Source organism: Pempheris klunzingeri, chromosome 17 (assembly GCF_042242105.1).
Source record: "Pempheris klunzingeri isolate RE-2024b chromosome 17, fPemKlu1.hap1, whole genome shotgun sequence".
Taxonomy (NCBI): Eukaryota; Metazoa; Chordata; class Actinopteri; order Acropomatiformes; family Pempheridae; genus Pempheris; species Pempheris klunzingeri.
This window is the reverse complement of record NC_092028.1, coordinates 19,354,932-19,480,467: the sequence shown is the minus strand read 5'-3', so window position 1 is coordinate 19,480,467 and position 125,536 is coordinate 19,354,932. Positions and strand designations below refer to the sequence as shown.

Below are 125,536 nucleotides of genomic sequence, written 5' to 3'. Positions count from 1 at the left end.
TTGACATGAACACTAATATTCCACTATTATTTACGCAGCTTCCACTACAATCTGATTTTGCACAGCTGCGTGTAAATTAATTAGCCATGTAAACAGCTTAATGGGAATATTTTCTTTTTTTGGAATAAGGGCAAAAAGTGTAATATTTTGTATATATAAACGTAGTCAGTGACGGTTCACATGTTCACCTTTGCAATTCCTCTGCTGTACTCCGGTGTTTGTTCAACAGTGCCTCCCAAGATTCACTTTCAACCTGGAGCCTAAAACAGGACATAACCCGGTAAAAAATGCCATCTGTGTTTTTTAGGTTTGACTGTATGGTTGATGAATCCTTTGTGTGTGCTACAGTGATATATATAAGAACAGCATGCCTGTTGATGGCTTTCTGGGCTTTTTCCATGGCTGTTTTCACTGCTGGACCACTAGAACTGAAAGCAAAGAACAGAGACATAAATGCAGAGCAAAATCTCAATTTGTAGGTAAAATCGAGGACTGAATAAATAAAAATAACACAGTTATAATACCTGGCTGCACTGGTTGGGAGTTGACAACCCTGTGGTTCACTACGTATGCTCTTGGCCAGGCAACCCCACTCTTTCTGCATGTGCTCAACTGCTCCAAAAAAGACACAGAGCAAAGACAAAGAAAGAACATAACTGAATATTTCTATGATGATGAGTAAAAATAAAAAGCACCGTGAAATGCATCAAACTAAGCAGCACATGCACTGACCTTGTTTTTGAAAAGACTCCGGTGAGGTGTTTGGCACCGTCTGCAGCGAAGTTTGAGTTCTTTCAATTGCCAGCTAAAGACAAAGCAGAGGTGATTAGACAGAGATCCATTAGTTAGCCATATCCATATCCATATCTTGCCCCTGCCTCTGTTGCTGCTGCAACATGTGAATTTCCCCCTATGGGGGATCAATAAAGTCTATCTAATCTAGGAATTATATTCATGACTACTTAAAATGAACAGTATGCTCCTATTCAACGTAATGCAGCCAAGACCCTGAGAGTCTACTCATAATAGTTCAAGCATTGTCCTCTTGAGTACTATATTAGGGCATCTTATGTACAATAGGTAGTCCTAAATAAAACCACAGCTGGTGTCAGTGAATCTCATACTTTCATTTCAGTGCAAACTCCAATAAAGTGTCTTTAATAATGTTTCAGTGTTGTCAGTACCAGAGCATACGCCCATTCATCTGCTGAAAATCAACTGTGTCCCTTTTTAATTCATCGTCTTTCCAAATATTTTCAGTTAAGAGAGAGTTAAGATCTTCATCTCACACAGCCACTACAGAGGAGATGAGAAACAACACGCTGCAATTACTTGTTTAACTTTGAAGTCAAGTTTGTCACAATAAATTTACTATTACTACCACACTCACCTTCATTGAAGCCTCCATCAATTTCTCAAGCCTCTCTTGCTGTGATAACGATAGACTGATGCTCCTGCACAAAACTGCAATAAACACATGAATGGGTATTAATGGGTATTTACAACAACACTCTATGACCATTATTTAATAGTTAGAAGGTGTAAGGAAGCCAGACATCTCACCCTGATATGGGTTGGGGAGGGCAGGGAGAGAGCGTCTTGTTATGGTGGCCCTCCTCCAGGACTTCCTCCGTGCAGTGGGGCTGACAGAAGGACTTGAAGGTCCCTCTGTCTGCATCTCCTGTTTGTCCGTCTGTGAACGTCCCTCCTCTGCATCTGGAGTCTGTGTGGCGGCTGATGGGACGTCGGTGCGGGGCGACTTGCGTGGTGGGGGAGAAGTGGTGGGGCTCGTGGAGGAGCATCTTTTCGGTGTCTTGGTACACGGAGAGTGGACACAGACACAAGTTTAAGTGACTCTAGCATGATTAGCTCGTGGGTATAATTTAGGATTAGCCCGGTTGGCTAACATCACGTTAAATGTCAGCTAACGTTACCTCAGTCTGCTTTTCAGCATCGGCGACACTCCCGAAACTGCAAGAACATATTATGAATGTACACACTGTTACATGTGGAGGAGATAAGTCAGATACTGTAGATATTAGTTGACAAAGTAAAGTTACTGGAGTAACGGTGTTTCGCTGACACGTCGATGTCAGTAATGTTAGCTAACTGTTAAGCTAACTAACAACAGTAACTTGAACAAAACTCAGACAGAGAAAATAATATCATACTTCACTGCATTTAATCAACACAACACAGACTTGCTGTGACAAATCGGTTGTCGCAACGATTTAAAGAGAGATACAAACCCGTCTTGTCCAGCTTTCAAATGTTTTTCCGCCATTTTTAATTTCAAATAGGTTTTCTCCACAGCGCGCCTCCAACAAGCCGAGCCCCTCTCCTGCGCTAAGCACCATGGGAAATGTAGTGTGATTGTAACACAAGCGACTGCTGCACACAAGGTACAAAAGCAAAGAGCCTCATGGGAGATGTAGTCTTAATGACATCTTAATGACAAGCTATTCCAATTATGCATGTATGTATGTATGTATAGATAGATAGATAGATAGATAGATAGATAGATAGATAGATAGATAGATAGATAGATAGATAGATAGATAGATAGATAGATAGATAGATAGATAGATAGATAGATAGATAGATAGATAGATAGATATGGTATAAAGTATCATACAATGGAAATACTCAAGCAAGTAGCAAGTAGAAGTAGCTACTTAAAGGACTTAAGGACCCAAAAATCTACTAAAAAGGAGAAGAAACCTGGGGTTTATTCTTGATTTGATTTTGCAAATTAAAGAACATACAATGGAAAACACTGTGAACGGGAATACACCTGAATATATTTAAAGACAATAATTCAGTACTCCAGACGCCCCCGGGAAATCAAATGCAGGCTGTAATGACAGATGTTTTTGTGCAGAGGTGGCCTATAGAGGAGGAATCCAATCCTCTACTTCTGAAATCCCCTGGATCAACTGAAGTCTAACCATTGACCTCCTAGCTGACAGGGGTAACTCTGGCCCTGATCCTCTTTGTACACATTGGTTGGATTCCTGATATCTAGGTCCTCCTTTACGGCAACCACCGGCTATTAGTAGTTGTTTTTTCACAGTATGGAACGTTGACATTTTATTTTCTCTTTTCTTGATCTGCTGTGCTTACTGATGTCCAACATGATGGTTTCAGCATGTTGTCGAGAACTCTATAAACCTTTATAGAGTACTTCCTGACCCCTGGATGGGAGAGGTTTTCATAGATGGACAAAAATGTAGATATACATTTATATACCATTTCACAGTCACAGTCACTTCGGGAAATGAATCAGTGTCCTGACTAAAATTTGTTGATAACCACCATTAAGTACATTTCTATGATAACTAAGAGCACCATGTAAAAAAAAAGAAGAGAAAGAGGTCATTATTTGTAATATACGGAATAAAAACAAGTATAAGAGCAGTTAAGAAGGATAAGGAAAGGTTCAACTGTTTTGGGGATTTCTTCATGTTATTTAAGATGTTTTGAAAAATAGATCCTATAAAATTCACAAGTAATAAAGCACAGATATAAACCTCCCTATAATTTACATTTTTTTACGTGTTTTGAATGTGTTCAAAATGTCATTGACTACTGAGTACCTTCTTATGGTTGGATTCTATATAATACAGGTTTTTGGGGACCCTGTTATACTCATCACTGTATAACTTGGATGGTAATGAAATTCCCATGCACCATGTTCTTGTCTAAATGTGTCAGCCTCTTTATCTGTCCCAACAGTTGCTGATGAGAGGCTGATTTCTCCTAAAACTATTTCAAAGTGACAGCTTTCTGACTATGTATTATAGTTATTTTGCTCTTTTTAAACTTTTTAAACAAATCACCAGTAGTCTGTATGTGGGATTTTCCCACTGAGAGGAAGCTAGAATTGCTTCCATTATGGTTATCAAGGCCCCTGGATAGCTCCATAGTTGTCGAATGCTTGGCACAGTGTCTGATTTACAACACTATAGACTGGAGTGAAAAGGCAATTTGTTTAAGTTCACATAAAAAGATAAATAGCAAAAAGTTATCTTGGTAGATCAAGGGAAACTTTCCTGCATTTTATGTGGACGTTTAAACAGTTGTTGGTAAATGTAGTCAACTGGAGAAATAAATACTTCAGTGTGTGCTTTATTGACTGAGAATACTGAGTCATTTGAGTCACTGGTGTGCAGGAAGAGCTACAGGCTTCCTCAGAACAGCTAATCGGCCTGTTCTGCTGCAATGAATTTGAGCGTTGGCCATTTTCCTAGAATATAGTTTTTGATCTGTCTGTGGCCGATGGGGACCCTGAGAGAGATTTGGGGGTCGAGAATCAGAAGCCTGCATGCAATGCATCACGGTAAATGCAGTGATTGTCAGCACAGTCCATATAGCATGCACTGTTTCACTGGACTACATTTCCTATCAGCACTGATTTGGACATCCACATTAAAAGTGGCAAAGTTTTCCTTCAAGATCAGTTGTTAAATTTTCAGTGTCGTGTGTAACGTGAGATGAATGGTTTCATTAGATGGATGTCTTTGTACAATTACATTATATTCTCATATCCTGGTCATTCTTTACTTACCTATTTCTGGGAACAGGACGACCAGCACGACATGCTCATCCTTTCTGCTCTGATGTACAGACACATCAGTACTTGACAAAACACTTGACAGACACCATCATTTGTATCTGTAAGTCTTTATAAGTCTGTTAGAGATGGGGTTTTTTTCCACTTTTTACAAAATCAAGGAGAGGAATCAAAAAAAAAAAAAAAATCAAAAACACTTCTGCAGTTCTCTTGGAGAATGCCCCTTTTGTGTGCCTGTATGTTTCACTCTGACTGGCACACCGTCTCGCACTCCACTCAATACTGCTGTCTTCATGGCCGTGTGTAGCAGCAGGGAGGAACAGATGAAGAAAGGGAGAGAGGGTTGTAGAAAAAAAAAAAAAAAAAATCAAGTTATGAAGAAAACAGAGAATTGAAACACAGAGCTTAGGAAAATACAGAAACAGATGGTTAAGGAGGGGCAGAGCAGGATGAAGGAAGGGAAACACGGAGTGTACAGTGCTGCACGCCATGACTGTCTCAGCTGTCTCGTGTATGTCACAACAGCTTTCATTTTTTTCCTCCTCCAAAGTGTTCTCTCCCTTTACAGTTTGGTTGTTAAGGGCAGCGGTCACTGTTGGCACTGAGTTCAAGAAGGCAGCCTGAGAGTTCCTTTGCCCAGGAGGAACTGCAGGACACGGTCCACCAGCAGAGCGGCGACAAAGTCCACCACCAGCACCTGGGCAATGATTAATTTGAACTGCAAGGAAGTAAACAGGGAGCATGTTACCTCACAGGCTGCGTCATCATTACAAAGCTATTACAACCAAACAACACATGGCAAAATAATGTCAGCTCACCTCAGTTGGAATATCTACAAGAGCAAACTGTTCGTTGAATTCTGGTGAGGAACCAGTAAGAAGCCCTACAATCGCTAAACCTGACAGAGCGATACTCCATAGTAGTGGTCGATTCTCGCTGAGAGACTCCATGAAGGGGTGACCCTATTAGACATAACAAGAAATGGTGTGAATCTATTGTTCTGAAAGGAAAACAGCAAAAATAAATACCATTAGTATTAGGAATAAGTACCTTGTAGTTAATGGCAAAGGTGGCCATCTGCATGGCCATGGACATTATATACACAGTGCTGTTAATTAGACTGGGTTCAAACTCTTTATATAGATCTACAAACTGATCCGCTCTGCAAGAGGAGAAAGAACAAGAGAGACGTTATCATATTGTGTAAATGAGGATATTTAATTTGTCACTGTTTACTCTCTTGTCGTATCTCTTTCTGTCTTACTGTGATTTACCTGGGCGGACTTCTACTTTGTGCTTCTTTATAAAGGTACACCAGACTACAGAAGTGAACAGCAAACTGCAGCAGCACAGTCAACACCGTATAAAGATTGAAGATGTTTGGTAAGGGCCGCTCCTGAGACAACGTCTTCAGTGGCTGTGTAAATATGCGGGAAAAAGATAATTCATTTGGTTACTATCAAAAACAGTAGACAGGTGTCACAGTAGAAGAAAAACATTCAGTAAAAGATTACCTTGCTAGGAGAACAATCAGACGTGCAGAGCCTGTATTTTCGTACATAAATTCTCACCTTTGATCTAGAGATGAAGAGGAAGCATCCGGCCAACAACAGGCCCTGCAGGGTGGCCTGGAAATCGCTAAACTTGACCCCCTCGAGGTAGAGCACAGACTGGCTGTAGGCCAGCACCAGGGCGTTGAGAGCGAGGATCTTAAACATCTGGAGCGTTGTCACCAAAGTGCAACGGCCTTGCTTTATTACATGGCAGACTTGGGGGAAAAGATAAAACGGCAAGTTTCAGCTGTGGCAAGCAGCAACTATGTCAACAGCAGAGATTATGAACCAGCGATACTCACTGCACTGTATGGAGGAGAGTTTGGAGGTGAAAGGGGCAGCTATGGAGGCATCACCCAGTTTCACTACTTGTACCTGGTCCTCTTCAAGTTCCCGTAAGACTTGACTGATCCTCTCCTGTAACAGAGTAAGCCCTGGCGTTTAGACAAGTGTACTACAACTCTGTTTCAATAAAAGGCACATGTATTTATTTTTTTGAGCTAGAAAATGATGGTTTTGTGAATGTTGCTAACCGGGGAGGAGACTAAAATGGGACTGAAGGCTAGCATGCAGCATTCAGTGGACCTGTGAACGTGAATTAGTTTGAGGACAGAATTTAAGTTGCCAAAAAAGTAGTCACACACCTTTTGTGCTGCTAGCTGCTCTTCTCTTTGGGCCATTACCCTCTGCCTGGCTGCCCTGGAGCTCAGTTTGCCTCCTGAACTGACGGGCGGTAAAGGTCTGGGCTCTGCTGGGGCTGCCTCCTTTTCTCTCCCCCGTTTCTTTTTTTCAGGCATGCGTTCGGGGGCATTGGCCAACAGAGCAACACCTGAGGAAAAACTATTATCACTACACGCTATTGGAGCTCATACACAGGGGCACATGCTTTCACTCTTGGTGGTAGATCAATCTTACCTATGTGGGCGTGTTTGAGAGCGCCGACATCATTTGTGCCATCGCCACACATCAGTGTCACATAACCCAGCCCTTTCAGACTCGTGATGACAAATTCCTGAAACGGCAAACGACCATCTTTATAGCTCATAACCTCCAAAACACCTTTAAAGTTCACCATTGGATGCTTAAACGCTGTTACATCAATCTGTCATTCGTTGCATTTCCCCCGGAGAAATGTCGCTGAGTTTGTTCAAATTACCTGCCAGACAAAATGAGTTGTCTCCACTAATTAAAATACACATCTTTTGCTGTTGTATTGCAGACTACTGGGGCTACCATCCGATCCGTCTCAACTCTGCTTCATCTGTGATGCATCTCACTACATTACTGGTGAACAAAGGAGCTTTTGCTCTTTGACAAAAAACACACATGATGCAGGGTTCGTACAGCTTTGAGGAGTAACATCCAAGCACTTTTCAAGCATTTTCATGTTACCTAAACTCTTGAAGCCTTTATTATGACATCTAAATTGTTATTATAACTACAACTTTGATAAATAAAAAGCAGAATAAAGAGCAGTTTGAGCAGTGCTAAGAGTTTTAGAGTGAGCATCTAATTAAAGAATTACCCACCTTCTGTTTTGGACTGACACGGGCAAACACTCGTATGTGAGGCAAGAGGGTGTGGAGTAGCCGTGGGTCACAGCTCAGTCTGGCCAGCCCCTCTCCAGTCACACACAAGTCAAATTGACAAATGAATGAGGAAACAGAGGGAGGGGGCAGCGGTACATGCACACTGCCATCAATGGACTCCCACTGCCACTCACCTGGAAAACAAAACAACATCAAAGGTATATGATTTTATGTCCTTTATGTCCACTGGCTTACTTGAGTAATACACGTACTTCTGTAAAGGAATGACTTGTCTTACCCTGACTGGGACTTGGCTGCAATATAAGTGTGTGATCTTTCTGGATGAAGTGGAGCTCTCTCGCTACATGGCATGCCGTTAGAGGGTTGTCACCTGTGATCATCACCACCTGAAAACGGAAGGAGAGAAATTATCAATCTTAAAACCATGCTGTTTGAGAGTGCATGCGCTATTGTGTGTTGTCTGCTCACGTACATGGTGAGATGCTTCCTGGATCTCCCTGATGACGGCCTTGCTGTCACTTTTGAGGGGGCAGGACACAACCATGAACCCGGCGAAATGCAAGTCACACTCAAGAGCATCACGACTCATCTCCCGAACCTATGAGACCAAATAAGATCCAGCTCAGTTTCAAGACAAAGACGTACTCAGACAACCTGTGATAGTTTGGAGTAAAATGAAATAAGAACCTGCTGATGACTGAGGTGTCCCATCTCTTTATATCCCAGGGCCAGCACCCTGGCCCCTTCCCGAGACATTTCCTTGTGGACTTCGTCATAACTCGCTGGACATTCTGCAAACTACAATCACAGCCACTTTAGACCACCAGTAGGTATGCTTCATTAGGCTAGAGCATGAGTGTACTAATGGTGGTGGCCATATGTACCATTCCTCTGAGTGTCTCTGGAGCTCCCTTAACAGTTGAAATGTAGCAGAGTTCAGTAGAGCCCAGTTTCTCATAGGAAGCCAGGACTGACATCCTCTTCAGAGCGCTGGCGAAGTGGAAACGCTGGTGGATCTTAAGGCCCTGTGTTTTGATACCTCGTGGGAACACCTTTTCATCTGGTCAAACAGGCAAGCATCAGTGACGCACACACTTAAGGACTGTGCCATTAAAAGGAAAGGTACGCAAATATTAACATCCACATTGAAATGCGCTGCATGTAAAAGAAAGAATTACTGATGCACTGGTCAAATTATAATCACACAACACACGCAACCTAAAAGATCCTATTGCAATTTGACACATGACTATATGCAGGCCAACGTGCACGTTCTCTCACACACCTGCACTGTGCATTTAGTGGACGTTATTTCTCTGTACCTTTAGTGAGTGTCCAGTCAGCAGCCGTCAGCATGGCCTTCTCCAGAGGATCTCCGACCAGCTGTCCATCATCCAGGGTGACCAGTGAGTGACATGTGGCCACCACCCGATGTGTCTCAACTGGGATCTCAGACACAGGCATCACCTCCTTTCCGTCTCTGTCATAAATGCAAACATCAGTCGATAAGCTCCACACAGTGCTAATCTATTTAAGTGTCAACTAACTCAAACCAAGGCACGCTATGCTTTGTGTTTGCTGCTTAAAGGAAAGCCCTATGAATGGTGGGCAGGGTTTACCTGAGGCCTGCTACTCCTCGTACCACCAGACTGTCACTGGTCAGTGTTCCCGTTTTGTCAAAACAGCAAACCTCCACCTTCCCTGCAAATGGTATCCTGAAGGGCTCTGTACAGAATACATCTGAGCAGGGACAGAAAGGGAAGACTTGAGTGACCAGCAGCTGTTACAAGCTTTGTATTAGACACTGCTTTGCTCAGGTCTCTTAAAATGTATTTTACACACACACACAGGACAGGAGCACACACGGACATACAAAGTTTAGCCAGGGCGATCAGAGATGTGTTAACAGCCAGAGAAAGCTCTATGGGGAGTTCTGGTGGAACCACTGAGGTGAGGATTAGCGTGCACTCCAGGAACAGCTTGTAGCGGTTCCTGCTGGCATCCTTGGTCCCTGAGGGTGTAATAAAATATACAAAGATAGTATTTAGATATAATGTTTATACCCTCATCTCCGGTCACTACTTTGACTATGATAGTACATCTGTTAAATGAGAATTACGTTTTAATTAACTGATTCTGTGCACCTCACCTTCTACCCACACATAGACAGCTGCAGCAATGGCAAACACAAGGAGGAAGAGGATGAAGATGAAAGTCTCCAGGTTGTTTGCGGTCACTCTCTTCACACCAAAAAGGATGGTCCGTAACAGTTTACCCTGGAGGCAAGTATGTAAATGGAATCAATACACCTTCACAGCTGACTCAACATGATCTTCACTGGCATGATGTCAAATTATACAATTAAAACGCATGACAACAAAAAATTGAACGCCGTAATAAAGACATACTGAGCAACTTCCTCACCTGAGAGGTGTAGAATCCTGTTCTCAGTACATATGCCACACAGCCGTTGTCTACAGCTGCACATAAAGGAGCAGATTAATGAGCTTGTGCCTTGTTTTGATGATGAAGATGGGTGATAGATGTACTACGCTGATTCAACAGCTAGCATATGTTGTTGGTAACCTAGAAATGAAGTGAGGAGTTAGTACTTACGTTTGAGTCCAGCACTGGCCTTTAAAGGGGGGCTGTGTTGGACCACTTTTGTCCCCCCAGAGATGATGTGGAGTCGAGAGTCTGTCTGAAGGTCCAGGATTCGCTCTGGGTCCAAGTCCTCCACTGGCTCCTGCACACCCATTATTGTCAGCAGTGATTACGACCCCCCGAATAATCTCATGCTTTTCAGAATAATTGAAGCTTACACACAGCTCTGTATAGTGCTATCATGTATACATCACTAACCTTCATCTGGGGCACTGACTCCCCGGTCAGCATGGCTTCATCCACAATGCAACGGCCCCTGAGTAGCAGCACATCACACGGTACCAAGTTGTCCTGGGGCGAACGTCCTGCGAAGCAGAGAACACCCGTTTTAAACACACACTATCAGAGTCAATCTGGTGTTTGAGATGAAGAATCATAAAAGTGTTGACAGGATATTTACCTATTGAGACAATGTCACCTGGGACAAGCTCATCACTTGAAATAGGTCTCCACTTCCTGTTGCGATATACCTAGCACAAAACACAGAAAGTGAAGGTGGGTGGCTTGAACTAAATAACGAATTCTGTGACGCAAGACAAATATTTGTGTATAATTTAAACATTTAATATCTTAAATTCTAAATTTGATCAAGCCTACCTGGATCATGTAGGGCTTGTTTCCCATACGGCGGATCTCAGACATGTTCCTCATTTGCTGCTGGACCAGGGAGGCCTCGAATGCCACAAGCATGAACAACGTGAAGACACTGTAGTACCAATACTCGTCCAGACACCACAGCCCCACACAGAACACCTGATGCACAGCAGAGAACAGATAACCTCACATGGATGCATGCATGTTACAAGGTCAACAACATTATATCTGAAGCCATTCAACAATTATTTGGAATTGTAACGTTGTACTTTTACAAGAAATCAGCCATATTATGCAAAGAAACACTGACATACATGCACACACATACCTGGAAAACAAAAAAAGGAGCTGTGGCTCTCTCTCTGAAGAGCTCCAGGAAATCTGGTACCACCATCTCAGCACGATTGGTGCCGTAGCGCTTTTCTGCCACTCTGAGTTCGGCCTCCTCCTGGTAGCCACGCCAGGACTGAAAGAAGCCCATGGAGTGGTTTATGGGAAATGCTATTGGAAGGAACCGTTTTTTCTCTTTGTGGTCAAACAGGTAGCGGATCTTTTGAAACTCAAAAGACAGAATCCCCTCCCCATTCTCATCCTGTTGGTTAGAACAAGAGAAGGAAAGAAAATGTCAAAATTCAGCATTAACCCAAGATGAGTCCAATCACAAATGGGAATGGAGGACACTTGACAGGAGCGACTGAGCTGACATGGATTTCAAACAACTAGCAAGATCAAATGATGTGTGTCAAAAACACAGAATGTGAGATCTGAGACATGTTTCCAATTAAGACAACCTGGACCATCCTTAGAGGAAAATATATAAACTGACCTGGTCCCTCTGCAGTGCCACAAGCTCAGCAAAACCGTTGTTGGGGGTAGGTATGACCTTTGCCAGCGTAGCCTTGTTTGGGACTGGTTCCTGTGTATACAAATGAACAGGTGACAAATTCACACACAGTCCAGTCATTTTTGGAATATCTGTGAATCTTTGTCCCCCTCAAACACAACATGCCTTGACAGGCAGCTGCTTGATCAATCTGAAGGCATCATTCATTTCATTTTCCCTATTATTCCCACTATTATTTGATATATAACAGCTACACACTGAACAGGGTGACATTTATCCATACCTTAAGTCCAATTATAAATATCAATCCACAAGTGGCCTCTATGTTTGCATGATATATTTTATATTTAATGTAAAAGAAAGTCACACAGGTTTTTATAGCCTGCTTGGCAGAAAGAAAACATAGTAATCTTACAATGTCAACCGAGGTGTTTTGAGTAAAATATCATGCCCACAAGTTCTATAGAAACTTAAAACAAAGATAAAATGTGACAGCAAGGATTGAAAGTGGACTTGATCTCCCCTGTGTTTGAAACCAGTGCACTGGCTCCAGAGGCATCCCTGCCCTGCTATGGTGCCTTTGAGCAACACACTGATTCCGTACCTGCTGGTGTCATGCTGACCTTTGACATCATGAACAATGTATGGAAAAAAAAAAAACAGTGGGTCTCTTGGAGATAATAGCAGACCAGCGCACTAATATTGGTGTTATGACTTATGTTTACCTTGGAACAAGTGAGCCAACAATGCGCGTGCACGGACCAATAACCAGAGAGCGCTGTGAGGACGTGCGCGATCCCGATAGCGGCTAACGCCAGGAGGCCTGCCTCCGGATACTCGGAGGCACCGTACACTCCAAGCCACACGTAAAGCCAGCCTGGGTAGAGAACAGCCAGGAACGGGAGGACCGTGCCGTGTAGCAGCCGGGGCCTTCGCCTGTACAGCGTCACCGAGCTCACCAGCTCGTCGCCGGTGCCGCTGTCATGCTGGTTGTGGTTCACAGAGGGGGCCATTTGCAGCTCACCCGGTTCCCGGATCCCGTATTTAGCCATACTCCCCTCTTTCTGGGCGTCGTTCATTGTACTTTGCTCGCTCCGCTGGCCCCCTCTATCATCCACCACCACCCCGTCGTGCTGTAGCCGGTAAAAATACGATCCTACACACGAAGCGGTGCTCAGTCCAGCCTTCAGAGCCCGTTTACTGAAGCGGTCGTTTTCTGACCGTGGCTTCCGCATACGTAAACACGTAAAGACACGTCATGTTCTCTTACCACAGCAGGATTGAACGAAAAAAAAACAAAAAACATTTATTATTTTCCACAGGGTTAAATTGTGCTGTTTGGGTTAAACTCAATATAAACGTGAATAAAGAGTGTTCTTTGATTAAAATATCGACTGCACTTGTTTAAGCTTCAATTGTGCAATTAAGTAACGTCCCCTTTAATAAATTCATCGTCATTAAATGGGCGTGTCCGGAGTGTATGATTGACACAACACTGAACCAATAGCATTAAAGAACTGTGTCAGGATGTTGTATTTCCATCCAATCAGATTTGAGTGGGTGTGTACAGAGAAGTTACCGCACAGACATGGCTCCACATGCACAATTAAAGGCGCTATAACCTTGGTAGACGAGTTTCTTCGTTTGAGACAAGCGTAAAACAGCAACATGTAAGGAATATCAGCAGTACGTTCTCAAGTCTATATGGATCTTCTTCTAGTTCTTCTATCTTCTGGTGGAAGTAGAAGAAGATACAGACTGTGCTTAAAGACATCTCATTCTTTGTGAATTAGGCTGCACCCAACTACTTTCTTCCGTTTTCTGTATTGCTTGTTCTTGGTATAGCAACTTTTGACTGGTTTACATACGTCTGTTACCTTTCAGGCAGGCTGCTATGGATATCACGGCAAAGTATTGCCATAAAGAAATGGAGGCATATGGGTCATGTGTGGCCTCCAACCCATCAACATGGCAGGAGAAGTGTCATGAGATGAAGCTGAAGGTTGCTCAGTGCACATCATCACAGTAAGGCAAACATACTCGTGAATTCACTGCCATTTGACTCTGGCATCCTTAACACCCAAGTTTGTATCTGACCCCTGAATCTATTTTTATTTTTTTGATAGCCCAGTCATCCAGAAGATCAGACAGGATTGCTCCAAGGAGTTTGTGGAGTTTGAGCGCTGTCTGAGAGAGAACCAGGACAAACCTACCTCCTGCTCACCACATGTGGCTCGCTTTCTGGGCTGTGCAGAGACAGTGGACCTCAGTGGACTCGGTAAGCCCTTGCTGCATTTGGCCATACACAAATCAAGGTCACATATAAACAATTGTGAGTCGAGTGTGTTTTTTTTTTTTTATCATACTGAGCACAGGGTTTGTACAAACTCTTGAAAGTTTGGAAAATGCTTAATTTTATGTTTTAAAGGTCAGGAATATACTTAAATTTGAATATACTCCTTGAAAAATTCTTGATTTTCTACATATCTTAGTATTTCATCCACACAGTTACTCATGTAAACCAAAAACCTTTTAATATTTGCAATGAAGCAATCCTGTCACCATATTTGTCTCTTATGTGACAGTACACATTTATTGCTGTGGGTATAAAGTAACTCTTTAAACTTAGTTTTTGCTGCATTTATTGTAACAATTTAGATGTGGTGATAAAGGGGTCTCGTAGAGTAAAATTTTTATTCAGGTACCCTGAAAATGCTTTAAAAATTGCTTGAATTTTACTCTTAAAAAGCTGTACAAACCCTGCTGATAGTTTGAGCATGCTGGTCATTCAGACTTGCAGGAGTCATATTGGGCATCTTTAGAATGTCTCATACGAAAATAGATGAATAAAGACGGATTCGTTATCATGTGTACAAAATGGGACTTACAGAATAAATGCATCATCTTTGAGGGGCATTCAACACACACATATTCCTTTTCTTTCCCCAGCTACAAATCCGGTACCTCAGCCATCGTAGCATTCAGACATCCTCCATCACCTTCAGATTACTCCTGTCTCTGCAGCAGCACGGATGGGCCGGTTCTACATGTGCCCCAACCGTGTTACTGTGTGTACAGTGACCGTTGGGATATTTGTTTCCCTCTGTGAGACTTAATGTGAAGATTTGTCTACCTTCAACAAAGATGAGTGCAGTGTGAGTCAGACTGGCTGTGTGGAATATTTAATCACTGCATTGTCGAATAAATGATGTGCTCATGAAAATAGCATTTATAATTGCCTGTATGCAAGGAAGTCTGTTTTTTTTCTTTTTACACGTTTTTATTGAACTCATTAAAATTGACATCAGACTGGTATTAGTCATCCAGTGTGGTCATCCTGTGTTTTGTCTGTCCCACCCGCCCTCACTCTCTGTCTGTATGAGTCAGAGTCAAATATTAAACTGGAATGCAATGCTCCCACACAAACTCTCCTGACTACTCAATGACTGAGAAACAGGGAGTCTCAGAAGACGGGAAGGAGAAGGAGGAGGCCGTCCACTTCTAATCAGCGGGACTACTGAGAGAGACAGAGGGAGGATGTTGAGTTACGAGCCCTGTGACCACTGAGCAGAACAAACCCTTTTCTGGTTCAGTTATTAAAGCTTTGAAGGGGGTAATGGAGAAGAAAAGAATACTTTTTTTTTTTCAGGTGTAATATTTTGGGCTTATATTAGATGAGAAAGCAATCAGTGCATTGTCATTTATCATATTTAGGACAATAAGGCAAGTACACTTCAAAGATGAAACCGCAGATTGTATTGAAGATACAGCAACATTACATTCAAAGCACATCACCTGGCAGTCACTGAACAAAAAAAGTAAGATAGGAACTCGCCTAATACCGCACAAATAAGTTACATTCACAAAAATATCACCGTAAAAATACCATGGGTCAGTGATCGAACATAATGTCATGAAAGAACGTCTCAAGCTCTAGCCGATCACTGGTACCTAAATGAAACAAGTATCACCCTAATCCTATTTTATTCTGCGCCATATTGTGAGTGTGATCGTGACGTTTTTCTGTAACACTTGCTATCCAGCGTCAGTTTGGAGGCTATTCCTTTAGACCTACTTTGTGACACATAAATATTCATGCTACAGTTTAAATATTTGCTGATTATCACAGAATAAGGTACAAAATATCTACTTTAACAACATCTAATTTGAGATGTTTCAGAAAGAAATTATTACAGAAAGTGACTACAACAATTAATTGTAACACAGTCATACTCACATTTACATTTGGAGCACATTGTCATGTACCCAGTGTCCTAACATTTGGCCGTTATAGATCTATTGGTTGCCATTTACCGCACTGCTTCTTAGTGATTACATTATAAAAGAGAAGGGAAAGCTAAAGCAATAATCATGTATACAACCCTGTTTCCGCATAAGGCTCTTCAAATGACCCTGTAGTGTTGTCTAAAGGCTAAAAGAAGTGATTTTTTTGGTCCATATTATACCTGTCATGCATTATCAAAAACTAAGAATGTCATTTGAAATGATCATTTCACATGGAGAGTTTCTTCCTCTTTGCAAGCAACGTTCTTGAAGTCATTGGGCAAGTTAAATTGTAATCCTATCCAGCACAATATCCTGAGTTATAGCTCAGGTTACATAAACATACACACTAACCTGAGAGCAAAATGTACTCCAATCCATATACAGTATTGTATACGCTGCAGTCTTTCACACACAATAACTAATTACTAGTCCTGTCAGAAAAAAAGTTATGCAACATATTCATTTAAGTTAGACCCTCAGCTGCTCATAAGACCTGCCAAGACTCCTAAATACATGTAACTTGATTGATGAATTCACTTTCAACAACCAATTATCTGCAATTCATGATATACATATTATGTTTGATAAGTGTCTTTTGTTGTTTTTTTGTTGGAAAGTGCCATGAAAGTTGTGTCATTGAACATTACATAAATACAACAGGAGAAATTGAGGTCTTTTTACACATCTTGGACATTTACAGTGTCTGTATTTCCAGCATGTGATCCTTATCAAGGAAAGATGACGGGAACATTATGCTAATGTGCTGCAAAGTGACATTATCATTATGCCTGACTTGTGGTGATTTTGGCCTGTGACAAAAGCTCAGAAGTGTGTTTGTGTGTAAGCTGTTTCACAGAGAGTGGTCCCACAGGCATGTTGATGGACACACTCCATTAGCTGCATCTCTGAGGTGAAAGGTGGAACAGGAGGGGAAAGGGCGACAGTTTATGAGGGTCAGGAGGTGAAGTAGGAGTTCTGCATGGAGTAGAGACGGTCAATGGGGTTTCCCACTCGCCCTGACAGGAGACCGCTGTCCCCTGTTGCTAAGAGGCAGTCTCCAAGGTGACCGAGGCTTCCATCGCTGTCCAGGTCATGGAAGACTGTCTCTGAATCTGCGGTGAAAAAGAGCAACAGTGTGCACAGCTGAACTGGGGCGGCCTTTAATCAGAACCAGGGAGCACAGAGTGATATGAAAAGAATATGAAGCACTATTTTTCACTCAAAACTTAGACGCTAATGAACCCACCGAACAGACAGTGAGTCAGCCTCGGTAGATTAATCTCAGCCTTTTCCTTACATCATCACATCTTTTAATTACTGGAAACCAGCAGAAACATCAAACATCCTCTTATCAGCTAATGCAATATAATGCAACTCTTCTGGGTCCAAATATTACTTTTACTTCACCATCTCCCACTGTATATTTTCTATGGAAATAATGTGGAAAATATTGGGCAGTGCAATTATTTGGCTGTAGTATGTAGTGTACATTTACCATAAATAATAATAATAATGATAAAGTTTTTAGCACCTTTCATACAGGGAGTGTACCTCAAAGTACCTCAAACATTAAGTGATAAACTATATAACAAATAACAGGCAGATTAAAACAAAGAAAATACTAAAAATGCAAATACTGCACAACAAAACCAAGCAATCAAATGAAAAGAGGGAGATAAAGAAACGAGGTAGCAAACAGCAAAAACAGTCATGCCAAGAACAATATACTATGAAAGATAAAAGTAAAACAAAGGAAGGCATAAGAACAATAAAATATGTAAAAGATAAAAATAAAACAGGAAGATTTACAGCTAAAAGCACTGTTGAATAAACACGTCTTCAATCTCTTATAACCATGGGGAGGGAATTTCATAGTTTTAGCTGCCAATTTTCTTATTGTTGTTATAGTTTGTATTTTAAAAAATGGCAGTAGAGGATCTCAGAAGCCATCAAGGATTATTAAAGAACTAAGGATTAATAACATAAGCTGGTCTCAAACCAATAAGAGCCTTATAAACAAGTGAAAGAACTTCCAAATCAATCCTAAAGGCCACTGGGAGCCAGTGCAGCTTAGCTAAGACAGGGGTGATATGCCTTCTCTTTCTTGTTCTAGTTAAAAGCCGGGCAGCATAGTTTTGAATTAATTATTGTTTATATGTGAATTGTTTTGGGAGAGCAGTGAGAAGAGCATTACATCTGATCTAATCTGCTTGAAATAAAGATGTGAACATGTTTTTGAGAAATAGAAACAGCCGTGCCTTTGCAATATCTCCAAAATGAAAGAAAGCTGCCAAGAGATGAATTTGCCGAACGGCCCCATGACCTTGAATTGTGGATGTGACTGCCCTGAGGGTGAGGGGAGATAATGACAAAATGTTCTTGTGGAGTTGACGGCTTCATTTGGATTTGCAGCTTGGTCTTTCAGTCTTACCATAGGAGTGGAGCTGCTCGTTGTTCAGCTGAGGCGGCGTGAGCCCGTGTCGAAATGGCTCTCCGCCGTAGATGTTGGGGTCCAGAGCAAGTAGCTGCTGACGTGGCAGAGAGGGATACCCCAGAATCCCATCCATGCCATGGGTACTAGAGCCATCTGTGCAGAGATGAGAATCCCTCTAGTCATACCATTCCACAGTCTATTCTTCTAATCTTTATTTGTTCTTTTTGATCCCGCATTGGCACTTACCCTCGCTGTCGTCATTGCTCTGGCGCCCCCCTCTACTTGGTCCTCTCCTGGTCCCTCCAAGCTGCTCTTGTTCCTGCTGCTGCTGCTGCTGTTGCTGCTGCCGGCGAGCTATCTTTTTCATCTGAGGCACGAAAACACACACGCTGTCTGTATGAATTTTCTGTGTGTTGATGTCTGAGACAGAACACGTGCTCAGGAAATGTATAAAGTCTAACCTTGGCTCTCTGGTTTTGAAACCACACCTGCACAACACGCACTGTAAGTCCAGTCTCAGCAGCCAGCGTCTCTCTCACCTACAGGTTAGAGTTGTTCATTGTTTTTAAGATACAAACTTGCCATGCAGACAGACAAAGAACAGTAAAGTTTGTGGGGCATTTTCTTGTCCAACATTTCCAATGATAAAACAAGTTGGTCCTCTCACCTTGCGACAAGGCTTGGCGGACACTTCAAAGGAGGCCTTAAAAGCCCGGCGCTGCTGTGTGGTCAAGATGGTGCGCGGTCGTTTTGAACGCTTGTGTTCCTTGCCTTCGTCACCACCTTTCCCCCCACCGGAGCCTCCTCCACCTTCCTCATCCTCACTTTTCACTGCGCAAGTCAAGCGGACAACAGAACGTTCAAAACAGCCTGTAGGAGAAGGCGCATTCTAAAGCCAAAAGCACGAGATTTCCTTAAGCTGCTCCCTAGCTCAGTGGGGAATGGACGTCTGGAGGAAAAAAAAAAATGTTTCAATGCCGAAGTGTTCCTGTGCACTTGAGGTTCAACTCCTCATACTGTAGAAAATTCCCAGAATGCACCGTAAAAAACCAGTGAGCACCATTTGCAGTCTGTCCTTGATGATCAGAAATCAGCACACTTACATTACACTTTACATACAGCAGTTAATAAAATGAAGGCTAACATTCCTACTGCAACAATTTATTCTTAAAGTCAGTTTGCCATCATGGTGTGCTGTTGTGTCAAGTCCATCCAGCTCACTATATATGCATTTCCTACCAACTGAAGAAGGGAGCAGCTCGAGACTCAGCTCCTTAATGTCATATCATAACTCTGAATTACTTTCTGTGTGTTTCGGGCAAAGCAGCCTTGTAACAAACCCATTTTTTACCAGATTCAGTTGGTGTGGGACTGATAGCGGCCAGCATCTCCCTCTCCTTCTCATAGTCCATCCGACAGAGCAGCTGGCCTTCTTTCAGCACAAACTCATCACCTCTTTGCAGCCGGCGTTCACACTCACAGCAAGTGAAGCAGCCCAGGTGGTACACCTGGCCTTGCACGCGCATTATCAGCTCAGAACGTCCGACCACCTGCAGGCAGGCGCTGCACTTCCTCACAAACAGCCTGGAGGTGCACAGAAACACACACGCACAGGCTTATACGTGATGGATACACACATAAGCTGGAAAACATGGCATTATGGGAGTCTAGGGGTGCAAAAAAGAAAGGTGAAGTAATTAAAGATGAAGTCACAGACAAGGAGCTCCGATACATTTACCCTCAGCTCAAATGATTCCGAAGATTAGCATAGTCTCTTAATTAAAGGTCGTATAAACATTACTCAATTCACAGAGCAACATCTGCTGGGAGGAATTACAGTAGTCTGCATTTTTAGATTGTATTTTCTTTTCTCCCTCATTACAGTAGGTGGCAGTAGTTAGCTTGTGACAAGAGTGCTGCCAGTTGTGAGTCTTTCCCTTTTAAATGCCAAAATGTTGAGATCTGTTTGAAGGGGTAAACTCCAGTCTATCCACATCCCACCCACACTCTTAAAATACTTATTTAACACCATGAATAAAGCTTAATACAGAGTCTTTCGGGTCCATTACTTTTCCCCATGACCACTCTCTTCCTTTTGTCCTCCCATCTCTCCTCCTGTGAGATGTTATAACCCTTCAGTTTCTCTCATGCCTCACCATCTCTTCACATCCCTATTTCCATTCACAGGGCCTAAGTCTCTGCCATTAAATTCCTCTCAAATCCCTGCTCTCGCTCTTGGTTTCCTCCCCCTCCCTCCCCGGCATTTTCTGCCAGCATTCCCAGTTCTCCCTCACGCCCTCCCAGCCTGCCTCCCCAGTTCACTGAAACTAATAAAGACAGGATTAATTAGATTGTTGTTTAAACAGTGCGATGGCCAGACAGACGCTGTAAACTCATAACCAGGGATTGGCGATAGCATGGGGTTAATCTCTCTCTTCTCACTTATGCACACTGAAACACACACACACACACACACAAAAACATAGACACTCACACACACATGCATGCGCACACACACAGACATTTGCACACACCTACCCTGTGTATATCAGTATACCTAGTCTGATTTTGGTTAGTTACCCACGTTCATCATACCATCACAATCATAATGCTGGTGGTGCAACCTGAAATCAGGAAATAGTGCAGTTATGCTTGATGACCAGAGCATCTGAAGTCAGAGCAAAGGTGTAAGAAAGTGAAAGGTAAGTCGATGCAGAAATAGAGCAAAGCACAAACCTGGACAAGAGGGAGGGGAGGATGAGAGGGAAGTGAACAGGGGGAGGAAGGGATGATGGCCGAAGTGATGTCGCTCCCTGACTGAGTGATAGGAAGGTGTTGCTGCCCAAATCTGGAGTGTAAAGAAGGAGCCAGGTCTGCACATTAGAGCTCCTAATCTGTGATTCCGTCCCAAACGCAGCTGCCACGGCTAATCTTTCTCAATCCATCTGCCAAACGCTCCCCAAATTCCCCAAATGACAGTGTCGCTAATTTAACATCATAACGCAAACACAAGTGTCCCTATAAACAGCCTCGCGCAGATCCACTGCGACAGGACTTAGTGTTTAACTAAAGGTTGATCAGTCCATTTTATTACAGTTACTGTGCATTGCATCTTAAAAAGACACTCTAACTATAACAAATATCTGCAAGAAGCTACATGATAATCATAAAAAGAGAGCCATCATCACTCATCATACACTGTGCAAGCCTCACTCTCCATCCAAACACACATTTCAAACCCTTAAAGGCTTCCTTTCACTGTGAACAAAATACAACATAATTGTCACAGGATTGCTTGACATAAGACCGATGATGTTGGTGGTTAAGTCCCTCACTCCCTAATCGGGGTGTACACAGCACGGTAGGAATTTACTCAACATGGCAAATGAAGGCAACTTGGGGCAACTGCCACAGAGGGGGGTCTGTAAGTAGATCAGTCTAATCCCTCTAATAGAAGTATCATTCACACTGGCCCAGACCAGGGTGCTGCTTTCAATAAATCACTATGGACGTGATGGTTGTAGAGCAGCCACATGCATTAGGTAAGTTTAAGTTCCACACCAAACGTATGCAATCATGTCAAACATGACCACACACTATTTTTTTTACATGTTTTTGGTGATATTATTATTATTAGTGGTAATATTATTAATTTCATGTATCTGATTACATTTTTAATTCACATTTTATCATATAAAATCTTCTATTCAGAGGTTTTATTAAAATAGATCGCAGTCTGTTTTGCATTGTATGTCACATGGTCACATTTTTGTTTATTCCCCTTTTTAGATTCGTCATCCTTTTTCAAAACTAGATCACACAGATGTGTTTTTGATGATGTCTTGTGTTTACAACAGAATGTGTATGAAAAAAAAGAAATCCCAGTTTTGATTTTGTTATGGAAACATGATAAGAACATGATTTTGAATATTAGCAATAAAGAAGGCATAGTTTTGCTTGCATCAGGAATACGTAGAACACTGCAGAATACGTTTTTTTTCCTCAAATTTCAATTTCCATTTTTTTACAAAACAAGACAAATTAAATTACAATTTAAACAGCTGAGGTGTAGAGGTAGAAACCAGCTTTGAACAAATCTATCGGAAAAGATATTTTGAAGAGGACTTTGCTTTGGATTTAGAGGGCTTTCCTCTCGTGAAGTGATGAGTGTAATATTTAAATGTACAGAATTACAAAGAAGAGAATTATGAGAGCAGGCAGGCGACTGTGAGCTTGTGATGTTCAAAACTTGTACAGAGAGGAACCTTTGTGTTTGCTGCCATGGATTTCTGAGGGGTTAGGGGGCACAACTAATTACAAGCTCTCTGATTATGAGATCAAATGTAGAGAGGCAGAAAAAGGTGATGCATTGCAAGTATTGGGTGGTTATAATCAGCCCTTTCCGTCTTGTTTTATTGTAGATCCTAGGCATACAAACAGAAAAACACAATCTTCGTCATCTCCCTAAGCTGTGTCATGTGGCATTGTTTTGCCTGGGAGCTCTGACAAGTGTGACACTGTGTGGACGGCAGCACAATCATTTCCATAAACATGTATGTGTCTCAGAGCGATTACAGTTGTTGTGCTTGTTTTCATAATTGATGAATATTTATATAGGTATGGGTTTGCTTATACTAACTCTAGCTTTGGAGCGGATGCACGTAAGCGAGTCCAGAAGAACTTGGACCGACAAGCTCTGAAACTGTGGCTTAACAAAGATCCACAGTCGCCAGTAATTTTTAATTCCCACCCTATACTTTAAGATGCATTTTCTGTCTCACAAACTTGTAATATGCTGAGATAATCATGTATCAGCTTGTGATTCCCACATGTCCATAATGACCAAGTGTGTCATACAAGTGGGTGTTCACACATTCCTCAAAAATTAAGGTACATCCAAGGACTCATGTGATAGATGCAGAAAACAACAAATGATATGCAACGATCTTACTTCTTAAGTTGTATTCTGTTTAGTATCCATTTCTTCTGTGTGTGTGTGTGTGTAAGGGTGTGTGTGTGTGGATGTGTGTGCGCACACTTTCGGCGGATATTGCTCTGTGAAGCAAAATGGCTCAGAGCCAGGGTTCAGTAATCACATCATCTCCTTTTATTAAATCTCCCTGCACTGCTTCTGTGTTATTAAAATCTCCCAGCATTCCCCACGATACTCACTACCCCTGCCACCACTCACTCACGCTCACACACACACACAAATACACACATGTATATAAATATATATATACAGTACAGTCGCACATATGCACACACACACACACACACACACATGGGTATGCATGTATTCACATGCACACATAAACACAAATATGCACAGTTTGTGTAAACACAGATAAGGTGCCTGGGTACAAACATCAATAAAACACTGGCAGATGCTGTCATTTGTGCACCGTATCCATCCATGCATCAATAAAGTAACACCATAAACAGTATTCTCGCTCAATGAATGCCTTCCAAAATTTGTAAAAGCTTTGTAATTGTAGTTATCTAATGGCCACGAATGGTCACAGTGAATTAAATACATCTTTACAGGCATTTCTGCACAAACCCCCAGCCAATCTCACAGTTATACAGTTACATGTCACGACTCTCACTGTAAATCGTTCACACTGGTAATAAGACCAGCTCTACATGAGAGCAGCACAGATGCCTGTAATATTGGAGGCCTAATGTAATGTACCTGTGTAAAGTATCAACAGAAAAACCTGCATGACATGCGTAGTCTGCATGATATGTGTCTCAGGGTGCATGCGATTTACACCTGATGCTACGAAGAATGAATGCTATGTGTGAGGATATAGATGTGTGCTCGTGTGTGTGTGTGTGCGCGTGTGTGTGTGTGTTAGTTTAGATAAAACAGTTAATCCCCAGGCCACCAGAACGCAATATCCTGTCTGCCCGTTTCTCATTTCCTGTCTGTCTCTGGCGGAGTGGGAAGCAGCGGGGAGGGGGTGGCGGGGGACAGCGGGACCCGTTGCCCCAGAAACAGGAGATACAGCCGGTCGATTTGAGAAAAGTCTGCGCCGATCTCCCTATCTCTCCCTCTCTGGTGCGACCCCCTATTCTCTCTCTCTTTTTTCTCTCCCTCTCTGCTTTTATTATCTCAGATTTAATAAAGCCAAGGCGAGCAGCTTGTTCTGCCATGAAACATTTATTAGCTGTCTGTTATAAAATTGTTGTGGGGGAGGAAAGATGATGGGGTCTCATCTCACATTATGCAAAAATAGTGGCAATATCACCCCCTCCTCACACACATACACATGCATCCAGACAAAAATCTTCCCCTCGTTGTGGCTGTATCCCTTCCTAAAACTCAGACACCTAATCTTTACCTTCTTAAACCTATTTCTCCGCCATTGAGATTTCTCCCGAACGTTCTTTCATTTATACCCCTAAAATCTGTTCCTCAACAGCACACCATCAAAACACCAAAACTCCCACATCCGCACTTTCCTTTTCTCTGGCACACCTCCAACCATCATCTGTTGAGCTGCAGGTTTAGCTAATGTAAGGCTCCTGGGGAAGGGAGGAGCACTTCAGAACTGCATGCATGTATTATGTGCAGTCTCTCACTGGGATTTATATGCACAGTACAGTCCTGTCAGTGCAGCTTAAACTTTATATGGGCAGAAAGTTTTAATTATTCAAGGAAAAAAAAAACACAGTGTATTTTCTCTACTGTTGCTAACGATTTCCAGCAATGTCACACTACTGGTGATCACTTTGGTTTTTGACATGTTTGATTGATGTGAGCAAAGCAAAGTTCCATTCACCTTCACCTCCACATCCAGTTTTAGACAGATGGTAGATAGATGGTCAGACACCACTGAGAAAAAGAGTTCATCATCATTAAACATATAGTATATATAGCATTGACTCATTACCAGAGTTAAGGTGCAGGCTGATGTGGATGAGAGCTTGTTGCCCTTCAGATGTGTCATTGCATAATTCTCTCTAATAGTATTTCCCTGCAGCCCAGTGTCAGGCCTGTCATTACAGGACAGAATGCTGGGTAATTAGCACTGTACCCAGTCAGCCCCCCCACTGCCTCCTCCCATTCCCATCCTGAGACACAAAGAGGTGCTGAGGGAGGGGAGGCGATTAAGAGAAAACAAGGGATAAACGGGGAGATAAACTGTTTGGTGTCATCACAGCCATCAATCTCAACGAGAACGAAATGAGGTTTGGAAAAGAGAAATATTATTACAAAGCAGACAGTGATGAACGAGGTAACGGATAGAGAGACAAGGAGAGATTTAGTGAGTGGGGTGGGGGTACGGGAGGGAGAGCAGTGATAGAAGAGGCAGTTTCTCTCCTCAATCTCAGTGTTTTAAAGCAGCAAGACTCAGAAGTTCAATCACATAAATGTACCGTAACTTGAGATTATACTCTGTCTGACTCGCATGTAGCTACCTGGTCAGCAGGGGGAGATTCCATAACTGTGGTGGTGGGTTATCCCTCTCTCTGTCTGCAAAGAGAGGGTCTGTAAACCTAGATGTAGTCTCAGTGCCCTCCACCCCACAGAGTGAGGTATTAAACCCAAGGTTTAGTGAATATCCACCTAGTGACCTGTTTTTTCACAGGGCTGAAGCTGCCTTTATGGGGCTTACAAGGGAGCTCGCATGCAGGCTCTCCACAGCCTAACTACCCTCAATTCTGTCTGGGCTCAGCACTATTGACCAGGAAGCCCTGGCCTTATACCGCTCAGTTTGGCAAGGAATCATATTGTCGAGCCAGTGTGTAAAAGACGATGAAAAAGACATTATTATTGCAGGTCCATCTGCTATTCGGGTGGTTCCATTGTCTTATTATCAATCAAAATCTACATTAATTGCTGCAATTTTTATTCAGAATATACCATATTGCTACCACGGCTCACTCAGATCTTTTGGACCAGATCTTCCTCTTTACTACTTAGACTTTCTGTTTCTGGTGTACAGAATGTTTTCCATCCAAATTTTTTATCATCCTGCCCATCTTGCCGGTAAAAGTGATGCACTGCATCCGTGCAAAAAGACATCCTGATGGGAATTTAGAGTGTCTTGCCACAAAGTCGGTCTTAAGCCTCATGCTGAACATCTGGTCCATAACGGTTAGGAGTTCCAGAGAATTTCTTGAGGTTTCAAAACAAAAATAAATCCACAAGAAAAATCCACACAAGATGCACTTGAGTTTATGTCTCTAAATCCCCTCATTTCCATAACAGATTGAGACCAGGGAATCTCGAAACTGAAGGCATACCTCCTGTTTTATTACATAGATAATGAATGGCAGTAGGGCGATCGCTTATTCATTACAAGATATCTCAGGTACTGAACTTGAATATAATTCACAACACACGACTTACTCTATGGTCTATATAGGTCTATGTGGTGCTTGAATATTTGGATTAGGATTATGTGCTTCACCCTAAAAAAATCTGCCATTTTGTTGAAATGTGGGTTTTTGAGCATCGGCGAGATCAATGTAGAATCATTATGGAGCAAAATAAGCTCCAGAAACATTAAACATGCAAATGTTGAATCAACTTTTGCCTCAAAGGCAGTTTAGTCCAGATGAATTGGGATGGGGGATGGGTCACATTTTAAAATTAGATTTGTTTTCTCATTTGAATAGACAGACATGTATATGCACCCCCCTCCCCACCACAACACAACAGAATAGATTAATTATAAAAATTAAAAATGTCAGAAATATCACAGCTAAACACCTTTTGTATTTATTTCTTCAGAATTTTCTTTAAGGAATACTAGCTGACAGTAGTGTGGCCTTATGGTGATGGAGAGTTCAGCCTGTCTGTGTGTGCTGGGTGAAGTGATCGTGGATAATTTAAAAAATGTTTGGACAGATACCGCATGAGGCCAAGGTGGAAAATAGCCCAGAATGAGTAAGAAAACCCTGAAAAATGTTGCCGTGCATGCGTACGACACATTCTTCAAAGATCAGTCAGTTACTTTAATACCTGACAGTCACAGTGAGAACAGACATCAAGCAGAAGCTTTGTTTCCTTCAACCAGCTGGAACTAAAATGGAGCCAAGCTTTAACCAGAGGGTTAAAAGAAATATAAGCATCTCCCCCAAAACTCTACGCAGTCCCCTAAAATTTATGTGCGTGTTGGAAATTCTTGGACGTGGTTATCTGTTACAATGCACACACCTGCTCCAGGGGAGGAGGAGGCGGAGGCTGTAGTGTAAGGCGCTGATGGACGGACTGCAGGGAAAACAAGGAGACATTGTTGCTGATCCGCTGAAGGTCACAAGCAGCTCTGTGTGCCAAGTCTGGCACCGACTCACACAACAAGGCAACTATCCATATGCAATGTATAGGGGACTAAATCAACAGCATAGTGAATGAGACGCTGACTATTAATTTGGATCCACAATTACAGTCATTACATGAGGAGAGCAAATACGCTTCTTCATTCCATCACTGAAAATGAACCCGGTGCTCCATTTATGATAAGCTATTGCCTCCATGTTTCCCACTCATTTTTCCAGATAAAAGTCACACAATGGGACTTTCATCAGCCAGTTCCTCCCCCCTCTCTCCTCCTCTCTCCTCCTCTCTCCTCCTCTCTCTCTCTCTCTCTCTCTCTTGCTGTCTCACTCTCTCTCTCCTCCAGATGTCAGGTACAGTTGGAGCAGTCTGTGCTGCTGGATGCCGTCTGACACTTTTCAAAACAACGATAACAAGCGTCAGGATCGTCCTTCAGCTGTCTACCCCTGGAGCTCCCACTGCAGGCACACCAACTGACCGCAGCATGCACCAAACAACCGAAACAAAACACACACACACACACACACACACACACACACACAAAGCTGGACATTTCACTTTGTTTTTACATTGCAGTATATTATCTTAGTATGTCCAGATGGTGTATGTTGAAGTATTAAATCTACAAATCTGCAACAGTCAACTACAAACAATTGTCACTAAAAGAATTATTACAGTACTTAGCAGGAGAAAAGGGGATTTCTCTCTATATAAAACTCTTAAGGTGTGACTGTGACTGTGTTAAACCTTAAATGGACCCACTGTCTGTATCGGTATTTTACTGAACCTCACATCTGTTTCACACTGACAGCGAGTCAAATTTTCCACATTTACTTTTACTCTACATAAGTTTTGTGTTGGTACAGTTAGAATGAATTGGAGAATTATAACATTTCCAGTCATGGCAGACACACTTTTCATACTTTGGCCTGAAATATTCAGCATCTAATACAAAATATAGATATGGAGGTTTGAGCAAAGCTTTTTTACACACCCCTCTTGTTCATAATGACAGACTTGTGGGTGTTTTATATATATATATATATATATATATATATATATATATATATATATATATATATATATATACAAGTTGGTGAGGATTGAGGTCAGATTTTCTTCAGAAACTTTATTATTTCCAATTACATGCATCTGTCTTCTTTAGTGATTAATGATGTGTTGATATTTTTTGTTAAATCATTTTTTTTTAATACTTAATGTTTCATGATCCCACCAATCATGCTCACTTGACAAAAGCTAAATGCTTCAGCCTGATGTTGTTATTGTGCACTGTACAAATGAGGTGTGGTCTAAAACGGTTTTCTCTGTTTTTCTCCCAGATTGATGCTCTTTGTTCATCAGTTCATCTCTTACTAAACGTGGCAGAAGGACTCTTCGCTCTCACCGGGCTGAAAACATCACTATTACACTCTGCATTATTCTTCATCATCCTCTGTTCAGTGTTTTATTTATTCTTCTTCACAAAGTTTTACATGACTGACAAAAATAATTTAATTATAATCAGTGGGTTCAGTTTCTTTGTGTATTTCAAACCACATTATCAAGTAACCTGATAAACAGGGATCATGTCAGTATCAAATAATCTTTTGGAAATACTCTATTAACCAGCATGAGTTAATTTAGCTTCCTCTTGGCTGTCAGACATTGGTGTGAGGAGGCCGAGTGGCATATTTTCAAGCTGCTTTCTATCAGAGGAAATTGAGTCTTCACTATATATAGTAGATTTGATTTGAGAAGTAGCCTACATATTTCATGAACTGCTACATTTTTGAGTTATTGCTAGTTTACAGGAAAATGTACATGATTGTGAGACCATGCTTTAGAAGAAACTCATTTCTTTTAAGGACAAGAGTTTCATTTAAATACCACGAGACAGACCCTGAAAAATAAAAGTAGTTGGGAGAAAAATCAAGCATCAATCATGCAAGTGAAACAACAATAACCCTCTGATGAGGACATGCGTTTTTAAATCCAAGGAACATTTTTCTCGACTTGTTGATTATGTTATCTAAGAGTTATTCTGCTTTTATTGCTTTATTATTTTAACATGAAGGTTTTCTACCACACAGTCAATGGAGCAAACAGCAAACTGTGTGTGTGTGTGTGTGTGTGCTCTTACTTTTCATAGTCGTGCTTGCAGTACAGCAGGCGGTCCCTGCAGTAACAGGTCCCGGTGAGCGCGCTCAAACACACGGCACACTTGACGCAGGTCTCGTGCCAGGAGCGCTCGTTCACGCGCAGCAGGAAGCGGTCGGCGATGGGAGACTCGCAGCCCGCACACAGCTCTCCCCCTCCTCTGTACTCCGGACCTGCAGGGAGTGTATCAGTGCGCGGGCACAGAGTCACACACAGGCCGGGATTTAGTTCCAAATACTGAGGTCACGAGTCCAGCTCTGACCCACCCTGCAAAGAAATGTTCACTCCTCCAATTTCCCCTCATCTGTGAAACGCTGGGAAACCTTTCAGCTTTCAGCCTGCTGGTTCACTGATACTTTTTTTTTTTTTCCAATAATACAACACAATGAGTGTGTAGGTTTTACATCATTTGGCACAGAGTGATCCGCCCTGTGCCAGGATATAGTCGACACACAAAGTTTGTGGGAGACCTCACTATTATGTAGGCCTGCTCATGTTCTGATGTCAGGATTTAGTTATTAGGAGATTTATTTATGAGGAGATAAATTAGATAAATCATTTAACCCTGAAAAACCACGTTGTTTCTCATTCCTATTCTAAATAAAAATGTGCTTGACACTACTATTATTATATATTATAGTATATTACCACATAGGGGATTTTACCTTATATAGGTATTTTTAAACATGTGCATAGGAATATATTTGTATTTTCTCGCATTCCCAAAATATCTTTTTTACACAGATGATGAATTCATTTAGCTCATCAACAGTGATTTTATCCTGCCAGTGCACATTTTCTCCTTCTATACGGTTTTATACTGCGTCAATACTCAACAGCGAGATTACAGGGAACACGTGGTCTCTAATAAACACGGCCTTTGGTATCCTGGAAATATATTTATGTATATATTTTTTCCATGGTGATATTTAGTGTTTCTTAATAAGTATTTCGGTATTTCGTTTGGGCCTTCTGCAACAAACAGTCTGCCAACACTCACCAAAAGGCGTTGAGGATGCAGGCTGCTGCAGACAGGACTGTTGGCTTTCCTCTGTTTTCATCCCTTCTCTCCTTCCCTCAGTGTGGTCGCTACAAATAAAATAAAAAAACGTGAAGAAAAGAAGAAGAAGAAGAGAGAAAAAGCACAGTTTCTCTCTGAGACATCAGCCGAAGCTCTGCAGTCAAACCATCTGAGAATAAAGGATTTAATAAAACAAGATGCAGGCCGATGCATGCAGAATATAAAATACATGATAGAAATAAATGAAATATAATTCCAATATTACTCTGATCACACACACACACACACACACACACACACACACACACACACACACACACACACACACACTACTTGGATTAAATTCAAGATATTAAAAGAAGACATAACAATGATTTAAAAACAAAAATCGACACATATATTACTGATAATGTAATAAGAGTAGAAATAAAATAGAAAGTATATGAGCATCAAAGATGAGCTCACTGCGCAGTCAAGCTTTGATTAATAGGAGTTTAGAGTTTAGGGCCCTAAATCTAACCTGCTGATATTTTAAAAGTGCATGTCAGCTTTTAAACATCCCTCAGCAAAATAAATCCAAAATCAAAAACAGAAGGTAAAAAAAAACGAGGATTGATTCTACATTTGTAAAAAAAAAATACCAAAAGGTAATTTCTTATATATGAAGGATGTATAATAGATAAATAAACACAGAATCATTTTGGACATTTTTTTTCAAAAATTATTTTGAGGATGAAGTTTTTCTCTAAAGCTAGTTTGAGGTTGTTTTTCTAAATCGCAGATAACAAGTGTTTTCATTAATGTGACAAAAAGGAGAATTACAGAAGCATTAAAAGACGATGACGGCATTTTTCTCTTAAAAAGAAAAAAACAAAAAACCCACAAATCCAGAAAAAATAAGTTGGCTAAGAAAACACAGACACTATATGTAGATATATATATTTATATTTCTACAGTCTCTTCTATATATTCACACATACACAGGTCAGGCTGTGATATTTGTAAAGAATCATAATTGCTGATAATAATATAATTACTTCTAAGGAAGCTTGGACAGTAAATATAAAATAGGCTACTGAAAAGCGGATAATTGCTGCACTGCTACAGAAAATGAAGTAATAAAATTAGACAAATTAATCATGGAAATACAACTAATCTAATTTGATGTTTTGCCTAATGGCTGGTTGAATAGATTACTGACATTTTTTTTTTTTTGTGATGCATCGATAATCGCACGTTGAGACACTCTGACACTGTTAGATAATAAAAAATATTCAGAGGGATATCATTAACTTTGCAGCAGGTCACCTGGAGCTACAATTACAGGAAACATAATTGTCACAGCCTGTAATATGAGGATCAACAGGATCAATGAATTGTTCTATAAAGTTGATGTCAGAGCTCACCCCAAAGACTGCCATTCAAAGAAACACTGAGAAGCTTTTAATGACCAAAATTAAATCTGTTAATCAGGAGATTCAGTTTAAAAAGCCGTAGACATCACAAATAGCCTAAAAAAAAGATAAAGTTGAGTTGTTAAGCGTCTGTTTTGGTCCAACAACCGGATGTGATTATTCCAGTCACAAATCAGCTGTAGAGAAGTGATGAAATATCATCCAGATAAACATCAGATCATCTCCAAAGCAGCGCAGCCTATTTGATCCTGAACCCCCCAGCTGGACATCGGCTCTCTCCTACATGATCTCATATGCTGTTTCTGTGAAATGGCATCTGACCAAACCAAAGATCATATTTCATCCCAGCGCCGTCACTTTGTCTTTTTTTTTTACCTGAGCCTTTAAGAGAGAAAAAAAAACCCACTCCAAATAACGTGAGAGCAAAGCCAGTGCTGCTGCAGGAATAAGAAGCACAAATCAATTCACCAAACTGCGTTATTTGGAGATCACACGTGTGCCTCAAGTGACAACCTGCTCTGGAGTTGCGGGGTCCTACCTTGAGGTGAAGCACACTCCTCCTGAAATCTCGGTTGGCAACATTAAAACCTGGAGAAACTTTCGGCCAGCGAAGAACAGACGCGTTTGCAGATGGTTTCACCTGTTTCTCACAGCCCGGCGCGCGTGCTGCCTACGGTAAAAATCCAAATACCATGATGACCCAAACTATTGTCTATTGTCTCTGCTGTTTTCTCCGCCAGCCGTGTGTGCGCTCTGACTTGTTTTGTGCGTAAAAAGGCGCAGAGGGAGGAGATGGACAGACAGGGAGGGAGGGAGGGAGGAAGGGAGAAGGTACGGAAGATGATAAGGGGGGGGGGGGGGAGATGAGCGATGATGCAGCCTATTGATAACTCAGATGAGGATGATGTGTTGCATTTGTGTTCGGTGTTACAGGCGGAGACTTTAAAGGGCACAGATCATACGTGAAGGCTTTAGTCCCCCTCCACATGGGAAACGATCCACCGTGATCCTAATGATGTTTTTACATGCTCGCTGATTCTGGTGAAATGTTATCACAAGGACAAAGGCAAATGAAGATGAGAGCAGTTAGATCACAGTTGGAATTCATCTAGAAGCAGCAGGAAATGTTGCCGGACTTTACATGGCGTTGCTCTAACCTGAAACAGGTTCCAGGATTTAAAAAGTCTGATGTGGAAGTAGGAAAAGTGACACCTCAAAACATATGATTAGAAATAAGTGGTTTATTGCCCCTCTACCATTGTGTCTGGCATGTTTTCTCCACACACTAGGAGAAGACCGCCCCCTTGTGTCAAAACAGGAAAGGTGCGTGAAACAGCCTTAAGATAGCTGCATCACACCAGTGAAGGCAGATCTTTCTTCCTGTACTACAAACATTTTCCCCAGGAGGCTAAAACATTTTTTAAAAAAAGCACAATGAATAGATAACAAAATCGTGATAAAGATACAACACTTGATGGCATTTGTATTTTTGAGATTTTCATTATAGTTTGTTTGGGACACAACCTGAAAGAACTTCCTATGTGCTAAAATGCGTCTCTTAACCTGCTCTCTCGAACCCCCTGATTGTTGCATTCAAATACCCTACAAATGTTAAAAACTGATAAATATGTTCACACCCTTTTTGTCTGCTCTCAGTATCAGGCAGCCGGATGGTCAACAGATCAAACCCTTAAAGAGGATTAGTGGTAATAAGGCTGCAGGCCTGAACTTTTAAACTGGGTGTGAGTTTATTTTGTGTGTAAAAGATGGGAACATTTAATTCATGAAAACAGCAGGAGCATCTTGATCGTATTAGCAGTTAATAAAGGTGATATTATTGATTTTACATCCTCCAGTGTGTGTGTGTGTGTGTGTGTGCATGTGTGCATAGTCCAGTGAACTGCCTGGAGATTTCTAGAGATTCCTCCTCAGACAAAGAGCTGCTCGTCCTTCCCTGAGTGGCTGCGTCTGAGCTTCAGGCCAGACAGGATCTTCTGAGCTGGTGAGCTCAGGTTGTGCTCGACAGGGAGTGTCTTCGGTGACTGACACAGAGCCCGACTCTGCAGATTTATGTTCACATCAGCTTGACCCCCAGCCGCCACGTCTTCCTGAGAGGGTTGCTGTGTTGCACAAGGTGGTGCCGCAGTTGCAGCTGAGTCCAGTCCCAGCATGTACTGCACAACCTCGCGGGGGCTCAGTGGGACATCCACTTTACTTTCCACGGCAATGGTGGCCTGATGGGGCCGGCAGGTGTTCTCACAGTGGACGTCTAAGTTTTGGGAAAGTCTCTGTGTCCCTGGCTCTGGAGAGGAGCTCCGGCTGCTGTCTGCACTGCCTGGATGGCCCCTCGCCGGAGTTGCAGGCTGTCTGGATGCAAGACCTGGGTTAGGGTGTCGGGTGCCTGTGTTATGATGTCGGTAATACTTCACAGGTTGTCTGGTGAAGCGATAATGTGGCTGGGTGCCCAAATCTGGTTCCCCCACCAGCTCACCCTGAGGATCGCTCGATGCTCCTCTCATAGCCAGGACTGAGATAGAAGAGGGAGAACAAGCACGTGATTCATAAAAGTAATACAAGCTCAGGCTACTGATTATAACAACCCTGGCTTTCTCTGCATATTACACAGAACCTGAACATGGGTTAGGGTTACAACAGTCAGCAGCACCTTGACTGAAACCTTTTAAACATTCATACGGAGTTCCTCTGGAAAGTCTAAAGTGCACACTGCGACTACACCCTGCACTCATTTACTATTTATACTACCGTTCCCCATTTGAGGTTGATGTATTCATGTGTGTAGTTGTGAATAAAAGCCTTGAAGCTGCTTGCTGTTGTAACCAGTGGTGGAAGAAGTACTCAGCATTAAGTAAAAGTAATAATACTGCAGCCTAAAAATGCTCTGTTACAAATAAAAGGCCTGAATTCACAATGTTACTTAGTAAAAGTACAAAAGTATCATCAGCAAAATGTACTTAAAGTATCATGCAGTAATATTATGCAGAAAGGCTCCATTCACAGTGTTACATTATACTGAGAATATATATATATAACAAATACATGTCAGAGCATTTTAATATTGCATACTTTGTTTACTGCTGGGTAGATTTATAGTGCAGTACTGCATCATATCATATAGGAATAATATATGTTTTTTCATGTAAAAAGTAAAAAGTGTAAAATACAAATGTTGGGAAATATAAGTAGAAAGTAGCATGAAATGGAATTACTCAAGTAAAGTACGAGCACCTCATAACTGTACTTAAGTACAGTACTTGATTAAATGCTCTTTGTGACATTTCATCACTGGCAGAAGCCACAGAGAAGAGCAGCAAGAGCAAAGCAAGCAAAGAAGAAATGAAACATCAGACTACCGGGAAGCAAGAAAAAAAGTACGTCCTCATTTTACAAGTTTGTTTGTCAAAATTGAACCAAGACGAGCGACACTGAGGTCTCTGACACAAGTCAGACTATCAGGTCATCAACATAGGGGTTAAAATCACACAGCAACTGCATATTTTAGTCAACACAATCCCTGACAACAGCTCAGCAATCACACCCAGTTTTACAGACAGATCCAACTAGATGGCATCAGCGAAAAAAATGGAAGCCGTGTTTCTAAAAATAACTGGAGGAAATGTTGAAAATGAGAAAAAGCCAGGCACTTGAGGCGCTCTGAGGTAGATACTGAGTAAGCATGAGTTAGAACAAACCACCTGTCTGAGAAATTAAGTAAACAACCTGGGAGCTGTGTGTAATGCCTGAAAGATCTTCTACAGGATTAATTAAAATGTGTCCATGAGCAGCAAAGTTATAAGCTGACACAGTAACTCATTATATCAACAACTAAAACCACAACATCAATCAACGACACACAACATCAACACAGTCTATCGTTATCTCATTCACCTGGTCTAGTCAGTAACTGCTCTGTCGCTACATCCCGCCTACCTGCTCTCTCAGTGGCTTCAAGGCTGAGCTGGTCCACTGCCTCATTGGATGAAGACTTGTCAGATATATAACCCTCGCTTGACTCTCTCTTGATTGTTCGACTCTGCTGAAATGACACAAATTGAGTGGTGGGTTTCTGCAGGTTTTCACAGAAATACTGCCGCGCTACAGTATGTGAGTCTGACCCTCGTATTATCAGGTACGAATTCAAACCTCGTCCAGGACAATTTTAACTGTGAAATGAAGTAGCCCCCAGTATTACCCTCCTGAAGGACAGCTCTGTTCTGCTAAGCCACCTGGTGCAGCCGCTGTGAATGACCACAGCGAAGCAAACTCTTTTGTTTATGAGCAGTAGTGGTGAAATGTCTAGAAAGTAAAGGCTGACAGAAAGGCCGTGTAAGTCAGAGCCCAGCGAGCAGTAGAAATGCAGCACCTGTTCTGCGCGTTAATCCTGACAGAATAAACATGAGGTTGAGGTGCCAGGTGCTAAGTAAATTACTCAGGAATACTTTTCCTGGCACGCAGGTTCAAACTCACTCTGCCCTCTGTGGATGCCAAACAAGTACCACTGATCCTTTTTGGTAGCAGTCAAATGCTACTATGAAAATACAGCAGCAACCTCTAAGTCTGCGTTTGAGCTGAATAATATACTGACCTCTAATGATTGTGGCCGCTCTCTGAAGGAGGTTTCACGTTCAGTGCTGGGGTGAACTTCCCCGTCCAGGGTACAGGAAGCTCTGGGAGGGGTGTCTGGAAGAGGTGCAGTGGGGACTGGGGGAGGGGGCGTGTTGGGTCTCTGCTGAAGGCCAAAAACCTTGTCATGGTGTGTGATGAAGAACTCAATGAGCGCGGCCTGGTAACTGGTCTCCAGCAGGGCAATCATCGGCATGTCCGTAGACACAAAAGGGCGCAGTAGTGTTGGCCCAAATACAATACCCAGATTGCCTGGGGACATCTTGTTCTCGCAGTTCTCTGAAACTCTGCGAAGACAAAGAGCAGACAAACTCAAGGAAAGATTCAAGAAAATTCAAAAGAAACCTACAGGGCAAGTTTGGTAAAACTGGGTTGGGTAACTATAGAGTTCTGTAACCCAGCTACAGGCTTACTTTTGCAGGTGAGACATCAGGTGCTGCAAGGTGCTATAGCAATACAGAGGGAGCTTCTGTAGTAGTTCTTGTAAGTTGTGAATAATCTCCATGATCTCGTTAGTGTCTGGTGGTGGAACCCTTTCATTCAGGTGCTGGATGGTTTTTCCTACCGCGATGAAGTAGTTGTATAGGTCAAAGGTAAGCAAAGGCTCTGGGAGCTGCAGGAGAACAAGGAATCAAGAGGTTACACAGAGAAAAGCTGTGGCAGATCTTTGCTCTGACACTAACTCCTCTTATAATCAGCCTTATTGTATCAGTACAGTTCATTTGGCAATGGCTCCTGTACCTCCTTAAAGAAGTGCTTAAGAATCGAAGTGATGTCGTGCGGTGAGAGGTCAGAGAGGTCCACCTGCTCCTTTAGCATCTCAAAGGCCTGACAGAGCTTCTGGATGCGAGGCTTGGACCCACTCACGCGATACACCCCCTCAGAGAAAAACAAAAGCAGGAAACAATCGTCAGACCATGGCCAACACATGACACTCTTTTTCTCCGTAGTCAGCACAATAGTAAATAATACCTGGACAGACAGAGCTCGGCTTTCAATCTCAGACGTGCAGAGCACCACCATGAAGGGCACTTCGTCTGGCCTGTCACGTGGCAGCAGAGAAAGGTCCACTCCGAACACAGTCCCCTTTCTTTGATCACACTCCTGCTGACACACCTCCATGCACCTCCTGTGCAAAGCCAGCCCACACTAAAGGTGGGACAGGTACAGGACATTAGCATTAACATTAACATTAACAGTCCGGGCTCAACACCATTCATGCTCTGCTGTTCATCTTTAATCACTGTTTATATTTCCTATTTGGCATCGTACCTCCTCACATTCAACCCCATTGACAACAATGTAGTTGTCACACTGTTTGCATTTGACCATCTTGCTCTTCATCTTCCTGAGTCTGTGTGTCAGTGCAGCTCGTGGAAGCACTTTGACTGGCTGAACCTCGATGTACTCTGGGGATAGAAGCAGCTCATTATATTCATAGGTCGGTTATAGGTCAAGAGAAGTATTGTGTTCATGGAAGCATGAAAAGAAAGTAACACACCTGATTCTGATGCCATATCACGATCGTCCAGGTCATCCGATGACACTGTCAGCGTGGATGCGGTTTTAGGCAGCCTCCTGTTAGTGTGAGCTTCAGTTATGCATATCCCATAGAGCAGAGACACAGCAGAGGGGAAATCAAACGGGTTAATTTTTTGCAAAGCTTTCCTACGCAAGAGAAAGAAAAGGAAACAAATGACGGCTTGTGCTTACCAGGGCTGGACAGAGACTCCAGACTGCCTCCAATACTCTCACTGTCACTGTACCCTGTCTTCCCTGAAGTTCAAAGAGCACATTAGAAAAGTAAAATCAAATGAAAGTGGATAATTTGTCTGTTACTTACTGCCATCGCTGGGCCGCCTGTAAGAGGTATCATCAGTCATAGGTGAAGAGTCCTGCAGGGTGCTGAGAGGGTTGCTGGTTTTTCGTTTGTTTCTGTCAAATAATGATTGTAACAAACATTTTAATGAACATAGATGTAGTAGAAGTACATTCAAATGTCATACTGTGTGGACATGACATTATTTTCCTGACTTTATCCCATTTTAATTGATTTAACTAAAACATCTCAGCAAATAAGTCATTCAGTGCTACTCTGGGTTTACTCCTTGCACCAACTATTTAATGAGTCGACCACTCATACATCTAACGTGTCTACATTTTTTTTTCTACCTTTATGCTTGCACTTAATACTGATTATCATCGTCTGGATTTATTTTATCTTTGAAAAGCTACATACACTTTTGATACCCACAGAAAGTAGCACAAGCAAAGTGACAGCAGAGACAGTCTTTGGACACTTTGTCGTACCCTTTGCCCTGATGAACATACTCCTGGAAGGTAAACACTTGGAGAGGCTGTTCAGGGCGACGCTTGCTGAGGATGTAGAGCAGGTAGGGCTCACCAGGCTCCAGGGACCTGCATGTCAACTCCAGGTTGTGATAGCCGAGGGGAACAGGCTCTGTCTGCTGCCGCTGGAAGTAAAACATGTTGACTGTGGCCTGATGCAGAGAAGACACAAGATGGGGGAGACAAAGCCGTGATTTTGCTGTGTTAATCTATCAACCAATAATTGCATGAGCATAATATGCAATGTCAGAATACTGTTTAGCTTATTGATTTCCTTTTTTCAAATCAACATCATTGTTAGCGGAGGCAATCTCCCGACAAAACTAATTCTAAAATGCTGTTTTTAATGCAGTAAAACAAGAGCAAAGCCTTTGTTTGTCTATTATAGAAGTATGAAACCATAAAGCAGTGTTGAAGTAGTCCGCAAAGCTGCGCTGAACAACCTATTTAGAAGCACGCTGACAGGAAGGCAGATGCTTAGTTGTCTCGATTCCACACCAACCTCCTTCAGCACAGTGTCTCCTTGACAGATCAGCTTGCGAATATGGGAAATAATTCTCTCTTTGGCCTTCACTAGCTCATCCTGGTGGATCCTGGCGTCACTCACACACTGTCTGTACAGAAGTTCTGCCTCCAGCACCTGGAGGAGACAGAGAGAAGACCTGTGAGCTGCTAAACTATCACAAATCTTCATCTCATGAACACATTAGGAGAAAAATGATTATATATTGTATTTATGTGGTGTGCAAAATGTGCTGGAGTTGCATTTCTGTAGTGCATTAATTATCATTCATTATTAATTATTTACCTTAGTCTGGGCTTCATCCTTGGACTTCCGCCTCTTGTCCAGTGTTTTGATTCCAGTGGTGTCGTCCACAGCTTTAGCAGAGATAGCTTTAGCTTTTTCTAGCTCATCACAGCGCTGGAAGTATTGCTGACGAGCCTTTTTAAGAGCTGTCACTGATTCATTCTACAAGCAAGGGAAAAAAAACACAGATGAGTTTGTTTTTATTGTGAGGGTCATCTGCAGTCTAACATGTTTTCAGCAGGTATCAGGCTCAGATCATGTCACACAGGGAAATATTTTGCTTTAGATGCTTGTTCAGGCATCCACTCAGTCTTAAATCTGAGAAGATTAGTATAGTAATATAGTACTAAGCTGAACCACAAACAAGATTCCTTATTCCTTACCATCTTCCTTTGTTCCTTTGCCCACTGCTCTTTAAACTCTCTGCGCCACTTGTCAATCTCATTCCTCTTGGCAGCCAAGGCCTTTGAGACAGAGATACTGGATTAAAACACAAAGTCACTGCCAGAGGTTTTACTGGTTTACTGAAACTTTCATTCTTTTGTGTGTGTGTGTGGACTTCTATACTTGATAACAGCGGTTTTGCAGCAGTTCAGAAGTCTTTCGAGAGGTCACACTGTTCTTGATGTCTTGCTCTAGTGCCATTGTGTAGATGTACTGCAGGGGCATCATTTCCTACAAAGGCGAGAATAACTTTAGAAAGCTTCGCCACACACTACAGCGCATTGTGATCATCACTAAGACTTTTTCTTTGGTACATCCAGTAAACAAAGCTGTACCTGCTGTGCCACGTTGGCTTTTGCTCCTTCAGCTGTCTTCATTACGTTTTTTGCAAATTCTTGCTCTGTCAACAGAAGTCAAAGTATTATATCTTCAGCATACATTACTTACAAGACACTGCACATAAACAAAGCCAGAAGACAAGCAGAACTGGAATGACAGTATTAGTGTGAATCCTCCATATGATGCTTGGAGCTCCACTTGTGACAAACTCGGTGACATAATTTTGCCCACATTACTTTAGAATTATGCATAATAACCTGATACTAACACTTATGAGACACCGGTTCTCAATTTGTCTGCTCTTCTTAAAAACGGACACTAAACTGTTGCTATTAGGGGCCTCTGTTGACACTGTTGCTCTACTATGTATAAAGTGCAATAGTTTCAGACTGAGCTCCGCCCTATTGCCTAACACACCCCTCAAGCTGCTGAGTAGGGCGACTCTCCTGTCGATTTACATTTCGATTGCTGCCAACAGACTTGCGTTAATGGCGTCCTTGCCTGGACACAAGAAACCTGTGCAGGCTGACACAAGAGTTGTCACTGCCTATGTGCTCCAAAGGCACCCCGTGTCCTTTATTGCCCTGCTCTGCCCGGCTAATCTTCCCTTTAATCCTTTTTAGACAACTAGAAATAGGTGTGTTTCTTGTTCCTCATTTCCAACAATAACTATAACCCCAAATGTATTTATATATTTTTAGATTATTGTTATATATTTCTATTATGTTTTTATATTGTTATATTTGTAGGCATCTGTATATCTTTGATTGATTGATGAATTTTTACCATTCATTGTTCTTATACCTTATTGCCTTATCTTGAATCAAGTTTAGAAATCTTCTTTAATCAATAAATAATGGGTTTATCTCTATAAGAAATATACTGTATAGAAGTAGAGGCTCTTTTTTCTAAGACTAGTAACTGCATAGTGGTTAAGAGGATTTTCATGCTCTGGAAAATCTGTTGTAGAGACAGCATACTTGCATTTTGTAAGTTCCCTATCTATATGTGCATTTGAGTGCAGTTTATATCCAAATGCATTAACATGGCCGACACCTTGACTGCCTTGATAGAGGCTGTATAGATACGATATTAAAAGAATTTGCATGTGACATTACCGTTATCTGTATGTGCCCTTACCCAAGCTGATTCTCTTCTCCATCCAAGCCAGGAGGTCTTTGGCGTAGCGGCACCACATCTTAGCATACTGCATCGCTGTCTCCACTCCATCCTCACAGCGACAGAGGGCCAGGTCTGCTTCCTGGGCTGAGAGGGAGTACATCAGCATCACTGCAGGCTCCAGACACTTGGAGCTGTACCCAGGGCTCACACAGTGTCCATTGGACTACACTCCGCAGCTTGTCTCTCTCCTGGACGACTCAAATAGCTTTCAGCCTCAAAGAAACACCAATCTACCCTCTAGAGTAACACTCCCAACCCCACCGGCTCCTAGACTTCAGATCAAACAAAGTAAAGATGATAAAAAATCCAATGTCACTTTAAAAAAAGTGTGAACAAACCCAAAACAGGAAACAATGACTGCATACGGCAAGTCATAGCTGCTCCTCAGAATAAAGGTCCTGTGATTTCCAGTAGGTCTCAGCTCGCTGACGAATCTCTTCCATGTAAACACAATGGATGTCTACTGTTGTTGTTTGGCAAAATTCTCTTTAATCAATCCTAATGGTCCCAGCTGACACAAAGGGGATGTAATCTGAGGGAGGAGGGCTTCTAGAGACCAAAGACAAACAGCTTTAGCTAAATAACTTCCTCTCTCTGCCCGGCCCCTCCCTCTCACACCTGTTCACTTCCAGTCAGATACAAACAGCTGCAGAGCCACCAACACTGCTCAGTGCCAGCGTGCAGTATTAGACATGTCACAATCCCACTGCGGTCAGGCAAGCGGGCCGTTGATATGACAACCACATCTTCCTCTGTGACTTACACCAGCAAAGAGCGGATGACGTATGAGTGACGATCACGTGCTCTGGCCAACGCTCCCCACACCGCTTTCTCTTTTCCTCTTTCTCTCTGTGCTCCACTTCTAGCACAATGTTTGCAAATAAATGTCAAAATCTATCACAACACATCTTAATTTTCTCCTGTAACTGCAGGTTAAAGCACAGAAGCGGTAGCCTACCGGGACTTTCACTTCTTCTAACCGTCAACAATACAGCTCCAAGCACTCTGCAATGCTCGCCCGCAAGAGTGCAGCAACTTCTCTTTCAAGTTCCTCACTCAGACATGCAGATTTTATTTTTGCTCTGTTCGTGTGCACGCCAGATCCAGTTAGAGTGAGTTATAAATCCAAACAGGGCGATGCTTTCTTCTCGGTCTTCAAGCAAAATACACAAAAATTAAAAAGAAAACAGGCAGTTCCAGGAGACGGATGGATTTGTGGCCAGATTGTGTGCCAAAGCTGCCTTCCCTTAGCCTTTCCTCTCTGTGTTTTGTTTTCAGGAAGAGCTCTGAGCACTTTCAGAAATCAGCCTCCAAGCAGCTTCTGTGCTGCCCTATGGTTATGGCCTCCCGCACTTGGATTGGGGATTATCCTAGTCAGGTCCAGATTGCAGAGTGACAGGCTTCAGAGGAGCACAGAGTGAGGTTTACCTCCTGGTGTGTGACACAGCGGGGGGTTAAGGACCTGATGGGCATCCAGTCCCAACCAGTGGGAACACATGCAGCCAGATTACCAAAGAGCATGTTCTGGTCATGTGCTCGGTGCCTAAAGAACTGATTTATGACAGGGACATTAAACAGGATAGAGCATCAGTGACTGCAGATACGTTTGACCAAAAGCGTCTCTCAGAACAGTCTCTCTGTAATTTCTCTTCATGTGTGCTGTGACCTGTAGTTTGAGTCAAACTCCTTGGGGTTGGAGCTGTTTGGACTGTGAGCACAACTAGTATTTTTCTCCGTCTCCCTTGTATTTAACACAAATGTCTGCAAAACACCGACTCCTCCTTTTTCTGTAGACCTCTGTGTCTTACGTTCGTGTCTAAGGTAAGAACTGGAAGCAGCTGTCTCGTGCTTTAATCCTCTCTCTTTATCCTAATCTTGTTACAACAGGGCAATTAAAACTCAGGGCTAATTGCAAGAAAACAAGTAAAGATTAAAGAAGATACTCTATTAAGTGTGACAGACAGACAGCAGCTCATTACTCATGATGTGTCGGGATGTCAGATGTCAGTCACAGAGTATCTTAAAGCGATTAAAGCAGCGAAACAAAACCCTATAAACAATCTAATTCACAGACTAGTAGTGGCGTCCAGTTTAAAGGGGCCTGTTATTGATTCCTTGTGGACGGGACTTCACATTTTATATAAACTGGACATACACTAACCCACACATCAGATCATACACACATCTCCACACCCTCTTTGTTCTCCCTCTGTTTCTCTCTCACACACAAATCATACCTGATTGGTTTCCATCTGCTTCATCTGTCTCAGCACCTTTTTGTGGACAAACTGTATCTTCAGACTGTTGTAGAAAAAACATCATTAATGCCACTTCAACAACAAGCTTCAACAACACAAACAACAACATCCTGTAACTAACAAACATCATTTTTTAGTCTTCAATCAATTTAATCAAGAACTAGGTGATGATTCCTTACGGACACGTCGCGCTGCTCTGTGCTTTCTGCAGCGATGGAGTCTGAGATGGACTCTGAGTCAATGTCTGCCAGCAGATCCTCCCCTGCACTGAACACACAAATAATGTATTGAGATAGAAGCATGTGTAGTCAAATAGCAGTACTTATAAAAACAAACGCTCCATTTACCTGCCGCTATGTTTCCATGTGCACGTCTGCAGTTAGTGTGCAGGCAACACACTAACTGCACATACTGAGTTGTTGGGCTGATTAGGATTAAACAACAAATCCTTAAATTATCATTCCATTGTTTTTAAACCTGAGCTCCATTATTTGTATGTATTTTGGGTTTGAAATGACTGGTTGGTACAACAACCTTTGGAACTGGTCCTGTAGCCTTAACTGACAGCCGAGGACGAGCAGTGAGCGAGCTACAATGACTGTAATGTAATACTTTGGGACAATTGCTCCAGATCAAAGTACATCCACTAAAAGTATTTGTTTTTGGCACTGACAGGCTGAGATTGTCACTCGAAGTGTCTGACAACATTACAGAAAGTATCTCTACAGAGATAGACTTTGAAGTGCCTTTTCATTTCACCAGAAATAGCCATTATATTGCCCCATGCAAAGCCACCAGACTCCATTGACAAAAGTGATAATTTTGCACGAGATTTGCTGGTCTAGATTGTGTGACTTTGGTGTTTAAAATGGTTAATTCAGAGCCAACCCATCCAACAGACTGATGCAGCAATAGATCAGACACTAGCGTGTTCTGCAGGAGGTAAATTACCGTTTTTGTCAAGGGAGTCTGGTGGGTTAAACAAACTTACAGGTCTCTCCCTGAAGCCATGAAGCAAACTCACATAACAATCAGAGCCTGTCAGCAACAAAAACAAGCATTTTTAGTGGATGTACTCTGGTCTGCTGCAGTTTTCTTGGAAGATTACATTAAAGCTGTTGTAGTTCATTCACCGTCTGTTCTCAGCTGCTGGTGGAGGCGAACTTCTGGATCAACTGCAAAGGTTTTCGTGCCTACCAATCATTGGGAAGTTAGAATATGTAAAAATAGAGCCTGAGTTTAAAACAGAACTTCTCTTAAAGTACATTTTTAAGTCCGGCACATACCAATTTACTCTTCTGAGCCTCCACTTGGCAATATTCATATGTTGTGTTTGTTCAATGCCACTTCAAACAAATGCTGTGATGTTTGGGCAGATGTGCCAGTAGTTTCAGTGGTTGTCATAAAATTAGCACAGAAAAGAGACATGACATTGTTGAATAGCATTGATTAAGCTTTTTTTTTTTACCTCATATCATGAGAGTAAGTGGCTGAGATCATGTTGATGGGTTATGGCTTTGAGCTGACAAATATATCTAAATATAGTAGTTTAACACTGTATGTGTTCCTACAATCAATCAAGCTTACAGCATCTTTGAACGACACCTCAATCTAATTCAGTTCAATTCAGTTCAAATGGCTTTATTACATTAAATGTAATGAAGACAATATTGCTAAAGCTTCAAGAAATAATCAAATTATTATGAAATATATATATATATACATGACATATACAGTATAATTTAATATATAATAGTCTGATTTTGATATACTACAGTGTTTTCCATCACAGTAGTCAGGCCAAACTAAACAAGCATATAAGAAAAACACATGGCAGCACTGCTTGTGAAATGTATGGTACTTACGAAGAGACTAAAGATAAATCAAGATTGTCAAAGTCTCTGAAGATCTCACTGTATCGCTTGGTCTCAGATTTACGATGCACCTTCTTCACATCTGAAATGAGAGACGGAAAAGTTAAGATACATGAAATGATAAGACGGTCCTACAATTCATTATATTCATCTTTGTCATGTTGAGATCCTGAAACGTGATCCTCTTCATCGAACACAGACCGCATGTTGACTCTCAACAAAACACAAAGATTGTCTTTCTATGAACAGAAGTGTGTAAACGTTAAGGCCAGTCTTTTAAAAAAAAACGAAGAGGCCGTTAAATTCAGAATATATATAAACAGTTCATAAGATGCCTGAACTATGTTTCTTTTTTCTTTGATAATGCACAAAGAGATACAGAAATATGCAGGTTGGGGTGACGAATGCATCACGCAGCTCTGACCTGCTTTCTAGTGGTTCCTTGCCATGGTGGTAATATGGTTATTGAAGCTTACAGGAATTCATTCTGCACTACTTCTTAGCCGCTCAACAAAAGGCGCCAGCTAAATGCCTCATGTAAACACAATAATATACTTGAGGTAAAACACATAAAGGATACATTAACAAATTTAGTTCCTCTCCTGTAAGCACATCTGACAGTATTTCCTTTACATTTCTGAGAAAAACAGTTATGTGACTGAACCTGAGCCAAAATACAATGAGGAACAATGTGGTGCATTTTGATAACAAAACCTCAGTCCTTTTGTCACTCGCAGTATTTAACTGCTGCTTCACCATGTGGGGCCACACCGAAAGGTTCAAAACTGATGATTTACAACAGATGTGACAAATGAGAAAATGCAGTCTCTCTCTTTTAGACGTCTCCATTTTGGTCAACCACATCCTGCTTGCAATTTGTGTCACATCCCATAATGAACACAGAGTCCTTGTTTTTCACACCAGCAGTGTTTCAGTGTAAGAATGAGAGTTGAGAGTTGAGAGTTGTTTCATCAAACCTAAAGCAAAGTTTTCTAGTCAAATTCCCCTTCAGGGACTAACACATGATTACTTTTGTTTGCTGTATACCTGCAACATTTTCAAGCACTGCAAACGTTTTTACATTTTTTGTGAATGTAGACAGATTGAGAAAAGTCCCTGAATAGTAACCCACAAGCATATTGCAAAAAATGTCTAGTTAGACGTGAAGTTTTACCAACCATCACCCCAGTGGCAATGAAATTTTATGTTAATTTCATGCATAAAAACACAGAAGTCACACATAAGACGGTGTCAAAATGGAGAAAGCATTCAGGAAGTTCACAAATTCTCCTTTGACTAGAAAAATCCCACACAGCACCACTAACAGACACATTATGACAAAGAATATCCAGGCACATTGTGCATACAGTACATGCATACACCCAGGCCATAATGCCACCACGGCGATGTCAGCAAATCACAAAATATTCATCAGTTTAAACACAATCCTAAGTGAAGAAACCTGTGTCTCAATGGCCAATGGCTTTGGGAGCAAATCAACCAACAACAGGCACATAATCACAACAGGCATCACCCTGAACATGAAGTGAGAGGCGACTCTTCCTCAACATTACTTCATATCACATTCTTTGTGCTCACCTGTGGCTTGAGAGGAATCCTTGTTTGACACTTGATCTTCTTCCATTTCTATACCAGCACCAAGGAAGCAGGGCCCTACTGACACCACTCACACATCATCTGCTCGTAAGGCCACACTACAGACAGCAATAAAGACACGAGTGTCACGGAGCTGGAAATCTGTGGTTATTAGGGTGAAATTACTAGCGTGCAGCTCTGAGCTTGCTGCCGATCTTCCTCTGGTAGAGTGGAGGTTGGCCAGTGTTTTCACCACCATGGGAAGAGGAAGTGTGTCTTGCTGTCACTGCAGGCCCCACCTACGCTACCACACCGCACAAAGTGAGAAGGTATATCTGTTTTTAGGTCACTTTGTCTTAGTCAAAACAATTCTTGACCTCAGTGTCCGGTTGTGGATAATGTTCAAGTGCAAACAGTTTACACAGCAAGTATTTTGTAAGATCATAGATAATTCACGACAGATATTTGATATTGGCAGGCATAGGTGTAACAAGTAAGATACTTGATCTGTACTACATCAAAATAAATATTTTCAAGTTCTTTAGGCTCCTTAATGAAGAAAATACATGCTCATATTGGGTTGTTTCATCTGGTTGTACAGTTTGTCCCACATACATCATCTCTGGTTAAGGGGGACTATAAAATAGAGCATCCCCTCAGTAATGTCTAATGGGTCCGTGGACCCCACTTCAGGTGGAGCCGAGTATTCACGGTTTGACTTCTTACCACTGTTCACGGCAGGGTTCGCCAAATAACACATTGCAAAATGTCCTCCAGCCGGTTGTGGTTGACTCTCACTTGATAGCGGGAGCAGAGTGTCAGTAAAATGATGACACCTTCAGGGCTATCGAAATAAAACAAGTCAGAGCAGGTTCAGTGCTACATTCTCGCCATGCTTAGTGTTTGTCAGTGACAGTTATTAATTACAATATATAGTATTTAAAGGTGTAAATGCAATAAATGGATCAACGTGTAGTTCAAAATGTATATTAAGGGTAAATGAGGTCTCAATAAACAATAAAATCTGTTCCAGAGGATGAAGTTGTCCTCAGTGGGCCCTCGTGGCTTTTGTCTGCTCCTGTTATCTTTTTACATTCCACTGTACTCAGTTGAGTTTGCACAGCCAACATCAGAGAAAATCGGTTACAGCAGCATGATGATATGAATCCTATCACAGTAACCACAAGTTCAACTTTTTTTTTTTTTTTTAAAAATAAAACATTTTATTTCTTATTGGCAACATTTTTGTGCAAGATCCACGTGTGAATGGCTCCCATTAATACCCTACAAAAATCAACGTCTTGTGAGTTTTAGCCTTGTGAGTTAAAACCATGACGGAATAAATAATCTGGAAAAAGTAAGATGATCCTCCTTTGAAGGGACCTTTTATTATGTCTTGCTCACCCAAAATGCCCAAATTCAGATTTAACTGAGGATGTTTAAGAGGGGAAGAGACCGATGTTATTTGGATGTGGTTGGGTGGAAACTTTAAATGGCACTTATAACCACGTTCCTGCCAAACCACCAAGTCTGAGGCGTGTACAGTGGCTTCTCTCATCAGCAACCATGTGGTTGACAGCATCAGTCTGGACACAATTCAAAAGCGGCATCAAGGGACACTGAAATAACAAATTGCATTGTTATAAGTTCTACAATAGTACTGAAAATCTAAGATTCTGAGTTAACTGCACCTGTGTTTTGTTCATTTGTTAAAGCTCTGCTACAAGCATGTAAAGGGTTGGCTAATGATTATCCAAAACACAGGAAGTTTAAAAAGAAAAAAAGCAAAAGACATGCAAAAGTTTTCCTCTTGGACTTTTCACACAGAGACCAATGAAGTTGGACTGATTACCGGTTGATTTAAAACATAACTGTCTGGGAAAGATTTAGCTCAGTGACATACAGTGTGGTTATAGCCGAATTCATTTGTAGTTTTGAGAAATGTAGAAGTATTCTACAGTGTCGTGTCAAATTTGGACAAAGTTCACTGTCCCTTGACTGAAGTGTAACAGTCCAACTGCATTCTTTGTTCATTTCTGTATGACAGACAGAAGTTGGGTACTGCAAATGCCATTCAAAATGGCAAGTCTAGTGCCTTTTTAAAGTAAAAACTACAAACAGACAACATCACAGAAAAACACAAGACACACCTGATCCCTTTTATCTCATCTGGATAAATTAAATCTTTCTACAAACTGATGTCACATCCCTGCTGTGATGCAGAATCAAAAAGGTACCAAAGATGAAACGTGATTAAAAGTATTAAGGGTGTTTGCCCTACGTAGCTCTAAATTTTTCCCCCAACGCTCTCATTCACTTCCTCTCATAGCTCGTCCCGTGCTGTGCTGTCCAAAGGCGACTGGAGCACGTCTGAATTCTGAGCCTCAGAGCTGATCTCAGCCTGCTCCCGAGTTTTTCCTGAGCGCGCTCTGTCCCAGTCTGTACGGACCTTATCATTATCCCACACTGTGGAGGTCTCGGTGTCGCTGATGTAGCCTTGGTCGCCCGTGTAGTGCGTTGGATACACTAAAAGAGGCTCGGCTGAAAATGCTTTCAGGTCCCTGGTTTCAAACTGCTCCATATAATCAGACCTGTGGAGGAGAAGGTCAAGTCAAGAAAAAGGAAAACAGGCAAAACTCCTGAGTGTGCATGTGTGTGTACAAATACTTACACAGGGTGTTTATTGTACATGATAGGAAGAAACTCATCCACCGGCAAAATCTTCTTTAGTGGCTCTGCTTTCAAAAGCTTCTCTGCACCTTGTAATGATATCATATATCCTAGTGTCCAATATGAATAGTCTGCTTCCACTAAGTTGTGAATATTAGGCACAGCTTTCTCTGGGTGATCCACTTGCATTCTCTTCCGACCAATATAACTGCAACAAAGAAAGAGAAAGGTGAGGTCAGAGGCTATTGAAAACTTGAACTAGGATAATCGCCTCAGTATCCGACCAAGTGAGATACGGTCACAATCTCTCCTTCTGTTCTTGAGTCGAATAGAAAGAAAACGTAACACATAAAATTCATTCAAATGCACAAGCTGCACAAGAATGGGATGGACGACCCAAACTCAAAAATCAAACCCAAACTAAAGTCAAAGGTTGTGAAGGAAGCACAAGCTCACATAAGATCCCAGTCCAGTTCTTCCTCTTCCAGTTCGCTCAACAAGTTCATCAAACGACGTTTGAAGAAGACCTCAAAGCGCAGATCATCCTCAATCACCAGGGAGATGTGCAGGCGTCGCTCCGCAACCTAAAGCCAAACATAGATCTATCAATACATCACCCATCACTCTGGTTCATCTGTGAAATACTCAAATGCTTGGCCTCTGAGGTTCACCTCTTTCCAGATGTTGTAGTGGGAAAGGAAGCATCCCAGCTCTCCCTTTGTCAGTGGGCGACCATGATAGGGGTCACTGTATCCAGGGAGCATGTGGATGCCAATAGAATGAATTTCACTGAGATTCATTGCTCTGAAATGAGAGAAAAACAAACTGGTGATGAGAAAGAGCAGACAAGTGTGATTACCAAATACTAAAACCAGTCTAAAGTATTCATAAGAAAGAGTGAACTCACTTTCCATCTACAGCTGCAATGACCTTGCACGCAATCTCCTGCTCGTACAGTGCTCTCAGCATACGATCTCGTCGGTCAGTCCGCCTCTGAAGGTTTATCATGAACACCTGAACACCACATGGGCAACAGCAGAGCCAGCCAATGTAATTGCAAATTTCTAACAGCAGGAGGAGGCATTCAGCACAGAAGTGGATAGGGAACCATTTTTGCAGACGCCATCTTCACATCACTCTTACTCACCTCATCGAAGCCCAGTTTGTCAGGTTTTTTTCTAGGAACACGTATGTGTTTGGAAGGCATCACTGGGGGATTTCGCACTACACAGTGAGAGGGAAGATGGATGCAGAAATGGTATGAATGATATATAGAATCTCATGCTGATAGTAGTCAGTAGAACAGAAAGAGGAATACAGACTTCAAGCCAGAGGGAAAAAAAGGATGCAAATGTAAAGCCCTCAGTCTGAATGCAAGCTACTCACCATTCACCTCCAGCAGGCAGTGCAAGAAGCTGTCTGCTTCATCTTGTAAAGTGTTATGGGCTCGCAGCGGCACAGGGAAGTTACCATAAGTCTCTTTATTACATACAAACATTTGGACATCTGTGGAGAGCAGAGGACGATCATGTTTTCTCAGTCTGAGGATGCAACATCTGGCTAAAGACAAATGTGTGACACCTTTGGATTTAGGCATTGAATTGGAAAATACCTGCCATCCGAGCAGAGAAGGCAAACACAATGATGTCATCCAAAGCCCAGCTGTATTCTGGGTGTGGCGGGTGAAAGGCCAGCTGCCTGGACGCCTCTTTCCTGAGGTCTATCAGGAAGGTGGAGTGGACCATGGGAACTGCAAAACAGCCCTTCCGCACCTGCTTCCTTATGGGTATGTAGGCAGGGGTGCGCTTATAGTAACCCTGAACAAGTCGAGATAGTTCAAGAGGATTCATTAGGTCAACCAACACTTGGCATATCCCAGGAGCATGCACACCCGATCGTCAGCACAGTACCTGGGACGTCATTCCGCACCAGAAGTTTGAATAGGCTGCACGGGAGTCGAGCATTGGAGCGACGATGGTCCTGTTCTCTTTCATGAGCTTCCAGAGCACGTCAGGGTTGGTGAGGAGATTATCGCAGTCCACCAACTTACACAAGGAAGAGAAGATAATTTGTCAAATAAATTTGTGAATAAGACAAAGTGTTCGTGTGCTTCACCATAAGCTGACGAGGCTTTAGGTCGTGACGGTTAAATGGGGCACGAAAACTGAGACAGTAACCTACGGATGATTCATCTCTCATCTGTATTCAAGGAGAAGGTTTCAGAGAGTTTCCAAAAATTTGTGGCACAAAATTATTGCAATTCTGGACGCGCTTTGCTTCAAAATTACACCCCACCGAAGCTCGACAGCGTGGGCTGGGCTGGGGAATACAAATAGAAATGAGCACAGGGCTGCATTTTAAAATACGGTTCACGTCGAGTTTAGCTTTGTGTCAACGCGTGGATCCAAACGAACCAGACCAGATAGACTTTGACCACACAAAAATATAACTGTGGCAGTTTTCAGCACCCTTCCTGACGCTTAAATTACAATTGTGGTGGTGCATTGGACTTGACTCTGTACTTATCCTTCTGCTGCTGCTATTGAAGAATAAAGATCTGGGCAGAATCACTGGCTCATTACTTAAAAAAGGAAACAATTCGGTGTTATTTTGCTGTGCCTGTAAGGAGTAGTTAAGCTGACCTACCATAAAGTAGTCCGCCCACATCTCACGAGCGGACTCCAGCGCCACTTGCCGAAGCTTCATGACGTGCTCGTAACGGAGATCAGTCCAGTGCTTTGGACCATCTTCATCCTCATAATGTCTACAAGAGACATTTGGATACGAATCAGACTGATTTTATTGACTCTATGAGCGACGCAAAACTTGACCAGAAACCAACCTGGGCTCTTCTTGTGGCCTCCACTCCACATAATGGTAAAGCTTCTGCATCTTGACGAGCCAGTCCCGCAGAACGGTCGTGGTGTTGTCCTTGTTGTGATCCGTTGCCACCCTGTCAACATACACCAAATGTAAGTGATTCGAATGAACTCAACATCAGAGGGGTTGAACATCATCGACGGCCGAGGCCAACGATTGCAGAACAGCAACAATGGTTGTGTGGAGCAACGGAGCCGGATTGGATTCAAGCTGAGACAAGAGTTGAAAGACGATACCTCGACTCTACAACAATAGCACAGTGTTCATTTTTTGTACGCTTGTTGTCTGCAGCTGTGAGAACTAACGCCTGCGTTAATGATACCAAAGATCACAGAATGAACACCCTACGTTCAGCTGATTCACTTCAAGGAACGTTACACTAAGGACGTCTGATGAGGACACCCAAGTCATATGACAGAAAAAGCATTAGAGAAGTGAAACGTTTGTGTGCAGTAAGTTGGAACAGAAGGAAATGATTCGTCTGGCTGAAGCCATGTGTGAGACACAAGTTAGACAGCTTGTGCATTTGATCTAATTCTGCAGAGGAAAGAAATCAAGCCATGTGTGAAGCAAAGACTCTTTATATCTGCCTGTATCTCTTCATCAAGAGAGTGAAAAATCACACCACGACATAATAGCCGCTGCCCTCCTTTCTGTAGCTATGTTTCTTGGAGGTCAAAGGTCTTTCCTGTAAAAAGGGAACAACTTTGTATTTTTCTCAGAGGGACGACAGCCAAGCTGGATGGCCTTGACAGATTTCACAGGAATCTGTGAGAACACTGCAGCTCCTCGCTAAACCCGCTCTTCCCTCACTTCAGCTGTCCATCCGTCCAAATCCTCAGACTTTGAATTACACGGACTCTTCCGCCTCATGTTCAGCTCTAATAAAAATATGTTAAAAGCATACTTGTGCTTTAAACACACACCTACGAGCAGCGTTTCACTGACACTTAGTCTAATGTTGCTCCTGTGGTGCAGAATTACACGGCTAATCGCAGACACCAAAGATTTAAAAGACGGTTTGGCCAATTCTGCTTCTAAGGTTCTGGCGTGATTACAAGCAGCTGTGAAAAGCCTCAGTGAGAAGTATACAGCGTGTATGTGTTTACAATATCTCCCATTAGCTTAATGTGCCTGCAGGATATGTCACAGCTAAACTATCCTTACCTCAAACATACTCACAGAAGAGATTTATGACCACCAAAAAAAAAAAAAGGATCATTCAGACAATTTCACTCGTATAAACCTGTCAAGAAAATGAAACTTGAACATCAAGCTGGTGAGTGAAGAGCTCACATCTGTGAGGCCTTCAGGCGGTCGTGCAGACTGCTCAGTAGTATAGGTGTCATACAATAAACACAAACCTCTGACTCCCCTCGCCCTCTGCCTGAGCATGGCAGACACAAGTTTAACTGGTCTATAACATCCATTTGCACTATATATAACTACTATATATAATTGCCTGGGTATGTTAAGTTTGTCACAAATGACAGAAAAGGTGCAGCGATACATTTAGTGAGCCACAATAACACAAGGTTGCATGTAAATATTCTAAACTGTGCACAGCTAGATGGGCAAATTGTCCAATAAATCTAAATGAAGCTTTATAAAGATGGAGATTTTAAAAGTATTTGGTCCTTGACATGATTATGTCCTGTATAGGGGAGGGGGGGGGGGTAACACACAGGCCTGGCTGGTTGAGTCTGTCTGTCTGTGTATTCATGGAGGGGACAGACACAGGGTTATGTGTCTGGTAGGATTTGTGTGTTAAATCATGCAGCTCCCCTGCTGGATGAATCAGTCCCCTCCCCTCCACGTATACAGATCAATGCATGGGGACTCTGAATGAGCTGCAGACCAGATGTGCTCACCTCTGTCCCAGCAGCCACCTCGAGCTGATTTAAATGTTAACTATAAAGGCTGTGAGATCGGCCTGAGCTCTTAGTGGTTTCACTGCTTGTTCAGATTGGTTAGAAACTTTTAATCCACTGTTAACTACCACCAGAACCCCCTCCTTCCTTTCGGATCCTCCCCATTTTTTACTCTTCCTCTTAGATCTGCCCGGCGATCATTTTAAGAACTTTAAGGAAACTAATTAGGAACTTTTTAACTTTATTTAGCAGCATGCATGATGAGTTAACTTCCTATCTGCTTACTAATGTTTGCGAGAAAACTACCAAACGTCCGAAATGACAACTTACCACAAAGCCATCCGGTCCTTGGGATAGTTGAGGCGCTCAATGGTGCCGAGGAAATACGGCAAAGAGTGCTCGGAGTTCCTGCAGATGAGGGCGACGAGGATCCGGGGAGCGAGCAGCGGAGACTCGGGGCTCCAGCGCTCCTCCGCGAAGTATCCCCGGGCAGGGCTGCAGCAGGACAGCAGCAGGAGCAGCGGGGCGGCGGGGAGCCAGCACAGCCCCAGCATGGCGAAAATCAATTAAAAACCGACTAATACAAGAGCGGGGTGGTCGTGGCCCGCGATGAGACACCGCTACGGGACAGATGTCTCTTTACTTTGCAGCGGTCATGACGGGAAAAAGGGGAAATCTGTGCAGCAGCTCCTGATGTGACAACACTGCCAAGTTGGGCTTTAAAGGGGTGGGATGAGCGGCGATCTTAAAGGGGATGGACCAGCAGCAGCGAGCGCACAGTAAACACCGGAGTCACAAGTTTAGGTATTAAAACCCTTTAACCTTCTGCTCAACCACATGGTACAGCACATTTTGACTCACTACATCTTATTGAAAACATGTTTTACTTACGTTTGGTATCTCAACCGTTTGGTTAGAGGCCAATATTTAAAAAAATGTGGGGTCTGTTCTTATAAAAACATTGATTTGATTAGTGATTAGTGTGATTAGGAAATAAAATATATAAAAGATAAATTTTTTCATTGCTTTTTTCTTGGTGAGGAGGTTAAAGGGTTTATTTTTTTTTCATTTCTAAATTAAAATAAGAGTAAGTGAGAAGGAATGCTGACTCTCAGTGTCCAGGTGGGGCTGGGTGTGATATTTTACAAAAGGAGGCACAGTTTATTGATAAGGTACCTTAGTTAGGATAATGGACCTAATTGAAAAAAATTATTTAATGTCATACGAGTCAAATTTCCTCGACTTTAAAGCGGAGAAAATCTTTTATTCAACCCATACAATTCAATCCTGACACAAATACATACATAATGTTTCTCCACGTGTCCACCAAAATATCCTCACAAGACACTATGGGCCCGACATTAAGTGTGTGCTCCCAGTTTTCAGGCACCGCTAAGTACCATCAAGGAAGCACTAAATGTAATGCTGGAAATTACAAAAGTATCCTCAGTGTTTTTTTAATTTTATTTATCCTTACATCCTATCTTATTACCTCGTCTACACAACAGCACCTTCGTGTGAAAGTAGGAATGTACTGCGTTACTTTCCAGGCTCTTCGTCACCGTTTCCACACCAGCGTTGACTTCCTGCCTTTATTGGGAAGATGGAGCGCTCTACAGTTTGGCCCCTGAGCCTGGCCTCTCTACCTGGATAGTTAAGGAGGCGGCCGCGGGCTCATCAACAAGCCAGAGCAGCTCGCCGTTAGCCGGGACAACGCGGGCTGCAGGTAAAGCCGGACCCTCTCTACCCTCCAGCACTTCCTGCAAGAAAACGGTCACTGTTACAAGACAGCAGCAGTCTTTTGCATAACTCACCATATTTCTGGGCCTGTGGATCAAAAAAGTGCAGATCCATGAATGATTTTATTGTTTCTAGTTATTAATTACATTGTTCTGTTTTGTCTCATATCTTATGGACCCAGTCTAAGCTGATTTATTATGGGGTTTTAAGATTATGAATTTGAAATATGTATGTTTAATGAAAGTCTCCGATCGTTACCTTCAATACGGGTGCCTTGCTTCCTCCTGTGGAGACAAAAGCCACGCAGCGTGCGGAGTTCACCACAGGAAAGGTCATCGTTACACGCTGTGGCGGTGGTTTGGGAGAGTCGCTGATGGGAGCCACGATCTTCTTGGTTTCCTGAATATGGAGAGGACATAAACCCAGACATCCATCATGTGCCATGCATAGAGTCACCAAGAGGTGACACTGCAAGAACCACAGCCTAAGAATATAAAGTAATTGTCAAATATGTGGTGCAACGTGAGCTAGATTTCCTCACACACACACACACATGTAGCAAGAGTCTGAGCTGTGCTTAAATGAAACCCTTTCTATGATCCAAACAAAGTCAAGGGAGTGTCTTGAAAAGTACAGACAAAATACACGTTGTTCGTCTAGAATGGCAAATAAAGAATAAACTCCAACGTGCCTCCAGGCCTTAATTAGTAGGCCTGGCAGAATTGGACACAATAAAATCCATATTTCTATAACTGAGACGTTACATTTAAAGAAGCATTTGCAAAAACGTTCCCAGAATAGAGTAACATTGTACAAGACGGCTCAACATCAAGACGTGGAATTATGAATATTATATAAATGTAGGAAATTGGTGTTTTTGAAATAGGAAAGATCCATTTCAATCCACTAAATCCACATACAGGAAAGAAAACCTCAACAATATTCTGCTTTATAGCTGGAAAATTCACGAAAGTACGGCCCTCACCTCCAGAAGAGGATGGTCTGGGAAGAGGGAACAGGTGTGTCCATCGGGCCCCATACCCAGCAGTAACAGGTCGAACACGGGGAACTCGTCATCTGGGAACACCTGCGTGTTTGGAATCAGCAAAACAATCCTTCAAGTAAACTGCAAAATATTACAATAAAAAGACTTTACAACTAGAAGAGGAACAGAAATGGCACCTCTTTAAGTTTGCGGGTGTAGTCCTCAGCACACTCGTTCACCGGCAGAGACGGGTCGATGGTTAAGACCCCACTGTCGGGGATGTTGACCTTGGAAAACAAGTGACTCTGGAAAAAACAGGGAAGAGGTGGAGTTACTATTAATGCACATGAGTAAAAACATGTGTTTGTTTTTTTAAAAAGGAACAAGGACTACTTTTTATGTCCCTTTTTAAACTGTACTTCTACTTTTCAGTATATTTTTGAGCCAGTAATCTATTTCTTTACTTTGCTACATTTGCCATTTATCCCTTTGTCACAAGTAGTCTGCTCTAAGTAAGAAAGGAAGAGGAATCAGCACCACCTGACTTTTAACTAAGCTACCACGATGATGAAGGAAGCTTCCAGCGACAACCCCTGTCGACAAGAGCTGCTTTTCATTATTCTGCCATAGAAGCCTTTGATAAGTAACAGAAATCCAGTCTGTGGTGTGTCTGAGTGGTAAATGGTCTGTATTTGTATAGACCCTTTCTAGTTATTTCAACTACTCAAAGCGCTTTACATGACATCCTCATTCACCCATTCACACATCATTCACACAGGAGGAATGTAATTTGGAGGAGACTATTCTTTCATACTCATTCACACACTGAAGCTGCTTCAGGAGCAAGTTGTCTCGCCCAAGGACACCTTGCACCTACTGTGGAAAAGAAATTCCTATCTGAGGACAAATAAACTGTCAATCAAGGACAATGCATTGATGAGACCTTGACAAACAAACCCCCCCCCCCGCACAGATACCTTATACAGCCCGTAGGTGCTCTCAGGGTCACCGAAGGAAACCAGTCTCTCATCGCAGAAAGCAGCCACCCACTTGCTGCAGTCCAGGTCCTGCAGGGCGAGCAGCTCTTTGCTCAGCATGGACACCAGGCTTCCTCCAGAGAGCCCCACGGTGAACCTGCCTCGGGAGGCGATGGCCCCCTCGGCCCGGGAAGTCACCATCCGGGCCAGCACCGGGCCGAGCTCCGCCGAGGAGGGGAACACCGCGACTCTTCTGCCTGCCATGACGGCTGTCTGGATGAGGGAGTCACTTGGTAGAAGAGAGAGAAAGAAAAAAAAAAAAAGGGTTTTGAGCAATAAGGAAGTCAGTTACAACAACATTTAGCAACACATGGTGCAGCTGCTAATAAACTATAGCAGGTATATTAAGAGTCCTAGTATCTTAACATGGGGCTGTGCACAGAGATGATTGGACCAACCAGCTGATTCTGCACAATAGTTCATTACCCAGCACCGGAAATACACTGAACAATGGAGGCTCATTTCTTGACATGTTAAATAAACCAGACACTTGAGCTCTAGTCCTGCAGTTTACTGAAAAAAAACAACAACACAAGTTTCTTTACCCGCTGAGAATCTCTGGAGCAGGTTGTCATGTGGAGGATTTTCAGTCGGCAAATCCATGAACTCGACGCACTACTTCCTGAAACGAGTTCCCGCCCAGCCAATCACGTTCAGTGTTTGGACGCGCGCTGCATTCTGGTTAACGGAGTTCCCAGCTGAAGCAGCTCCGACGACTCACGGGAGTCATCGCGTGGACCAAAAAGTTAAAAGCAGGAAATTAAGAAATAATTTGGGGAAACTTCCGCACAACAGATGCTGAAGCCAACACCCAGAGGAGGAGGCGGCCATGTCACACATTATTATTATTATTATTATTTTTTCTTTTTTGTAGTTCTGAGCGCAGTTGTGGTACTCCCTCCCTGCCGCTAGATTGCAACACCGAATCCAATTCATCCACTTGAATTTTGAGGAGACACTCATGCGTATCTAGTGGACATGCACACACACACACACAGCTCCTCTCGCGCAAACGTTGTAACCACATTTTACAGCAAACATCAGGACCTCTCGCGGCTGCAACAAGTCCTCTGCGCGCACCTCACGTGTAGCCCGGAACAGAAAGCCAGAAAACCATGTCGGCAGTCTTTTCTTTCCAGACTCAGCTCGTCTCCATCATGGATGCGTTATCCAAAACAGCTGTGCTGGAAATAAGCAAACTGGTCGAGATCGAGTCCAAGATGCTGAAGATAGAGATAACACGAGGGCGGAACGAAATCGCCTCGCTCACAGAGAAACTGCAGCTGATGGAGAAATTGCTTTACATCGCTCAGGGAGGGAGGCAGGACGCAGCAGCAGCAGCAGCCGCAGCATGCTCGCTGGTGAGGGACGGGTCAGAGGACGGGGTGCTGGAGCCCTGCAGGACGAGACCTGACATTAAAAGGTAAGCTTGTTGATTTCAGCGTGGAGCCTGCAGGCACAGTGTGTTTGTGGTGCTGGCACCATCAATACATCTCCATCATGACGTTTGCTGTCAGCCACACACCCTGCGTGGATGGTGTGTGTGTGTGTGTAACCTAAGTTTACTGCATCCTAGTGAAAGCCCGTGGGAGAGTATAACTTCCTCTACTGAGAGAAGCAGTTTGCATCAAGGTGAAGAACATGCTGCAGCTGAGGTGAGTCCTGCACTAATTATATCATATTATATTATATTATATTGTATTGTACTGTGTGGTGTTCTTTATTCATAAACTGTTTTCTCATTAGCTCCCAAATCCACCAAAAGAGCAGCCTGAACTGATATTGGTGAAGGAAGAGCCGCCAGAGTTGGACAACGGAGACCCAGAACAAGACAGGACAAGTGAAGACAGTGAGTATTAAACCAGAGGCTGCTGAGGATTTTTCTGGTGCGAATGCTGCCAGTTGAAAAGCTGACGCTTTCGCTGCACTAACTGAGCGTGACGAAGCAGTATGAAGAGTTGGGGAAAGTGAGAAATTGATGACGGATCTAAAATACAGTGCAAGCAATGAAAGGGTTTTAGATGAGCTGAAGTATTCATGTGAAAGATATGAAAAAGTTCAATAAATGGGAGAGATAATTGAATGATGAGACTGAGGATGAGGACGAGTGGCTTTGAAGGTTTCTCTAATTCACCTCCATTATGACTAAGCTTCACACATAGTTGAATATTTTCAAGTGTGAATGGGATTTTAAAGTTGAATGAGGCCCATAATGTATAAAAGACTGGGAGCATTTTGAGGTTTGAATGGAGTTTCTGGCTGACAGCATGAATAAATGCATACTGCAGGACTTGAAAAGGTGTGAAAATGTCTGAGTCCTGTATAAGAGAGAGTGTGTGTGTCACGCATTAGCTGATTTTTCAGCAATGTGCCGAACCAGCTGCAATCAAAGGTTGTCATGGTGATGATAACTGCTGTCTGACTCCCGGCTCAGAGAGCTCATTTCATAGCGATTAAGCTGAGACACACCTCTCAAACTCCTGCTTACAGTTTGAATCAAGTTTCTATGTGAGCGTGTGAATGAGTTGGAGGAGGATGGAGATGAATGGATCTGAAGGTTAAGATTATTCTGTCAAACTGCTCTTGACAAGGTGCCTCGACGTGAGTGATTATAAGTGTTTTAGAAAGATTCTGTTAAGGGTCAAAACTGCATACAAACTGTATTGTGCATTGTTAAAAAAAGTTCCAAGCTATAATTTCTGAGTGAATGCGAAGGAGAATAGCCTAAAAAAGAAAAAAATAACATGTTAAAGAGAGTTTTCAGGGCTGAGATGATAAGTTGAGCACATAGACGCAGAACAAAGGTTTAGCTTCAATTAGGCCGAGTTTATTCCTCAGCTGAGGCGGTCTGATTATTGTAGAGAAGCTCCCACGCACATAAACCCAAAATGTAACTCATCATTCACACCGCAGAGACCCTCATGTGAAGCAAACCCTTGAGTCACTCCAGGCCCCTTAATATCAACACCAGCTGTATCCAACCAGGATCACAGGGTTGAAACATAAACAACGCATACATCGCTTATCAGACACTAACAGTATATGTCTGCTTGTATACAGTGTGCCCATTCCTGCGCATATGTCTGCAGAGAGTGTGCGTTCAAACGACTAACCACCCTCGGGCTTGAGGCCTCGGGGTCATCAAGGTGAAAAATGTTCCAAATTTTAACATCCTCGTGTGCTGTCAACAGGAAGGGAGGTGATCGCAGACACCCAGAAGAGTCCAGAAGCGATGCGCGGCCCCAAACCCGCCACAGAACATCACCAGGCTCTGTTTATCGACAGCTTTGTGACCCTGAGCAGCCAGTCCTCTCTCACCGGACCAGCGAGGAGGGAGACGCAGTGGAATCCACAGCTTACACATGCACACACAAACCTAGAGGCTGGCAAGAGCTTGGCTCAAAACACACCCTCCCAAAGCTTAAGTGTGCTCAGGAATATGAAGCTTCACAACTTGAGGAACTCGGCTGCCAAGAGGTTTGGCTGCTTGCAGTGTGGCAAGGGCTTCCGGTGCTTTAGCCAGCTTGAAATACACCAGAGAAGTCACACGGGGGAGAAACCGTTCAGGTGCACGCTTTGTGGAAAGAGATACGCACAAAAAGGCCATCTGTATACACACCAGCGCACACACACCGGGGAGAAGCCGTACCGCTGTCCTATTTGTGGAAAGGGCTTTATTCAGAAATGCACTCTCGATATGCATCAGCGCACACACACCGGAGAAAAACCTTTTGTTTGTATCAAATGTGGCAAGGGTTTCACGAAGAACTGCAATCTGAAAAAACACCTCACAGTACATTTAGATCCCAGTTTGAACATGTTTGGTCGTGAATCTGGTGCACCGACATTCAGTGGGACATTCATAAATGGAACCACTTAAAACAAACAATCTTGTGTAATTTCTCCTGCTGTCTGATTCAAATATTTTGTGCATAATAATAAAGTTATCTTTGCTCCACATTTGAGTGTCTGTCGCATGCCTTTACCGTGTGTGTCTGTCTGTGTGTGTGTGTGTTTTCTGCTGCTTACTTTTCACACATCTAAATTTCAACCACTCCCAAAGTGTCCAAACCTGATATTGTGTCACAGTATAGATAATACACACACACTTCCTATGAACTGACTCTGAAGGCTGAGTATACAATACTCTTGTATTGATAGTTGTATCAATACTAAATAAATAAAAACAATAACGGTTGGTTGTTCATGTATAGCGATAATTAATTGAGTTGTAGTTCCTCACTGTGACCACTGGAGGGCAGTGTATACCCATGAGTCTAACACGTTCAGCAGGACAAAACTGATATTTTAAAAAGCTCTATTAATACAATTATCATCGGTACTGATGTTGTGGTTATCATGTAATGAGTTGTTCATTGAATGTAGCATCGCACATCCCCCCTGTGACCCAAAATAAAACAATAAAATGAGACACAGGGCTGTGTCAACACAGACTAACATGACTATTAATACTATTGTTGATGTAAAAATAACAATAACCAGTCAAATCTATCTATGCAATTTATAATCTATAATTCCAAGAGAAGAATTGATCAATAATAGTGTTTTGGTTTTTTTCTTACCTTCAGGTGCTCCTCATGAAAAGGAAGAAGAAGAAGAAGATAAATCAGGATGACCACCGCGTCACCCAGCTTGATCTTTGCTAAGATGTTGTTCGCATCAAAAAGTGCAAGCTGATCAAAAAGCTTTCTGCACACTTAGATCTGTGCAGTGAATCACTTCATTTGTGAGCTCTCTGTCTATGAGACCTTCATTAGAGTGCAGATCTGTGTGTGTGTGTGTGTGGAAACCGTTTTTATAATCAAAAGAAAGAAAAAGAAAAGTAAAGATATGAGGAAAAATCTGAAGCCCAGAGAATGAAGGCCATGTAAGTTCGCCATATGCTGATGAATGCTTTGGACCTGACGATGTAGGCTACATTAGTCCTGAGATAACTGTGAGTGCCATAGTACAGAACTTTGAGAGAGATGAGTTTGAGTCTGCTCAAAGGTTTAAAGGGTCTGTCTGCTACTGTGGGGCTGATATTCAAACAAGAAACAATATCAACAAGAATAAATAGGGGACTGGCCCACATGAGGTTTCAAGTGAATACATATGACCTCTGCTGCGCTTCACAGTAGCAGCAGCGTGTAGGGGAGATAGAGGATTTGGAGGGAACCATGATTTTACACAATGTCATGCTGAGGTAATCAAGTGCAGTAACTGTGGTGGAAACCATATGGCTTCCTCCAGGCGCTGGGAACATCATACAAAGGCTGGGCTGTGGAAATTGAACACCAATGCCAGAGCCGGAGGGGAGTTGTCATATGCAGATGCTTGAAGAAAAGTGAGGGGATTAAAGGAATGTGCTGGGCCAAGGACAGCTAGTGCTACCTCATCAGTGCCTATGGTTCAGGATATAAGACAGCAGATTATGGAAAAACAGTGATTCCTTGCAGAACATCTATAGCAGATGTTCTACAGGCATCGATGGGCAGCTAGAAACCAAACCAAAAAGCCAGACATCATTAGTGGTAGATGCTGCCACAAGGTTTCTTGAGGAGGCCCAAAGGAGCTGCACATGCATGTGAGAGGGAGAGAAAGGAAGTGTGCAGACGAGAGAGAGAGAGAGAGAGAGAGAGAGAGAGAGAGAGAGAGAGGATCGCACTGAAGAGGGAAACAATGGAAATGAATATGGATAATTATGAAGCATTACATTATGAATGTAAGGAGTTTGGTTGGAAATGGGCAGGAATTTAAAAGCTTTGTGGATGTATTCAAAGATAAACCAGAGCGTGCAGCGTATTCAGGAGCCAAGTTTACACTTTATGGTTCCAGTGTTTGAAAGTAATAAATCAAAATGAGTAAGCAGGATGAGGCGGTGCAATATTTGTAAGATCTGATATGCAGTACCGGAGGGTGAAACTTAAGTCTCCACCAGGACGTGTGGTAATGAAGGTATGAGGGAGGGAAAAATGGATGAATATTAAGAAATTCCATAATTAATCCCTGTGCACAAATCAGCATCAGTGATTTGGAGGAGGTTATGGAACAAATAGCACATTAGAAAAGGTGCAGTGTCGTGTGTAGATTTATCTTTTTAGCTTTGGTATTGAGTGAATTGACAAAATAATTAGAGAATGAGACTTTATTGACAGGCGCACAATGGGCAGCGAGCACGAACCAACACTGTCGAGATCTGGGAAAAAAAACATGTCAACTGAAGAGTAGAATAAAGATACTTTGATAACAGTGAGGCAAAATATAAGCAGATCTCAGAATATTTGTGATAAAGCCTGTGAGAGTCTAAAGGGGGAAGAAACAATAGATGAATGGAGTAACATCTTATGTGCAATAGTCAATGCATATGAATGCATCCACATAAAGGAAAACCTGAAAATGAAAATAACTGCACCGTCGTGGGATAAAGCATGTGATAAAGCAGTCATGTACTTTATCACATGCTTCATTCCACCAGTTAACCTCATGTGAAGGGAAAAGAAAATGACTGTATTAGAGGAAGATGGGGTTGCTGTTCACACTGGAACAAACATTGGTCAGGAAGGTAGAACTAAAGCAACATGGGCCTAAACCTCAGGTAAATGAAGATAAACCTGATGCTGTTGATCCATAACTGTCATTAGTATAATTTTAGGACAACTTTCACTGATAACAATGGTTAACTAGTAGGCTCATTCAAATTAGCCTCCAACAGTCAAAGCCCCTCCCAAGATGGAGGTTTTTCCATGGCCCAACTTTTTAAGTACATCAACTGTGTGTTATATACTAATGTTGTACGTGGCTCTCATTTGTGACGCCTGTTATACAGAATGAACTGACTTGTCGTGTCATATCACAGCATGTCGTAGTCAGTGGTTCAGTTGTACAGAAGCACTCTGAGTGTGTCAAGGAGCCTCGTCCGATTTGTCGACTCACACTGTAAGCACCCAGAGGTCCAAGACACCCTAATGATCAGCTCATGCTTTAACCCCACGAGGCCCTGGGTCTCTCACATTGTAAATGCTCTGGTGGTCTGGGCGCACTAATGGTTAGCTCATGCTATGAGCACCCAGGGGCCGAGTGGCATTCGCTTCTGGTGGCAGTCAGGCCTGGAGGTCCCCTGGCATAATCCAACCTTGCTGCTGCCAGCGTGGGGTGAAACTGAGTAAGAAGATACCCCAGGGCCCAGAGTGAATGTCTGTCTAGTATCCAGACTAAAACTACTGTCACTGCGGTCACGGGCAGCGTCATACAGACTCACTGCGCTGATAGCTGTGCTGTGAATAATGAAATAATGGTATTGTTAATAATAGACCACACACACTTTATACAAGAAGACGTGCACTGTTAGTATTTCTGATAATTAATGTATGCATTGTTGATGAGCTTCAATCTGGTGTTAATGTTAGGGGTTTGCTTTGCATGAAGGTCTTGTCCTGGTGTGAATGATAAATGCCATTTTGGATACGTGTGTGTGTGTGGCAGCTTCTCTATCACTCCTGCATCCTTCAGCTGAAGAAGAAACTCAGCCGAATTAAAGCTCAACCTTTGCTCTGCATCTCTGTTCACCACTAACATGCATACATTTACAAGAAAGTGGGTTTTCAAGAACAATGTTGATTCTGTGCACGACTTGAGCGGCCGAACAGCGCGCAGACAGAGCAGCGTGCTTTCAGGCAGCAGCGTGCAGGAAAGCGGTCTGATCTGCCGGAAATGCAGAAGACGAAGAAGAAAAGAGCCCTTTAACCCACAATCCCTTGCGGCACAAATATACCGCATATTTAACTAAGGAGCGACGTCGCCACGCTGGGAATCTTCACAAAATAATCCCAAACACTCAGCCTCCCCGTCGAGATGATGTGCGACACCACAAACCGAAGTTTCCGGACGCAGTTGGTCTCCGTCCTGGACAAGCTGACCAAAGCGGCTCTGGCTGAAATCGGCAGCCTGGCGGATGAATGCTCCTCCGTCCTTCACGCCGAGATTTCGCTGCACAAGACGGAGAACGAGGCGCTGAAGAAGAGGTGTTACTCCCTGGAGGTCCAGCTGAGAGCAGCCAGGGAGGCGCAGAGCTACCCCGCACACGTCAACAGTGTCAGCCGGCGGCACCCTGCAGGTCAGGACGGTCACACATCCGGACAGACGGTGGTTTGTGTCGGAGTGGATCAGTGTCACAGCAGGCTAGTTAGCTTTAATGTAACTGCAGCCACCTCGTATTCAGCCTTTAAACTAAACATGGATTAAGTGTTAGTCGACCTCAGTGTGTGTGTCACCTAGTCTCACATCTGCTTCTTCCTGCAGAGCAGCAGCAGCCCGCTCCGGCCATCGAGGGAGTTTTCGGCAAGGACTGGTGCATGGATCTGTGGAGAGAAGAGAAACTCCCCCCTCAGAGGAAAGAGACAGTGGAGCCGCCTGCTATGACCAGCATGGGACCACAGGTCATTTAATCCTTAGATGTGGTTTCTGTGGGGAGAGCAGATGCGTGAATGGTTGTTGTTCTCAAAGCTGTTTGTCACCTGTCTTGTCTGTAGGCAATAGACTTAATGGAAAGAGAACCAGATCTCATCTTTGTGAAGGAGGAGGCGTACGGCGATCATCCCATTGGGCAGCAGATGAGGCTGACAGATAACAGGAAAAGTAAGTAAGGATAAAAAAAAAAAGAAGGTATTATAGCATTATAATCCAGAAGGTTTCTGTAATTTAATGTAATTTATTCTCATTTGACAGTCGGGATGTTTGAGGAGGACGGCATGCTTCATAGATCTGTTGATGAGCTGCAGCTTCACTCAGGGGATTTAAACAACTTCCCCATGACGGCTGACGGCGAAACACAGCAACGCATACAGCCGACAATAATGGACAAGCTAATAGATGATGCCACGATGAGCACTCTGGTCGACAATACACATCCTCCTCCTCCATCACTGGCAGAATACTCAAACTACACCAACAACATCAACATGAACGCAACCAAAGAACTCATTAATCAGCCGAAACCTTTGAAGTCGATGAAACGGTTCGAGTGTTTGTTCTGCGGGAAAATATTCAACTACTTGAGCAGTTTAAAAGTCCACATCAGGCGACACTCCGGCGAGAAGCCCTTCAGCTGTTCCGTTTGTGGGAAGCGCTTTGCACAGAAAACGTATCTGAAACTGCACCAGCGCGTGCACTCAGGGGAGAAGCCTTACAGCTGTCCAGACTGTGGCAAAAGTTTTTCCCAGAAAAGCTCTCTGAACATACATCTGCGAACACACACTGGTGAAAAGCCTTACAGCTGTGTGGATTGTGGGAAATGTTATGCATACAAGTACGGTTTAAATCACCACCAGTGTTTCAACTGACTCATCAAACCAAATGATTATTAGTAAGAAGTCTGATCACGCCTGCTTCTTTTACTGAAGTGCTCAAAGTGGCTCAACGTGCCGAAATGTCCATTTAAGACTCAGATGTGGATTAGGAATGTAGATTTGAAAAACCCCCATCTAGATTAAAAAAGGCTAATTATATAGCTTGTATGGTTATTTGTATAGGGCTGCAGCTACCAGTCATTTTTTCAATTAATCTATTTGCTTTGTGGTGAAAAATATTGATCAGTGTGTTTCCCAAAGCCCATAATAACATCCTCAAATGTCTTGTTTTGTCCACAACCCAAAGATATTCTGTTTTTATTGTCCTAGAGTTGCAAAGATACCAGAAAATGTTCACATTTAAGAATTCTTAAGTTAAAAATCACAGCCCCGGTTAGTCGATTATTAAAACAGTTGCCGATTGATTTTAATAGTTGACAGTGAAAGGGTTAATCACTGCAGCTCTACGGATGTGCTGCCAGAAAGTCTTTGTTTACTTGATGTATTTTTAGCTTTAACACTTTGAGAAACGCTGCAGCAGCCATGCGAGGGCACAAAGAATACGTCCTTTCCAGCGCACCACTTCATCTTAATGGGAGGAGTTTAGTTTATTTCACTGGTTTTGGTGGATCACTGATACCCTTATCAATAAGTGTCATAAGTCAGATTACACACATTTGCCACCTGCTTTTACTTTGAGGTGCTCATCTTAACTAGGACAAAAATACTGAGTCATTTATTGCGTGTCGTCATGTGGTTGGTGTAACATGTTCTACATACCTCTGTGTCATATCTCAGACCACACTAGGCTCGTCGAATGATGCCAAAATATAACGACTTTGGAGAAGTGCTCCATCGTTTGCACACACGTGTAGCATAAACCTTCAAAACTACCTCTTCACAACAATGTAGAAGTTAAACAACTCACCGTTTGCTTCATCTCTAAAGCTGCTCTACCTTTCTCCACACGTCAGGACTCAAGACAGTGGATAGACCGTCACTCTGGAAAACTACGTGTGTTTCTGTTCTTAGATGTATTTGTACGGCTGGTTATAGAAGACGAGTTGTGTTGTCGCTGTGTAGTCAAGCCAAACATGTTTTCTAAATGTTAACCGTTTCTGTTCAAGGAATCCCGTTTGTTTTTATCTGTGCTGAACTCCGAACTGTCATCGGATTTAAACAGTTACTTGTATTAAGCGCCTATTTTCCTGTATTATGATTCCCCTGAACAGACCACGTTGACCAAACTGAGTGAAATATCCCAAGACAGAGCTCTTGTGCTGTTTTTTTTTTGTTTTTTTTTGCCCTCTTTTCACTCACACCTGCATGCCCCTTACAAAGCCCCATCAGATGTGTATTGTTCAGATTGTCAAAGTTGAATATGTGAAGACTCCGCTGATAAAACTCCTCCAAGTCCAAGGCAACTTGAGTTTAGACAAAAAAATAATTGATACTTTAAAAGAGGAGTTGTCAAATAAAACTTTTATCAACAAGTGAACATCCATGACAGTGGTTTGTAAAGACAGAAACAGACAAACACTGGAGTGCTAGGTGCTCAAACTCAAAGCACAACTGCCACAAACGGGACATTTGGCTCCAAACTCCTGATTCTTCAAGTGCTACATTACTGACTACAAGTTGTTACAAACATGACAGTAACTGGCCTTTACACTAACCTGGGAAGTATGTGACGCATTCAGGTAACACTGCTACCGTCACTGACAGGTTTCAGACTCTTTTCCTTAGATGTCGCTTAGCTATGGACTTTCCTCCCACAACCTCACGATTTCTGTGCGCCATTAAATGGTGATTGAGGTTGACCTTTTGGGTGAAGGTCTTCCCGCACTTAACACAGCAGAACGGTCTCTCTCCAGTGTGGATGCGGAGGTGGCATTTCAGATTGCCTTTCTGGGTGAACCCTTTCCCACATAAACTGCAGCTGTAGGGTTTCTCTCCCGTGTGGACAACGTAGTGGATCCTCAGAGCCGACGGGTTTGCAAAGGTCTTCCCGCATAGCTCGCACGACTTACTGACTCTCTGGACGGGAACTGGAGGCACGCAAGTGTGGGACTTTAATTTGTTCTTGTGGGGGAAATGTTGCTTACAGATGCTGCAAAAGTTTGACTTGTGTGACTTCATGTGGTGTGTTAGAGTGCCCTTGTGGAAGAATGTTCTGCTACATATTTTACAAGTGAATTTGCCTTTGTTTGGATCTCTGATGGTTTGTTCAGCAAGCATATTAAAGCTGTCATCAGTTGAGTCTTTATCCAGAGCAGTGCTGCTTTCACAGATGTCCGCAGGTAATGTTTGAGGCTCGTGGCTGGGCCCATCTGCAGCGTTCATCATCATCTCCTGCTGACTTTCATCAATGAACTCCACATCATCATCATCATCCTCATCATAATCCTCCTCCTCTTCGATTGGAATGATATGAGTGCTGAAGGCCTCCTCTGTGTCATTGATGGACATCAGCTGCATGGATGGTTCTTCAATAGCACCTGCAAATGCAACCTGTTCTCCCTCCTGATCAAACACCAGGCTGCAAGAGCTGCCACCGTCCGGGTATCCAACTGGCAGCCGCTCTGGTGTCTCGGCCACGCTTCCGCCATGATCTGCTGCGAAAAAAAAGACAGAGTCACACTCTCAAAAGTCATTTAAACCCTCTAAATCTGCAGCGTGCGTTCCCCCATGCCAGCAGTCCTCCGCTCTCTTACCTTTTGAATCATGTGCTTCCTGGCGGCAGCTGCTGGCAGCGTCCTCCACACAATCCTCCTCTTTGATCTCGGTCACAGCAATTTGTTCAGAAGGCGCCGCCACAGACTGCAAAATAGTCCAAATGTTACACCGTAGCTCAATAAAGCAGCGTTTTCTGTGACTGTAATGCTTTACCAGGATTTATTGATTAGTCAAAAATGATAATGTTAAACTATTGTTAGCTGCAGGCCTTGGAGTGAAGTGTGTTGTGTTCACATGCATATCAATATTCCATTATTATTCCCAAGTGTATAGTTTTTGAGCTGGCATTTATTTATTATTTCTTTTTTTTTTTAAAAAACAGATCATGTATATACAAGTCCCACCTAAATAACATGTATCAGAGTGTCCAGCGCCCCCCGATTACTGTTGATTTTCATTGTTTATGAGCAGAATTTGTCATTGCAGTGAGTTTGTACACTTAATATTTAAACCTGCATATCTCCTGCTCTGCTGCAGGATGGCACGCCTGTTCACAAAGATGATCATTTCCACAGAGACATCCAACATTTAAAGCCCACTGTGAACCCTCCTCACCTTCTCAGAGGACTCTGAGAAGGTGAGACTCTCCCCAGACTCGGAGACTCTCTCCAGGCTGTACGGGTCTCTGTCTTTCCACAGATTCATGCACCAGTCTTTCCCGAAGATCGCCTCTATGGTCGGAGGCCCAGGCGCTGAGGAAAAGTCAAACAAGGGAGGTTAACAGAGAAAACGCAGCTGATTTACGCTCAAATCTTTGGAGCTGTTGTTACTGTGAAGCCAAAGTACCATAGTCGTCTCCGTCTCTGCGGCAGACAGTTTGCGCACCTGCGCTGCGGTAACTTTTACACAACTTGGGGGCGTCGCTTCTCCCGATCGTCAGCTGGCACTCCAGACTGTTTACTCTCTCCGCCAGGGCTGAATTAGCAACCAGGAGCCGAGACAACTCCAGCCGGAGCTCAGCCGAGTCCTCATCCACCAGTTTGCAGATCTGACTCAGGACGGTCCTGGCCATCGTCTCCATGATGGAGGAGAGCTGCGAGTGAAAAGAGACTCTTCCCGCCATCACTGCTGCTGCTGCTGCCTGTTACAACCCTCTTATAATAATTAGAACAATAATAATAATAATAATAAGACTCAACAAGAGAAGCTTAAGACATGCGTTAGCTGTGTATGTAGCTAATGAAGCTAATTTGAGGAGGCGGTACTCGCTGAGAGGGACCCAAATAAATGTAGCAACCGTGACGTACTTCCGGCGGATGTAACCGGTCAGCTGCGTTGTATTACAAGACTTCCTGGTTCGGGAGCGCAGCCGATGTTTTTCTCTAATAAATAATAATAAATGCGGATTGCTTTCTCTCCTGTCAACGTTGATTAAAGTAGACGGACTCCGGCAGGACAGCAGCCACCAGCATGAACACGGAGAAGGACTTTTCGCCGCTGACGCCCAACATTGTCCGGGCTCTGAATGACAAACTGTACGAAAAGAGGAAAGTCGCAGCTCTAGAAATAGAGAAACTGGTGCGGGAGTTTGTGGCTCAGAACAACTCCACTCAAATCAGGCATGTGATCCAGATCCTGGCCTCGGAGTTTGCGCTTTCCCAGCACCCCCACAGCCGAAAGGGGGGTCTCATTGGACTGGCAGCTTGCTCCATCGCCCTCGGCAAGGACTCAGGTCTGTATCTGAAGGAGCTTATTGAGCCTGTGCTCACGTGTTTTAATGACTCAGACAGCCGGTTGCGCTACTATGCCTGCGAGGCCCTCTATAATATAGTCAAGGTGGCCAGGGGGGCAGTGCTGCCCCACTTCAATCTGCTCTTTGATGGTCTCAGCAAACTTGCAGCAGATCCGGATCCCAATGTGAAAAGCGGATCTGAACTTCTGGACAGGCTGCTGAAAGACATTGTGACAGAAAGCAACAAGTTCGACTTGGTGGCGTTTGTCCCCCTGCTCAGAGAGAGAATCTACTCCAATAATCAGTACGCTCGGCAGTTTATCATTTCCTGGATCCATGTTCTGGAGTCTGTGCCCGACATCAACCTGTTGGACTACCTCCCCGAGATACTGGATGGGCTCTTCCAGATCCTGGGGGACAACAGCAAGGAGATCCGTAGGATGTGTGAGGTGGTGCTGGGTGAGTTCCTGAAGGAGATTAAGAAGACACCCTCCAGTGTGAAATTTGCCGAGATGGCCAACATCCTCGTCATCCACTGCCAGGTTGCGGACGAGACAAAACTCACAAACGACCTGATCCAACTGACGGCTATGACCTGGATGAGAGAGTTCATCCAGCTCGCCGGCAGATTGGTGCTCCCCTACTCCTCTGGCATCTTAACCGCAGTGCTGCCTTGCCTTTCCTACGATGACAGGAAGAAGAATACTAAAGAAGCAGCAAGTGCCTGTAATCACAGTCTGATGAAGCTGGTGACTCCGGAGGACGACGAGGATGAAGAGGAGGACAGGAGCGGAAGTACAGGGTCACCATCCAGGGAGGACGGCCAACCGAAGACGGAGGCGGACAGCAATGATATGTTGAATGCATCACAAGAATCTGTCGGTTTCAGTAATATCAGCTTCTTCACTCCAGCGAGCGCGGACAGGCCTCAGGTAACTCTGGACCTGGATGGTATCGTTCAGGTGTTGGACCGGCATCTCCACGACTCCTCCACTGGCATGATGACCCGCATAGCTGTGCTCAAATGGCTCTACCACCTTTACATCAAGACGCCGCGCAAAATGTTCCGCCACACAGACAGCCTGTTTCCCATGCTGCTGAAAACACTGTCTGATGAGTCTGACGAGGTCATACTGAAAGATCTGGAGGTGTTGGCTGAGATCGCGTCATCTCCTGCCGGCCAAACAGACCAGGTTGGGTCCTGCGACAGCGCTGACAACAAGCTGGAGCTCAAGGTCCCAGAGGGTGCCAAGCCAGGACAGCAGCCCAGCACAGGCTCCAAAGCAGTGGACTCATCCCCCTCCACTCCCAGCATGAACTCCTATTTTTACAAGTTCATGATCAACCTGCTGAAACGCTTCAGTCTGGAGAGGAAACTTCTGGAAAACAGAGGGGCTTTCATCATCAGGCAGCTCTGTCTTCTGCTTCATGCGGAGAACATCTTCCACTCCATGGCTGACATCTTGCTGAAGGAGGAGGACCTCAAATTTGCCTCCACCATGGTCCAGACACTCAACACCATCCTACTCACCTCAGCTGAGCTCTTCCAGCTACGCAACCAGCTAAAAGACTTGCGCACTCAAGAGAGCTGTGCTTTGTTCTGCTGCCTGTACCGTTCCTGGTGCCACAACCCAGTGGCTACTGTGTCGCTCTGTTTCCTCACGCAGAACTACAAACACGCCTATGATCTCATCCAGAAGTTTGGAGACCTGGAGGTGACCGTAGACTTCCTGATGGAGGTCGACAAGCTGGTACAGCTCATCGAAAGCCCCATTTTCACCTACTTGCGCCTGCAGCTTTTAGATGTGGAGAACAACCCTTATCTGATAAAGGCCCTGTATGGCCTGCTGATGCTGCTGCCACAGAGCCAGGCCTTCCAGCTGCTCTCCCACCGCTTGCGGTGTGTCCCCAACCCAGAGCTCATGAGGACTGTCGATGAATCCAAGTATATGGACTCCAAACAGCAAGTGGTCTCCAAACGTGCCTCTCATACTCAGATGGATTATAATGAGCTGCTGCAGCATTTTGACCGCGTTCAGAGCAAACACCTGGAGGTCCGACACCAACGCTCTGGACGGGCCTCTGATCACCCCGACAGGAAGCTGGTATGAAGTCATTGTGCCGTGGGGACTTCTGGCCTCTGACGACAAGCAAGAGGAGGCTGAAAAATGTTATGGACAACATTTTATACTTATACAAATATATATAAAGATAATTAAGATGCCATCGAAGCCAAAAAGTATAAAGTATGATTGTCAGACAAGTATATACCTGTTAAAAACAACCGCTATGTTTGCAAATGTCTTTGCTTGTGATGAGGAGAATATAATGTAACATAATGAGATGAACATTTTAAACACACATTTCTTACACTGCACACTATATACGTTATGTTAAGTTACAATCTCAAACATCCATATAATATGGCCATATCCTGAGTTTCCACCATGCCCTATCAGCGTCTGAGATTTTTTCCAGTTAAATGAAATGTTCACGGCCTTTCGAGTGAATCTGACACACATTTCAGTGTTAGATAGCACACTTCTGTCACGTAATGTCCATGTGAACCAGTGTATTTTCATGGTGTATCCTGTTCAGTAGTATTAATGGAGCATGCGTTCAGGGTTGCCTTAATCTCTCTGTCAGCCAGAAAAGAAATCTCACGTGTAGAGCATTGACGCAGCTCAACTGAGATTTTAAACTTTGGAAGCCATGGACGACTGACCTTTGGCATAAATTCTGGGCAAGCTCACGTTGTCCCCGTCTCTTGCCATTTTTTCTGTTACTGCAGCTGATCAGAAAGTGAAGTGTACCGTACACATCTCCAGCTTCTCTTTCCATTTCTGTCTTTGACGGTATTTCTCTTTGTACAGTGTGTGTGTTTGCTCTTAAAAAGGTTTGCACTGTTGTCATTCCTGTGTGAACATCAATAAAGTGGACCATGTGATTAAAAATGTTTTTGTCTATTGTCATATATCAAATGAAAACCTGCGTCGTTAGAAATGCTAGTTAAAAGTGTGAGTGAGGAGGAGAAAGCGGCAGACGTGCTACAGCTAATGACCTTTTTCCTGTCAGCGTTACGTCCGACATAACCTGCAGCCTTTTGAAAATGGTCCAGTTGATATTATTGATTTATTATTATAATTAGGCTCATTATGCATAAAGTTCCAAATATCCACTATTAAATCAACTTTACTTCTTTAAATTGTGTAAATGCATTCTGTTAACTTGCCTACAGGCTTTTGTTGTGATAATGAGCTTGTGACACCGACTGGACTCTGTTGAAGCGAATGAATAGTAACAAATTGCATTTAAGATGTCCTCTAGATTTGCCCTCTTCAGCTCGGGATTTTTTTTTTTTATTGAATAGTAAAAACGAAGCTTCTAAAACCTTAAAATAGACATACATAGCAGCATTATAAATGGACTGACACTTATGCAAATATATGTAAAAACTAAAAGCAATTGTGTTTTTTATACTTTTAGACTTTTTGACTTAATAAGACGCTCCAAAGAATAAATGAAGTGACTGTAACTGAAAACTACACTTTCCCTATTAGAGGACAAAGACATAGGATCCATATTACTCTTGTACCGAAAACACTTCCTTGTCTCTGTACAATCCAGAATCACTTAGAGATCCTGCCAGTAGTCTCTAAGGCACTTAATGGTTTGGCTCCTCAGGACACTTCTGACTTGCTCACTGATTGTAACCCGATCAGGCCCCTCAGGTCATCAGGCAGAAGCTTTATAGCTGTTAGTTTACTTTGGTGTCTTCATTATGCAGTCAGCCAGAATAAGTTTGCAGTGTGGGAAGATTTACCACACTGCGATCAAAAATGATTTTACTGTATTGTAAGTAAAAATAAATTTGTGATTCAAATCCCAAAGTTTTCTTAGCAAATCCAAATGTTTTGAATTTCATGTGAGTGGATTTGCATTAATACATTTTTAATCACAAATCTATTTTTCTTGCAGTAAAATAATATTTGATTGCAGTGTCAGTAGTAGCCTTCTCTGTTTGAATTGATTGCATAACAAAAACACAAAAGTAAGCTCTGAGACTTGATGTAGGTCCAGTGAGGGTGCCTTCAGTTACTGTGGTCCTGCTCTCTGCTCTCATGCCAAGGCCGAAATTTCTATATTTTGTCTTTCAAAGTACATTGAATTGACATGTAATGTGCTGTCTAAATGCCAAGAGGCATAAAAAGGAGTTTTAAAACATCTAAGTACGACTAATATTACAGAATTACCTGCCTTGTGGTCAATGAGAGTGTCACAGATCTCATTACATAGCTCACGTGTCTTTCCAGGACTAATGTTAAAAATGTTAACTAGATTTTTATGCCTCCTTTCCAGTTTTTTATTGGCATGGTTTGAAACTGAGCTGAAATTCTGCCTTTGCTGCGCACATTTATTTGTGGTGAAACTAGAGGAGCTGGGTCTCGGCTCTCTCTCATGTTGCAGGGTGATATGATAACACGCATAGTACATGCTGTACATGCAGACTCAATATAGGTTTATTGCCCTGTTATACTGCCCTCAGTGCTGCACTGAATTTCACAGATGGAGGCTGACATCTCCTGTCAGGCCGTGGACGAGTCCCGCTGTGTTGTGTGCAGGGAATTCTTCCTGGCTCCAGTGGTCCTCTGCTGCATCAGTTGCGGTTATAGCTTTTGCAACTCTTGTTTGGAGCAGTTCTGGATTCAACATGGCACTAAAGAGTGTCCTCTCTGTTTCAAAGAGAGCCTTGGACTTCCACATAAGTCGTGTGAGGCACATGGAGAGAGACTGTCTCTCCTCTGTGTGGCTGATCTGGAGCCTGTCTGTTTTGTGTGCAACAGATCGGGCCTGCATATGAATCACAGGGTGTATCCCATGAAGGAGGCATTCAACGACTGTAAGGTAAGCTGAATAAAAATCAGTTCTACTCTCTCTATTAGTAGCCCCACAGATGTTTGGAAAAAATGGAAATAATAATACTTTGATAATAAATACACTTTATTTGTATAGCACTTTTTAAAACACACTTCACAAATAGGATTTATTACAAATATACTGGAAATATACCTGCATGCAGGCATACACTTAAAATATGTACACAAAGGACATGCTTCGTGTATTGCTTGGCCAAATCTATAGGTAATACTTCAACGTCATAAATGATTACTCCCACCCATTAAGAAGACACAAATTGTTGGAAATTGAAAATGAAAAACCCAGAGAATCTGTACCATCTCCCTGGGACTCCCTGCTCGTCCACATGGGCTCTGCAGGCTCTGCCCTCTAGTAAAACGACTGTCGGCCTCCTCGTGATTTCTGTGCTTGATACCACGCAGCGAGGCAGTCCATCTGTCGTTTCCCAATTCCTTTCATCAGTTTATTACACTGAAGTTCAACAAATGATAAAAATGTGAAGATTTTATCAGCTGGAACATTTTTAGCAAATTAAAATAAGGAAATTTGATTTTATTCTTCTTTAACCAGAGTAGCCTTTCAACCATAACTTTAAATTACATCACTGAAAACTACTGAAACTACTGAAACTACTGAAACTGAAATATCTGTTTTCCTCATGACTCCATGCAGAGACACTTGTAATCTGACATGACCCTAATGTGTGTGTGAGTGTGTGAGGGACTGTTGACTGTGTTGCTATCAATGGCTCTGAACTGCTGCCCCGGCACTGGCACAGACACAAATCAAATGTTCACTTTGGCATTTCAAGACTGTCACTTATTTGGTCAGGGGTTGCTTGGGGTGGCTGAGTGAAAATAAAAACGTTTTCACTCACCACAGTTATACTACGCAGAATGCAGCACCATATTGGACTCTTCACCTGCCATTCCTACGATGGACTTTCCAGTAATTCTGTAACTGATATAGTTACGCCTTAATGGGATATGTTAGCTGTTTTAGGGAGCTGCACTGTGGAAGTAACTAACGAATGTAACCGTCAACTATAAACTAACTTGCTCCAGATACAGTAGACGCTCTAATGACTCTCCTACCTGCATGGTTTAAAGATGACCGTGAACCCTAACATAGCATGTGTGGCATGTAAGAGCTGCAACACAGTGTGTTATAAACAACTGATCTGCGTGCACACACTCTTGCCCTATTTTGGTACAGCTTTGATTCTAGTGAACTACCTCCCACAACAAAATACTGGATTACAGTACAAACAAGGTCAGCTTACTGTCAAATACTTTAGAAATTAACAAATTAACCTTTGAGGCAGGCCCTGCTACTGTGTACACACCATCCTCTTTCTACCCTTAAAAATTTGGACTAAGCAACAAGTACAATAGAATGGGAATTGACCTTATGATATTTTAAAAATAACCACGTGTCAGTTGTTAAAAAGTTGTTCCCCAAAGCTAAACCTGACTGGAAAAAGTGTTCCAATGGTCAGCATGAGGTTATTTCTTTACCCACATAACTTCAGTCCAAATCGGTTACTTCTGTCTATTTATATCCTCGGCCTGGGTCTTATTTTGGACATTGTTTCTCTGTAAGCTCTTTCATTACACTCTGACAGATTGTTTCAACAGACTTCTGAAATAACTAAGAGGTGATCATAGCATAACTGCAACCTAAATCCATCTTGAGAGCAAATATTCCATCATCACCACACTCTCATCCGTCGTTCTTTGGTTATTCAGGTTACTTTTTGCTCTGGTCTGCATTCATAGTCTTTTAAATATGAATCCAATTCCTTTAATTCTGTTTATTTGAGAACTCACAGTGTGCATGCTTGGCGCAGCACAGCATAACATGGGATATGCCTTTGGGAGCTTAGGTATTAACACTTATTTCTGAGGTTAAGATGAGGTAGCCTTCCAGAGACAGGGGAGGGGCCTCAGATCCTGCCTGGTCATCAAAGCCCTGTGAAGAAGAATGGCCACCAGACGTGCTCAACTTGAGGATGACCTTTCCTGTCCAATTTGTGGACACATTTTCACTCAGCCCGTGGTGCTCACGTGCAGACACAGATTCTGTAAAGCCTGTCTGAAAGACAGCTGGGAGACACAAGACAGTGGGGACTCACGCTGTTGTCCTCTGTGCTGGCGCCGTTCCTCCATGGATCAAATAGTAGTGAGCTCCGTGCTGGAGAGGTCCTGTGAGTCATTCAAGGAAGACAGAAGCAAGAATGACCCAGAGGCTTGTAAGGAGCATGGAGAGAAGCTCAGACTGTTCTGTCTGGAGGACTTGGAGCCAATCTGTGGTTTGTGTGGGAAAGCAGCTGCACACATTGGGCACAGGCTCTATCCCATTGGGGAAGGTGCTCATGACTGTAAGGTAGGCAAGTTACAGAGTTAGTCACCTAGTATTTGAGCGCTCATTTTCATTGTTTGAGTCGTATAACTTCAACATCAGCTACTTGGGAAATCTTGCAATACCAGAAATCCCTTTCCACTGTTTTACTACTGACTACTGCAGCTGGGATGAATAACAATGAAACAACTATTGAAATAACTGTCATATTGTTTAGGATGCTGATTTTTATGTATGTCTTCATGACTAGTACCTAGTGTTAGTTCAAATGAATTAAGATGATGAGACAATTTGCCTAACATGCTTGACTAGTTATTTTGAAAGATTATAAATAATCTCAAAGCCAATTCATAATTTCTTTACTTAAATTACAGTCAGCATTTTGAATTTTTTTCTTTTTTGTGTGTATCTTTCCATTGGTTTTCCTTCTCAATTTCTAACTACCTTTGTGCTTCTCAGAGTCTAATATGCTGTTATGGGTGAAGGTGTTTGGCTGTGTTCATTAACATTCTAATAATAGATTTATATTTTTGGTTTGCTGTTGCCAATGGGGTCCCGAGAGAGCTGAAACTTGACTCCCACAAGGTTTCTATGATGCTACATTCATTCTACTCCTGCACACTGCCTCCTCTTGAGCGGGCAGTGTGAAAAGAATTTATTGATCGACGTATTGTGTCCCAGCCTTGAAGTTGCATTAGCTCAATTTTGCTTATGTTGCCAAGGCTTCTCCACAGGTTTATCCCTTTCAATTGTTGCTGCTGTATTGTGCAGCTTTGCATTTGGAGGGTATACTGCAATGGAAGAGTATGTGGCAGCTGAAAGCCCCACATTGTGCTGACGGCTTGGCCACCTGCCAGTCTGACCTTGTTTTTAAGCATTGATGTCCTGTCATTGACTTTGTAGGAGGAGCTGAAGAGTGCGCTGTTGCCTTTGAAAGAGAAGTTGCAGCTGTACAAGAAGGGGAAAATGGTCTGTGAGGAAATGGCAGAACATGTCAAGGTACTGTCAGTTCCATCAGTAGGCCCAGATAACGTTGCTGTGTACGTACTGTACCAGAGAACCAAGGTGTAGAGGCTGGACAATTACCCATCAATCATGTCTCTTTCCAGAACCAAGCTGAACACACTGAAACACAGATCAAGGAGGAATTTAAAGCCCTTCACCGTTTCCTGAAAGAGCAGGAGGCTGCCAGGCTGTCTGCTTTAAAGGTTGAGGAGAATCAGAAGGATCTGATGATTAACGATACGATTGCTGATATGAACAATGAAATCGCATCTCTCGCCAACACCATCATATTAGTGGAACAGGAGATGAAATCTCAAGATATCCCATTTCTTAAGGTGGGTAAGATTGTTGCTTCAGACAATAACAAATCTTCACCAGAAACACTGATGTGTGCATCACTGGGTTTACGCTGTTCTCTTACATTGTGTTTTCAGAATTACAAGGAGACTATAAGGAGGTGAGTGTTATTGCCACATCTAGGATCCACTTATAATACAGCTCTGCAGACACAACTCGCAACAACTAACTGCTGAAGTATCTTTTCAGAACCTGGCGAACTTCCCTTGATCCAGAAATGATTTCTGGTGCTCTGATTGACGTGGCCAAGCATTTGGGCTCTCTGAAATATAAAGTGTGGGAAAAGATGAAGAGTATAGTTAAATATAGTAAGTTGCTACCTTGTCACATCTTTATTGATAAGGACTTTTGTAACATCTACCTTTTTTCTCCCAAGATCCCGTGATTCTGGATCCCAACACAGCAGCGAGCTGCTTCATCCTCTCAGAGGATCTCACAGTTGTGCAGAACTCTACCCAGATTTTCAAGCTGCCAGACAACCCAGAACGCTTTGACATCAGTGCTGAGATGCTGGCAGCCGAGGGCTATACCTCCGGACGCCATACCTGGGATGTGGAGGTGAAGGACAACACTTACTGGGTGGTGGGAGTGGCCAGCGACTCCATCAACAGGAAGGGCAAGCACGTGCTGACACCAGCGGAGGGGTTCTGGACTGTAAGGTTTCGCAACGGAGAGCACAAGGCCTGCACAGCACCATGGGAGCCGCTGAACATGACCAAGAAGCCGGAAGTGATAAGAGTAGTTTTAGACATGGATCGCGGCAAGGTGACCTTTTACGACCCTGGGGAGAGAACACCTCTCTACACCTTCTCAAATATCATCACACCCAGAGCCTTTCCCTACTTTTGCACTGCTTGCAAAGAGCATCCACTGAAAATCCTGCCCGCAAGAATATCCTTGTCAATGGACCACTAATCCACATTGGAGACATGTTACCAAACATTGTTTGAATAAAAGTTAATGAAAGAAACAAAGGGCTGCAAACAGCCCGAGAAGACTTTCTTTTTTTTTGGCTTGAAGAGCATGTTCTTTTTGAGGTCTTTTTTGAGGTTTGTTCATTCAATTGTTTTTCTTTGTGTGAATGACATGGCACAAACACAGACATGTTTTAAAATATTTAATTTGAGTTACACAAAAAAAAAAAAAAAATCTTGTCTGGGTGATCTCAATCTTTAACAACTATATATCACTACACTGACGAGATTTGTTACATAAAATTACAGTCACTATGTGTGACTCTGCTTTGCATAACACAAAATCACTAGTGTGATTTCCACAATTTTTTAGAGCTCCAAGCATAAAAAAAACTGAAACACAGATCTGAAGCTTCATATAAGGCACTTACAGTAACAACTTTTGTGTATTTGCAAGCCCACGCCACTGTTGTTCAGAGGGTCAGAATGACAAGTGAGATTAGTTCTCCATTGCATTAAAACTCTATGGTTAGTGTTTTATCTAGTAGCTACATGTACTGCATGTTGAACTCTGGTCTTTCAGCCTCATTCAAACACACAGCAGTAACTCCATAGCTTCACACTCAAAGTATTGCTTAAACCAACACAGAATTATTCCTGCAGCATATTCATATCAGAAAGGGAAATACAGTATACCCTGTAACAAAGTTTGACTTCATACTACCCTTTTTTGTCATAACGACATTATTGTAACATGTATCCTGCTTCAAATGGGTTGTGGAGGATACCCGTTCTATGTGCGGTGATGCTTAAAGGCTTTCTGAGGTGTTCGTTAAATAATTAAAAAGAAGTTATTAAAAAGGGAATAAATGCCCTCACATTATGTCCTGGTCCTTTTACTCATACAGTGTTAAAACATCATCTGTAACAATACTCTGCCTATGTAAGTAGTCCTCTCAACTCTGTTCCCTGAAGGGTTAAAATCCAGGCAGGTGGTGCACCAAGACTGACCGATTCCAGCACCAGCATATGCATATGTTATCCCCTCTCAACAGCATCTGTTTAACTGAGGCACCAAGACTGCCCTGCTATGGCCTCCATGTCATAGAGACAGTCTTCCCTCCTCTATAGCGCTGTATAGCTCCTCGTCTATAGCCTCATAACTTGCAGCTCTAGTGTTCAAAAAGTAGATCTGATCAGTGGTGAGACGTGGGTCGTATCCCTCCCTCTGCAGCCTGGTTTTCTGGATTTTAAATGTACCTATACAGGAATGAGGAGAAAGATAAAATAGAGTATGATTTACTGAATCATCAGCCACGAGGAGCATTTCTCTGAGCTCAAGAGGGACATTATGGCAGTTTACCTGTGGTGTCGACATGTGGAGAGATTCTCAGGAACACAGGGCGAGCGTAAGGAGGAAGAGCTCGCTGGACTTTCTGCAAGAAACTGTTGCAGTCAAAACTCCCCGTAGTGTCTGCTATGGCAGCCATGCCTGCCTTTCCTTCCACACCTGGTATGACACATGGAGATACAAGCTTGTCAAGGACCGTGTACAGTCAAAAGCAATATGCATTAAAGAGAAGTAACGATTCTGGTCCCACTGTTATCCAGAAAGCAGTTAGTATACAAAGTTAACCATCACCTGGCACTGCCACGCCATACACAGCCACATCGGTCTGACCCAGCAAACTGCTGAGTATGCCCTCGACCTCGGTGGTGGAGACGTTTTCTCCTCTCCAGCGGAACGTGTCTCCTCCACGATCACGGAAGTACATGTAACCCAGGTCATCCATCACCAGCACGTCACCTTGGGACATATGTGGAAACCAAAATAATTACTGACCTTGGGTCAAAAACTCCACGTCTAGTCAAAGCATGGCAAAGCAACCACAACATATTACCAATACTGAGCACTGACAAAGGAGACTTGACAATCTGACACAGCCTTTGATTTTCAGGGTCTCAATTCTCAAATTTTAGAAGTGAACATTTGTAAGAGTCGCAGTGCATTTTCAAAATCAGCTGGGTTGACTGTTAGGATGCAGTGTAACACCAACACAAGTGTACATACTGAGAAATAAAAAGGATTGGTAACCTGATATATATGCGGAATCATTTTTCTTAAAGACATTGTGAGCTATCTTCTTCCTTGTAGCATCCTGGTTAGCGTAGCCATCGAAGCGCCGTAATGGGTCCTGCTGGTTGATACGGCCCACCAGAAGCCCCGGCTCCCCTGCATGACAAGGAGGAGTCTAAAGGAGTGCTTTCAAAAGATCAACACAGCTACAAATCATTATTATAATATTGTCATTAGTTACCCGGGCGGCACGGCATACAGAGGCCCCGGCTGTCGCGAACCAGCTCCATGCTGTCCTCATCCACCCTCACCAGACGGATCGGGTACACGTTGGGGAGAATGCGACTGTTGAATCCACATGCTCCAACCTGGCAGGACAGACTTAGCTCTTAATTAAATGCTGATCCGATTCACATTTCATCATCGCGGACACAAATAACACTGTGATTGCTGACCTTGCCATCCATGTTGGCGATGCTACAGTTGCACTCAGTCGCTCCGTAGAACTCTCCAATCTGCGCCACGTCGAAACGCTCTGTGAAGGCTTCCCACACACTGGGGCGCAAACCGTTTCCCACTGCCAGCCGAACTTTGTGGCCTTTCTCCGATGGCCGTACTGGCTGAGACAGGAGGTAGCGGCAGATTTCCCCGATATACTGGACCACCTAAGATGGGAAAGCAGTCTTGTTATCGTGGCAGAGCTTGTTACTTAGGTAAAGTTAATGTTTTATAATCATTGATTAAATAAAATATGGTGCTTCTTGATATTTTCCAAGCACAAACTCTTACAGTGCAGTTGTACTTAATGCAATCTTCCCAGAAGCGGCTGGCAGAGAATTTCTTCTTCACTACCACAGTGAGGCCATGGATCAGACACTGACCGACTCCCATGATGTTGCCTGGCGATGAAAAGACAGCTTGGGTTATGCAAATGTGAAGCAGAAAACTGTGTTCATAAAGAGCTAGAGGCTACCATCACCAACCTGCTGAGTGATAGAGAGGCAGGCAATCATAGATGATGTCATCACAGCGCATTCGAAAGGCAAAATACCCAAAAGCAGCGATTCGGTAGTATCTATTGTGAGAGCACAGCAGAGATTCTCAGACTGTCTATCGTTAGCTGTGCAGAAGCTGTAACAAAACGGAAGCGTTTTGGGAGGTACGTACCGACTGTGTACCACAATGGCAGCCTTGGGCAGCCCTGTGGTGCCGGAGGTGTAAATATAAAACAGACGGTCTGCAGAGGAGAACACAATAGAGCATTATTTTTACACACTGTCAGTTTAAGATCCATACAGGTGTCTTCACTTTCAGTCACTGCTGGTGTGCCATCTGGAACGGCAGTGGTTTTCCTTATCAATGCAGATTTGTTATGTAGATTTTAAACTCAGGCTCACACCTTTAATGCTGACTTATGTTCAATCATTTCAGGTAGATTTGCCACATTTGTTATTCAGACAGGACACATCTGAGCAAGTCACTCATAACTACTTCAAACAGCTGCCAAAATGTCAAAATTCAAAATGACTCATAACTCAAAGTTCTGCACAGCCAAGTATTCGCATCATCACACGCTTACTGGGAAGCAATTTCAGTTCAGAAGCAAGACTCCAGAGTAAGAAAAATGAATTATGGGACGTACACTTTGGGAATTTAGAACAGAGTAAAAACACAAAAAAAGGTTATCAGCTAAACACAGTATAAGGAAAAAAAGAAAATTACTCATTAGCATATGCATTAACTCCTAAATGGACTCAGAGTTGGGTTCAGTGATAGATAGGGTACTCACCGTTCATGCCTTTGGGGGGAACACAGGGTGAAGGAGGATGTCTTGATGCTGTGGCTAAAATTGGATCCAGAGGTTGAGCACCCAGACTGGCCGCATGTTCTGCACTGAGCTGTCCCGTACAGAAGTGCGCCATGGACTGACTGAAGGAGGAACTGACCTCCAACATGGCTGACATTCAGTAAGAGGAACAAGAGGGAGGTGGGGAATAGGAAATGCCAGTCAGGTCATTTCAAAGACTCCAGTTTGAGGAAGAACATGCTATGAAGTACAAACCTACTGTGAGTGAAATTAAATATATGCCGTAACAATGAGACTTAAATTAAACAATCCTTTTTGTTCAAGGTCAAACTAACTAGGATTTAATGTCTGCAGCCACAACACCTATAAAACAGACAACAGCTTACAAATGTAATCACCTACCTTTCTGAATTATCTGCCGAATCAGAGGTAAGATATTATCCTGTGACATTTGAGAATGTACCTTGACACATTCTTACCATCAGCAAGCTCAGCTCCAAACACAATAGCCCGTGACCCTGACACCCCGATACAGTGCAGGAGGGAGTCATGGCGGAGGTTGAAGTTGATGAGTGCAGCTTCCACCCCAACCTTGGCCAACCCCAGCCAAAGCGCCACCTGCAGCGGCCTGCTCTCCATGAAGAGGGCCACCACGTCCCCCGAGACCCATCCTTGACCTCTCGCCCAGTGGGCCACCGCGTTAGACAGCTCGTCCAGCTGCGTGAACGTCCACGTTTCCCCTGTGGCCTCATAGATGAGCGCTGGTTTATTTGGGTGGCGTTTTACTGTCTGAGCGAATATGGAAGGAATGTTACTTCCACTGCGCATGTAGCGCCACAGAGCCAGCTTCACTCTCAGCAGCACATACAGGCCGCTGGCGAGGGTCAGAGAGAGACAGGGAGACAGGGAGACAGGGAGACAGGGAGAAATGAGGGAAGTCAAGATGCAGACCCACAAGCATGATCACAATTACATTTGGACATGTTTAACTTACTTGAGGTCTCTCTTGGCAGTGCGTGCTGCAATGTAGAAGTACTTCCAGGTTCTTGTGCCCAGATACACTCCGATGCCTGCTGCCAGGCTCCAGGACCAGGACACCCCGAAGAGACGCAACAGTCCCATGGACCCCAGAGAGGCTGAGACACTCGCTGCATTGTGCATCCTTGTCATGAAGAAAAAGGGGAAAGATGGTGCTATTGGGACACAACCGGCCAGAGCTACATGGTCTGCATGGTGTTCACTCAGGAAGCTGAACTGCTGCAGTAGCCTACAGTCTGGTGGACACAAGTCTGGACTACAGGATCTAGGTTTTTGTTTTGTTTTGTTTTGTTTTAAAATTAAATTAATTCTATAAAAGCTCTGAGCAGGATAAAGTTATCACACCTCAATCTGCTCACATGTCAGCAGTGCACTTCAACAGACATGACCACAGGTCACATGAGGAACCATCGTCGGCTTAAACATGAATTGTGCAGAACTACACGCATGTAGAGCAAATAACTCACCTACGAGTCAACACACTGAGGCGATGTCACCTTTCACCCGATAACCCCGCCGGTCGGCTCAACTTGATACTTCTAGTTACTTTTTGCGGAAACTGCCGACTATTCAAACCTTCCTCCGGATGCTGAGAGCGTCGACAAGATGTAACAATGTCCCAATGTGGCGCTTTTAAGGACACCAGCACTTTCTAAGTGCTACAATAGTTTTTACAGCTCGCTGCTCGTCGGCGCGGTTGTTAAGTAGGCTAGTAGACAGTTTGCATTCAAATGACGTGCTGGAGGAAGTCAAACGTACGTGAGCGAGTCCTGTGAGCTGGTATCTACGGGGCAGCTTTCACCATTTGTGCCCGACATGCAACAAAAAGTGAGCGAATTGGGAATGAGAGCGGTGAGATGTGGAGTGAATCAGGCTATTTTCTGTACTCCATATTGAATAGAGTCACTGCTAAAGAAGCACCGCCCACCCCGGGTGTGAGCCTTCTCCAGCAGCGCAGCCATTTGTTAAACTCGGCACTTGTCAAGCTTTTCTCAATTTCTATTGGTCGATATTAGCCCCGCCCCTTTGTCCAGCCACCAGATTTGCAGGTGGCTGCTATTGATAGTAGCACCGGCACAGACTACTAACTATATGTTGTGAAATGTTGTCAAAGTGTGTTTCCATCCCTTATTGACACTGCTGCTCTGCACACTGTCTGCTTGCCGTATATGAATCTGACCAAGCCCTGTTGAAAACAACACAGCAAAGCTTCCCTTTTCCACTACACACATGAAAGAATTAATTTATTTCAGTCCACAAAGGAAAAAGTCCAGGAGCAACATTGCTCATTGCAGATCGAGGGCCCGCCTGCCTGTGTCCACACTGGAGCTGTTCGCTGCCGCTGTGGGTGTTTGTGTGTAGAAAGCACAGCAAACTCTGAAAAGCACTGCCCTCCTCAATAAGATGTAAACCCAAGGGTCCAAGATCTGGTTCCAGGAGGCCAAACGTAAACTCAGAAGAATGAACCTCGTGTCAGCCTCGTGGTTTGAGGCTCTGGATCTTTGGTTGAACTGCATTAGAAGAATGTGGACCTATAAGGAGAGACACAGAACCACTCATGAGGATGTTACTGCATCATCTGCAATATTCTTAACAACACCTGACAACAAGAAGAGGATACCACTCACTAGAAAGGGGCTCCAGCACACACAGGAAACCACAGTGATCGCTGCCAGTTGTGCCATCATCTCCACATCCAACGAACAAAACAAGGAGGAAGACGATGCGGATGATGCATGACGAGTACAGCGAGCTGCTGATTTTGTATTATGGGACTTCACTCTGGCCTGCAGCAACGCCAGACCACTCAGGATGTTGCACAGAAGGGAAAGAGCGAGCGCAGTGAGGCCCAGACACGAGAAGGCCAGAGCCAGATTGGTGTCAGCTGCGGACTGTGGATCATGGATAGGCAAGAAACACCATGTCCCGGGAGGCTGAGTAGTGTAAGTCCCCACAGCAAATAAAGGCAGAACTGCAAGTACAAGTGCAAGAGTGGACAGAAATAACACAACTCGCCACACATGAGCCAATGTGATCACAGCAGCATGGAAAAAGGGCTGTGTGATCGCCACACAGCGCTCCACTGCCATGGCACAACCCAACAGCAAAGGGCATAAACCAAAAAACACCATACTCGCCCCAAAGATCTGGCAGAATTCCTTGGTGGGCTTCACAGCCTGCATTTTATTCATGCTCTTGTTCATGTGCAGATACAAAGCAAAGGCGCCCGGGATCACATGACCTCCCAGGTCAGCCAAAAGCAAAGCCACCGTTAGTAGCAGAAATGGTGCTTTGGATTGGCGATGGAGGTGGGCGCGGGCCAATATGCCTAAAGCCGTGAGGTTGGAGATGGTGCCGAATGTCATAGTGAAGCAGGACATCCCTAAACCTGAGGATTTGACAGGTGACCAGGTGCTGCTGTTCGCCCAGAGGCCAGGCTGTTCAGAGGAGTTGATCTTCTGGTGGAGGAGTGATGGTGTAGAAGAGGTAGAAAATGAAGCCACAAGTAAAGATGGTGTCCTCATCTTTCCTGTCATCTACACAGAATTACAGGCACAGTTAAAACACTTCCATTAGTTCAAACAAAGCCACTGAGTAATAATTTTAGCTAATGCTTTTATGCCATCCTGTTCTTCTGTCTAAAAGGTCTCTCAAGTAATTCATAGACAACAGGATAATAGGAAAGTCTTAAATACTGTGATACATGCTTCACTGGGCCAAGTGGTCTGCTAATGACACTTGGGATTTAGAGCTAATAGGCCTAAATGAAGAGGAGGGTTCATGAGCACAGGAATAGATGCATTCTCACAAATGCAACATAAAACACGACAGTGTAATACACGACAAAGGCTGCAGGTCAGGTTTAATCCAGAAAATACTGTTCATGCACCTTAGCCAAGTTTTAACGAACTTTACTGCCGATGAGGTGTGGAAATGAAGGGAACTTGTGTAATTTCTGCTGCTTTTATTTGATTGGTTTGCACAACAGTCTGTCAGACCAGACATGCCTTATCAAAATAGTTAATTCCACTCTTCAGATGTCTCACCTGCCGTGAACCTACTTTGTCACTCACTCTCCTAGTTTTATGCTTACTTGTCTGGTAATGGGTCATTTTAAACTGTTGATTTTGGCAACAGCAGTCTTGTGTTTGCTTTTCTACTTGATATTTGATATAATTAGATTGTAAACAGCAGGATGTTCTAATATGCTTAAGCAATTTTTCCCCTACAGTGATATATCGCATATCAAACACAAGGCTTGATATTCATAACAGGTTAATGGATTCCCACTCTCCCACGTAGTTTTAATCCATCTTGGGTGTATGCATGGAAATCTGTCTTTACATAAGAGACAAGAGACAAGAGGAAAGTCAAAATTGCGGCAAAATTTAAGATGGTTCGTATCAATTTCCTGGTAAGAAAGTATGACTCCTTTGGATATCTGTCTGCTTTGTTACCCTCCACATAAACTGTTCGGTTCAAAAAGTCCACTTGGAGCTTCAGCAGATCAAACTGTCTGTGTGTTATATCACAGATTTTATTTATTTTAACAGATTTGTTTTCAATAAACTCCCTCTTACTTCATCAATAGTCCATGTACCTGAACAGAGAGAAGCAATTTTCCCTGAAGAGTGACAGGACTTTACTGAGGAACTGTATGATAAACAGGAACCCAAGAGTTGTATTCAGGATTGGGAGGACATTATCAGAAGCCATCCTTTAGACCGACCATGGACATTTCTCAGCTCCCTCTGCATTATCCATGTCTCACACCATTCATTCATAATGAAAGTGGATTCAATTGATCAAATAAACAAGGACTCCTGGCTTTCTTAAAGCTTTCTCTGTAGTCATGCATTAGCCTTATTCCTTATATCTTGCATATATTTCAGTTTCACTTGCCTGCTGCCAGAGAGGAATGGGCTAAGTGTGTAATCTATGAGGTAAATCACCATTAAATTCTCATGAATAATAAATTAAACTTACCTTCGGATGACTCTGGATGAATGCTGGATTGTCTGGGATGACCCCAGATTATTGAGAGAGGATGAATGTGTCTCTCTTGTCTGCAGAACTGCCTGATTTGCCACATTCATTTATCACTACTGTCCACAGTCATTTGCTCTTGTACTCCTCCCTTTGCTTTCTCTGACCACTCTGACAGTTTTCTCACCCAGTCCGGATGTTTCTCTCTCTCTCTCTCCAGAGGCTTGGCGGCTATTTTATCTGCCCATGCAGGACCTGCACTTTCCATCCCTCCCTCCCCTTCTGGATGTGTTCCTTCCATCTATTCATCTCCTGTGCAGATCCTTGGCTGAACTGCAGCGGTCCCAGCCATCACTTTGGTTTTGAAGTATTGATCCAGTGCGAGCTTGTATTGTCAATGCTAATTCAGATTCCCTCAAAAGAAAAGGGATTTCTAAGTCAGCTATTCAACTGGTACCATGATGATTATCACCCATTGCCAGTCACATAAACATGAGCCCTGGGAGAGATATTAGAGGACTTTGAAAAAGCGTCGCGATGATTAGGTGCCTCAAAGGGTTTCTGGTAAACTTGTAGGAAAAATAAGATACTTTGATCCCACACTGACCACCCTAACAGATTTTTTAGAATATCTTAGACATAAAGAAAAACTTGTGTTTAAAAAGTATGTGATTATAAACCAAAAGATGCATTAGAACTAAGGTTTGTAAATGTCTAAAGAGGTACGACTATGTTTGATCTGATATTATACGACAAAACGTGCTTTCCGGACTATTAAAGGTTAGTACTCTCATCAAAATTCAAGTCCCAATCTTCAGACTTCAGAGCTGTTTTGGAGATCATCACATCTGTATCTTGCATAAACAGGATGGAAGAGGAAATTATCTTGTATTTCCTCTGTACGTATAACTGTCTTTTATGCCAACCAGCCAGATAAGCGTTCCAGCAGTGGGCGAAGAGTTATGCAACAGAGTGTGAGACATGAAGAAGAAGAAGATATCATTGCATGCATTTGGCAATGACTTTCTGTTTGCTCAAACTTCATTCTTAGTTTGTCGGTGTCTTATTGTTGCTAGTTGTGCTAAATAAATCCATGTCTGACATAAAGAACTTTAAAGAGAAAGATACATTAGTCCTGTAGCTGTTCAAAACTAATTTATTCTGTTCTTTGAAAAAATAATTCAAGACCTTCACATTCAGCATGAGGTACATCAGAATATTTATTCAATTTAAAGCTCCCAGGAGATGCAAACACTTAAGAAATTATTAAAATACCATTTTGAATAATTCACACTGTGGAAGATGGAAAATGTAAATTGCAAATACAGAACAAGAGATAATTATTTTGCCCAAACATTAATCAGACGGTCCAATCTTGTGCTTAAACCAGTGCTTACAACAGTAATAATATTCTATTAGATTATGATAACAAAAGCTATCTTTCAACATTCAAGTCTTGGAACATTTATTCATCTGATTAAAAAACCATTTTCAAATGTTTAGATATAATACATTTACAGCATGCTGAATGGAGCAGGAATGCAGTCACTTTCTGTAATATATACTGAGTTGCCCAGGAATATATACACATGTACATTTAAAATCCATTTCTGTTTCATAGTCCCCATTTTAGTTGCTTTATATTACATAAACTGTATATCACATTTCAACCACATCAATTTAAATAGGGTGATCACTTTACACAGAATCATCTAACATACTGGATGTACCTGATAAAACAGGTCTTCATAATATCATCTATCATTTTGATATTTTGGTCCAAAAATCTGTTTTTTCCACATGTGAAAAAAAAATTAGAATATTTGGAGATTTATTTTCCAAATGAGTGACATTATTTAGCATAAATAACAGTTGGCATGAAAGTAAAGCACAATAATAGGCTTTAATCATGGGCCATCTTAATAGCTTTGGTTAAGAATTTAACATTCAGTCTGTTTTATGTAAATACGCTTAAATGTCATTTCTTATTGTCTCATTTTGAAGAAAACCCTCTTTTCGTATTACATTGTAACAATCAACACTTACGTTTCAATAGCTTAAGACACAAAGACCAGCTCACAAATGAAAAGGTAAAGAAAACGTAAAGAAAAATACTATTTACAGCATTTTGCATTATACCAACCGGTGCCAATGCAGTAGTTAGCATGTGTCTGAGATGCCAGCCTGCATCAGACTTTGCTGCCACGTCACTGTTTAGCTCCTCAGACGTGAGACTGTCCTGTGTCCTGGGTGCTCTTGGATGCCTGAGGACCGCAGATGGAAGAGAGAAGCGGATCGGTCATGACAGACACTTTCAGTATGCTTTCATCCTCATCACAGGCCCTGCTCTGGTGCCAATCTACAGCACGCCTCACTTCACACCCTCCTATAACACCTCGCCATCCTCAGACCTTGGAAAAGAGTTATGTGTTTGCTTCTGGACGGTTTCCAAAATTAAACCTCCATTGCTTAGGGACTGAATAGGGTCAAGTCTTAAGCAATCTCATTACAGATCAAATGTTAAATTATGTTGTCCACATGCATTCTAAATGTTTGATTTAATTTTACTGTTGCTTGGTGGGCAATTATGGGATTATTTAACAAGGAGTAAATAAAATCCCTTGCTAACCTATTTCAGTTAATTGTTTTTTTTTTAATGAAAATAAATATGATAACCAAATTGTAATGAAATTAGTGAATGTGGACTGAAAAATTACTGGATAATACTGTTTAAAGTTCATTCCACCTGAGTCAGACACTGCGGTGACGTATGAATAAGTTCTTACCTGAGCTTTGCTGGAGTTTGAGTAACTGAACTCCGAGTAGCTCTTCTTTTTAGGTGCACAGCATTTGGAAAGGATGTTTCCATACTCTTCCCTCACCTAACACCAGAGTAAAAATTAGTTTTGACACACGCAAAAAAGCAGCAAAGCTTGGTCTTTACTTTTGAGAGGAGTGTGACAAACCTGTTTTGAAAACAAGCAGTGCATGACAAAGAGCATGACCCCCTGAAAGCTGCCAAAGAAGGTGAACAGGTAAGACATAGCTATTGTGCTTTTGTCATACTGGAAACAACCAAAGATCCACGTGAGGCCCAAAACACACAGCTGAGCCACTGCAGTGATGGTGAACGCCCTGCAGGAGGCAACATAGATACACACGGGTCAAATCTGAGCCGCTCACAGGGAAGAGAGAAGGGAACAATATTCTACATTGAAAATATATGCTTACATATTTACACATGCACTACTCGTCCATACACACATATACAATAAACACAAGCTTGTGTGTTTGAGCTGACTCACTTTATTTTCTGCAGACTGTCCAGGTCAGGGTTTAAACTCGAGAACTTCTGTGCCAACTTCCACACGGTAATGAGAAAGAAGAAAATGTTTACCTGTAAGGAAACCGAAAAGAGGTTTTAAAAACATAAAGAAGTAAATTTTAGGGATACTTTTCAACTCATTCATTTTTTTTTTTATTTTACTATTTTCTTACTCACAATGATGATGACACAGGCAGGGGCAAAGAAACTCCAGATGTATTCCAGGTTTAACCAGCATCTGCAATGCATATTGAAAGTTTAATAGGCGGACTAAATGTCAACATAAACTGGGATTTGGGTGTAGAATAAAACTAAAATAATGTCAGCATGAGTTGGAAACGTACTGTCTCTTGGTGCCATATGCCTTGGCATTAACTAAGGCAGATATAGCGACAATTATGACTGGGACTCCGTAGCCCCCTGCCATCATGTAGAAGGTTTTGAAGTTGGTGTTAAAGACGAGGACTACCATCCTGAAGAGTTGAATGCCTTCCAGACACATCCAGCAAAATGCTGCTAGGTAGAAGAAATGCAGGAGCCCTGCTACCACTGCACAGCCAACCTAATGCAGTCGGGAGAGAGACGAGGATAAGGATGACAGCAGTGAAAAAAAGGATGCTGAGGAATAGGGAGAAGGAAACAGGGAGAATCTACTAGCTAAATTGTTGTTTATAAATCTTCAGCACCCACATAATTCATTTAGTAGCTGTGCTGTTACTGAGTGTCTATTCTTTTGCAAAGGTGTCAGAAATATTGCTGCGCTCATCAGTACAGTGCAGACATCTTGACTCTAGAGTGGTTACATTAGTATTTACCCGATTCTCTGTGCGAGAGATGCCTGCAAGGAAGATAAGGGTGGCAACGAAGAGGCAGATGCAGAGGTGCAGGTGGATGGTGGTTCTTGGGCTTTGTATGGAGCGGATCAACCAAAACGTCAGGATGCAGATGAAGAGACAAAGTAGTGAAAGACACAGACCCACCCAGGTGATCAGCTGCAACTCAAACGTGTTCTGTTGGGGGAGAGAGAGAGAGAGAGAGAGAGAGAGAGAGAGAGAGAGAGAGAGAAGGGTCTCATTACAGACTGAAGCGTCAACTATAAACTCTGAGCTGTAACAGTTTATTTGCTATGTATCATCATGTATGTAACTGAGTTTTAACCTCAATCTCATAGAGCGACATGAGCACAGCAAAGCTGCTCAGATGGCTGCAGGAACACACAGTGTATTCAGGGTTTGACTCCACCACACTGCAGCCACGAGCCGACCAAGTCCCTTCATCGATGGAGGAATCCCAGAACACACAGGTGTGGCTAGATGTATTAGACTGTGAAACAAAGTAGAGATAGTGAACATTATAAGTCATATTTTCCTGCAGGCATGGATTATTACCCATAATAGCAAACTATATGCTACCTGTTGTAGGTGGGTGAAAGTTAAGTTGACTGGTTCTTTGAGATGGCTTGTGTTTCTGTTACTGACAGTGACAGTCACGACTTTAGAGTTGATCCTAAAGATTTGGCCGTCTTGTGGGTCCATCCCACTAAAGAAGCCATCTGCAGAGTCTTCCAGGTTTTCATACCTCAGCAAGGACACTGTGGTAAAGCCTTTCACAATCATAGCAGGAGAGCACAGGTTTACCGACAATTATTATTTACATCTGTAAGTCATGATGATAACTCTGGTATTTTTAAACCTTTTTTTTTTTTTACATGTTTTGGCTTTGAAATGACTGGATGGTACAAAAACTTATGGAATTGGTCCAGTAGATCCTCAGCCATCAGCTGAGAGGCAACTACAGTAGCTGTAATTTAATCCTTCAGGGCAGCCGTGCCAGATCAAAGTACAACCACCTAAAGTGATGTTTTTGACACTGATGGGCTCAGATTGTTATTCAAAGTGTCTGACAACATTATGCAAAGGATCCCTGCAGATACAGACCTGTGAGATCCTTTTTGTTTAACCAGAAAAAAAATTAAGCCAACAGACTGTTGACAAAAATAGCAGTTGCTATTCTACTGCTGTCTTTATCTGTACGCTTGTTTGTGTTATTGTGTGACTTGGCCATTTGAAATGATTAGCTTAGAACACAATATCTGCGTAACACACAAAAACACAAACAAACTAACTGATCGAGGCAGCAGTAGATCAGCAGCTCCTGTGTTCTGCAAGGTCAAGTTACAGCTTTTGACAGTGGAGTCTGGTGGCTTTGAACTGGGTCTGTTTATGTTTAAGCAGTCTGAGCCTGTAACTGGAAAAACTATGCACTGTGAGTAGAGTAGATTTGCTTTGATCAACCTCACCTGCCAGCAGGGGCAATCTACTGGAACAGTTTCAAAAGTTTTAGTCCGGCATTTTGGACCTTCAGGCATTTTGGGTTTAAAAATACTGGAGTTATCCTGTAATGAACGTGGTTACAAATATGTTAATTACAAGCACAGTTATTACCAGGGTAATTGGACGGATCTCCAGCAGCTGTCTCCAACAGCATGTCCAGCTGAGCTAGCTTAGATGATAAATTCACAGCTCCCTGGGGTAAGTCAGCCCCCTTATGTACCAGCAGTTCCAGCTCTGGACCCAGACACACAGATCAGCTTTCATTCAACATACAGTGTGTTAATACTATAAATGGCTTTAGCAAAAGAAAAATCTACCAGCTGCTGAAAAACAAACATCTGAAGTGTACAACTCTTGAGTAAACAAATTGTCTTCGTAAATGAAGAATGAGCCATAACTGAATTGTATATTCCAATGCTGTATTCAGCCACTTCAGTATGTGTCACTTTGTATTTAACCTGCATGAGTGGACGACCTCGTTGTCCTGGGGGCCTTAATGAAAGGTCCTATGAGCTTCAGAATATTCTCCATCACGTCCAGAAAGATGGAGACTTTCCTGTTATCATTGAAGGCTCCACCGGACAGGAGTTCGTCAATCACAGACAAAAGTCTCTACAGTTACAAGAGAGGAGGGGGAGAGGGAGCAACATAAACATGAGCAGGGAGAGACAGGAGACAGATTCAGACCGAGGCAGACTTTCAGGCTGCATACCACCTCAGGTCAACATAAACAGTGTGCAGAGTTGTGCACGGACATCTGACCACCATGTGACAAAGCCTGAAGTGAGCAGAATTTCCTGTTCTGTTCTGAGGAACTGAAGTCTTTTTGTGAAATAAAATTGCATTTCAATTACTTTATGTGCAAATGTACCTTTAGCATGTCCTCTCCATCCAGGTCAGTTGGATTCTCACTTTCTGTAAGCTCCAGACATCTTTGTCCCAACTGCATCACGAGATCATGAGCACCGTGAAATTTCTAGAAAGGTGAATTGGGGAGAATGAAGCAGAAGTATTAAGCAATATGCATACTGATTCTGAAATATCCGTTGAACTGTGATAAGACTGTTTGTGGTGTTAGGTTACCTCTCTCAGATTATACATATCTTTGAAAACATCACAGCTCAGTGCTGAGGAAACAGGAAGTTTAGTTTGATCAGATGAGCCAGCTGAGGGCACTCACACTATGAGCACATTGATACAAAAAAATTTCTGTTTATATATTTACTGAGAAAACACCAGTTGAGTAACGGAAGTTGGAAAAAGTTCTGCTGTGCTCTTACCAGTGCAGCGAGACCCTTTGTCGCCATAGTTAGTGAACCCTGCGTGGCATGCACAGTAATGTCCACTGGCTCCATGGTGGCAGGTTCCATTTCCACAGATTGTCTTATCAATCATACATGTGTCTAAAATGAAAACAAAGCATAGAGAGGAAGATGGTTACTCTGTGTGTTTAAGTCAATGGTAACGGATTAATAAATATCCTCGTCCATCAGAACGTTCATCACCAAAATGACACTCACACACTAAACCAACCAGCTCTGACCATTTATGGTATCATTTGTGACTCTTCAAAAACCTACTAGTGCATTGTGACCAAACTATACTGCAAAGAATGTTTAACTTTTCTAGTCCTGATATTCAGAACTTCAACTAACTTAGAAGTCAGAACTAAAATCAATGATTTTATTTCAGTGGTGCTGAATGCCATAGCTATTCAGCTATTAAGACCACATCATTTGTATTAAGTTATTTCTGAATCAAGCAAACATCTTGAGGTATTTAATGAAGCATAAGATTAGTAAAAAAAACTACTACTACTACTACTATTACTACTACTACTAATAATGCTCAATAATGTTTTGCAGTATCATGCCATGGCCCTCACCTTCACATTGCTCCTGATTCCCAGAGAAGTGAGGTTTGCCAGATTTCAGTTGAAAGCCGGCATTGCAGGCACAGCGGTAACTGCCCGGTGTGTTGATGCATGTTGCATTATGACCACAAACATTTTCCTCTTGACATTCGTCGATATCTGCATGAGCAGGACGGAGATATTTAAGAAAAACAGAGACAGGAAACGTTCACTCCGCCACCAATGTTTTCTCACCTTAGATCACACTGACATCACTGCAGGGTACTGATACACATCTCACCTTGACATTTAACGTTGTCACCGAGGCGAAAACTTTCCACTCCAGTACTGGAAATGAATCCACCATCACAAATGCAGGAATAAAGTGGAATTGCGTTGAAACATTGGGCATTGGATCCGCAAAGGTCTTTGTCCTCCACACACTCATTGATATCTTAAAGCAAAAGAACAAGACTTTCATATTTAGATGAATACTGTGCAGTAAAACTTGAATCAGTGTCTCTGCCATTAGTGACTCAATCTACAGGATAGCTTACCTCTACATGTTGCAGATGTTTCAGCTGAAAAATTCACAGTATTCATTGATGACATGAAACCATCAACACACTGGCAGTAGAAGCTGCCGTACGTGTTGAAACAGTTCGCATTGTCTCCACATGGCCCAGTGTAGTCAGGGTTATCTTCATCAACAGCACAGTCATCGTTATCTTCATTGAGGAGATGGAGATGGATATCACATAGATAAGTGCTTATATTAATGTGTATTTGAGATGGATCTAAAACAAACTATAGCATGTGAGTCAACATCCAAACTGTTTTATATTTAAAAGAAAAACACTCTAAAACATTTTTAAAAAAACTACATTTAAACATGCACATGTACAACACAATGCCTATTCTGTCTCGGCGGGCAGAGCCAGCTCTATCCATAAAAGCGATATAGGCAAAATAATAATTGAATTTCCTAAATAAATCATTTTACGACATTTTTTGCCAACAAATAGAGTTAAAATGATTAAAATGTTAGAAATGATACCCAATTTTATGTTGAAGGGTGAGACTCAAACGCGAGAGGGACCATTCACAGGGTTAGGGGTCAAATACTGTATTGACTGTATTGACTGTCTATTGAAAGATATTATTGCTGCTAATAGATCCAACTTAGTCTTTATATACTTATCTGCACCACATGTGGGCTTAATTTATTATTTACAATACACAAGTTGCTTTCATGCGAAGTGAAGCGGCAACATGTTCCAGTGAGGGAGGCCTTCAAACCAAATCCTGTTTAGGCCCCTAAAGGCCACTTGATGGGGAATTATGGGTTAAGTTGGGTTTACTTTTCGTACCAATGCATGTTTGCTTCACAGCCTTTAATCCATTGGGGCATGTTGTTTTCGACAGGACCTCGATGACGAAGAGGTGGAGAACTGAAAAGCAAGCAGAGAACTAGAGTCACCTTTTTAACATTAATGAAACATCCTTGGCACTGGCACCCACGCTTAATCTAATTAACTCCTTTTTTATCATTCTCAGATATTTCAGTGCAGCTACATGGGCATTAAAGGCTCAGCAGAAATGTTCTGAGTTTTAAAAAGGCTCTCTTCTGCAGAGAAGGTTAAGTCCCTCATTCTCTACCCTCATTTCCTCAGATTGTTCCAACAGCATCTGCTCCGTACTTAAAAATGAACAGCACATGAGTGTCTGGTGAACTCTGCTTCCTATGTGTGCGGAAACGTCAGCTGGCACGGCGCAAGCATAAAACTCAAATCTCACTCTCAGCCTGTCGGAGTACAGAGTCAGTCCTCTGTGGTCGCCTAAATGACGGCAGATGTGTGTGATGCACAGTAGGCATATGGAAACAGGAAGAAAGAGTCCAATCAGATTAAACAGCGACTTCAGTATAATCCTTAAAAGTAGCACGTAGAAGCAACACATTTTTGATAAAGGGTCAATCTGATCAAATCACAATGAGACATCAGTTTTAGCATCTAGCCATGCAGATTGCTTTTGTATGATTTGTTGACATTTTAAGATATTTGCTGCTCAAGCATTTGCTGCAACACCAATAAATGGGAGGTGAATGGAGTTTTCTTTTTTTAACAGATTCAGCAAGTTTTTGTTTAATTACTAACTTGATTAGACTCAGTGACTTAAGGGGAAACTAATTTACATGATGTAGAAGTGTTGTTACGGACGGCAGCGCTTTCTTCCTCTGGGTGCAGATGCTTAAGGTCACAGTCAGGCGACAAGCAACATGGTTACTGTGCGATGAGCTCATAGCGTATAAATATCAGTGTGAAAGCAGAAGAACAGATGTCCTCTGTGAAGTGGGGCCCAGATAGTGGGTTATTGGAAGAAAAACTGCTGTACTGTTCAGAGTCACTCTCCTTCCTTTTCTTCCTAATTCAGTTCTCCCACACTAAGGCTCTGATTGTTGCAGGGAGGAGCACATTAACTACTTGACTTTCTCACTCTTATAGTTTTTTTCCAATGAGACTTAAATTTAGATCTGATCTCGGTGGAAAGTTGTAAAACAAAGAACTACAACATTTAGTTATTTACCATATAAAATGGTTTTTAATTTAGAATGCTAGACTTATTTAGCTTTTCGTTTTTGTTTCAAAGAAATTGTTAAAATTGATGTAATTGTATTTTAAATTTGCCCTTTGGTCAACAGATGTTTTAAAATGTTTTCTATTGACAAATTTGATTTGACTGTTGTTAGATAGTTATTAAATCGTATATGTTTACTCACAGTATAGTGTGTGTGCTGTTGTGTTTTTAATCTGAAATGTAATCACAGCAAACATACATATAAATGTGTTTATGATTCAAGTACCTATTCTCAAAAGCAGGCTGCCGCAGCCAGTTAGTTTCCCTCCTTGAGCACAGAAGAAAATTTAAACTTTCTCAGCAGATGATTTTCCATTCCAACTACTGTGCAAATGGATGACAGATGTGACTCACCCAGTATCAGGAAGTTCCACCTGCCCACCATGGCGTAGAGGGACACGTTGTCCAGATGTGTATAAGGAAAGTTACAAGCAAAACATAAACTTGGGAGCTCTCTACAGTTAAATGATGCAGCTCTCTTCTCTTCTCTTCTCTTCTCTTCTCTTCTCTTCTCTTCTCTTCTCTTCTCTTCTCTTCTCTTCTCTTTCCAAAGTTTCTTCAGTTGTCTCTAGAACTTAACTTAAAGAGAAAAAAAGATTCCGTATCCACCAGTCAAGTTAAGAGGTGTGGGAAAAGTAGCTACAGTATCTGCTGATACCAGCAAATAAGATCTCTATAAAAATGCTGGAATCAGTGGTCTGTCATCTCATGCAGTGTCTCTCACTCTCCATCCCTTTTTCCCTGTTGAATCTTCATCTGCCCTCACTACTAGGGTGACATGCTTAGATCACGGGATTTTCTGGGAGGGGTTTCTCTCTCTCTCTCTCTCTCTCTCTCTCTCTCTCTCTCTCTCTTTCTGAATCACGCCTCTGACACAGGCCTTCGTACGGGAGTGAGGTAACAGGAAATGGCTTTGCCAGCTAACTCAACTCTATTTCCATGACAACACTGTGTTACTAAACAGTGTTTTTGCACAGGTAATTTCTCTTTCTCTCTCTCTCTCTCTCACACACACACTTTGTGTCTTTGCTCATCACTCTGTATCTGTCCCCTCTGTTGGACTCTGTGGACTGGGAGACAGACAGGGGGTCAAGTTGAGTTCGGACTATGAGACTGGCCATTGTTTTTCTGTTGGATATACCCTCCCATCAGCAGAAATTTAGCATCTGGCTTGCTAACTATGGCGATGACATACATATGGCTTTTGCCTCTGAATGTGTCTGAGACAATGTAACAATGGCAATGATGTATATATATAAATAATACACAGATTAATGTTCACTGCGGAGCACCAAAAACACTGCAAACTGTTGCCACAAACCAAGATATTTATCATACGTTTCAGAAAGTGTCTGCCAAATAATTGTTAGTTAGACTATTTTGAAAAACAATTCTGAGAAACCATTTTGCATGAAGGCACATAATGTTCTTGTCTTCGTCACACATTATGATGTTCACTATGCGTGAGTCACAAGGTGCCACCCTTGCTATACACGACTTTACATCTGCAGACTTGCGAGGGTTTCCGCCAGCGCGAGCATTCAAAATCTGAAGAACTGCTGACATACTGTAAGCGTTTTTATGAGATGGAACAAAGCAAATTGTTTAATTTTCAGCAGCTTTTCTTGTTTCCAGCTAATGGTGGCAAGGTCATTTTCAGGTCTGAACACACTGTCCCAAGGCTTACTGACATTATTTCACACTTCTAAACAATGAGGTCGGCTTTGGCCTTTATGAACATGAACATGGAGGTGACAGACAGCAGGCCCTCAGGGACAGGCAGTGTAAAGCTGTGATACAGGGCATGCTCACAGTGGGACCTTGAAATGTACTGGCATTAGCATGACCTACAAAGACACCTCCCCCCCTCGTGTAAATAGGCCTATATATATTCTAAGTAAATGTTTCCCAAATATGACTAATTTGTTCCACCAGTGACATAGTTATCAAAAGGTTTCTGTCAGACAAACAGTTATAGACATCAAATTTGATTTAATCTTTGAATAATAAACCAAGCTGACGACCTTGAAGTTATACAGTATGTGACGGTTATTATAAAGAAATGATCAAATAATGCAGCTTTCAGTCTCTCTGTGTCGTCGTACCGTAGCTGTTGGGTTGAGTAGATATTGATGGATGAATCTTTGCTTGGAGTGAAAACAAAACGAAACACAGGCTGAATTTAAAAGCAGATTGTGAGGACAGGATATAACAATAGCTGTTTTAAAGTGTGGCTTTGAAAAACAACATGAAACACGCTGTAACTCTCAATTACTAAGACACCAGGCACCACTTTCATAAAGACAACTTTTATTTACGGCACCAAGAACAAAAAGTGGAACTGGAGTTGAGGCATCAAATGGGGACTTTTCACTGTAGTATGCTAACTTATCGAACATCATGTACTGCAGTATGCATGGGGGGGGGGGCGCTGATTTTAATGCCCTGTTCTTTGGTGACAGCGCACAGTGTGCATCGCTGGTGGAAATGGTAATGAATACTCCAGGAGGGAACTAACACAGAGTGAAGCACGCTGCATTCTTTTTCACACAGTCTGTGTTAATCAAATGCACACTTCCAATCAAGTTTCAGTTTATTTACAGGATCACTAGATGTGATTGAAAAGGAGTCACAAGTAATAAAGGGTCGGTGCAACAAGGTGGCTTTTTTAAACTGAGCACTGTCAGGCTCTGTTTGGCATGAATACTGAGGGGAGGATTTTATGATCACTCCTCAATCTAAGCTGCGCTGAGCTTCATAAATCCTTGCAAGGAGAGATGAGGTCAGTGCCCAGATGCCAAATATCACCTTTGTACATACATATAATAACGACTCTGTTCCACCTGAGTTGGCAAACTGAACCACAGTGTCTTGCTACAGTTTAATTCTGCCTTCTTTTTCAAAGAGCAATTTCCAGCCAATATGGTCATGGCAAGCATCCAGGGCTTATCCTGTTATCTCACGACCTTCTTCCTGCCCATATCAAGATAGTGTGCATATAAGGTTTTGGGTGTTTTGTGTTGGTGGTGTTTGTTTTCTTTTTGAGTTTTTTTCTGGATACTCAAACAATAAGGAGGGACCTCAATATGGCCCAGCTGTCTCAACAACTTCCTGACAAACCCTGAACAAAAGGGTCGGAGTGGAGACTGAGTAGTCTGGTCAAACCACTCTGTCTTACACAAGTGCCTGAGACTTCATCACTTCAAAATGTTCTATTTTCAAATACAGTTGCTGTCTGAAGTGCATCAATAAATATTTCCAAAGCCACCACACTCATGATGTAATCCTCATGGCTGCTGCAGTGTGGAATATGGTTCAAGTCCCTCCATGTGCAAATTTAGACGGCCACTAAAAGTGATTTTGATAACCACTTTTATCATTTAGAAATACTTCCTCTCACCCCAGGAAGCAGTCATTGAAAATGAGGCCATGTTTGCCCACCACCATGTATGAAACGTTTACTGTATAGTAGGTGGTTGGTGGTAAAGTAAAACGCTGGCCTTTTAGTTTATTAACCACATGAGGGTGTTGCTGCAGACCTGTGAGAGTTTAGTGGGCAACCATGTAGTTCCTGTTTTTGGATATGGAAGCAGAGAGAGAAAAACGCCCTGTACAGTAAAATAAAGTCAGAATGTCAAAATTTTGTTCTTCTTTCTTACTTCTTACTGAATTTTCCTCGATTGGAAACTATAAAGTCAGTAAAACCATAGAAATAGTTTTACTGTTAAAATACCATTTCCCTTTTTGGTTGGTTCCTTTTTCCCCGAAGGGGCCAGGAGCAGAAAGAGGGCCCATCACTTTACATCTGCCTAAACTAAAGTTTAGTACAGAAAGCCTTAGCATTAAGCACCAATTTTACCAGCTCCACATATACTAATGTTCTGTGTAGTTGATTTTGAGACTGTTATGATGTCTCCTATGGAGTTAACTCCTGACCATGCTCCACGTTTTTTACTCCAAAGTGCAGGCTGACATCCGCTGGTGGGATCTTGTTAGGTGACGGCTCAAAACCAGAGTAGATCAAACCTTTGTCATTATGGGTCATTTTATGTCTTTTGAAAATGCATGATTTCATGCTAATTTTTGCTAAAATATATTTTGTTTGCTTTTTTATTCATTTTCATTTCATGTGGTTAAATGTTTATTATTCAATTTAGTGTCCTGTAAAACAACCTCTTTTGAAAGTGAAATAAAGTTTAGTATTAATAGACCTAATTTGTTTAGGTGCATGATCTCACCTTGCACTGCAACATTTCCATATATGTGTTTTCTTTCCGTTTTCAATCTGACAGTCTGTTGATGCACATCCATCCTGAGAAATTCATCTCAGTTATCTTTGTATTACTTCAGATGAACATTTATAAATGCCAAAATATTAATATATATAATATAATATATATTAATTAGCATCCTGCTCTTGTGTACCAAATGAACAATATGTGCAAAATAGCATTTCCTTACATAGCTGTGAACACGGTGTTCTCATAGAGGAACTGGGCTTATGTTCTTGTCACACCGTCAAGTTGAACTTTGCTTCACAGTAGAGGAAGTGGTGACAAATGTGCCGCACTTATTTGTGTTGTGGTTTGAAATATTTTGACAACTTAAAATTTTGCAAACTTTTTGCTGTTCTGTGTCTATAGTTCCTCAGTGCAATGCATCAGAGTGGCTGCTTGGTTTTGGGGTATTCGGATGCACAATATCTGACACCGTCTTTGTTGCCCTTCAGGGGAAATAGAAGAGTTATTATATGAAATGATTGTGACAATGTGATTTATTCTTGATAAATAAAGTGTATATCTTCTCAACTTTATTGATCAAGCTCTTCCAAACATATCACAGTGAAACTTAAACCACAATAAACCTTTGCAAACTGTGTATTCAGGCTTTAACAAAATTGGGGGTATTGAACAATTATTCCAACTTTATGGGCAACAGTGTAATTAAAAGACTGGCAGTCCATTTTGGAGTGACATCAAGCTCTGCCTCTTTGCTTTCTCATTACTTTTCTGTATTTAGAAAAAATTAAAAACAAAACAAAATGGTGTGTTGCTGCTCACTGTGAGCTCACTTTGCTCTAGTGAAACAGCATTATCTAGTGGAATAAAGTCTGTATTACACTGTCACCCAATGAGATGTTTCTCAACCCCGAGTGCCAAACAAACATTGGATGTCCAGTCGATGTAATTATCTCAGCTCTAATCTCGACTGTACATGTCCCTTCTATCTGCCCCACCTTGCTTTTTAATTGTCACAATCTATGGCAAAAGATGCACTAATGCATCTAGGGCAGTTTTCATGTTTGTTTACCTTGAAAAAAAAAATTCTTGGTGGTGCAGATTAGGGCAGACAGTTCTCAGTAGAGACCGTAAGAGGTGTAAGATAATTTTCAGTGTCGAGAATTATTCTTATCAGGTGCAGTGTGGAACAACAATTTACCTCCTGTTATTGGGTTGGAAATTAAGGCGTTTCCACTAACTCAGCAAATTCAGCAAGTTTAAGGAAAACTCTTGAGGATGCTGATTCAAGCATTTTGAAGACGATGCTGGTTTACATGTACAGTACCAAAGCCAGAAGGCCGCTCCAGGGCAAATGATCAAACCATGTTTTATGTTAACAGAGAAATACTTGCCTTGCATCCCTAACCTCCCAGACTAAAAAGACTGAATCTTTTAGACTAAAATCATACTGTACTGGATTATTAGATGGGATGCACATCACATGCTACATTTTCTATTATAATTCTATCTGTGTGGAGCCCTAGTGGACATTTCCCTGTGTGAGCACGCCCATGGAAGGACAACTTGAAAACACGTAGGCTCCTCTGCAGTCTTACTACACTTAATATGAGAACATTTATGTAATCAGTCATAGCTTTATCATTAACTTTCTCTTTGGTAAGAGACATTGTGAAATCTGTAGCTCAGGAACAATCTTTAACTTTAACTTTAGCTTCCCTTTGCTTCCTCTGTCTGTCATGTGTGAGTGCTGAGATGTTATAATATTTCCTTCTGGGTCGAGAACAACCAGTTACATGCTACACTAAAACTAAAACTGACACATACGACTTGAGGAGTTTTACATTGCTGCTGACCTCAATTACACTACGCTGCGTTAAGTCACATCCGTTTAAAGAGCAAAAATAAAAATCACATGAACAAGAAAAAAAAGATAAACTGTGTGAGAATGGAGCAAACCTGCACTGCTGAGCTTTGGCAGCAGAGTAGTGATGTGTCGGTCGCGAACGATCCGATTCTTAGAGCCAGAGAGAAACATGAGCGACAGAAAATGTAGTAAAACTTGGACACATTTTAATATAATTGATAGTTCGAGGGCAGAGTGCAGACTTTAAAAATTAAAATTTCATATCAGGCTCCACAAACAACCTGCACAGGCATGTGTGTACTGTTCACCCATCAATTCACTTAGAGGAGAAAAGACAAGCAAGGGAAGCTGCTGTTAATGAAGGTGCCAGTGTGTCTACTGCTCCTACAATGTCTACAGCATCATCCAGGACAACACCACAGACACCAAGACCTGCAGTCCAGAGCTCCATGACCCCAGTAAAATTAAATAATTTAAAATTAATAAGGCAATATAAACAATAAATATTCTATATAATGTGTTTTTTACATTAATACTTCATTTAGCCGAGCCAAAAGAGGCGGATCTCTAAAAAGAGCCGAAATTCCCATCACCACAGCAGAGGAGAAGCTGCTGTTGTGTGTGCGGCCGCAGGAGGGCAGAGGTCCACGTCCACAGAGGTGCATTCAGGACATCCTGGGAAACACACTTGTTCAAAGTGTGCAGGCTCACTGGATGAGTCTCGGGGACTGTGATGGGGCCTAGCTGTTTGTGAAAAGTGCAAAAATGCACGATAATGCAAAAAAAAAAATTCAGGATGACGTTATTGCACGTTAAAGTTGTGGTTGTTGCACCTTGGCAGGTTAGAAACAGGTATCATCTGTCGATCTAGGCACAGGCACCTGCTGGGCCTGCCCAAGACACGCTCATGCTCAGTAGGGACACAAACATTTTGAGGTATGAACGACCTCTCTGCTCATCCGGCTCAGGACTTTCCTGAGTTTGAGCAGCGCAGCGGGGAAAGGATGAGTGGTTATGATGAGGACTTGTGCAGAACGAACTTCGGATTGTCGGCGCCGGAGACTCAGAGTGCTGTTCAGACAGGTGAGTCACTCCTGTGTGTGTGTGTGTGTGTGTGTGTGTGTGTGTGTGTGTGTGTGTGTGTGTGTGTGTGTGTGGCTCCATTAGGGCTGTGATTGCTGTGGAAATTGTCTGGGCCCCTACATCTGCTGTCTGCACTGATGAGGCTTTATTCTGCTGTTAATTCTTTTTGAAGGTCATTTAATTTCTGTTGCTTATTAATGCGTTTTGTTCACATCCATTCCCACTTGTTGTCGGTCAGTTTCTGTTTAATTGCCTGAGACTTTTGTGGTTGACTCTAGAGCCTCCTCAGTGTTGGTACTGAGGAAGGTGGTTGTTTACGGATAACTGATATCAGATGTTGTTCCATTGGTGTATATTATGACACAGATACACTTTATTTAGTGGCTTAAAATCTTTAATTTAATCAATCATATACATTATTATACAACTTTTTGGATTTACCTCCTTGCCTCTCTAAAAATTTTACTTAACTGTTAAGTTCAGAGACCTCAGTAACCCACCAACATGTGAAAATAGGTCTGTGGCCTTTTCAGTGGTCTTTTTGACTCCTGCATATCAAGATTCAGTGTTAAAGACATGTCATTTTAGTGCTAATAGAGAGCTGGAGAGAGTGGCAGATGCCCTTTTAATTCCCCAAAGAGAGACTGAACTGGACTCCTCTAATTTGCTCCGAGGCTCGTGGCCTCCTTCTCAGAAATGGATGTGGATGAATTTTGAATCATCTTCCAAGCGCAGTCTGGTCTGAATAATCAGTTCAGTCGGACCGAGAATTAGAGACAAGGAGATTGTTTCCTGCCCTGCGCTGTCATTATTAGGGCCGTCTTTTGTCACTCAGAAAACGGTCAGGTCTGCTGGATCATTTGCAGACGGAGTGCATATTTCAGAAAAAGAGTCTTGTGAGAGTCTGGATCCATATTCACACCTATAGAGCTCCTCAAGTCTGTGACTGTGTATAGAGACCGACTGTGCCAGGCTACAAAATCTACCAGGCCTTTGTGAACCACATCCGCGATGACCGTTGTATATCACAGTGAGGCTGCACGAGCCCCCGAGGTTACACTGAAGCTTTTATCCTCATGGCTCAGGCCAATCACCTCGCATGCTTGGACAGGGATGAAGTTTTGTTGGAAGCAGATGGCCAGCATTGCTACAGTGTAGTTCTCCAGAGAAATGCATGCTTTATAACTACATCAACACTGTGGCAGGAAACACATTTGTGCAGATCTGTACCAGAAATTTAGAGAAATTTAGCAGCATACCTACTCGTAACAATACATCTTTAAGTTACTGCAAAAACACCTTTTTATATTAGTTCAAACCAAATGTCACTCCAGTTCATTCTGCTGCTGAATCATCGACACAGATGAATTTGGTCTTTATAGCTTCATCGTTTTATTTTAACTATCTCAAATATTTTGTCACAGCATGAAACAGAATGATGTTAAATAAGCATTCGTGACCAGAAATTTTCTGAACACATTCTCTCCCCTTCCCCCTCACAGACTTTGTGGATGTACGCTCTTTATAAAAAAGTCTATGAATATCAGTAAGCCAGTATATCACGTTTGAATATATCAGTAATCACGTTAATGAACACATTCTCAGACATTATAACACCCCCTTTAAAGCTGCCACATCTCACTGCTGCACCCGTGCAGTTTATTGTATTACATCATATTTGTGAAAATATTTCAAAAATACTGTTTACTAAAGCCTTAGAGGCTATTAGCCGGAGTAGCTTGGAGAAATATATGCTTTATAAGGTCCATTTGATGCACAGTGATTGCGGGATGGTGATTTAAGGCTTTTTAATAGTTATTAATGCAGATATTTATGTTACTATTACTGAGCCAACTGAAAACTACTAAAACGAGCAGCGGATGTTCTCGGTAGAGTGCAGAGCACTGAAAGAAATTATTATTAGGAGTTTAAAGATTCTGAAAGTCTGAAGTAAATTACCACAATTTAATTACATTAATATGATGAGTATATTATTACGGTCATGTTACTGGGAGTCTTTGTGAAGAAGTTCAGCATTTGAAGCCAGACTGAACCACTAACAGCTCAGCAGTTGCACACTACAGAGCACTGATGGCTGTGGCTAATGTGGATTTAAGCATTCGCTACTGTCAGCAACAAGCCAGAGATAGCCCATTCATCTTAAAGTGAGCCCCTCTAGACCCATTCAACATCACTAAGTTAATAATCAGAGACTGATGTACTTCATATTGTATGAAACACAGTTGAGCTTGATTGTGCCATCATTTGATTACAAGCGTTTACAGTATCAATGTGAATGTGTTTTCACTTTTTGAAGGGCATGAATAAACAAAAAGCTGCAGGGCTGCTCAGGGGATAAATGATCAAACCCTTACACATAACAACATTAGGGTAATTGCATTGCACAATCCTCAGTAGCATTCATAGCTTCATACCATTAGTTGTGTCCATGCTTGCATGTGTAAAGGGTATATCACAGCGTTGCACCCATAGGTCTTTTAGAAGTCTTGAGTGCAAAAGTGTTTAGATCCACCAGGGAGCTTAGGCTAAGAATTTTCTGCTTACACTATAAAAATTGAGGTACTTTGGAAATGCAGTTGAGTAGGAAAGTCAAAGTCAACATTGTGCGAAAAGTTAGAATCATCCAGGACGCAGTGCCAAAGACGTCTGACCCACTTTATCAGACCATTTGTTTATTTAAATCATAGCAAACCAATAATGAGTTTTAAAGTTGCGTATGAATATTTTTCTTCATTCTGTTTTTTTTTCTGTTCAAACACAAAACTTGACTTATTCTTGAATTTTACTGTAAAGGAGCGACAATTAGTTGGTGCAGACACCACTATAGATTTACTGGATGCACTCTCCAAATCCCAGAACTCAGTTTGGAAGCTGTATATCTGTTAGCGCAAGCATTTCACGATTCCCTTGAACTCAAATCTGAGACAAGAAGATTTGTTGATGTTCTTGTGCTTTGTACATTTCTCTGTTTTTTCTTTTTCCAACCATCCAAGCGCTGCATGTGTACGCATTTGTCTGTGTAGGATTAATACAGCATAATTCATTTGGACATCAACACTTGTCAGAGAAATTGCTTTAGGAGTCGCCTCAAGAACAACAATAGCATAGTTCTAAGTCTCACGAGTGTGTTTTATCTGTGCACGGTGCAGTGGCAGGTTAGTCACATGAAATGTTTGGCAACTCTAAAATAATTCAAAGGCTGTAAACTCTAAAAGTCTAAGATCCAATTGAGTCTCTGAGCTGCGAAAAAGTAATAGAGCTTCAGAGTTTTATCAGTCCTGCTCAAAATCAGGCTGTGCATTCCAGTTTAGCTTCAATCGGGGCTGAGTTTGCAGAGAGCTGCTGCTGTAAATGACATACTGTAGATAAAGCAGGAGTTGGTCAAGTGGCCGTGGGGAGGGTGTGAGGCTTGTTGTGCTTGTGCTCAACCAGCAGGATGCACTGCAGCCTCATCACGCGCCAGCTTTAATGTCAGGAAAACTATCAAGCTGAAAAGCACCATTTCAGCAAGCCGGAGGAGAATATTTATGTATGTGGGAAAATGAATACCATTTTTCACATAAATGAATATCTGCTCTCAAATTAGAGGTTGGAGAAACGGCTGAGATTATCTTGTTGCTTAATGCTTAATTGAAGGCAGCTTCTAATTAGCTTGGCTATTATCATCCAACTTAGGAACAATTCCAGATTTCTAAAACTTTTCAACATGGTGAGAATAGAATTCCGCCCCTCGAAATAAATTTAAAGCTACTGCATTATGAAGAATTCTAATCTATGTCCTCTTGTCACAGCTTCACCCACTGTGACCTCTTTTTAATTCTCACCCTGCTCAACATTAATTTAGCTAAGAGCAAAATCTCTGAATTAATGTCCCTTCATTCCTTTTTCTTACCGTGTCACCCTCATTACGTGCAATGTAAGTGCTGGTGTTTTACCTCTCACAAGGCAAATGGAAGTTCTCTATGCGATATCTGCTGCAAATTTTCTTCACTTTCATTCTCAACGCTGTGCTTGCTGAGACAAATGACACAGTGTTTGCTATACAGAATGGAGTTGTGCATTGAGCGTTGGGACCCTGAATGGATCCCTGTGGTTTTCATAACAGTATAATTCCTCTGCTTGTGTCTGCACTGCAGGCTGGTGGCAGCTCTGATTGTGGCCATACTGTGTGGCTGCCAGTGTCAATGAATTGTTCCAAAGTGATGTCCTGCACAAAGAGCTTACCTGGGAACAAAGCGCGACAGATTTTGTTGCACTGCAACTGCGCCAGGAATTCTGCCTCTGGACCCCAAACACTGGCACACCTGGAAGGTATTTTCTGGCACCTCTGATGTTCACATGCAGCAGGGGCGGCGCTGGTGTTGATTGATAATTTCTGACCTGTGGGCGATCAGCACTCGCTGTCTCGGCCTCCAACCCTCCAAACACAGTACATTCTAAACGCCTGTCAGCTAGTAGCTCCCATTCTGTCGCCTCCTTCCACTCCACTCTCTCTTTTTCTACCTCCCCTTTGAATTATTGAGCTCTTTCTTTCAAGGGGGCCAGTTCCTCTCATCAGATGTGTAGGCCATCAAGCTTGCTTCACCGCTCCTTCACCCGTAGCTGCAGCCGCCCCCATGTTGCCTCATGACATTGAGGAAATCACTCACATGTCCCTCACTTGCTTCTCACTCACTCTACCACTTGCTCCCTCTCAATCTTTTTTCAAGCTCCCACCCTCCTTACCCCTTACTCTTTAAACATCTCCCTCTTGCCCTCACATTTTCTATACCTCATTTTCTTCAACGTTCCTCCCTCTCTTTCCCTCCCTTTCCCCCTCTTCTCCCTCCTCCCCTTGCTCTGTTTTTCTGTAATGTCACGGCCCACTGCTGGGTGTCACTGAGTTGATGGAGGGAAAAAATGGAGGCACGAGAGGGGCTTGACGGGAGTGTGTGCGTGCGTGGACGTGCTGATATGAGAGAGACGGGGAGGGAGAGAGACAGACAGAGAGGCAGAGCAACAGACATTATGCCTGCGGGCGTGTCTTGTGTCAAACGCTCCATCCTGGTGAAAACACACTTGGCAATAAGTGCGCCACCGCTTGCAATAAAGCCATACAGCCTGGTGCTTGTGACTCCTTTAATGGTGTTCCATTACAGAACTCTCAAGGGACGTCTTTCTTTTCCTTTTTTCTGTACACACACACAGGCTCTAGACAATTTCCACCTTCTTATGCAGTCTTGTGCCACCTGAACTCATGTGCGTTGTCTGGCACTAACGTATACACATGGAAAAACCATTGCATACTGATTAAACCGTTAGTAAAACCGCTATTCATGTTTACCTTGCAGGTGACTGCCAAATCGTCACATCTATCTGGCTGTGGGAAAAGAGCTCTCTTTTTGTAAAATGAAAGAACTCGATGATGCCTTTATTCTCTGCTCTGTTGTAGGTTCATTTTGTGCCACAGAAAGCACTGAAGCGAACCTTAAGGATCACTTTTAAAAGCTCTGATAGTGGCGCATGTGATCTAAAACCTAATCAGGGAGACATTTGAGCTTGGTGCAATTGCAACATTATGAGAGTCGATAAGACCTTACTGTTTAATACGATGATTTTCACGTGTCATCTCTCTTTATCGCTCAGGTAAGTCAATAGAATTGATTCAAACAGCCGCACAGCACAAAACACAAACTGAAAAAAGAAATCACCCGTTCAGTGGCAAATACAACTCACATTGACATTAGCAAACATCTCAACCCCACATGACACAAACACACATGCACGCTCACACAATTGCTAAACAGGGATTTGGGGATTGGGGGTTTGGAGGTGTTTATGTGCGTGGGATTTGGACTGTGAATTTGGGTGTGAATTCTGTTTGAAGAAAAGACAGATGTGTGCTCAGCCACCAAGACAGTAAATTCAGCAGGAAATGCTTTTGGAAAGCCCCCCACAGCTATTCAAACAGATTAACTGCAACAAACAGCCAAACAAAGCACAATAAAACACTGACAGTGGATGGTCGCCAACTGACCGATGGCAATTGATTTATGTTTTATGGGATGCATGCAGCGTATTGGAGGTTGAGAGGTTTGCAAGAGAAAAAGAAGACTAGTGCTGTGTGGTTGTGTGTTTCTATGTGTAGGATTAGGGTTGAGAAAGGTCTCTGGCATGAGTGGGTGGTAAAAATGCCCCAACCCCTGTGATACATGATGATCTGAGGAAGTGGGAAGTGGCTGATCCGGTCCATGTTATTAGTCGAGCTCTGTTAGACCATGTAATAGCCTCACAGCGCAACAGGGAGTCGCTGTTCCAAGAGCCAACTCTGCCCAGTATGACATCCTGATATGGAAGATATTCGTAACGGTGCTACAGCAAAACCCACTGGATGGCTATGGTACAGGTGTGTGTGTGTGTCAGTGTGTGTCAGTGTGTGTGTGGCTAGCTCCTCGGAGTGTTTGCATAAGTGCTGATTCTGCTCTTCCAAACCCTTCAACTCTGCATTTTTTCACAGACTTTCTCCCCTCTGCTGTGCCCTCATCCCCTCTTCTCTCTTCATTGCCACACAGCTTGCCTCCTCGCCCTTTGCCTCAATTCGTCACACATACCTTTTCATTACCCCTTCCGTCCCTTCCAATCCTGCCAAAAAACAGAAAAAAGCCCTCTACCGTCTCCTCCCTTCACAGAGAGTTTCAAACAACACGAGGTAGCGGGCATCAAACAATATCTTGCTCTGGCAAAGTGAGAGCTTGACATTTATGAGACAGCCATGAACCTTGGCGATGCTGCTGGAGGAAACGAATGTATGTTGTGTGGACGGAGTGGAGAGTGAGAGTGGGGGCAGGAGATAAGAGAGAGGGGGACATCATCTAAGAGCCAAGAGGAAGGTAATTACTAAGGGTAAAAAAACACAAAGAGGGGATACAGATTCTCCTGACAAAGGGAAAAAAAGTCATGGCAACCTGTATGACTAAGGTCTACATGACCAAGTGTAACATGGGGAGAGATGGGTCTGTATCATGCAAGTAAAGTAAAAATGTAAAAAAATACAGACGGATTGTGTTTATGAGTCACTCCAGGTCTGACCTGGAGCACACGAGAATGTTGATCTTGTTTCTCTTGAGGGCATCTCACGTGTTTGCTGTATTTCAGATAACAACAGGTTGCCAAGTAGCAGAGAGGCATTATCTCTTTTCACTTTTGAAGATTACTAGGAAATATCTATCCTGCGGATCTTTAAAGGAGCTGTGTACAGTTTAATCACAGACACTTAAAACTTGCTACTATGCAGGTCTTTCAACTTTTTCAGTAGCTGCGCTAGAGAGAACATAATGGAATGGGTACGTACACAAAGAAGCTTAGATACACATCGGAGCATAAATACACACTAACATGCGCACGGTCCACACTCCACAGTGTGTGCATGCTCATGCAACCATACAGCATATTTAGCTAAGTAATAAAGCAGCATTGTTTAAAGAGAGAAAATACAGCAAATGAATCAATATACAGCCCCCATGCCAGCGCATTTTATGTGGCATCTGTTTTCCATTCCTTTGCTCGGCACAAAGAGCTGGCCGGGTGCCGCGGCACTGTGGCCAATCTCTCTCAGCCAGGGTTGAGGTATGCAATCTGCATTGGGCTTCATCTCATTGGAGTTCACAGCAGTCTGGCTGAACATGCCTTTGTCTTTTCCCAGGAGTTTGGATGTATATCTATCAGACAGGTGCAGAACAAAGAGGAGAAGCAACTGCTTGCAACTACTTTACAGGAGAGCTGTAATGTACTTTACAGTGAGCTGGTGCATTATGGTATCATTTCTCCTGTCCTCTTTTGCCAACATCACACTTCCTCTGTTGTTCTGATCCATAGCTCTACTTCCTCTCCTGTTTCGTTGCTTGGCTGCATCCCTCATTCCCTCTTTTCCTGAAATTGTTTGTCTCTCTCCCCATCTCTCTTCTCTCTCTCTCTATTTTCTTCATTCTTAGCCATTTGTTGTACCACTGGGATCTCATTAAGCCACTAACTTCAAATAAATAAAACATACTGCAGAGACAAAATGAGAGATCTATATATTATAAAAAAAAACAGGGTTGTAATGAGTTTTCCTTTTCCCTGTTCTGACACCTTTCTCCCCCCTCTTCCCTCTATTCCCTGTCTTTGTCTCGCTGGCTGCCTCAGTCAATTCAATTAATTTCAAACAGGCTTTATTGGCATGACTGAAGCATTTTGATGGTGCCAAAGCTTTGCAAGAAAGAGGAAAAAAAAAACATGCTGCATTATATCTGCCTCTCCATGTCTTCCTCGCTTCGTAGCCTTAGCGCATCCCCACTCTTTCCCTGCCAGCGTGCTATCACTGCAGCCAGCAGAAAACGCAAACTATCTCCTTCCTCCTTGCCGGTCTTCCTCAGCCCCTCCCCTCCCCTGCTTGGGTATTTTTCCTCTATTGTTCACCTGTAAGGGCCCTAAAACAGAGAGATATGTATATATTGTCTTTCAATTAGAGATGAAAAGACGCCAGTATGGATGGATACGAGGCTATCCAGTCTTCAGCTTTGCCTTTTTCTCCTCTTCATTCTGTCTCTTTGCTTCTTTCATTGGCCTCCCTCCTTTCTCTCTCCGTTTGTCTAGTGTGTGTGTGTGTGTGTGTGTGTGTACAATAGCAGATCTTCTGCAGACTTCAGTCCCAGCTGATCATTTGTGGCTGGATTCATTGTCCTGGGGCGATGAGAGAGCTGAAGCTGATCCAGGAGTTCCTCTCAGACACATGTAGAGGCTGGAATAGGGAGACATGAACTGCTGTTGCAAGGGTCGGCTTTGCTACACACAGATGAACTGAGAATGGACTGGGCCAGGGCAGAGGTGTGGGTCTCAGAGACGAGATGAGCATCCCGGGAAAATATCTTATTATTTTAATCGACCAACCTTAGAGGGTGAGTACCACCAAAGATCTGCCAGTGGAGTGACTGGTGCCTGGTGCTCCAAGGACCTTCACTAAGATCAAGAAACTGCAGATGTCGATTGAGGAAAAGGAAAAGGGAGAGAGAGAAAGGAAAGAGAGCGACGGGGGAAAGCCAAAGAGAATAAATAGAAGGATAAAAGAAATCTTGATTTTGTCTGAGAGAGTATTGATTTTTTCCTCTGGGTTTGCCATGTGCGCACAGCCTGTTATTAGTTTAGAAAGAAAAAAAGTGGAATGTGGAGAGAGTTTGTGTGTGTGTGTGTCTGAGAGTGTGTGCACGCTGTCTGGTTCTACTGTTTGCATGTATTGTTGTTCTGCGTTGTTGGTCTTACCTGAGTGGCACCATTGTGTGTGTGTGTGTGTGTGTGTGTGTGTGTGTGTGTGTGTGTGTGTGTGTGTGTGTGTGTGTGTGTGTGTGTGTGTACGTGTACACAGAGGCCCGGCTATTGGACTGGTGTATGGGCCCATGTGGTGTGGAGCCCCTGGCTGGTTGGAGATGTTGGGATTAGGGGGAGATTAGAGCGGTGATTACACAATGTCTTCGCTCTAATGATCCCAACTGTTTGTTCATCTTATCAGCCGAGCTGCACTGGATTCCACGACTGCCGCTGATATGAGATAACGCTCGCATTTCTCCTATACACAACACCCTCCAGTCCCTCAACTCCAACCACTCCGCCATACTAGTCAGACAGAGGAGTGACCCGGGCAGAGTGGGCAAACAAACCCTCAGGGAAAGGAGTGAAAGAGAGCTGGACATGTAGGAAATTCATAGACGGAGAGAGTGACCCACAGGGCTGACCTCTCGAGTCCACAGAAGCATTAGCCAGAGTGCTCATTGTTCACTGAGACAATACACTGACCCCCCGGAGAGCCCTCGGTCTGCAGCGCAATGTACCTGCGGCCCGCAGCATATTACAGAGGGAGCAGTGGGTGGAAGCAGCGATAAGGTGTCCAATGCACTCTGGTACACTATGTGTGGTGTGAGTGTACATTTTCTGGCTGTTGGGGAGATGTATGAGGTTATTAGTGTGTATGTGTGGTGTGTACATACTGTATTTCTCTGTAAAAGGAAGAGGTTGTAGTTGGTTTCAGTCAGTGCGGTGGTCTATGAAATAAAGCGGAGCGTCAGACGACAGGTGTGTGTTTTTAATAAAGTAAGGATGCGCAGATTTGTGTGCTTAAGTGTGTTTGCCTAAATATGACTGTGCGTGAGAAAATACAATATATGTGTATCAGCATGTGTGTGCACACTTCTCTCCATGCCTGCATGCCACTCTGATCTCCCCATTACAAGGTCGATTAAGCCACTAATCCTCAAAATACACGCGTCCAACAGCACGACACTGGAAAAAAAAAATTCTCTCCTAAGGAGAAAAAATGGCCGAATCTTTCCTTCCCTGTTGCTTGGAGCTTAAGCCACACACCAGTGCAGCGTGCTACAGAGCATGAGCACGGAAATGTGTTTTACCTCCCTAACCACACAGGCAGGGGATTAACAGGCACCCTAAACCCTGGAAAAACAGCTACTTTTACACTTCTATGGCCTCAGAAGAAAAAAAATTAATACACCGCCATAGTGACACAGCAGGACTTTGAATGGTATCCGTTAGGTGTCATTCATGTCACCTGGAATTCACACATTTTCAGACTAGGTCTGGTATGGGTGACTGTCGCCTGGCAGTTGGAGGAAACTGATGAAAAAAATTAAAAAATGCTGAACACAAGTTAATGAAACAAAGTTAAGAATCTTACATCTTTTTTTTTTTTCTCCAACATAAACCAGCACACATGCTCGATGCTTCTCGTGACTGCATAGCTAAAAACCAGTAATTACCGTGGCTCTTTACTTATGTATCCCAGTTGTCCTAAGCCCACTGGTTGAGATGTGGAGGAATCTGCATAACCTTTAATTAGAGAGCTGAGGCTCCATCAGGGAGCTGGACCAGAGCAGAGGACCAGTGGCCCTCAGAGCAAATTACCTGGAGCTATTCTTTTAACCTCAAGTCCGGGGAGGCCTAACAATTCATCTGCTCAGTTCTTCCCTGTCAGAAAGGCTGGTTTACACAGTGCAGCTTGAATGCTACACATGTGATGGATTTGATTAGAAAAGTAGTTTCTCATACTGACAGGTCTGGGTTGATTGCACTGTTCTCACCAGATGAGGGATCACATGTAGGATCTGTTACAGTGACACCGTGATCAGGCGTTTTTCTCCTGTTGCTCTTTATCTCAAACGATATTGCTACACATGCGGAAGTACAGAATAAACAATCTGCACATTCTGAACTTGGCAAATGTTTTATTTATTTACACGGATGTTGCACAGGAAGTCCCTGTCAGCATGCTAAACGTTAGCGTTCTGTTTTCATTACGAATGCCAGCTCTCTAACCTGAATGACCTCATATGTTTGTGTAACAGACAGAAGCTGGTCTTGCTCACTGAGGAGTTCCTGTAAATACAAATCTAAATATGGAAAATGTTGTTAGAATGCATCATTTTGCTGCAGCCAGTCCTGTAATGGTATATTACACTATTAGACAGTGATATCCCAAAATGTACCTTTCAGTGTGCGGAAGGCATTACACCAAGTCATGTTTATTATAGACGCTTCTTCCAGGTTCCAGGTTTTTTTTTTTTTCATTGACCTAAAATTTAAAACTGTTCGTTGAAAGTTTGTGTCTACTGCTGAAAAGTGAGGCAAGTGAAACAAACCTTTTATATGTTAACAAGTTTTGTATATGTACTGCGCTGGGCATTTGCCACTGTGTTTGTTGGGCCACCCCTTCCTCTCCCTACGCACTGTACCTAAAACACAGTTCACAGAGTGCAGCCTAGCACACAGTATATTGTCTTTTGTATGTTCCTGTGGCGTCTGCTCTAATACTCGAGCAGCTAGTGGTCTCTCAGCTCGCCTGCGAGGTATAGATCCTCTCTGCTCTCCAAGGATCCCGTTAACATGGCTGACCTCTATCTCTGCAGGTTGTGTGCTCGTAGAGATCTCTGTCTGGGAGTCCAATGCTGGCTGACATTTATTGCGCCACCAGGAGCTGCCCAGGAGAGACTGTGTCATGACCCCAGCTTAACTGAATTGTAATGAATTGAAATTCTTGTTTCTGGAAGTCTGTATGTATTGAGATTGCTGCAAACAACTTCGTACACTTGAAATGTATATTTTAATCATATATATTGTAACCACGTTGGATCAGGCCATGACGGCAAAGCACAGATTTGCCAGTTTTGTGATGAATTAAAACTAACCGTATGGATGTTAATAAAACTAATTAGCATCTGGCTTACTGAGGTAATTAGTATGAAGCAATGCAAGTGTGGACAGTTCATTTGTCCTGCTTACTTATGGCCTATGATTGTGTTATTAACCATGTTAAGGGCACAGGTGATGTATTGTAGCTTTACAGGCCAATCATTAATAATGGATATGCGTCACCTCTTCTAAAAATCTCATGAACTGCAAAGTGAGAAAATCCACCAGAGGTTTAACCACATTAAAATGAAATTACATGTAAATGATCCAACTCGTCTCACAAAAATAGAGGACAGTGTCATTCTTTCTTGTTCTGATCTCCGTATGCAATGATTTAAAATTAGAAAAACAACAAATAACATTGCATAACACTACACACGATTACAAAAATAAATAAAAAAGGAGGCTCCGAGGAGAAGCATTGTTATACTACCCACTGTGACAGATGAGTACATTGTTCCTGTTCAGATAGAATTTATTCAAACACTTTACTGCATTTTTTTTCCTCCTATGTGCTCTCTCAGGAAATCTCCGGAGTCCAGATGTCGCCTGTGGCTATATGTGTATGATTTTGAGTTTGTTGGAAGTATTACTTTCTTTTTTGTAGTGTAATTATATAGTGAACTTTGCAGAGTGGAGCTGCTGCTCCAGGTGACCAATCAATGAGTAATGAGAGATCCAGAGACCTGTAAGAAATTGACTGCAGCCCACGACCCCTTCATTTCATTCAGGTCTTAATCACACTGGTCCCGCAGGATCGCATGATGCATGCCTAGAAATGTTTGGGCCTGTTTGGGGTGTGCACTCCCCAGACCTCATCCTTCTTTCCCATTTTTGCTGTCCCTTCCCTCCTCCCCCTCCACCCCCTGATGGAAGTGGAAGAACGGAATTGAAGCCAAGAGCTGGACTGTAGAATACCTTAGGGGGCAAAGTGGTGCTATAAATGGAGAAGTGAAACGGTTCATGAATAGCATTTTAACCTGCGGACAAAGTCTGCAGGTTAAAATGTCCCCTTTCAATTGGTCAGGGTCAAACAGAGAATGGTGGAGAGATTCAATGAAATCCTTAATGAAAACCATTGGTATCTACAGGCAACCTAATTAAGTCAGGGCCGCTGTTTAATTGCATTTTCAAAAGCCTTTTCATTTGATTGGTATATTTTCGTCCCCGTGAAGCAGCATGGGGCCCACACTGTAAAAGTGTTCTATCTTATGTGTTTTTTTTTTTTTTTATGTATGATTAATATTCAGCACTTGTTCTCCTCTGCTTTTAATCATTCTGGTCGTTATGAATGTTTGGCCTTGGCATACCCACATGCAGCAAACCTCAGCGGTCCAGTCAAGCCATTGTGGTATTTCCATTTGACTATTTAATAACCGCAGCTGAGATTTGCAACACCATGATAAAGTATGTCACTGTCATTGCTGTCAGCACAGAAGTTCCTGATGCCATTCATTGGGAAAGATGAGGAGAGCATGTGGGAGGAAATGTGTTGCTGTTAGTCAACATTATTCAGTGTAAATTGTTGGGGTCACTTCATTTCATGTTGATAATGTAGAGTGCATTTATACTGGAAATGTTTCTACAGTAACAGCAGATATCTGTTGAGTGGTACGAAATAAAGATAAGGAGAAAGGGAGGGGAAAGACACTGTAAAAGTTACTTGAAGTGCCATGGAAAAATTAAAAGGCATGAAATATTCAACAGTTATGGACCGCAGGCAGTTTTTTAATACACAGAATTAGACACCTGCACCCTGAAAAGAGAAGAAAAAAAAAAAAGAGCGTGGCGAAGAGAGATGGTGATTGAAAGGTAGAGGAGGAAGGGATGAATAGAGTGTACTGCAGTGAGCCAGTCCCTCAGGAGCGCATTAAGTGAACAGTTCTTTAGTGTGTAGGTGTGTAAAGTCCCTTTGTAAAACCTGCCCTTGCTTCTATAGCAACACGCCTCTGTGGCTCAATGCACCAACATGTGTAAACTCGGCTTTGCATGCCTTCCGATGGCCACCGCTCTCGAGTGTTCCCACACTCCTTCACTTAACAGAAATAATAACACTCTACTCCATTGTGCTTCGGCTGCTGTTGCCGCATTGTTGTCATTTCATTCTGACACTGAAAATGCTTACGCAAGAGCTCATTTGTATGCTAAGTTTTTTTTTTTTGCTCAGAGTCACACCTGAGCTTTTACAGTTGCAGCCATTTGGGAAAAAAAAAATCCAAAAAAACAGAAAATCTCTGCAGTATTATGATAAATGTTTTCCCCCCAGGCTGCTGTGGGCTGATTTAAAGGTCTGTTAAGTAATCTATGACCTCTATCGACCTCTATTGGCAGCCAGCAGGAATTGCAACAATATTAATAGAACTCATCTCCTCCTACGCAGCCAACGCCCCCCCACTCCCCCACCCCTTCCCAACCACTCCCTTTCCGTTGATCCAGGGTGGTCTGTAACTGAAACAAACAATCAAGTCATATATTCACAAGTAAGATGAATAAGGTGGCTAATTAGACCGGAGATCCAACAGAAATAACCTGTTAAAAGCTAATACATCACCATGTAAGGTACAAAACACTGCAATAATATTACTGCTGTGTCATTTGCTTTTTTGGCTTGAACACAGGGCTTTCCAGCCTTTGTAGCTCAAATGTTAAAACAAATGTTAAAACACTGTTCGCTTGTTTGTAGTGCCTTCTTCCATCATTTAGCGAATGTAAATGCGAGCATAGATGAGAGTAAAAATGTCCCGTTTCAAGAGAGGGTTTGAGTTTGGTTTGAAAGCCAGAGATCATAAGAATAAGGGAAATGATCATTGAGTAACTGGTATTGATCAAAAACCTTGCAACTCCCCGTTGATACATGGCCATATTGCATGTATTGTGGGAATAAGACGGCACTTATTGCTCCTTGAAAAATGTGTCGCATTTCAGTTTCTCTCATGGAAAGAGTTAAGAAACCCTGGTGCTTCAGCACGCTCAGCTGCTGGCCAAACATCAGATCACTGTATGCGTCAAAAAAAAAAAAAAACAGAGTGGGGGGAGTTTTTTTTTTTTTTTTTTTTTTTCAGTAGAGCTGTCAAAGAAGCTTCCTGAGACTCGCCCATTAGACAGCTTGCATGTTTAGCGGCTGCATGTTCGGTCCCACCGCCACATGGCTAGTACTATGCCTCGAATGTAAAATATGACAAAATTTTAAGAAGCGCATTGTCTGTGCATGGCAGATGGGCAGATTGTATACACAAATTCTGTCTCTCTCTCTCTCTCCTCCCTTTCTCTCTCCTCTCTCTCCCTCCCTGTCTAATACTCATGCACACTCTCACTCATTGAGTTGTTTTTCCTGCTGCGCATATTTGAAATTTCTGAGCTTCAAGCAAGAAACAATGTTGGGGGAGAGCTTGGTTGAACGGACGTGACGATGTTGAGCAAAGCTTCTAATAAAGCCACTAAAATACTTCCTCAGCTTAACGTTTACCCCAAACGATGTCATCTGGGATTAATTTATAAGCCTTGGAAGCTGAAAAACTATTATGTGGCTCAATATAACTCCCACTTTTAAATGGCTATATTGGTTCAAGAAGACAAACAAAGTTAGGGAAGGGATTCATAAGGACTATGTCCCATTTGGGCTCTCAACACCTGTTTTTCTTCCCAAAAATGACATAATTCTTCCACTAAAACATTGTCTCTCAAAATTAGGCAAATCCCTTACAAGAATAGACTAAGTTTACTTTGAATCCCTGCTTCCAGGGAAAATAAACTGGTCTGTGGCATCTGCTACCAGCCTACTCGCCAGAATAGTATCACCAGTGTCCATATGGTCACTGCCACCCCTAGTCAGTCCCTTCATAACTTAGTTTTCGTAATTAAAAGAAATATTTTTGTTTCTCTCGCTGTAATTTTAAGTAAATTGGATAAACAGTTGTGAGAGAGATGATGAGACGGGACAAGTGAGAGGCAAAAAGAAAAGGCTGGTAATGAAGAAAAAGTGTAAAAAGCTGAGAGAGCACTTATTGAGTGAAGGATGTGTGAAAATTGAGTCTGAAAGCTTTGTCTATGGCTGGCAGGTGTGCTGAAAGGGAGCTTGTTTGCCATACTAATAGACTAGTCTGTTTTTTTGGGGAAGGTGAAAAAGACAACAAGCCCATGTCACTGCCTAAACATGTAGAAATATGGATGTTATATTGCCATAAGCTAGGTTTGTTTTTACAGCATGCACTGCTGCAGCACCTCTCTGTAGTAATGTTGTGTAGTGTGTAATATCTCTGCAAACACAACGACACGAACCCATACATGCATTCATAGATTTGTAACTGCAGCGCGCACACACACACACACACACACACACACACACACACACACACACACACACACACACACACACACACACACACACCTCCAGACAGGTGACAGTACAATGAAAGGCTTCAGATCAGGATATTCCGTAGATAAAGATTTCTACAGCTTTCATTATTATTAATTGCTCTTGGGGAATTTCAGTGCATGTTGGTTCCCTGTCAATTAAGTGCACAACAATGGAGACAAGCTCACCTCCATTGGCCCTCTCCTGCAAGCACAACTGCTTTTTTTCTTTTTCCCAGGAATCAATTCTCAATGGTAGACTTCAGTAAGCTCATTAGGCTCTCACTAGGCACCGACTCCATTATGGCTGCATAATTACCACAGTTCTGCCTTCATCCCCC

General features: G+C 42.6%; 14 protein-coding genes across 17 annotated transcripts in view; 4 read left to right on the top strand and 10 right to left on the bottom strand.

Moving 5' to 3' along the window:
- Window positions 1-3,136, bottom strand: part of LOC139216384 (kinetochore-associated protein DSN1 homolog) — a 5,378-nt gene extending 2,242 nt beyond the window's left edge. Inside the window, exons 1-9 of the mRNA XM_070847477.1 lie at window positions 3,124-3,136; window positions 2,250-2,346; window positions 1,935-1,971; window positions 1,564-1,813; window positions 1,391-1,464; window positions 733-805; window positions 525-612; window positions 372-428; window positions 189-260 (exon numbers count right to left, since the gene is read on the bottom strand). Of these exons, the coding sequence (XP_070703578.1) occupies window positions 189-260; window positions 372-428; window positions 525-612; window positions 733-805; window positions 1,391-1,464; window positions 1,564-1,813; window positions 1,935-1,971; window positions 2,250-2,346; window positions 3,124-3,136 (761 nt within the window). The remainder of the gene's footprint in view (window positions 1-188; window positions 261-371; window positions 429-524; window positions 613-732; window positions 806-1,390; window positions 1,465-1,563; window positions 1,814-1,934; window positions 1,972-2,249; window positions 2,347-3,123) is intronic.
- Window positions 3,137-4,667: 1,531 nt separating this feature from the next.
- atp13a1 (ATPase 13A1) lies at window positions 4,668-13,023 on the bottom strand. Its single transcript, XM_070848475.1, has 25 exons — window positions 12,504-13,023; window positions 11,761-11,850; window positions 11,263-11,526; window positions 10,938-11,093; window positions 10,741-10,810; window positions 10,539-10,645; window positions 10,293-10,422; window positions 10,101-10,156; window positions 9,826-9,952; window positions 9,550-9,687; window positions 9,296-9,416; window positions 8,999-9,156; window positions 8,561-8,736; window positions 8,364-8,474; window positions 8,149-8,274; window positions 7,954-8,062; window positions 7,656-7,849; window positions 7,042-7,138; window positions 6,771-6,955; window positions 6,429-6,543; window positions 6,145-6,341; window positions 5,848-5,990; window positions 5,624-5,735; window positions 5,392-5,535; window positions 4,668-5,291 (listed from the first exon to the last, which is right to left on the bottom strand). Exons 1-25 carry the CDS (start codon window positions 13,011-13,013, stop codon window positions 5,181-5,183), a joined length of 3,747 nt encoding a protein of 1,248 aa, XP_070704576.1. The 5' UTR covers window positions 13,014-13,023; the 3' UTR covers window positions 4,668-5,180.
- Window positions 13,024-13,351: 328 nt separating this feature from the next.
- On the top strand, window positions 13,352-15,103 carry LOC139217224 (coiled-coil-helix-coiled-coil-helix domain-containing protein 5). Its single transcript, XM_070848537.1, has 4 exons — window positions 13,352-13,448; window positions 13,663-13,803; window positions 13,905-14,056; window positions 14,728-15,103. Coding segments are annotated over exons 1-4 (324 nt in total). The 5' UTR covers window positions 13,352-13,446; the 3' UTR covers window positions 14,757-15,103.
- Window positions 15,104-15,588: 485 nt separating this feature from the next.
- lmx1al (LIM homeobox transcription factor 1, alpha-like) lies at window positions 15,589-33,006 on the bottom strand. Of its 2 annotated transcripts, XM_070848021.1 has the most exons (10): window positions 32,923-33,006; window positions 30,949-31,037; window positions 30,804-30,810; window positions 29,932-30,108; window positions 19,851-20,083; window positions 19,167-19,330; window positions 18,961-19,038; window positions 18,746-18,866; window positions 18,497-18,652; window positions 15,589-17,177 (listed from the first exon to the last, which is right to left on the bottom strand). In XM_070848021.1, exons 1-10 carry the CDS (start codon window positions 32,964-32,966, stop codon window positions 17,020-17,022), a joined length of 1,227 nt encoding a protein of 408 aa, XP_070704122.1. In that variant the 5' UTR covers window positions 32,967-33,006; the 3' UTR covers window positions 15,589-17,019. The 2 variants fall into 2 exon arrangements, with proteins under 2 accessions (XP_070704122.1, XP_070704121.1); XM_070848020.1 differs by lacking the exon at window positions 30,804-30,810 and having other exon boundaries at window positions 29,932-30,121.
- A 599-nt stretch (window positions 33,007-33,605) lies between these two features.
- On the bottom strand, window positions 33,606-48,015 carry gmip (GEM interacting protein). Its single transcript, XM_070848264.1, has 21 exons — window positions 47,879-48,015; window positions 46,271-46,361; window positions 44,585-44,672; window positions 44,385-44,448; window positions 42,106-42,231; window positions 40,962-41,026; window positions 40,750-40,857; window positions 40,566-40,646; window positions 40,183-40,344; window positions 39,877-40,014; window positions 39,336-39,526; window positions 38,869-38,960; window positions 38,739-38,801; window positions 38,527-38,616; window positions 38,298-38,434; window positions 37,998-38,174; window positions 37,767-37,904; window positions 37,439-37,638; window positions 36,988-37,312; window positions 36,333-36,435; window positions 33,606-34,911 (listed from the first exon to the last, which is right to left on the bottom strand). Exons 1-21 carry the CDS (start codon window positions 47,922-47,924, stop codon window positions 34,313-34,315), a joined length of 3,084 nt encoding a protein of 1,027 aa, XP_070704365.1. The 5' UTR covers window positions 47,925-48,015; the 3' UTR covers window positions 33,606-34,312.
- A 1,068-nt stretch (window positions 48,016-49,083) lies between these two features.
- On the bottom strand, window positions 49,084-55,850 carry colgalt1a (collagen beta(1-O)galactosyltransferase 1a). The gene is made up of 12 exons (XM_070847594.1): window positions 55,627-55,850; window positions 53,388-53,498; window positions 53,192-53,309; window positions 52,456-52,590; window positions 52,158-52,362; window positions 51,932-52,051; window positions 51,693-51,769; window positions 51,453-51,559; window positions 51,217-51,349; window positions 51,002-51,129; window positions 50,547-50,753; window positions 49,084-50,466 (listed from the first exon to the last, which is right to left on the bottom strand). Exons 1-12 carry the CDS (start codon window positions 55,848-55,850, stop codon window positions 50,199-50,201), a joined length of 1,833 nt encoding a protein of 610 aa, XP_070703695.1. The 3' UTR covers window positions 49,084-50,198.
- Window positions 55,851-56,539: 689 nt separating this feature from the next.
- On the bottom strand, window positions 56,540-59,690 carry pgls (6-phosphogluconolactonase). The gene is made up of 6 exons (XM_070848097.1): window positions 59,604-59,690; window positions 58,999-59,287; window positions 58,219-58,326; window positions 58,022-58,123; window positions 57,295-57,435; window positions 56,540-57,056 (listed from the first exon to the last, which is right to left on the bottom strand). Exons 2-6 carry the CDS (start codon window positions 59,260-59,262, stop codon window positions 56,910-56,912), a joined length of 762 nt encoding a protein of 253 aa, XP_070704198.1. The 5' UTR covers window positions 59,263-59,287; window positions 59,604-59,690; the 3' UTR covers window positions 56,540-56,909.
- A 790-nt stretch (window positions 59,691-60,480) lies between these two features.
- LOC139216383 (zinc finger protein ZFP2) lies at window positions 60,481-68,691 on the top strand. The gene is made up of 7 exons (XM_070847475.1): window positions 60,481-60,713; window positions 60,805-60,907; window positions 62,250-62,917; window positions 66,952-67,174; window positions 67,360-67,496; window positions 67,590-67,695; window positions 67,786-68,691. The coding sequence occupies exons 3-7, from the start codon at window positions 62,291-62,293 to the stop codon at window positions 68,397-68,399; spliced, it is 1,707 nt and encodes a 568-aa protein (XP_070703576.1). The 5' UTR covers window positions 60,481-60,713; window positions 60,805-60,907; window positions 62,250-62,290; the 3' UTR covers window positions 68,400-68,691.
- Window positions 68,692-69,872: 1,181 nt separating this feature from the next.
- Window positions 69,873-71,787, bottom strand: LOC139217011 (oocyte zinc finger protein XlCOF29-like). Of its 2 annotated transcripts, none has more exons than XM_070848274.1 (3): window positions 71,697-71,787; window positions 71,120-71,225; window positions 69,873-71,020 (listed from the first exon to the last, which is right to left on the bottom strand). In XM_070848274.1, the coding sequence occupies exons 1-3, from the start codon at window positions 71,784-71,786 to the stop codon at window positions 70,134-70,136; spliced, it is 1,083 nt and encodes a 360-aa protein (XP_070704375.1). In that variant the 5' UTR covers window position 71,787; the 3' UTR covers window positions 69,873-70,133. The 2 variants fall into 2 exon arrangements, with proteins under 2 accessions (XP_070704375.1, XP_070704376.1); XM_070848275.1 differs by having other exon boundaries at window positions 69,873-71,017.
- A 754-nt stretch (window positions 71,788-72,541) lies between these two features.
- Window positions 72,542-75,747, top strand: vac14 (vac14 homolog (S. cerevisiae)). Its single transcript, XM_070847671.1, has one exon. The coding sequence runs from the start codon at window positions 72,552-72,554 to the stop codon at window positions 74,922-74,924; it is 2,373 nt and encodes a 790-aa protein (XP_070703772.1). The 5' UTR covers window positions 72,542-72,551; the 3' UTR covers window positions 74,925-75,747.
- A 3,966-nt stretch (window positions 75,748-79,713) lies between these two features.
- Window positions 79,714-83,250, top strand: trim35-13 (tripartite motif containing 35-13). The gene is made up of 6 exons (XM_070847484.1): window positions 79,714-80,115; window positions 80,995-81,090; window positions 81,201-81,431; window positions 81,531-81,553; window positions 81,643-81,761; window positions 81,830-83,250. Exons 1-6 carry the CDS (start codon window positions 79,714-79,716, stop codon window positions 82,366-82,368), a joined length of 1,410 nt encoding a protein of 469 aa, XP_070703585.1. The 3' UTR covers window positions 82,369-83,250.
- slc27a1a (solute carrier family 27 member 1a) lies at window positions 82,556-88,068 on the bottom strand. 2 transcript variants are annotated; one of them, XM_070847482.1, is made up of 13 exons: window positions 87,757-88,068; window positions 87,246-87,413; window positions 86,731-87,125; window positions 86,234-86,401; window positions 85,612-85,681; window positions 85,428-85,519; window positions 85,234-85,343; window positions 84,900-85,109; window positions 84,686-84,812; window positions 84,463-84,600; window positions 84,010-84,174; window positions 83,731-83,877; window positions 82,556-83,627 (listed from the first exon to the last, which is right to left on the bottom strand). In XM_070847482.1, exons 2-13 carry the CDS (start codon window positions 87,410-87,412, stop codon window positions 83,470-83,472), a joined length of 1,947 nt encoding a protein of 648 aa, XP_070703583.1. In that variant the 5' UTR covers window position 87,413; window positions 87,757-88,068; the 3' UTR covers window positions 82,556-83,469. The 2 variants fall into 2 exon arrangements, with proteins under 2 accessions (XP_070703583.1, XP_070703584.1); XM_070847483.1 differs by having other exon boundaries at window positions 87,761-88,068.
- Window positions 88,069-88,575: 507 nt separating this feature from the next.
- On the bottom strand, window positions 88,576-89,826 carry ptger1c (prostaglandin E receptor 1c (subtype EP1)). The gene is made up of 2 exons (XM_070848453.1): window positions 88,918-89,826; window positions 88,576-88,821 (listed from the first exon to the last, which is right to left on the bottom strand). Exons 1-2 carry the CDS (start codon window positions 89,824-89,826, stop codon window positions 88,576-88,578), a joined length of 1,155 nt encoding a protein of 384 aa, XP_070704554.1.
- Window positions 89,827-92,478: 2,652 nt separating this feature from the next.
- LOC139217160 (adhesion G protein-coupled receptor E5) lies at window positions 92,479-101,984 on the bottom strand. The gene is made up of 19 exons (XM_070848451.1): window positions 101,778-101,984; window positions 100,157-100,237; window positions 99,344-99,514; window positions 99,088-99,240; window positions 98,820-98,966; window positions 98,215-98,337; window positions 98,018-98,061; window positions 97,806-97,910; window positions 97,393-97,546; window positions 97,046-97,168; window positions 96,014-96,204; window positions 95,760-95,924; window positions 95,417-95,611; window positions 94,946-95,163; window positions 94,779-94,839; window positions 94,582-94,673; window positions 94,243-94,411; window positions 94,063-94,158; window positions 92,479-93,540 (listed from the first exon to the last, which is right to left on the bottom strand). The coding sequence occupies exons 1-19, from the start codon at window positions 101,806-101,808 to the stop codon at window positions 93,499-93,501; spliced, it is 2,361 nt and encodes a 786-aa protein (XP_070704552.1). The 5' UTR covers window positions 101,809-101,984; the 3' UTR covers window positions 92,479-93,498.
- Between the last annotated feature and the right edge of the window lie 23,552 nt (window positions 101,985-125,536).

What these genes read in the sequence shown, in the direction of transcription:
- atp13a1 (XM_070848475.1), bottom strand. Translation starts at nt 13,013, where the DNA reads ATGCGGAAGCCACGGTCAGAAAACGACCGCTTCAGTAAACGGGCTCTG. An exon ending in GTTGGCTCACTTGTTCCAAG is followed by an intron (nt 11,851 to 12,503) that starts GTAAACATAAGT and finishes TTGTATACACAG; the next exon opens with GAACCAGTCCCAAACAAGGC. An exon ending in AGGTGACATTGTCTCAATAG is followed by an intron (nt 10,646 to 10,740) that starts GTAAATATCCTG and finishes TCTGCTTCGCAG; the next exon opens with GACGTTCGCCCCAGGACAAC.
- LOC139217224 (XM_070848537.1), top strand. An exon ending in GCTCAGTGCACATCATCACA is followed by an intron (nt 13,804 to 13,904) that starts GTAAGGCAAACA and finishes TTTTTTTGATAG; the next exon opens with CCCAGTCATCCAGAAGATCA. An exon ending in AGTGGACCTCAGTGGACTCG is followed by an intron (nt 14,057 to 14,727) that starts GTAAGCCCTTGC and finishes TTCTTTCCCCAG; the next exon opens with CTACAAATCCGGTACCTCAG.
- lmx1al (XM_070848020.1), bottom strand. Translation starts at nt 32,966, where the DNA reads ATGTTGCCAACCGAGATTTCAGGAGGAGTGTGCTTCACCTCAAG. An exon ending in CCGCCAAGCCTTGTCGCAAG is followed by an intron (nt 19,039 to 19,166) that starts GTGAGAGGACCA and finishes TCTAACCTGTAG; the next exon opens with GTGAGAGAGACGCTGGCTGC. An exon ending in CGAGCAGCTCCACTCCTATG is followed by an intron (nt 17,178 to 18,496) that starts GTAAGACTGAAA and finishes TTTTCACCGCAG; the next exon opens with ATTCAGAGACAGTCTTCCAT.
- gmip (XM_070848264.1), bottom strand. Translation starts at nt 47,924, where the DNA reads ATGGAAGAAGATCAAGTGTCAAACAAGGATTCCTCTCAAGCCACAG. An exon ending in AAGCCAACGTGGCACAGCAG is followed by an intron (nt 40,858 to 40,961) that starts GTACAGCTTTGT and finishes TCGCCTTTGTAG; the next exon opens with GAAATGATGCCCCTGCAGTA. An exon ending in CAAAGGAACAAAGGAAGATG is followed by an intron (nt 40,345 to 40,565) that starts GTAAGGAATAAG and finishes CCTTGCTTGTAG; the next exon opens with AATGAATCAGTGACAGCTCT.
- colgalt1a (XM_070847594.1), bottom strand. Translation starts at nt 55,850, where the DNA reads ATGCTGGGGCTGTGCTGGCTCCCCGCCGCCCCGCTGCTCCTGCTGCTG. An exon ending in AGGCCACAAGAAGAGCCCAG is followed by an intron (nt 53,310 to 53,387) that starts GTTGGTTTCTGG and finishes TGTCTCTTGTAG; the next exon opens with ACATTATGAGGATGAAGATG. An exon ending in GGTGCGGAATGACGTCCCAG is followed by an intron (nt 52,363 to 52,455) that starts GTACTGTGCTGA and finishes CGACTTGTTCAG; the next exon opens with GGTTACTATAAGCGCACCCC.
- pgls (XM_070848097.1), bottom strand. Translation starts at nt 59,262, where the DNA reads ATGGCAGGCAGAAGAGTCGCGGTGTTCCCCTCCTCGGCGGAGCTCGGC. An exon ending in GCACCTACGGGCTGTATAAG is followed by an intron (nt 58,327 to 58,998) that starts GTATCTGTGCGG and finishes TGTTTTTTCCAG; the next exon opens with AGTCACTTGTTTTCCAAGGT. An exon ending in CAGACCATCCTCTTCTGGAG is followed by an intron (nt 57,436 to 58,021) that starts GTGAGGGCCGTA and finishes CTCCATATTCAG; the next exon opens with GAAACCAAGAAGATCGTGGC.
- LOC139216383 (XM_070847475.1), top strand. Translation starts at nt 62,291, where the DNA reads ATGCGCGGCCCCAAACCCGCCACAGAACATCACCAGGCTCTGTTTATC. An exon ending in CACCGACATTCAGTGGGACA is followed by an intron (nt 62,918 to 66,951) that starts TTCATAAATGGA and finishes TTCCGGACGCAG; the next exon opens with TTGGTCTCCGTCCTGGACAA. An exon ending in CAGCCGGCGGCACCCTGCAG is followed by an intron (nt 67,175 to 67,359) that starts GTCAGGACGGTC and finishes TTCTTCCTGCAG; the next exon opens with AGCAGCAGCAGCCCGCTCCG.
- LOC139217011 (XM_070848274.1), bottom strand. Translation starts at nt 71,786, where the DNA reads ATGAATCTGTGGAAAGACAGAGACCCGTACAGCCTGGAGAGAGTCTCC. An exon ending in TCTCAGAGTCCTCTGAGAAG is followed by an intron (nt 71,226 to 71,696) that starts GTGAGGAGGGTT and finishes ACTATTTTGCAG; the next exon opens with TCTGTGGCGGCGCCTTCTGA. An exon ending in GGAAGCACATGATTCAAAAG is followed by an intron (nt 71,021 to 71,119) that starts GTAAGAGAGCGG and finishes TTTTTTTCGCAG; the next exon opens with CAGATCATGGCGGAAGCGTG.
- vac14 (XM_070847671.1), top strand. Translation starts at nt 72,552, where the DNA reads ATGAACACGGAGAAGGACTTTTCGCCGCTGACGCCCAACATTGTCCGG.
- trim35-13 (XM_070847484.1), top strand. Translation starts at nt 79,714, where the DNA reads ATGGCCACCAGACGTGCTCAACTTGAGGATGACCTTTCCTGTCCAATT. An exon ending in AAGGTGCTCATGACTGTAAG is followed by an intron (nt 80,116 to 80,994) that starts GTAGGCAAGTTA and finishes TTGACTTTGTAG; the next exon opens with GAGGAGCTGAAGAGTGCGCT. An exon ending in AAGATATCCCATTTCTTAAG is followed by an intron (nt 81,432 to 81,530) that starts GTGGGTAAGATT and finishes TTGTGTTTTCAG; the next exon opens with AATTACAAGGAGACTATAAG.
- slc27a1a (XM_070847482.1), bottom strand. Translation starts at nt 87,412, where the DNA reads ATGCACAATGCAGCGAGTGTCTCAGCCTCTCTGGGGTCCATGGGACTG. An exon ending in GCCTCTCTATCACTCAGCAG is followed by an intron (nt 85,344 to 85,427) that starts GTTGGTGATGGT and finishes TTTCATCGCCAG; the next exon opens with GCAACATCATGGGAGTCGGT. An exon ending in TGATTCCGCATATATATCAG is followed by an intron (nt 84,175 to 84,462) that starts GTTACCAATCCT and finishes ATATGTCCCAAG; the next exon opens with GTGACGTGCTGGTGATGGAT.
- ptger1c (XM_070848453.1), bottom strand. Translation starts at nt 89,826, where the DNA reads ATGACAGGAAAGATGAGGACACCATCTTTACTTGTGGCTTCATTTTCT. An exon ending in TGTGCTGGAGCCCCTTTCTA is followed by an intron (nt 88,822 to 88,917) that starts GTGAGTGGTATC and finishes CTCTCCTTATAG; the next exon opens with GTCCACATTCTTCTAATGCA.
- LOC139217160 (XM_070848451.1), bottom strand. Translation starts at nt 101,808, where the DNA reads ATGGTGGGCAGGTGGAACTTCCTGATACTGG. An exon ending in AACATCTGCAACATGTAGAG is followed by an intron (nt 99,241 to 99,343) that starts GTAAGCTATCCT and finishes TTTTGCTTTAAG; the next exon opens with ATATCAATGAGTGTGTGGAG. An exon ending in CAAACTCCAGCAAAGCTCAG is followed by an intron (nt 93,541 to 94,062) that starts GTAAGAACTTAT and finishes TGCGGTCCTCAG; the next exon opens with GCATCCAAGAGCACCCAGGA.